Source organism: Mytilus edulis, chromosome 13, assembly GCF_963676685.1.
Source record: "Mytilus edulis chromosome 13, xbMytEdul2.2, whole genome shotgun sequence".
NCBI classification, from domain to species: Eukaryota; Metazoa; Mollusca; class Bivalvia; order Mytilida; family Mytilidae; genus Mytilus; species Mytilus edulis.
Genome location: NC_092356.1, coordinates 66,278,485 through 66,422,663, shown reverse-complemented (window position 1 = coordinate 66,422,663; position 144,179 = coordinate 66,278,485). Strand labels below are relative to the sequence as shown.

At 31.9% G+C, this 144,179-nt stretch overlaps 4 protein-coding genes across 4 annotated transcripts; all 4 read right to left on the bottom strand.

The window, feature by feature from the left end:
- Window positions 1–4,622: 4,622 nt before the first annotated feature.
- LOC139500477 (uncharacterized) lies at window positions 4,623–18,642 on the bottom strand. The gene is made up of 5 exons (XM_071289216.1): window positions 18,615–18,642; window positions 17,494–17,640; window positions 15,252–15,440; window positions 8,251–8,442; window positions 4,623–4,777 (listed from the first exon to the last, which is right to left on the bottom strand). The coding sequence occupies exons 1-5, from the start codon at window positions 18,640–18,642 to the stop codon at window positions 4,623–4,625; spliced, it is 711 nt and encodes a 236-aa protein (XP_071145317.1).
- A 3,290-nt stretch (window positions 18,643–21,932) lies between these two features.
- Window positions 21,933–40,283, bottom strand: LOC139500476 (putative leucine-rich repeat-containing protein DDB_G0290503). The gene is made up of 8 exons (XM_071289215.1): window positions 39,429–40,283; window positions 38,874–38,981; window positions 36,410–36,511; window positions 33,818–33,939; window positions 31,601–32,836; window positions 27,877–28,314; window positions 26,144–26,205; window positions 21,933–22,202 (listed from the first exon to the last, which is right to left on the bottom strand). The coding sequence occupies exons 1-8, from the start codon at window positions 40,229–40,231 to the stop codon at window positions 21,933–21,935; spliced, it is 3,141 nt and encodes a 1,046-aa protein (XP_071145316.1). The 5' UTR covers window positions 40,232–40,283.
- A 14,861-nt stretch (window positions 40,284–55,144) lies between these two features.
- Window positions 55,145–96,325, bottom strand: LOC139500622 (uncharacterized). The gene is made up of 6 exons (XM_071289373.1): window positions 95,258–96,325; window positions 91,140–91,241; window positions 87,646–87,807; window positions 86,219–86,303; window positions 63,034–64,030; window positions 55,145–58,761 (listed from the first exon to the last, which is right to left on the bottom strand). The coding sequence occupies exons 1-6, from the start codon at window positions 96,058–96,060 to the stop codon at window positions 58,574–58,576; spliced, it is 2,337 nt and encodes a 778-aa protein (XP_071145474.1). The 5' UTR covers window positions 96,061–96,325; the 3' UTR covers window positions 55,145–58,573.
- Window positions 96,326–108,609: 12,284 nt separating this feature from the next.
- Window positions 108,610–123,911, bottom strand: LOC139500475 (uncharacterized). The gene is made up of 7 exons (XM_071289213.1): window positions 123,750–123,911; window positions 122,593–122,845; window positions 120,514–120,581; window positions 118,070–118,616; window positions 116,601–117,121; window positions 114,914–115,128; window positions 108,610–110,110 (listed from the first exon to the last, which is right to left on the bottom strand). Exons 1-7 carry the CDS (start codon window positions 123,909–123,911, stop codon window positions 110,023–110,025), a joined length of 1,854 nt encoding a protein of 617 aa, XP_071145314.1. The 3' UTR covers window positions 108,610–110,022.
- Window positions 123,912–144,179: the final 20,268 nt, after the last annotated feature.

The following is a 144,179-nucleotide window of genomic DNA, read 5'->3' as shown; positions in this document are numbered from 1 at the left end:
ACTTCCAATAATTTATTGGGTTTTCAACCGTTTCAAAGGTCGAAGGAGTTTGAAAACAAGGAGAGAACGGGAAGGCCAAATCTGCTTACACCGCGCGATACTCGCAAACTTTGCACTACTGTCAAGTCGGACAGAAAACGTCCACTGCATGAAATAACTGCTGTTTTTTTAATGAATCCAGGGAAGAACAAGTATCTAAGCGTAATGTTCAGTGAAAATTGTATGAAGAAGGGTTAAACAAACGTGGTGTAAAAAACCCCATCAGAATTCGTGCTGCAAATGTCAAAAAAAGGCTTGCATGGTGTAAATTGGTCAGGCACAAAACTGTGGAAAATTACTGGAGAAGGGTTATATATAGTGATGGATGTAAGGTGGAAATAGGAATGGGTAATCGTGTTTTAGTCTGGAGACGGCCTGGTGAGGAGTGGACATCTCCTTGCTTAAATCCTGGCCGTGGGTCACGACTGAGTTTGATGATCTGAGGCTGCATTACCTATAACGGTGTTGGTACTATTGACTTTAAATAGGTGTTGATTTGACTAGATGCCGATTAAACCAGGTGCCGATTTGACTTTTTCTATGGGGGCCGATTTGACAAGGTGCCGATTTGACTTGAACCCGGAACTTACTTTTACTGCTGTATTTGGTAATATAAATGCTTTAAAGAATATTGAGATTGAGATTGTTGTCAATTTTGTTTGGCCTGTTATTGCTCGTCATTTCCCCGGTGACAATTACACATATCAAGATGACAATGGCCAGCACAAAGTCCAGACATTTAATATTATTGAAAATATGTGGCGTAAAATAAAAATTGAACTGCAAAATCAGGCACATAACATCACTACAAAAGCTCAAATAGAGACAGCAATTCGGGACATATGGACAAATATTATCTTAGAATTCATACGAAAACTTTATAATTCAATTCCAAGGGTGCGAGTGCTGCCTTATAGCGGCATTAGTATGCTTTCAAAATCTACAAGGGTTTCTTTTATGTGCATGAAATTTTACTTTCTCTAACCACTAGTCGAACATTAAGTCCCTGCTTTTTCCCGAGGAATGGCGATCGAACCAGAAAACCTTTGTGTGTGTAGTCTGATGCGCTGACCACTATTGGTTATATCACTCTAATTTGTACAGGACTTATTTTCAAATAAATGCAAAATCGATTGTGAAGTCGGGCAACTGATTCAATTTTAAGGGAAGATCAAGATATAGAGAAGAACCTCTACCATCAATATTATCTTTAATCTTAAAAGTTTATTATAATACCTGTACATAAAATACAAGCACAATTTGAAATTTTGGTCATTTTGTGATCATCAATATATCTGAACCTTTATAGATGTATTTTTGTTTTTGTCCTAGAGGAGGATTTGATTGTAAATTGTTTTTATGAATATAAAAAGAAAGTCGTTCAGTAAAGTGATACAAATCTAGTCCCGTTAGCATACGTCTGTTTGCTTTTTAAATATATTAATAAAACCTTAGAAACACGATGTCAACATTTTGATTATATCATCTTTATTGTGTTTCGTGTGGAACAAGGATTTTATCTTTACGTTTCGTTTTTTTTGGTAGTCAGTCTTTCAAATTGTCAAATGTAGTGTATGAGAGGTCAAAATGGATGACCTGAAGGCAAATGAAATTCAACAAGGCCGTATGGTGACCTAGAGCTGTGTCATTTGGTCTCTTGTGGAGGGTTGTCTAATTGACAATATACCCACTTATTCCTATTTTAATGAATCAAATAAAATAATTCCTTTCAATTCTACATTTTATTTAATAGTTAAATATAAAGCAGATATCACGTGCCAGCATACTACTAATGCATGATAATCTTGAATAGAAAAACATTAAGACAGCAACATTGACTTTGATACACATTCTGTGTTAAAAACATACATAAACATACACACGGTTTAAACCTGTATTTGTGGTTACTTTTTAAATTAACTTTACTTTTTGTAATTCAGTAAACTGGAAAGATGCATTTTTGTTTTGTTTAAATCGATTTGCTCTCTGAGTTAAACTACATACCTTCAAACAATTCTAAATCTAATCTTTATTTTGTTTTAATGTTATGTGACTTTATAAATGTCCAAAGTTTGAAAAAAGGAATGCTCTTAATCATGAATAAAGGAATTGCCGCTAGTATTAATCAGACTGCTTTTGTGAATGAGTACAATGAATGCAACTATTTAAAAGTAAACAGACAATGACTGAGCATACAAGACCAAATAATCGCAATGGAAATGTTTTGTACCATTGGCACTACAACTAAAAAACATCTCTGGCTTTCCAATAGAACTATTCCTTACTCTGACTAAGGTGAATCTTAGCAAAAAGCGTTTACAACAGTTCCGCTGAAGCCAGTTACATGTACAACAACATATGTATAGCATCCACAATTTGTTTCAGTCGAGGAAAAGTAAAAGGAAAAGTAAAGGTATTCAAAATATATGTAAATCATGTTAGAATATCTTTACCAAAAGCGAATGACTTTCGTGTCCTTAATATTTTTTTATTTTTGAAAATGTTAATTGCGATTTCGATACAACATTTTTATAAAAAAAATTACATAAAAAAATGTATGTGTGTTGACAATTGCTGTTTGTTTTTACTGGGAAACATGTATACTTTGAGGATATAAGATTAGGACAAGGAATACAACACAGCATATATAGAGTTCATGCGTTAAAGGTTGCATTTTGTAAATACAGCTGTTTATTAAACCACACCTCTTAAGGGAGATTTAGAATATTCATAGAAAATTAATTTTGTTTACATACTGGTTTCCAGTTAGGCTTTCTGTGTTCCATCTCATAGAGACATAACTTGAGAATGTTACCAGTAAATATAGAAGTGCATATGGTTTACATTGAAATCTGTGGTAACCCTTCATTCGAGGTAGGAATAGTTAAGAAAACAAGTGTTAGTTTAAACTCTGAAAAGATCAGGGCATATAAACGTTAAAAATATGCCGCACAGCCCTATATTTTGACCTTTGAAAAAAATTGTAGTGCATATGAACTTTTACTTCTAGGATAAGATTTGTTTCAAAACACCATGTTAGTAAAAGTGGTACAGTTTTAGCCATAAAAGGAGTCCTTGTGGACAGTTGCATTGTCAATATGTAGAAATGTAACCTATAAGCACTGACAATTGTAAATGGTGAAAAATATTACGATAAATAGCATAGAAGACTCATATGTGGTACACATTACTACCTTGTACTACAAAACTATATTAACTACAACAATGCAATATTTAAATAAGATAAACGGTAAAGCATTTGTGTGTGTTTATCAGGACATTTTTGTTGTTAAAATTGTCTGCTAGTCACAACATTTTTCTTCTTGTTGCTAATTAAGTTCTATTTGTTTCTTCTGGTCGCTACAATTCTTCTTGTTTAATTTAGTTTAATATCAAGACAAAACTGATTTTTAAAAGAAAAAGATTCTTAGACTGTTATCTGTCACAATGGACGAATGTTTTTCTCCCATCTTGATTGCTAAGTTATGGAATTTTAAAATTGTCGCAAAGGCTCTGATTCTTAATTCCATAATTTAACCGTATCGATTTGAGAAACCTGGTTATCCACTGATACTAGTTTAAAACTAAAGCTTCCCCTTTTAAAATTTATTATATCTATATATATATCTTAATAATTAAATTATGTTAAAATACATTAGTTTTTTATGATGAGGAAGCACAATACTATACTGATAATATATAGAATACCAATATACCAATCTGGGTTGGACAATTAGATACAACTGATACAATGTTATTTCAGCCATACATTTTATGTCCATTTATGAGTATGAGAAATATACTCTAACCATAAAGTTATATGCCGCCCCGCTTGTATAAAACGTTATACAGGAACATACCTTATTAAGAACCATAGAAGTGGCGCTACCCACATTTGTAGTTGATCAGAGGTGTGTGATAATAAGCAATGTGTATACAAGTAAGTTACATAACTTACAATGAGGTTAGAGAACGGAAACCAATGTTTGGACGTACAAAATGTACGGACGTATGAACCCAGTTGGGGGACATAAAAAGAAAAAAACCAATCTCCACAAAATTATTTATTAATAAAACAATGTCTATAAAAAAAAATACAAAACTAATTTGTTTATAGAAATATCTTATAATGAATAGTAAATATCGACCATATGTATTTAACCTTAATTTGGACCACCTTGAATGTTGTGCCCCAAATTAAATAAAAATAAAAATACGTGTTTAGATAAAGCACATTAAAGAACCCTAAGATTTCAGTTTTTTTTTACTTTAATATGAACCACTTTGAAAATAACCCTAAAAATTAAATAAAACTCAAAACATGTTTTTTTCAGTAATCAGGAAACACCCATGAATATTTTTTTTTAAAGAAATGAACCAAAGCTTAATGTTGGACTCTTGTTATTATATAGTTTGAACCATGACACCTTATATCAATGAAAGACTTGTTGACATAACTTAATTGTCAGAACACAACCTTTGTATCAGAAACAAAGACCAACCAGCAAAAAGTACAGATTTCAAGAACATAATGATATCCACAATATTACACCTTAGATAATAGCTTTTCATAAAGGCAGTCATTATATCTTTACTTTCAGAATAGAAATTTCTTTTATTAACTTTTGAAACAAGGTGTTTATGTTTTTTTCATCCTCTCCTACAATGGTGAGATAAAGCCTGGGAGAGTTTAGGTTTTCTGAATTTTTAACACATTTCCACTGTGCTTTACTTATATCTGAAACAAAAATTAAATAAGCTATAACATGTATAAACAATTCTTCGAATTCATTTTAAGGTAGCAATAATGGTACTAGCAATAATGGTACAAGTACAATGTCTTATGATCTAAATAAAATTGAGAATGGAACGGGGAACGTGCCAAAAAAGGCAACAGGCCGACCAGAGAGCATACACAAACGTTTGTTTGCGTCATCCATGTTTATCAGCATTTCCCTATGTTCTGTTTTTAACCATGTCGGCCATGTTGGCAAGCAGGCGGGGTCATCGGACACATTTTTAAACAAGTGACCTTATGCTTATTGTGGCCAAATTTACAAAGGCTGGGCAGGGCAAATACAGCTTGACCTTATAAACAATTTTACACATGTCAGATTTGCTTTAAATGCTTTGGTTTCAGAGATATACGCTTAAATCAAAATGTTATCCGTATTTATGTCCTTTGTTAAGCAATCGCAGCCATCTTGCTTTTTAAGTCAGGTCATCGGATGCGTTTTTTAAACAAGATACATTGTGCCAGGTGAGCTAAAAAGGAATTTGCTGGAAAACAGGAATAATGGTCCATATACAGATTTTATATATGATTAGAAAAAAAAAGAAACAAAGGATATCGATCTAACCAGTTTTGGTCCGTGCTGGAAAAAAGTTAAATCACAAAAATGCTGAACTCTGGGGAAAATTCAAAACAAAAAGTCCCTCATTAAATTGCAAAATCAAATGATTTTAAAAATCGTTCACCATTTTAGAATTTGTCCGTGATAATACTACTATAAATCTAAAATATAAGTTTTATAAAAAATCTGGCAAAAAATGTACCCGTGAGAGCACCAACAAGACCGAATGGACGGATGGACGTCCGGTATTTCAATGTCCACCGAAACGCGATACTTTGGGGACAACTATTTAACTGAAAGATTTATTTGTGAGGATTTTCATTTTTTTAATGTAAATTCTCTAAACTATGAAACAAAACTGGAGAATTATCTGTTATGCAACAACAAGGTATTATTACATGCTTACCGAAAGGGAATGAAGCCCCATCACTTTATATAAAAATTTGGCAGGTAAATCGGGATAATATAACTTAAGATTCTAATATGACGTTCTTCTTAAGCTTTGGGTACAAAGCCATGTTCTTATTCAAATAGAACATGGGCTGCACGTGACTGACGTCACAATTGAAATTGCAACGTCAGGTGAATTTTGAACAACGCCAGAGATCCAAATGTACATTTTTGTTGGTGTTGCTCGTTAGGAAATTAAATAAAAACATTCTAAAAATAAGTTAAAATGTTTCTGTTCTAGTTTTATTGATAAACTGCTGATTTTCTATAACGTGTTTGGTTCATGAAATCAAAATGGCGACATTCCGAGCGTCTACTATAGGTCCGCTTCGAAGTGAAAAAGTTCAAATATTCCTATTAGAATCGAAATAATTCTATCCTGCCATGCTCTATGCTCATTTTAACATGGGTAGGCATTATATTTGTAAACATTTAATACCTCGCTAACGCTCGGTATTAAGATATTAACAAATATAATGCCTACCCATGTTAAAATGAGCATAGAGCATGGCAGGATAGAATTTTTTCTTAACTCATTTATGATATATGATAACATATAGAAGCATGAGAAATATAAGGGCTTTCCCCTTAAAAAAAATCTTTATTATTCGGACTTGTTATGAATGTTTTGTTCAATTTTGGTAAATCTGTCATTGACTGGGATAAAATATTTTTTAATTGCAATATCATTTCTATTGTAATCAAAAAGAGATGTTTTTACGAGTGGAATATAAGGAGACATGCTGTATCTATTTATTTGTATTTTATGCATTGAAAATTATGGGAAAAGAGTATCATTAGTGGTAAAAAGGTCACCGTATTGAAAATAAATTTTCACAATTTTCTAATGACACTTGTTTGATTTTAGATGATAGTGAAAATGTTGAAAGATACCACTATTAGTTTTTTTGGTTTGGGAGCAAAACATATAGTGGCCTCTTGGTTATCTCTCTTGGGATGGAACTACTTTTAAATATATCTAAATATATATATCAGTTTTGATGTAGATTTTGAAAAAAATGATGCGATAAATCATTTTGAAGTACTGTACGATTAAAAAAACTTTAAACCAATTGTCTAAAAAGAATTTAACATTGATAGGTAGAATAACTGTGATTTAAACTCAAGTCTTCCCTATTGCTAACCATCTCATTATGAGACTCACCTATACATAGAGTTACGGATAATATTAACTCAAATCATATTTGATGGGATGTTTGACGATCATTAATTTAAATATGTTTATTATATTAGACCGTTGGTTTTCCTGTTTGAATAGTTTTACACTAGTAATTTTGGGACCCTTTATAGCTTTCTGTTCGGTGTGAGCCAAGGCCGTACATTGACCTATAATGGTTTACTTTTGTAAAATTGTTATTTAGATGGAGAGTTGTCTCATTGGCATTCACACCACATCTTCCTATATCTATTTATTGAAGTACTTAAACCAACATGGATTTTTAGGATTTTGCAGAGAGAAACAATCTGAGAAAGTAAATTGCAAAATGTGTTCCCCTCAAATATAGATAACAAAGAAATATTTTGTTGTAGTGGAGATAATAGAACACTTCATATGACAGTTAACAACTTTACTTTGAAACATTCCCTAAGATCCTAGTTATTCAAAAAGACAGAAACTTCACATAAATAATATTATTTACACGTCTGGTAATAATCAGTATTATAACAATAATTATTCAAAAATGGTGTAAGTTGTGGTATGGGTGCCAATTAGATAACCCCCCCCCCCCCATTCAAGTCACAATGTATCAAAGTTGAAATATTGCAGGTCCAAATACAGCCTTTAACACGGAGCTTGGTTACATCGAACAGCAAGTTAAAAAATATACTACTGTATATACCGAAATTACTTATAATGTATTGTATAAAATATAACTCTGCGCTTGAGGCAATCATATGTACCAACTACCTACCTACATACCAATTTAAGACAATACTGGGTCAGGTTTTGAACTTAATAATGAACTTGAACGTGTTTAAGTGTTTACGGCTGGCTGAATATCAATTATAGAATCAATAGTAAGAAGAAAGACAATACAAATTCTTTTTTCTCAGATGCATTGGAATTCTGCCGTTAAAGTTAAAACATGATTAATATACCATATACACCCTATAGTGCCATATAGTTTTTTTTTTGTTTAAACAATATTTTATTCAAATAAATTGAATTGTATTGGGAAACAGGCATAGCCTATGTAAGCCCTCTCCACATATTTGCCATATAGTTGCCTACGTACACGCATCATTTGGTCTCTTGTGAATGTATGCATATAATGTACCAGACCACATTACCTTAGTTCGCTTTCTCCGTCATGGGGGCTTTCAAAATACAAGTTTCTTTGTAATTTAATTAGCATTTTCTAACAATATTGCAATGCAAACTTACTACACCAGTCTGAAACTTTATGATGAAAACTTTGTCTTTCTTGTTCCTGTCTGTGGATGGTTTCAGTCAGTATTTTATCGAAATCATCTCTGTTTGTCATCATGATTTTTAGTATTTGAAGATAACGAATATCTCGTGTACAGTCTACACAGTTTCTAATTAGCGTAGCTTGTTCTTTCAATCTTGGATCACCTACAAATATACAATCAATTTACGAATAACAAATATGCAACAAATAGTATTCAAGTGATATGTATATATAAAGTGTTGATACTAAGCAATTGATGAAGTTACTTAGTACAATAACTCTGTTGAACTATATTCCTCAAATATTTTCCAGGATTCAATTTGCATAATATTATAATGTGAAAGCCAACGTTCAAATTAAGCTAATTGCTTATCAAAGAGTACATGTATTGCAATACGAATTACAAGATATACATGATATAGTCAGTGCAACAACACATTTATGAAATTGGAGTCAGTTGGCTTTTTAGTTGTTGTTGAACATATTCTTAAACAGATAGACTTACACGCAATTCACAACACATGTCATTTTCAATAGAAGAAAACCTCGTTTTCTTTACAAGTATGGTTGTATAAATACAATTTCCTTAGATACGCAAATATCTGAATATTGATAAAAAGTAAAAACACAAAAATACTGAACTAAGAGGAAAATCAATTCGGAAAGTCCATAATCACATGGCAAAATCAAATAACAAAACGCATTAAAAACGAATGGACAAGAACTGTCATATTCCTGACTTGGTACACAGGCATTTTCAAATGTAGAAAATGGTGGAGTAAACCTGGTTTTATATCGCTTACCCTCTCACTTTGATGACAATCTCATCAAATTCCGTTATATTTACATTAATGCGTTAACTAAACAGACACAATAAATAAACTAGTCAAAATATGGGTACAATAGTCATCATCGTATAACAATTTTAAAAGGAACAATTTAACAGAACACAAAAACATCTATCTACAAACACATTCATTGATTTGTGTGTCTTTTATTATACGTCACATAAATTTGCCGTTCAATGTGCATACACTTAATTTTAAAATTTACATACGCAATGTTAGCATGTAGGGTTAATAAATCAAAAGTATGTAAGAATGAATATCAGAAATAGACCGAGATTGAAAATAGTCCAAAAGTTGTATATAGAATTTATAAGAATCCACAAATAGTTAATTCCACTATCAGTCATCATCGTATAACAATTTTAAAAGGAACAATTTAACAGAAAACAAAAACATCTATCTACAAACACATTCATTGAATTGAGTGTCTGACGTCAGAAAATTTTATACGTCACATACATAAAGGCAACAGTAGTATACCGCTGTTCAAAACTCATAAATCCAGGGACAAAAAACAAAATCGGGGTAACAAACTAAAACCGAGGGAACCGCATTAAATATAAGAGGAGAACAACGACATAACACCGAAACGTAACACACACAGACACGGACCAAGCATCAGACAAAACACCACGAGAATAACAAATATAACATGAAAACCAAATACATGAATTAGGGACATAAATGTGTCGTTCAATGTGCATACAAAAATTTTTTAAATTTACATAGGCAATGTTAGCATACAGGGTTAAAAAATCAAAAGTATGTAAAAATAAATTTCAGAAATAGACAGAGATTTAAACTAGTCCAAAAGTTATATATAGAATTTAAGAATCCACAAATAGTTAATTTCAATTCGCGATTGAATGATTTTGACGTTTGTGGTTCAACGTATGTTGTAATTCATAATAGAAATATATCATAATGACGTAAAAAAAATGCACACTTGGAAGGGATAAGGCCTAAGACGAACATATCTGTCAGGCAAGTGACAATAATATTAATAATATATTGCAATCAACATACCCAATGCATTTTTAACCCCAAACAATATTTTCATTATAAAGCCAGTCAAGTTCGTTAAAAATTTCCATCAACATGTAGTTCATAACAAATAAATGGTACTGAGATGATCGTTTATATCAAATTCGATGCAACATTCTAAAAATTAGGGTGAGGAATCCGTGTATGAGTTTCTTTTAGTACTCGCTCTAGGGGATATAACAAAAAATACGCAATAAGAAAAAATTGGATTGTTAATAGAAAGAACAAACAAACCAATATATCCGAATGTGTTATTAATCCTTAATTTTCATCCTAATTTTGACAAGTGTCTGATTCAGAAGAAACTCCGACTCATATGAAAAAGGAAAGTCGACAAGGAGAACCGTACAGTTTCTTCCAATAAGAATACTGACAATATTTTAAAAAGGCTACATCCTTGCTTATCAAATATGGTGTCAATAAGAAACTCCATCATACTGATCTCCTATTCCTCTGTGTAGCATGTTTTTTGTTTTTTGTTTTTTTTTAATTAACATTTTGCCTAATAATCCATATGATGAGATTTAAAATGGAAAAAGTACTTTCGGTTATTTGTTTTGAATCCACATATGGTTAATACTACTTCTACTAAGTTAATAGTTTCACTGTATTTCTAAAAAAAAAAACTCTCTTTCACTGCGTACAGATCTAGAGTAGCGTACCCCTACTGGTCGATTTTTTTGTACTTAAAATTGAGAATGGAAATGGGGAATGTGTCAAAGAGACAACAACTTGACCTTAGAACAAACAACAGCAGAGGGTCACCAACAGGTCTTCAATGCAGCGAGAAATTCCCACACCTGGAGGCGTCCTTTAGCTGGCCCCGAAACAAATATACTTGCTAGTTCAGTGATAATGAACGCCATAATAAACTCCAAACTATGCACAATAAACTAAAATAAAAAATCATACTAGACTAACAAAGGCCAGATGCTCCTGACTTGGGATAGTGCTGCGGGGTTAACTTGTTTTTTGTGATCTCAACCCGCCGCCTATACCTCTAGCCAATGTAGAAAAGTAAACGCATGTATGGTGATGTGCCCTTGGTACCATCTAACGGAGTTGATATTTCACAATTCATAGGCTATGCTCGTGTCTGTTGTTACGTTTTCAATTTGTGGTACTCTAATATGCGATTGTCACGCTAACGTGCGATGGTCTAAGCTAAAGTACGATGGTGTCTCACGCTAAAGTGCGATGCTTGTTTGTTCACTAAAGTACGATGGTGTATCACGCTAAAGTGCGATGGTCCAAGGGTAAGATTCGAAGTATTAAAAAATCGAGGTTTAAAAAGTGTTTTTTGCAAAAGCTATTATGCTAAGGTATAACATATGTGATAGGCTTTACAATTTACCGGTAGACTGAAGTAATTATTTCTAAATTAACAAGTTTGACCAAGTTATAATTGCTATAAAGGTAATTTATGTTTTGCAAATATTATATTTCATGTTAAATGGTTTTTTTTTAACAATTCGGAGCGTATTGAATATTTGGATAATTGGTGTAGATTGCCGTTCACACTAATGTATCAACCTCCCTTACAGTCGTCAGTGAAAATTATTAATACAAAATTTGTTCATTGGCGGAATATGCAACATTTATTTGTTTAAGCTTTAATATAAATGCGAGAGAAATGCAATGTTCACCTTTCTTTCTTTATTTTCCTGCAATGTACAGTACGAACTAATGTTTTAGCAGACAATTTATACATGTTATAGTTTACGCATGAAAACATGTATCTCTATTTTACGACAAACTTTTCATTAAAATCGACGGCATTTTAATAGGGATCACAAAGTAAACTACCACATAAACACAGATTCGAATGTTTCCGTTCGCTTTAAATCGAAGCAGGATAAATATGCGTATACTGTTTTGTATTTATATAGTAAAATGGTCGACTGTACAATGTAGGATACAAGCACTCGAAAAAAAAAATAAACATTGTAATTCAGCCACGACAAAGAACGGTTAAAGACGGTTGAAAACAAAACTTTACAACAAATGAGATGATTTCAGCTTTCCAATTGTGAACTTTCCATTTCTAAGTAGCAACATTCCAGCAGCACCTGCATACGGGGTATATATCTCCCAATTGATACGATATTCCCGTGCTTGCATTTCCTATCATGATTTTCTTAAAAGATGGTTGTGCTCACAGGGAAGCTATTAAAGCAAGAGTTCCAAATGGTGAAGTTGAAATCATCCCTTCGTACATTTTACGGACGCCATCACGATTTGGTTGACCGTTATGGAACAACCGTTTCACAAATGATATCGGATATGTTCCTTACGTTGTAACTACAATCTCCTTCCCTTTCATGAATGTGACCTACCAAATTAGACTATTACCGGATTTGTTATCACACGAGCAACAAGACGGGTACCACATGTGGAGCAGGATCTGCTTGCCCTTCTCCGGAGCACATGAGATCACCCCTAGTTTTTGGTGGGGTTCGTGTTGCTTATTCTTTAGTTTTCTATGCTGTGTCATGTGTACTATTGTTTTTCTGTTTGTCCTTTTCATTTTTAGCCATGGCGTTGTCAGTTTCTTTTCGATTTATGAGTTTGACTGTACATCTGGTATCTTTCGTCCCTTTTTTAAATTAATTACTCATAAGTGACATAGACATGGACATTTTGTGTAAAAATTGTTAATGAAATATTCCTAATCGATCTCCGGCATGTTCATTTTTAGTTTGTATAAACGACTGCTAACGTCATTATCGAACTACATTTCTAATGTCTATATTTTGGCGGACCATCGAACTTTTGCGTATGGAAGCATCGCACTTTAGCGTAGACCATCGCACTTAAGTGTGAACATCGTACTTAACGTCCTCATCGAACTTTAAAGTCCTACATAAATTTAATAATGTAATCTATGATTTACTAGTAAGTTATATTAAGTTCCATTCGTTTGCAAAAAATACTTAAAATCTGAACTTAATTATTTGATAGATATAAAGATTTGGTTTTGAAGTTTTGTACGAAGATGTTGTCTTACCATGCCAAAAATTTTGAATCGATATGTTTAAATAAATAAAGTTAATCTAAAGTAAATCTTTGCATACTGTTTTAAATGGTACCAATATTGATTTTGTTAATTAAAGGCCAACTAAACATTATTGTTAAAACATATGCACTTACATAGATCTACAATATGTCGATTCCTGTGTATAAGCATTGCACAAGGTCATGTTTTTCTCTTTGCGACGTCTTTACAATATAATGAAGAAAACTTATAGCCTACTTCATGCACAAAAAATGAAGACAAAATATCTTACACTGAAACAAACGACAACCACTGAATCCTGATTTGGGAAAGGCACATACATTCAGAATGTGACAGGGTTAAACATGTTAGCGGGATTCCAACTCTCCCCTAGCATGGAACAGTGGTGTAACAGAACAAGCGCAGTTATTGACTGGAAACTACAAAAATATTTATTTGGACCCCAGGGTATCACAAGCCCAGTAGTCAGCACTTTTTGTGCTGACATGAATTGTCATTGATATAGTTATATTTATAAACTTACTGTTTACAAATTTTTGAATTTTTTGAAATACTAAGGCTTTTCTTCCTCAGGCATAGAATACATTAGCTGTATTTGGCAAAACTTCTAGGAATTTTGGTCCTCAATGCTCTTTAACTTCGTACTTTATTTCGCCTTTTTAACTTTTTGGATTCGAGAGTCACTGATGAGTCTTTTGTAGACAAAACGCGCGTCTGGCGTATATAATAAATTTAGTCCAGGTATTTATGATGAGTTTATTTGTTAGGCCCCTTATTCTGTAACCTTTGGGACCATAACCCCAAAAATCAATCCCAACCTTCCTTTTTTGGATATACCCATTTTGTTAAAATTCTATTAGGGTCGTTTCTAAATTTCCGGGTACGGTAAACAACATTTCTGTTAAAATGAGGATGTGCTATCACGTTTGAAATAGGTTCTTTTCAGATACAATCGAACTTTATATGCATCGAAGAATTAAGTTAAGGATTTAAGTAATTTGTTGTAACGAAATCACTGACTTAATTAATAACTTCCGAGTAATACACAGATTACGTTAATTAAAAACTAAAACATACAGACACGGGCATAGTGACCAAGTTGTGAAATACAAACATCGTAAGATGGTGTAAAAAGAACATCACCATCCAAAAAAGGATCTTCAACAATATGTATTATAGGTATCATTCAAGGATCGAGAAAATTTCTAAATGTGTCGCATCCCTCATGGCACCAATAGAAAAAAAGAATAGAATTTGTTATTCGATAAAGTCATTTACCGACTCATTCAGTGTTCAAAACCATGCAGCAGGTACTCGGACTTTCCAAAAGATATCAAAACCTTGTTGATGATTCCAAATTTCCATTCTTAATTCTATTCTGAATCAACTTTACAAAAAGTACGTGATGGTCTTGGAGATTCTAGGTATTCATGGTGTTTATCGTTTTAATAATTATGTGTTATAGAGTTTTCTTTATTGTCTTTGTATTTTTCTAACATTAACTGTTTAGTTCACTTTTGTAACATACGTTTGGCGCACCTCGGTGTTGATACATGCAGTCATTGTGTGATTGTGCTATGATCCTTCTTAAATATTCCTGTCTTTTATTTTGGCTGATTTACCTTATCTTTAGAGTGTGTTTGTTTCCTGGAATAATTATTTGATTGTGTAGTGTTAAAATGATAGCACAATATTGACGGGTATACCACCACTTGTGACAATTTTACCTTATTGTCAGTCGCTAGCACATTATTGTCAATATAATGGAATTGTATGCAACTAACATAAAAGGTTTAGCTAGGTGTAAAATTTAATTAAATTTACAATTTTTTATATAATAAAATACCTATACCAAGTCAGGAATATGACAGTTGCTTTACATTTTGCAATTTGATGAAGGAAACTTTGGTATTTCTATTGTTCATTCTTTGTATTTCCTAATAGTCTAAATTGGGATATCAGTGTTCAAATCCATTACAAGATCGTTGCTCAAGTCACAAGATCTGAATAATACTAAATTTATGTTAGAAATGTTTTTAGAAGCATTTTGTGCATCAAATAATACCTGGTTCGGTCATCACACTTATTGCAAGTGTCGATAATCTCTTTTCCTCAGAAATTTGTAGGGATCTTTGAATAGCTTGCGTAAATGTTTGGTACCTATGATCTACTATCACTGATATAACCCAATATTTATGTGTCTTTGACCTCTTTATTGTTAATCTGTCTCTTGTCAATCTTGAGCTTGGGTCGTCTGAAACAATAAAAAAACAATGTGTAAACATATTCTGATGGGGTTTTAAATTATTTAAGACTATGAACTCCACACTCATAGATCTTTAAGAAGGGGTTCACTCTGACAAAATTGTTAACGATGTTGTTGATAGAGGTAAAAAAAAACTTATATTTAAAAACTGCTTTAATAGTTTAATACGCCAGACGCGCGTTTCGTCTACATAAGACTCATTAGTGACGGTCAGATCAAAATAGGTGTAAAGCCAAACAAGTACAAAGTCGAAGAGCATTGAGGACCCAAAAATCCCAAAAATTGTGCCAAATACGGCTAAGGTAATCTATTCCTTGGATGAGAATATCTTTAGTGTTTCGAAAAATTCAAATTTTTGTGACAGGAAATTTATAAAAATGACCATATAATTGATATTCATGTCATTACCGAAGTGCTGACTACTGGGCTGGTGATACCCTCGGGTATAATCTTAATTATTATCTTAATGTTACTTTGTAAATGTTGAGTTAAGTTAAACGTTTATATAAGTAAATAAGAAGATTACTTTCTTGTATTATATGGCAAAAGAAAAACAGCTAGACAGAAAGAAGGACAGAGGGCAAACCTGAAATACCCTTGGACGTGTTCAGTAGATTTAGGGGAGTGCAAACCTAAAATCCCATTGAACAGCGTTGTTAGGGGTACTTGTACATTCCAACAACAAAAGTATAGATCTGAGGGTACTTGCAGTTACTAAAAGCTAGTTAATAGCCACTAAGAATAATGCATCTTATACTTAATTAATCATATTTCAGATAGGATTATTTACAGTTTACGTTTTTTTGTATGTATATATGCTTGTACGAGTTGTGTAAGGGTTTCATACGTCTCTAAAGGCGGGATAAAATAGTATTCAGTTGCTGATGATTTGAATTGTGTCTATGGTGATATAAATCTATGTAAACCAATTAATACGTAATTCGTGTTATTCCTTAACCTATTGTTTGCCACCCTTTTTTGCGATTTTCGAATCAATTTTCGTGATTCAAACATTGGTACACTGCTATTCCTTTAACCAAGAATCGTATGAGTCTTTTATATATCATTTTTTTTCTTTATATACCTCATGATGATTTTTTTGTGTGGTGTTAATAAGATATTCAAATACCAAGATGAAATCGTATTTTTTCAATCAGTTTTATTGAAGTCTGGAGCTGGCATGTCAGTTAACTACTAGTAGTCTGCTGTTATTTATGTATTATTGTCATTTTGTTTATTTTCTTTGGTTACATCTTCTGACATCAGACTCGGACTTCTCTTGAACTGAATTTTAATTTGCGTATTGTTATGCATTTACTTTTCTACATTGGCTAGAGGTAAAGGGGAGGGTTGAGATCTCATAAAAATGTTTAACCCCGCCGCATTTTTTGCGCCTGTCCCAAGTCAGGAGCCTCTGGCCTTTGTTAGTAATGTATTGTTTTTAATTTTAGTTTTTTGTGTACAATTTGGAGTTTAGTATGGGGTTTATTATCACTGAACTAGTATATATTTGTTTAGGGGCCGGGTGCGGGAATTTGTCGCTACATTGAAGACCTGTTGGTGACCTTCTGCTGTTGTCTTTTCTATGGTCGGGTTGTTGTCTCTTTGACACATTTTCCATTTCCATTCTCAATCTTAACATCTTAAGCTTTTTTTTTAACTTTTTATAATACAGCTTCAAACAATGAGAAAAATGAACTCGAGGTATGATGAAATAAGTGATGTGGGTAATTCTTTTCTTGATAACATTTATGTACGTTTTGGCAAAGATGTGTATCAAAGCATCGTAATAACTGTATTACACTGATACAATTCAACAACGCTTATGATTATTTTTGTTATACTTTTTCGTTAATAACTAAGAATTTTCTAAATACACCGCCAACATTTATTAATTGGAGCTTTCTTACAATCAATCAAATACAAAGGATGATGAATGTATTTTCATGCATTTAGATATTGAAGTTTTGAAAAACATTCTGTACTCTATATATAGTTGCAGGTATTCCTGGGAAAAAAAATTCAATAAAGATATGTTTACCTCTTTGTAAATCCAACGCCTGCTGATATGTAAATATAATTACAATAGCCTGACAATGATGAAACTGTAAACTAGACAATGGCTCAAGTTTAACTCTAACATTGTTACATCTACATTCCAGAGTGAGGGGTGAATGCTTTAAAGGATCTGAAATATTAACAACGCCGGTTAATCATTTAGGAAACACAATGTAATAAAAAGTATATTACCAAAATACTGAACTCCGAGGAAAATTCAAAACGGAAAGTGCATAATCAGATGGCAAAATCAAAAGATCAAACACATGAAACGAATGGATAACAACTGTCATATTATTGACGTGGTACAGGCATTTTCTAATGTAGAAAATGGTGGATTGAACCTTGTTTTAAAGCTATCTAAACCTCTCACTTGTATATATTTCTTTTTAGTCTATTTAAAGGTCCTCTTTATATGAAAATAACTACTTCAGACAATCAACACTCGCAAAGTACTGTTTCTGACATTTCTGTCTTCGGTTCTTTAATTTCCCGTACAAGTGCTTAATTTTATAAACATTCAAAAAGTAAAATAAAACAAAATACCGACCTCAGAGGAAAATTCTACAAAGAAAGTCCCTAATCAAAATCTCAAACACACCAAACGAATAGATAACAACTGTTATATTCCTGTTTTACTACAGGTGTTTTGCGATGTAGAATTGCTTACGAAAGAAGGTTGATACTTTAATTTGAATATACTTTAAAACTGTCCCTTTTGAATATGTTTCTCTACTGCACTAATACCATATCATGTGAAATTCAATGTTGGACTCCTGTGCATGTATCAAAAGACGTACAACTACTATTGCTTGCTTTCTTTTTACAGAAAGACACACAAAGACATAAAGTTTAAACTTTCCATACACAACGTTTAAATATAGTTATAAATCTAGAACATATTCTGTGACGCCTTCTCTAGATCAAAACTGTATCAACAAAATTTAAACTTATATACCGGTTTTTTATTACATTCCAATTTTGTTTAATTGTACATTTTTTTTCAGTTTTGCACGACTAGGCAATACTTACCTTTATGTCAAAAAGACACTAATTTAAACATATCATAATCTTTTTTGTAGCACAAGTTATAAAAAAACGTACCTTCTGGTCTCATTTGTAATTCCTCCATTTTCATTTTTTCTTGTTCAAATGCTTGATATAATAATAATAGATGAACAGTATGAAATGTCAACGCAATTAACTTTGAAGTGATATCCTGTGTCCAAAGCTTGAATAACATTAACTCCACGGCCGACACTCGGCTAACCGAGAGATTGGTCGGTTTATCTATATTGAGTATGCGGCTATATCGGCTGTTGGTCTGTTAATCGGGTTGGCTAAAGTCTGTTAATCAGGTGTTATCGAGAAAATCATTGAAAATTCAGCATGTTTCATTGTATAACCTTTTAAATGTATGTTTATCATAAAAAATATTTATGTCTAACAAAACTATTTAATGTACTGAATCCAGTGGTGTAATTATTATTTTTCTAGCTTCTATGTACGATCTATAAAATGAAAAGGCAAGTTACTCATCGATAAATTTATACACATTTTACACACACAAAATGTACACAAAATGACACTTGTGTTGAATTAACTTGCATGCAATATTTTGAACATCGAAAAAAGACAGGCATTATGTGTGTTAACCAAATTGATATCATTGTGTGAAAAATCTACACAAAAATCCGTATTTTGGTGACATAAATCAATCTTTTTTTAAAACCTGGTCTGTTAATGGGTCGGATGTATAAAACCCGGTCTGTTAATTGGTCTGTTAAGAGTTATGAATGACAATAAAAGTATAATTTGATTACTATATAGTGTGTTAATTTGGTAGGCTCAAGACGAGCGGCTAAAATATATGGAAACAACACTTGAGCAATGGAACATAAAATATATACGGAAACAAAACAGGAGTAATGGAATATAAAATATACGGAAACAAAACACATGAACAATTAACAATTTAGGCAATGGATATTGAAAATTGATAAAAGTGGTTTCAAAATGTGTTTAATTAAAGTAAAATTAATTTTATCTGAGAATGGTCGCATATATTCTGTGGATTCTGTTTTATTGTCATGAATGACACCAATTTGTCATCTACATTGGTAACCAGTATATAAATCAGAGATTAACGTCGTAATGTAACTAAACATCAGTAAGTAAAATATATTGGGATGCCTAAAAATAAAGAATAGAGAACGAATAATGAGTAAGATAAATAAAATGTATAGAAAAGTAACATAACAATTTAAAGAATGCAGAAATAATCAACACCCCAATCCGGATCCTCATGGTATACACGAGAATCTGGATGGAGATACAGAATATAAATAAAAGATAAGGTCAGTAGAGAGTGATGCATTGCTAAAAAAAGAGAGAAAAAAACAATAATTGTTTAAGAATAAAGAAACAGTAACGGATTGCGATGTACTCATATTGGTAACAAATGCTTGAAGTTTACATGTGGACAACTGCAGTTCTCCACTGCACATATGTAGAAAGGGCACTATACGGAATAACATGAATTTAAACTGAATACAACCAAATGTAGTTACACTTTGTACCCGAATTTCCATAAAACTCGCCCGATTCGGAATAAGACCGGGGATAAATTCGTTATTTACGTTCATATCCGTAGATATGGATATTTTAACACCATTCAGTACCCTGTCCACCCTTCGGTGTTAAAATATCCATATCTACGGATATGAACGTAGATAACTTATAATATGTACCCTGTGTTGTATTAGAAAGACACGTTCAGTCGGATTTGAGAACATGCTACTTTTTGCAGACACAAAAATTAAGGCTGATTGAAATCGTTAATAATAAATTCATGCATATTCCAGCGGCCAACCCAGATCACGCTATATTGAAGTGACACACTCTTCAATAAAATGCAAAGAAAGTCAAAATAAAAAAATGCGTTTACTGGAAGGATAGTGCTGCACCGTGTTATCATTTTTTTTACTCAAGAATCTCTCATTCTTAACTTTTTCAATGGGAAACTATAAAGGTAGCAAAACTATTTTCGTGGCTAAATAACTCTTAACTGACACAATTGCAATTGTCCAACTCATTAACAGACTTTATAACCCATAATTTTCACCAAAACGTGGTATTATACACGTTATATTACAATTATGAAATATTTACTAATGTCAATTCATATGCAAGAACCAAAGTAGTATTTTGTGTCTTTCAAATGATATCTAAAATTGTTGGTTTCGCCTTTTATTTAAAAAATTGCTATGCGTGTAGTCATAAATACTACATACTTGCGCGACGCCTTTTACTTTTACTGAAAACTGCGCAGACTATGAAATGTTTTTAAAGGTGGAAAATGTTCTATGATAGATATCATTTTGTCAGACACTTTTCGTTTTTTGATTTGATTCTTATAATATGCCAACAATCTGTATATTTGATAGAGTTTAACATTAAATTGTGCGTTTTACTCTTAACAGACGTATAGCCAACCCGATTAACAGACCAATCTCCCATATAGCCGCATACTCAATATAGATTAACCGACCAATCTCTCGGTAAGCCGAGTGTCGGCCGTGAACTCTAACAAGGCGTTTGTGTTGGATAGTGAATATATTTTAATATATTCAATTTCTCCTGAATAACATTAACGATATCTTTAAGTATAATGCAGAATGATTGCCAATGAGACAACTTAATCAAAAGATCATAAACAATCATTGATCAAATACACCACTCCCCTCTCCCCACATATATATGTATATCATTTATCTATTCAGGGGGAAAACTTACATCTTTCTTTGATTTTGTTCATTGATATATTAATGGTAATACAGACATGAGATCAGTTACTTTGTGTTCGATCTATGAGATTGAATGTCCCTCTGGTATTTTTCGCCCCTCTTTTAAATCATCGTTTTCAAAGCGATTTGTGGAGCAGGATCTGCTTACCATTCCGGAGCACCTGGGATCACCCCTAGTTTTTGGTGGGGTTCGTGTTGTTTATTCTTGAGTTTTCTATGTTGTGTCATGTGTACTATTGTTTGTCTGTTTGTCTTTTTCATTTTTAGCCATGGCGTTGTCAGCTTATTTTAGATTTATGAGTTTGACTGTCTCTTTGGTATCTTTCGTCCCTCTTTTGTATTGTACTTATATTAACCGGTGTTGACTAAATGTCTTTATTATGTATGAGGGTATTGCACGATCGACTTCCTACAGAAGTGGTTTCGTTGCTATTAAAATGGAAAAGTAAAGGTTTCATTTAAACCGGATATTTTTTTGACATTTTGGACACAATTGGGCGCTCATAAACAAATATGTGTTGGCACCCTTTAGCAACTAGTAAATAAAAAATAAGATGTGGTATGATCGCCAATGAGACAACTGTCCACAAATGACACAGAAATTAACATTTATAGGTCACCGTACGGCTTTCAACAATGAATAAAGCCAATACCGCATAGATATATCCGCAATAGGTTTCCAATGTGGTAGGCATCCATGGCAAATAGCCTTGCAACGAAGGTTTCCGGGACTTGTCGTTATTACCTGCCCATAGCTTATACCATTAGGATAAAACTGTTTGCATTCTGCATATATTCTTTCTCCTCCTGCCTCTAATATGGACGCAGAGACTGCACCTTTCTCCAATTCCAGATTTCTGTTTGAACTGTTAACTAAAATGTCAACCTTAAAGCACATATGATTTATGATTAAACCATTTACCGTATCTCAACATCTTGAGATCCAACACACAAAATTGTTTAAAAACATATTTCATGAAATGAACTAACTTCCTGTTGTATAACATTTTTTTGTTTTTGTATTTAAATGGTTTTTGTTGTAAGAGTGATAAAACGTTAGCCATTATATCTATTAGATCAATATATATTTGTATTTCAAAAGGACATTAATTTTGTACTATGTTTATGATGTCTTAACACTATACTTGTTTGATATAATACATAATAAATTAATACATGGAGAAAGCATGCTTTATAAGCTGCAATTTGCGTTGCAAGTAAAGAGACAGCCATTTACTCATATTAAATTTCGTTAATTGACCAAGCGACTTAGATGAGAAATCAAGGTACCAAACCAATACTTTGAATATCGTGATTATCGAGCTCATGGTTAGTCTTTATAGTAAAAAAATTTAATACGCCTGACGCGCATTTCGTCTACAAAAGACTCATCAGTTACGCCCTTATAAAGTTATAAAGCCGAACCACTACTGTACAAAGTTGAGGAGCATTGAGGACCTAAAACTCCAAAAAATGTACCAAATACAAGACAATCTCTATTTTTGGAAAAAGAAGATCTTTAGTTTTTCGAAAATTTCAAAGTTTTGAAACAGGAATTTAATGTACAAAAAATGACCATATAACTGATATTCATGTCAACACCAAAGTGCTGACTACTGGGTTAGTGATACCCTAAATTTTGGATCCTCAATGCTCTTCAACTTTGTACTTGTTTGGCTTTAGAATTTTTTTTTATATGAGCGTCACTGATGAGTCTTATGTAGACGAAACGCACGTCTGGCGTACTTAATTATAATTCTGGTACCTTTGATAACTATTGTACCAAATACGGCTAAGTTGGAATAAGAAAATCCTTAGTTATTCGAAAAATATAATTGATATTCATGTCAACACCAAAGTGCTGACTATTGGGTTAGTGATACCCTCGGGGACGAAACGTCCACCAGCAGTGCCATTGACCCAGTGGTGTAAATAGTTATCAAAGGCGGACTAACTAACTAATTTTGTTCCCTTTTAAATACCCGCCACATCTTATTTGCGTGGGATAGCAAAATAATTTAGATTGGTAGATCATTCTTAGGAATATTATCATATCAAATAACTATGCCACGTCTTTTTATCAAAAAACGGGTTCTGTTCCGTCCAGATGGGGATTATACTGATTTGCTGCTGCTTAATGGGTCTTAATTTCTAATTAAAATGTATTATTGCTATTTCGATCTCCATTCTTTTTTCTCATTGCACTAAATTGGGTAATGATATGCGATACATATGACAAATATGATTTTGCATTTTGGGTTTAGAATAGTAAAGAAAAGTTAACAATAATTGATAAATAATTGTTTTTCGAGAAAAAAAATAAAACAACAAACCATTTTTAACTACACAAATATTCTGTTTTATACTGTAAAAAGGCGATAAGATATAATGTTTACATTATTACTTGTATATCAGCAATGCTTTTAAAGAACATGTAACCAGAAAAATTATTAATAAGTATCAAAAAAGGTTTATTAGAAACATATTCATTTGTTTTAATGTTAGACATATTCAAGACTTAATTGATCACGAAAAAACATTAAATATAGAAAGACAAGATTTGTAAGATTTTTCCTAATTATGTCATTCATGGACATGGGATTTCTTGTTATCATTTTGAAAAATGTTTGAATTAACGAAACTATGAACAGCGTGCAACATTATATACTGGTTAACAAAGTTGTGGTATTTATAATGAAAGAATTTCAGACTTTATCTTAACTTAAGAAGGAATACTTCCGTGATGATTTGTTATCAGTTCATCGATTTTTATATGTGTGAAGATCATTACCTTAAGGTAGATTGGTCTAAATTAAAATCCATTAATTTTGTTTAATAACAGGTCAAAACGTAGTTTAAACCATGGATTTTTCAAAAAACTAAGGTAAAAAGTATTGTTTGCCGGGATTTTTCACGCTACAAGTTGTACAGCACTGTCCGATGTTATATTTATTTGCACGGAAAACCGAATATGGGTGATAAAAAAATACTACGCAATATTATTTTAAGATAAAATAATGGAAAGATAGCCCTTAAAGTATGGTTCAGATAGGAAAAAAACAAAACCACATAGGTCATATGGCTTGTCTTCTTGCTACATAAAAAAATATCACAAAACATTTTACCTAATCTGAGTTATTTCCCTTATCTCTGAGTTATCTCCCCTTAAATGACAGTAAACAAAATTATAAATCAAACAAAATAGTTAGCTTTTTTTGTAGAATACAGCCGGAAATATGATAAGAAAATACTTCACCTGAATGACATAATTAACTGACGGGGAAACCTCATTTCTCAGTTATAAGAAATGAATAGAAAGCTGAAGCGAACAAAATAGAAATTCGAATCCTTTTCCGGTTTTATTTTGAATAAAAAAATATTGCAGATTGCATATAGGCAAAACAATTTATTAAAAAAAGATTGTATAAATATTTTCGTTCTTATGTTGTACTGTTATACCACTGTCCCAGGTTAGAGGAGGGTTAAGATCCCGCTAACATGTTCAACCCCGCCGCATTCTGTGTGGTTGTGCCTGACCCAAGTCAGGAGCTTGTAATGCAGTGGTTGTCGTTTGTTTATGTTTTACATATTTGGTTTTCGTTCATTTCTTTCACATAAATTAGACCGTTAGTTTTCTCGTTTAAATTGTTTCACATTGTCTTTTCGGGGCAATTTATAGCAGACTATGCCGTATGGGTTTTGTTCATAGTTGAATGCCATACGGTTACCTATAGTTGTTAATTTCTGTGTTACATGTATGTTGGTCTTTAGTAAAGAAATGTCTCATTGGCAATCATACCATATCTTCTTTTTTTATACAGTCAATGATAACGCATTGGAAGTATTGTTGTCATACACATGTATCAAACATGTCAGAGGAAAATATTACACTGGGAATATACATTTGAAAAAATGAAGAATGTATTTCATTTGTGGAGGCAGGGGAATAATTCAAATTTAATTGTGAAAATACTTATTATAAAACCGATTGATTTTTCTACTTTGAACTTCTTTGTCAGGTTTTAGAACACTTCCTGCCAAATATATGAAAGATACAAAAAGTAATAGCGATAAATGCATGGGATGGTTTCACAGATAAAATGCATAGAAATACTAGAAGTTTATCGTGTAAGAGGATTACAAATTATTGATACACCCAGTTATATAATTATGTCTCTTTAAAGCATCGTTGGTTAGTAAACTCATAAGACTGATGGTATTTCAGCGTGGTTGGTATAAACGAGTTATTTTTGTTTTAAATTATATCGGGAAGAATTATATCAAATTTTCCCTCAGTATAAAAATGAAGTATCGGCATGTTGCGCAATATCAGGTTGTGAACAAACAAACGAATTTATCAAAAATAAGAAAACAGGTAGTTTTGGAGAAAAGTAACAAGGGAGTTTTGAAAAGGCAAGTCTATTACAAAAAGGCAAATTCAAACTTGTCTCTCGTGCCTTGTGGAGGATGTAAAAGGTTTTCCCCTGTTTGAGGTGAATGTTTACTGCATTTTGAAAGTTTGTGGGGTTTTTTTGCAAAATAAAGATTATAAGACTAATTAGATAGCAGAAATGTTTTTGAAAGTCATGGCCTTAAATAATAAAGACCGATAGTTTAATAATAAGAAGAGTGAAATTCCTAGATATAAAATGCAGTAATCAGGAATTATTTCTAATTGATTTATGCATAACAACCTCATTTATTAACATACGCAATGTTCAAATAACAGAGTTTTTATTCATTTATTACCATAGAAAACTTGCATAATACAGTTCTGAACAGACTTAATCTTAATTGACAATTGACAAGTATAAGCAGTAACAATACCTTTTGGTCTACTAATTTTCCATTCACTATTACAATTGAAATATCAGCTGGTTTTCTTGTGACTACAAGACAGATTATAATATTATACTAAATGCGATAAGAAGAAAATACGTCAATGGGACATTATATCTTATTTGCACATTTTCATATTCAGTTAACCCTAAAATTGGAGTAAATACCCATGTCGATTAGGTCACAACTTCATGATAAATATCCGTAATCCGGAAAAAATGTGACTAATGAAATTAACCTCGGACGAATACACAACCCGGAAACCATAATACCACTAGCATTGTCCAGGTGGCATAAAACTATTTATTAACATGAAATTTGTATTCACACCGATGAACTGTAATGTTTAAAGTTATAACACATTTAAATATTTAACAGATCTTTTGAGAACTATTGATAGTATTGAAATCAAACAATAAAGTAATGAATATTTACAAATCCAGTATACAGGCTGAAGAACATATTGTTTTGTCATACCAAAAGAAGAATCTGTAAAGAATTAAATGGTAGATTCGTCTGAACGGGTGTTTTGATCCTTCAGTTATAAACGCAATTAAATGGAATTTCTAAGAAAAGTTATTTAACCTTTATTTGATGAAATATGAAGACAGTGCTTCTGATTAACCTAAATTCGATAACTTTATAACAAAACAGGATCTGCTTTGGATAAAAATCGAACATATTCAAATAGTTATCAATACATAGGTTAACTTATTTTTTATTGAAAATTCCAAATGCAAAGTCTATAATCATTTGTAAATTAAGTTGACATTTGAATCCTACAAAATAGACAAAAATCATCTTTTTCAAAATCAATCGAAGTCTCATCCAGGTTGATTGGTTAAAAGAGTTCAAGTGGAGACCTTGTATATTCCATATTAGGTAAGTAGATAGGCGGGGCTTATTTCAATACACTGTTAGTAGTGGAGTTACTACTTTGGCACTATTTGATTATTCAAATGTATTAAAAGTTCTGTTTACTATTGTTATATCAAAGTTGTTGATATTAAATTGTGATTATTGACATTAGTTCTTTATGTGCGGACCAATGGTAGCAGGTTCTAAAATTGAAAAATTGAACACTTTGATATATAACTTAACAGATGTGGTAAGATTACAAGTTTGACAACTCTAGTCTAAATTCAAGAAATAAAGATAGTCGGTAAGATAAATTCGTTACATAGTGTGCTATTGGCATAATATGCTGTGCTCTCACCCCATATGAAATTTACTGACACCGTATACATCATATTAGGTCCCTTACACACTATGTAACTTATAGTATCCATTCACTTGCATAAGGTTGATTTTTATCAAATATATTATAGAGAAGTTATGACGAAATAAAATCGTGACCATGAGAGTCAAACAAGACGTCTATAGATAAGCAAAAAAAAGATGATTATTCTAAAATAATTTTAAGAGTTGTGGATTATGTTTACCTGGTTGATAGAAAAGAAAAATGCCAAAATGGCAAATACCTGTCTTGGAACAGACATTTCCTAATGTAGAAAACGGTGGACAAAACTTGGTTATTAGCTACTAATAAACAAACCTTTCACTTGTATGACAGTTACATCAAGATTCATTATATTGACAGCAGTGTATGAAATATGACACATAAAGGAAATTGTAGATTGCTGGCAACAATCAATCACTACTGTGATATTCTAAAAAAATCTTTGTCACAAGCTTCAAAAGAAAAACTTTAAAATGCCTACCACTAATTCCAGGAGATCTTTGTTCAAACATGGTCGTAAAATCAAACAGCGTGAGAAAGTTTGAAAGTCCATCGTTCAGAACATCCATCAAAGGAGATATTTTTTCACTTTCAATGCACAAGAAGATTTGATTCAAATATTGAAGTTTATATTGGCATGCCTTGTAGGCTAAAAGAAACCAACGAAGAAAAGTGGATTCAGGAATATCATTGCCAATATCAGTGGTAATAACAACACTCTGTAACTGGGTTTTCGCCACTTCTGTCAATATATCTTGGATTCGTGTTACCATTTCTTTCTCTATTTGTACCTCCGGTTTGAAAAATGGTACAGGAAAATATGCTACCATTAAACAAGGCAGATTTCCTGTTGATGAAGTGATAACTATTTCTTCAAGTCTTGAAATTTCTTTTACCACCCCCTGCATAACACATCCACCTATAATAAATATGAGTGCACATTAGTAAAGCAGAACATATACTTTTGTGTAAAACGTCAAACAAAGGATGTTTGATAGCATAGACATTAAAAATAAGTTTTAAAAGTTCTGTAAAGGTATTCGAAAGGCCGCACAAAAACAAGATTCGTGTTTCTTTTTTGATTACAGTATCATACAATTTCAACGTTGTTTATAATAATACATTTAATAATAAAACATATATGGCATGTATGTACTTTATACGAAAAATAAGTAATATGAAACCGATTAAGGTTAAAAAAAAAAAAAGGTATTCGTAAAATTCAAGCAAAACCTAATGTTTATAAATTCGTATTATAAAATGTCACTAAAAAGATCAGATCAATCGTTTCAAAACATATGTGTTTGGTCGATACCTAACTTATCATTCTCAAAAATAAGTATCTACCATCCTTTTGCAGTCGAATCATTTTAAAATTTTAAAAGTTAAAAAAAATAAAGTAGTATAAACCAAAAACAACTGATCACTTTGAATGTAAACCCCCTCTGCAATAATCATTTTTTCTCGTCACTGTTCCTTGAATATAACTTGACTAGGCAATAGACAACGGCCATTCTTTTAACCGAGGGCGCTGAAGATTTATCGGAAACAATACTGCACACAATGAATAAATTCTATCAATACTGTCTTATTATACAATGCAATGCCAATATTATAAACGGAAATAGTAGATATGAGTATGCATAGATGCGTTTTTTATATAGATCAAACCGTTGGTTTTTCCGTTTGAATGGTTTTACACTAGTATTTTATGGGGCCCGTGACAGCTTGCTATTCGATGTGATCCAAGGCTCCGTGTTGAACACCGTACATTGACCTATAATGGTTTACTTTTATAAATTGTGACTTGGATGGAGAATTGCCTAATTGGCACACATACCACATCTTCTGATATCTATAGGTAGTTCGGATAACAGATATACTTCATCAGTTTAATGCAAAATGAAGCTTATTATTCTATTCTGATTATACTCGAACAAGCATAAATGTAATACAAATTCAAAATCGAACCAAGCATCTAAACCCCTTAATAATAAATTTCACACAATTCTAGTATTAAACAACATATGTATCACAAACTGCGGTGGCGGCCCTGTGCGATTAGAACTATACCTTTTTGTTGATTCCATTATTAATGCCAATGATTTTAATTTTCTTATCCATAATCTTTCTCAACGATACTTCATTCCTTAGAACAACCAGAAATGTGATCAATGAGGGTAATAGTCAGACGATTGAGTTTAGCCAGTGCATATCAATTACTTTAAAGATAGGAATGTCTATCTTACATCCATAGTCACTAAGGTGGCCGTTCATGCGTTTGTGTAATTGTTTTTCTGACATACTGTGTATCACATTTACAAACTGTAGAATATGCACTAGGTTCGTAGTCTTGCAAATAACATTGCAAAATATGGCGTAGAGAGATGTTTAAAATTGAAATCAAAGTATATGAACCCAAGCAGTTGAACAACGATATAACCAAAAAAAGACATAAAAATAGTCAAATACATCTTACCCTTCCGGAGCATCTGAGATCATCCCTAGTTTCTGGTGGGTTCGTGTTGCTTATTTTTTTAGTTTTCTATGTTTTCGATTTATGAGTTTGACTGTCCATCTGGTGTCGTTCATCCCCTTTTACATGTCTAAAGTCCACTTTACCTGGTGGAACTAAAATCTTATTTGTGTTATGATTTAAAAGCTTATACACGGACAATTGTAGAAACATAAAACCAAGTGTATCCCGCCATTTTATCTTAAAATCTCCTGTACTTAGTCCAGAATATAGCAGATGTTATCAAATAGTCCGTTTATTTGTACATAGGCCTTTTTGTCGTTGTTCCGTGCTTCTGATGTTTTCTTTTATAGTTGATGTGTTTCCCTGGGGTTGGTTTATGTTTCTAACCGGCATTTGTGTTCACTTTAGGTAGCAATACACAGTTATGAGTTAGTTCCGCATTTTGGCCCCGGTGGATTTTTCAAATATGAAAGTTATTGTGTAATAAAATTCAGTTTTAGACAGCTGAGTACTAATTTAGCCTTTAAAGATAGTTTATAACATCATCAAGATTATTATGCCCCACCTACGATAGTAGAGGGGCATTATGTTTTCTGGTCTGTGCCTCCGTTCGTCCGTACGTCCGTTCGTCCGTACGTCCGTTCGTCCGTCTGTGCGTCCGTTCGCTTCAGGTTAAAGTTTTTGGTCAAGGTAGTTTTTGAAGAAGTTGAAGTCTAATCAACTTGAAACTTAGTACACATGTTCGCTATGATATGATCTTTCTAACTTTAATTCCAAATTAAAGTTTTGACCCCAATTTCACGGTCCACTGAACATAGAAAATGATAGTGCGAGTGGGGTATCCGTGTACTTGGGACACATTCTTGTTTTTTACATGTTTTATTGGCTATTTTCTGTTTGACTCTACGTATTTCCATAGCTAGACCAGCCATCGGTCAAGAAATTAATGTAATGTTTACAAACACTTTTTTTCTAGACGAAGTTTTTGACGCAATTTTACAAAAAAAAAAAATGAGACGAAAGACATGATTTTCATTGGATTAACTGAAAGATATATCTAAACAGCTTCAGAAAAGGTATTACTTCAAGCGATTGAAATTCTACTTTTAAGAAAATTTGGGGAAATATGTAACATCTTTTCCTCCCTTTTTGCAATATTTTATAGCAAATAAATGCAGATTGTTGCCAAGGATACACCCAAAAGAAACTATATTTTATCATTTTCTATACTCGATATACAATCTATGGAAGATTCTGATTACATACATATGCACATAGCACATATATGACACAAATAGTAAGCCTAACATTGCAAGAAAGCAATGAAAAGGGGAAGATAAAATCTATGAGGGCAAATTTTGATATTTTTTTTCCTAACTGTTAATTGCTTCCTTAAGAAAGTTTGTTTTAAATAAAGTCAGTAAGAATTAAATACTAATAAGCTGATGATAGAGATGTATCGACCCTGTCTTGGTTGACAATTATTAACATCCCTGTTGACCTGAGACTTAATTCGAAAAACGTGTCAATATGTCACCTGTATGCATTGGGACCAAAACCCAAGCAACACATATGTGACATAGACGCATACGTGCAGATGTAAAAAAAAAAAAAACTAAACGTCTGATTTTAGTACATTAAATCTAAAAGAAAATATTAGAAACAGAAACAAACGACAAGAACTTTATTAAAAACCTTACATTAAGCATGTTTTTACCATACTCACCGTCAGTGACTATAGCCTTTCCAATCTTTCCTAATCTATGTTGTTCTTCACCTTTGGTTACTGGGTATACAATGACATCAGCAGCCATAGCTGTTACTGATCCATGAACAAATACTATGTGTTGATCTTTGGTTTGGCTAACCCACTGAGCCAGTTGCTGATGACTAATGCAGCTAGTATTTACATCTGTAAACACTGAGCTACAAAACTGGTTTTCCAGTTTTGGAATACTTTTAGAGGATAAATCTTTGATGACATCAACAGGGTTGTCCACGTGACATGACCATTTCTGTTCTATGAATGAACTATCTTTTAAACTTTCCGATGCTCTCTGTACGTCTGATGCTACTCCTTGTAACAATACGGCTTCATTTTCTTCCTTAAAGAAAACATTCCATTTTCTTTCAAATTTCTCTATCTCTTTTGAGTGGAACTTCCTTAAATGTTGTAAAATATTCGAACTTAGAACAGTTATTTCCTTTTGTCGGTTTAAGATGAGTGTTTGTTCGTATTTTGTATGAGCTTCAGAAATCCTATTGATAAGTTCAACAAAATTCCTTACACCGCTTTTCAGCCCGATAACCACCAAATCTTTTTCATGAATATCAAATATCATGTTTGCTTTATGATCGTTGATAAATGTAACCATGCTTTTCTCCTTCAGTACTTCGTCAAAAGCTGGAGAACGTGTAATTTTTTCCCAATCCAAACAGCGTTGTACCACAGCCACAGCTTTTGATCCCTTTCCTTTTAACGTAAATAATTTGATATAACCTTCATCTCTATCACTGTACCAATAACATAAAATGGCTTCTATTTCAAGTTTCTTGTTTATGTATTCTCTAATATTTTCCCTTTGAGCAAGTTCCAACATTCTTTCTGGTATTTGTGTTGGTTTCCCTTGAACATTTTTTAAACATTCAGTATCAATACAATAGTCAAAAAAAATCTGCATTTGTTTCTCAACTACTCTTTGTGTATCAATGAACGTTATAGCATTTTTGTTCATTTTAGCATTACAGGTCGGATTTTCTTTGTTTAAAAAAGAAATAAAGTCAAGATTCTGTAGCACACAGAACTGTAGTTGATTAAGCTTTAATGTTTTCAAAGTGTCAGTCTCAGTAGAGAGTTTTGAAAATCTATCTGCCCCATTTTTATTTAAATCACTTTCTGTCAGTTGGTTGTCACTTTCATTAGTAGTATTGCAACCTGTCAAGGCATATTGAAGTCCTTTGTCTGAAAAGAAGAACTTAAAGATGATATTTACCAACAAAAATAACTAAATCATATTGAAAGTATTGAAGGTAAAGGTCAAGCTACATGTATCAAAGTAAGTGCTGTAAAAAAGTGTATACACGAGGACTCCTAAAGTGAGTCACGGTAATTTTCTTATCACCTACACGAAGAGAATGTATAAATAAAACATGGTTAATTAGGGACTTTCCGTTTTTAGATTTGACTCGGAGTTCAGTGTTTTTATGGTTTTACTTGTTACCATTACAATCTGTCTTTGGTGATTTAAATATTTCATAACTGGTACGAAAATTATAGTGATATTTGGTTTTATATCTTGCTATTAAGAGTTGAAGTAATATGATAATATCGTTAAAACCGTATTTAAAGCTGTACATGTGTGTAATCCTGCGTCATTGTTTTCTATCTTTATGTCAAAAATAAACAAATTACAAAAAAAAGTGAATCACGTCTTGCCCTAATTGAGAATGACTACACTTAAATAGAACTAAAAAAATTGGAAAAGGAAATGAGGAATGTATCAAAGCGACAACAACCCGACCATAGAGCAGATAACATAAACCTAGAATGATACGACATAATAGGCAAATTCAATTTTGTTTAATCGATCATTTTTAATGTCAGAATAGGGGAGAGTCGAAAAAGCGGACGTGTGAGCACTGAATTGTTAAATTGATATGGTTTTAGTCATTTAGTTTAATTTGAAAATGTAGAATAGATTTATTTAAGAACACCTAGACATTTCCTGTTAATTGAGGGGCATAAATGCTATCCTGTTAATTAAGAAACACAAATGCACAATGGTTGGATAGAATAAAAAGGTCTGCTATTCTAAAATTGTTTTACTGTAGAATAGAATCTCAGTTATTTAATGAATAAAGTTCAGTCATTCTGAAATGTCGAAGAATTATATCAATATGCATATATGTTTCTTTTAAGTATGTTCATAATATGCTTTATTACCTGTTTGAAGTTTTGATGTGTTTTTCTTTTCACTTTCTTTCAATTTTCTTTCCAGTTCTCTTATTCTATCTTCAAAATTTATCGTTAGTTTGTTGGTTTTATCTGCATTAGTATGCACTTCACTGGAATATACATTATATGATAAATATAAAAACAAGAAGACACCTATCAACCAAAGACCATATGGTGCAGACGATTGCAACTATTGACCTCTTTGCGATCTACAACAATAATAAAATCAATACCGTATAGTTACCAAAACATCAAAAGGTCTAGACATGACAAAATGTGAGAACAAAAACTTAGATCATGATGTTTCGGTAACTATACGGTATCACCACCAACTACATGATGAAAGACAACAATAAACAAACAAACAAAAAATATACAACTGTAAAAAATACTTCTCCATTATCCCTATAAAGCATATAGCTACTGGTACAGTGTCAAGAGCCTGTAGAAATGTTAATTGAGCTCAATTATAAAGGTGCGTGTGTACAATTTTTGCAAACTCAAATAATGCGCTAACCTTTAAGAAAATAAGGTAAATTAACAAACAAAATTCACTCATCAGATCGACATACAACAAAAAAAACATTTTGAAATAGACTAAATGAGGCTAGATCATTCACACCCCGCAACATTTACTAGTAGTATGTGCCTGTCCCAAGTCAGAAGTCAGTAGCTGTCTTGTTTTGATGTTCATTGTGTTGTAATTAAGTCGGGCCGTTAGTTTTTTTTTCGTTTGCATTTTTTACATTGGTCATTTCGGAGCCTTTTAAAACTGACTATGCGGTATGGGTTTACATGGCTTTTGAAGATCGTACAGTAACCTACAGCTGACACGTTTTGCGCCGTTTTCCTTTTGTGGAAAGTTTTTGCATAGTATATCATACAACATAGTATACTTATATAAAGACACCCCGTAACGATTTACGAGTACTCGCCATTACTGAGAGATGGTTCAACACCAAGTTCAAGATATGAAAAAGATACTAAAGGGACATTCAAACTGGTATATCATCAATTATGTAAGCATGATAAAAACTAGATTTTGACAAATTACCGAAAACATTCTTCTATAAATCTTGAATTAAATCGAAAACGGATTATTTTTCCAGCTTGTATAACCTGCTGCTTTATTTATCAGTCTTGTCGTCTCTCGAAGATTCATTATAACACAGAAAAAACAATAATTAAAAAAGTCTTGGTATTTTTGAAAACAAAAGTATTTTTTAGGATGCTGTTAATTCACGGGAAACACAATCACAGTTTAAATATGGTAATTTCGTTTTGTCCAATTTTGGGGATATAGCCTTTTATCCGTTTTACCCCTCTCAAATTCAGGTACTTTTAGTGCTTAGCTTTCACCTTTTAGTACAATTCATTTATAAATTGCTGTTATTTTTCTCTAATAAGGTTAATTATTTGACAAGGTGAAATCGGGTAGTATTATCTGATCTAACAAAAACACAGAGTGAACGTGAACGGGTACCTGCACACCGTGTGACATAACATATTTGAATATTATTACTATAAATGCTTTATGCATTCATCTTTGTCGCCTGTTCATGCAAGCAAAGCTCTGGATTCTACCTTTTTAATATCATATCATTGAAAAAATGTAATCACTCAGAAAGCATTTAGATAAATAGACATCATTGAGATGGGACCCCACTGTAAATATCATGGGGTAAAAGATGTGTATGAATATGCTGATATGAAGCACTTTTTGAAAGTTTTATTAAGTCTCGTTATGTGCTGAGATTTTATTCTATGTTTGTTTTTTTAAGTGATTTATTTGACAATTTTATTCAACTGCTTAATGATACCCTGAACCTGCTTTCATTGTTTAATAGTGATATCACTGCATGATGTCAATTCATTGTTGACCACTAGGTGACTTATTGATATGGGTTGATATCATAATAAATCATAACGATTCTCAAGAAATTGAGCGGACACGATCTCTACCGTATGACATGGGTTGGAACTGGTACATACATTATGACATACACTCTAGTGTTGGTTAATATATATGTCAAGTGTAAACTTTGAAATAATAATGATTCTCAAGATATAGAGCGAACACGAGCTTTACCATAGGTCATGAAGTTATCAACTGACACCAAAGTGAAGTCTTTGAAATTTGACCTAGAAAAATGTACAAACATTATGTCATACTCTGGTGTTTGTTAATATTCATAACAAGTGTAAAGTATGAAATCATAACGGTTCGCTAGATCTCTAGATATGAGGCGGACACAGTTTGTTACTGACGGACGAGCGGTTGTCAACTGAAACCAAAGTTTGTTACCTTGATCTTTGACCTAGGATGTTGTACAAACATTATGACATACCCTCTGGTGTTGGGTGATATATATATGAAGTATAAAGTATGAAACTATAGCATGTCTCTAAATATAGAGCGGACACAACTTGTAACGGACTGTGTGACGGACGGACGGACAAACTGATCGTTATAGGGATATGCATGTATAAGACACCGAATAAAAATCATCTACATTGTCAATTGTTCATCTACATAATCAATTGTACATACAATTGAGTGGGAAATCTTTTATAGCTTACTTTGATAATGTCCTTATCTCGTCTTGTTTCAATTTCAATTCATCTGTAAGTTTGGTTTTCTCTTCCTCAAATTTTGTTACTGCCTTGCTATTTTCCTGTAATCTATGAAAAGAAGCCTCATGTCAGTAACTGCTAGTAGTCCTTTGTTATTTATGTATCATTGTAATTTTGCTTAGTTTCTTTTGTTACCTATTCTGACATCATTGGACTTATTTTAAACTGAATACTATTGTGCGTATTGCTATGTGTATCCTTATTATACATTAGCTATAGGTATAAAGGGAGGGTTGAGGTCTAATAAAACATGTTTAACCCTGTTGCATTTTCATATCACTAATATTGAACTCAGTTTTATAACAACGGCCGCTTGTAAGACACTAGAAAACAGTCTAGGAACATTCAAACTTGATTACGGAAATATTCTGATATACGGCGTGTGTTTCATTTTCGCTTTGTATTCGGAGTGCCCATTCCTAGATTTACAGTTATTCTTTAAACATTTCATATATAAAACTGCTAACAATCGAGTTTACATAAACATGATTTGCATACTTATTAATGATTTAACCCTGATTGTGAAATAACATATGTATATGAAATCAGTATTTTTATGTTTATTGGTAAACACCGGCGCGGGACATTTGGACTTTTCATAGGACATTTGCGCTTTTTGTTTTGGACACTTGCGCTTGAATTCATAGGTTCATTTTCGCTTTTTACATAGGACATTTGCGCTTTTTACATAGGACATTTGCGCTTTTGCAATATTTGGTTTGCATGACTATCCTCATCTAATTCGGACTTAAGACAGGCATGTTTACAGCTAAAACTATTAAAAGTAAACATTCTAAAGACATAAAAACACGCACAGTCATCGCAGGTCAGTTTTTGCTTGATATCTAAAGCCCATAGAACTGAACAAATTTAGCTCTTGTTATCTGTTCTGACTGGTATTTTGCCCATATTTCAAAAATATAATCATGTTCTCTTTCTCAATTCTAGAGTGCCTGTTCATCGATATTTCGAATCTTAATTTAATTGACCGACTGTTTTTAAATGATACTCTTCAAAAAGATAAAAATAGCAGGATGAGTGAGCAGAACTGTTCATTATATTGGACATGGAAATATTTTGTATCATTTTTCGTCATAATGACAAATATAAGTTGAGTTCATCTACTTAACATTTTTCTCATTAGAATTAAAGGTAGACGACTATAGGTAAAAAGCGCAAATGTCCAGTCAAGTTAATACAGGTGAATCAAAATTATTTAACGCGCAAATGTCCATAGTGTTTGAAATGTTATATGGTTTTACAGGTAAAAACATGCGCAAACGTCATGTGCCCAGATCAATAGAGTGTGTATAATTTATTAAGATATCTGTTTTTATAATATTTAAATTTGATTATCATAAAAACATGCCATATCTTTTAACAACATAGAAGTCAGTTACCTGATAAAAAGTAACAGACGTCTATCGATTGTCCATGTTTGTAGTCATATCTGACCTAAACATTTTTTATTTTGTGTAAACATTTAAAGATAAATGCATCACATTTTAACGAATATTTACACAAACATTCTTTCAAAATGATCTGGCTCAAACTTGATTTGAAACTTCAATTTTAATGTTTATTTCCGGTTGGCATTTTTGTTGTTTTTTTATGTCAGTATTTGCATCGGATTTCTTGTATGTTGTATGTTTTGTCTTTGATTTGTTTTCATTACCTTGCTGCATGTACAGCGCCTTGGTGTTATTTTATCTTATATATAAGGAGCTTTATTAATTTTCATTTTTTTTTTCTTAACTTATGCTTATGGTCCTTGTCCAAAATAAGGTGTGTATATGGTTACTATTGTGAGAAACATTAACATCAATTTTCTCTAATAATAGACCAAATATGAAAAAAATTGGCCAGATTATTTTTTGTCGGTTACTTTTTTTAAGTTTAATGGTCCAAAGTAACAGTTAAATTAAAAGTAATAAGGGTTTTTTGAAGCAATTGCCAGTTAGATAGAAGATGCGCAATTGCATTATGTAATGAAGAATCCATGAAAGTTTAATTTAAATTAATTCGCTGGTGCAAATGGTGAATAAGAATTTGCAGATGGGGCCTGTTGACTTCAAAGAATAAGGTTTATGTTTTCCTATGGAAAAACTCAGGAATCATTCTAATCAAAAAGTCATTTGGGAGATGCACAAAAAACATTAAGTTATACAAAAAATGTGAATAATACAATAAAAAATCATTATTTGGTAGAAAAAATGGCCTGAATGCACTTAACCACCATTTGGTACGCCGATTTCTATAATTCAGTACTCTATAAGAACGATTGCTCTAAATGAAAAGGTATATTTGAGCTTCGTGAAAGCTAGTTTAATAAGTTATATATTTAACCTGTCTAATGTTTTTTGTTTATTGAAAATTTTAAGAGCTTGTTGCACACAAAATCAGGAATTACTTTGAAAATTCTTGTTGCTGCCTTCCTTTTAGTTCTGTTTTCAGTTTTTCGTTTTCCTCTAACAGCTCGTTTACTTTTTTCTCCTTTTCTTCTACTTCTCGAGATAATCTAAACATATCAAATTAAGAAAATAAGTTAAACGAATTTGGAGTACTTTATGTAAATACAGTAAAAACGACAATACGAGTATAAGTTTAAAGGCCTACTTAAACCTTTAATGATTAACTTTAACAAATTGTGACTTGGATCGAGAGTTATATCATTGGCACTCATGCAAATACATCTTCTTATATCTAATCATGACTCAGATATGTTTTAGTGCAATGAATGTAGGATCAATTTCACTAAATCAAGGGAATATTTTTTTCGACACGTTTCGTATGCAACCGGATGTGACATACTATAATTTGAGGTATTACATTTATAACACTATGGTTATGTAGATTTACGGAAGAGTTTTCAGTTTGTGGCGACTAGAAGTTTTGGGAAATGATGTAAAAGAGGGACGAAAGATACCAGAGAGACGGAAAAAAAACTGCAATTTTTATTACTTACCTCATTTGGAATTTTTCATCAATTTCGTCAATAACGGATTTCGTAAGTTTTGTCTGATTGAAACTTTCGATTCGACGAGGGACAGCAAGCAGATCGTCAGTTTCTTCGTCATTCATTTGGACATCTGTTTGAAGAGCTTTCCATTCTGAAAGGAAAGTGCTATCATGTGTTTCTTGCAAAAGATTTTCAAACTTCAATAATCGATCATTTGTTTCATTGTGGCGTCTTTTAAAGAAAGTTCTTTTTTTCTCTAAATCTTGTTTTTCTATGTATTCAAAGTCAGATGCAGTTGTCAAGTGTATTCGTTTATATCGATCAGTTATCTCATGTAATTCACCTGTAGTTTTTGTTACCGTCGCAACATAAGACTCGCAGTCCGACTTTATTTGAACGGAAAATTTATTATCAATGGTCTCAATTTTCTTCTTGGCTATTTCAACTTTCGTTTTTATCTTTTCTATAATCTGGTTCACTGTTTGTCTACATGTATCTGCAACGCTTTTTATCTTTTCAGTTTTATGTTCATTGTGGTTACTTGTCATACATTCTGCGCATGTAAGACATTCACATTTTCTACAATAACAAAGAAATTGCTTCTTGTGAGTTTCACAAACCGGGTGGGGTTTGAAAACGCGATTTCCTTCCTTTTGAATATTTGCCACCTTGTGACCCTTAAAACCAGGAACTTTATCATGAACATCCTGTCTACATTTAACGCACAAAACCTGATGACAATCGTCACAGTATAGATCTGCTACTGCTTTCTTGCAATATCCACACTTTATCGCTGGAATCTGAGCCATGTTATTGAAGTGTCACTTTTTCTTTTTCTTTTACGGTCACAAATATGGCGAATCAAACTATTTATATGTATGACCTCTGTATCGATAACCTATAAATAGTTGATTACGCGCTTATAAAAGATAAAGTATTCACCTTCAACTTTTATATTTTAAACCGATCATTTACTTTAAAAAGTAAATTGAAAGTTAAAATTGTATACGTATCTGTTATGAACTAAGCTTGGCCTCAAACACTTTTATGAACTTACTTTCTAGTTATTTACTATATTCCTATGTAGGTACCGTACATTTCAAGAATGACTTTGAATAACTATATACTTTTAAACAATAAAAAAATAAAACGGATATGTTTATCACGAATCCTCATTTCACTAGTAACTAAAACGTGTTAAAAGATAAAAACTTATTATACTCAATATGATGTGTGTACATTTTTTTTTTTTTCGTATTATTTTTTGGTTGTCTCACCATCGTTTTTGTGTTCTGCAATTTGTTCTTTGTCTTTTTGTACTTTGAATATGAAAACGATGTGGTATAAGTGCGAATAAGACACCTCTGAGAAATTTTTACAAAACAAAACGGAACGGAAAATTGACACAATTTTCCGGATGCGTGAAGCGGGAATTTGAAAAAAAAAGAACTGTGCGGGCGGATCCCACAAACAAGGAATTAAATTTGTGTGGCCCTTTTGGTAAATATTTATGTTATTGTCTTTCAAGTTTGTCGAGCCAGAGACTTATCGCAAAAGTGAGACATAGCGATCCTACATTCCGTCGTCGTCGTCGTTAAGATAATAACTTCCTTAAACTATCCTGGATTGGTACTAAACTTGACAGAAGCTTAATCTTGATCATAAGCGATTATGTTGAGGAAATTTTTTAAAAACATATTTTATTTTTTTTCAGTTTATTGCTCATAAATTGACTTAGTTTTTCTTTCAATAACATTACATCTGCATTTAAAAATTCTCCAACATGTAGTAGAATCATAAACCATCCTGTATTTTTGCCAAACTTGGATAGAAGTTGCTTTTTCTTCTTCAAGGTAAGGAACCGGATTCAATAACTGAATGTATCAGGTCCAGCGAAAACTTTATGCCGTGTTGGACAACACAGAACGTTTCTCTTGGCGATTTTCATTTAAAAAGTTCTGTATATATATATATATATATACAACTCGTCTAAACATCAACCCAACAATGTTAGATCTGTAAATTTGCTTTCGCAAATTTTTGGTTCTTCCCTCGCCGGGATTCGAACCCATGCTACTGTGATATCGTGACACCAAATCGCCTGCACTGCAGCCGTCCCGCTAGACCACACGACCACCTGGGCTCTCAAAAAAAGAGCTTTCGCTAGCCGTGTGTTCCCTTTCCACGTCAGTTTTAATCTAGCGGCGTACTGCAGTACATGATATATAAGACATGAAGATGTTATTTTTACAGATCAGCTAAATTATCTATAGTAAAGGATCCTACAAATGAATGTAAGATACAGTCACAGAAAATAATTATATTTATAAGTACGTCTGAGTCAGTGACAACCCTACAACAGATGTATCCATCGGATCGCCATCAATGATGGTGATAGATGGCTGTGTACATAATGTATATACAACTCGTCTAAACATCAACCCAACAATGTTAGATCTGTAAATTTGCTTTCGCAAATTTTTGGTTCTTCCCTCGCCGGGATTCGAACCCATGCTACTGTGATATCGTGACACCAAATCACATATATATATATATACCTTTCAAACTATGTACATGGTTCTACTGTCTTTATATTAGCAGATCATGCCTTCAGGGCAGCTATGAATCCATGGACTGTGTGTGCTAATGTTGTTCATATTGGCAGTTGGTTCTAGTCCCTGGTGATCATTGGAAAGAAGGATTGGCCGTAGGAATCTGTGTCTTGGTATAAGCGGTTTATACTCTGGTCCGGTCATCGTTTGCCGTCAGATATTAATGCCGATCTATTTCTATAAGTTCATGATTCTAAACAGCATACAAAACCTATTTTGTTTCCTACGGTCTTTAAGGTTTTCCCATTTTAAAAGGTTTAATGATTTTACCATTTTTTTACACAGCCTGGTGTGCGGTCTGTATAGTTGTTGTTTGGCTGATCTTTTCTGCATTTGTTCAATAGCCTTTATTTTAGTGTGTTTTATTGAGTCATATACTGTGCATGCATATTCAACTGAAGGTCTAACTATTGTTCAATTACTGCAGCTTTAACCATTATAGTACAGTCTTTTAGGTTCCTTCTTATGTAGCCTAGTCTGTTGTTGCCTTTACCAACTATATTGTAAATATGTCTGTTCCAGGTTCGGTTATCGCTGATTGTTACTTCTAGGTATTTACTGGTTTATATGGTGTCTAGTGTATGTCCATATATCGTGTTATTAGTTGGTATCATAAACTCATCATAGATACCAGGACTAAATTTTGAATATACGCCAGACGCGTCTACAAAAGACTCATCAGTGACGCTCGAATCCAAAAAAGTTAAAAAGGCCAAATAAAGTACGAAGTTGAAGAGCATTGAGGACCAAAATTCCTAAAAGTTTTGCCAAATCCAGCTTAGTTAATCTATGCATGAGGTAATAAAGCCTTAGTATTTCAAAAAATTTAAATTTTGTTAACATATAAATGTATAATTTATAAACATAACCATATCAATGATAATTCATGTCAGCACAAAAAGTGCTGACTACTGGGCTGGTGTCACCCTCGGGGAAATAAATCTCAACCAGCAGTGGCATCGACCCAGTGGTAGAAAATAAACTCAGAATAGATACCAGGACTAAATTTTGTATATACGACAGACGCGCTTCGTCTACACAAGACTCATCAGTGACGCTCGAATCCAAAAAAGTTAAAAAGGCCAAATAAAGTATGGTATGGTTCTTACGTAATATTCGAATAGCAATGCATTTGTTTTGCAGTGAAACTCATTTGCTATGTATTTTCTTCATCCTTTAATGACGTTAAGTCTTTCTGCAGTAGGTCACTTTCTGCCTGGTTGCCTATGGTTCTATAGAAGAGGCTGTCGTCCGCAAATAGTTTGGTCTCTGAGGAACAGCAGAGGTTCAAGAAATATGTCGTTAGCTTTGCTTTTGGTATCGCTTTGGAGGAACCCCATTTTGCTCTTTAATGTTGCTACTCCTATACATTCTTGGTTTTATTTTCAGTCCACCAAAAGTTAAGCACTATCTATTTTTAATGCATATTTTTTTTTTCATTATAAAAAATCACTTATTCCTCAAAAAGAGAAAACATTCATGTAGTAATTTTGCTAGCATATTCCATAAACAAACCATCAACTGAAGTTTGGTCACTTATGAAGTATTATGCATCTAAGTTTCATATTCTTTAAATAGTGTAAACTACCCAAATCAGAGACGGAAATTAAGTTTTACTGTTATTTTTTTTTTAAACAACTAATAAAACAACTAATTTTCTACATTTGACAATGCCTGTACCAAGTCAGGAATATGACAACTCTTGTTCATTCGTTTTTATGTGTTTTGTCATTTGATTTTGCCATGAGATTATGGACTTTCCAATTTGATTTTCTTCTGAGTTCAGTATTTTTATGATTTGAATTTTTACCCGTATCATTGAATTTGTCTACAAATATTCTTTGATATGTTCGACGAATTTTATGTCCATATTTGAGTCAACAGGATGTGTAAACACCTCTCTTCCGGTACAGTACCACAACAAGGCGTCTCATACTTTGTACAAGCCTTTTAAAAGACCATTGGCTGAAGAAATCTATTTCATTCATCAACAATTGACATTCTTAAGTCGCCACTAATTTGCAAAGTAGGATATCTTCGCTTGAGATTTCTACCAATGGCTTCCCAGAGATAGTGTGAAGTGGGCAATTATCATAATGAGGGACTACAAATATCCTTATTATAGATACCAGGATTAAATTTTGTATTTACGCCAAACGAGCGTTTCGTCTACAAAAGACGCATCAGTGACGCTGCAATCGAAAAAAGCCAAAATAAAGTACAAAGATGAAGAGCATTGAGAACCAAATTCCTAAAACTTTTGCCAAATACAGCAAAGGTTATCTATTCCTGAGGTATAAAGGCCTTAGTATTTCAAAAATTCAAAAGTTTTGTAAACAGTTAATTTATAAATATGACCATGTCCATGATAATTCATGTCAGCACAGAAGTGCTGACTACTGGGCTTGTGATACCCTCGGGGATTTAAAACTTCACCAGAAGTGGTCGTATATGTTTGCAAACACCAACTCTATGTAGGTATGTCTGTTCATGTTACCCTGCAGAATATGCATACCCAGCTAACACTGATATGAGAATCAAAAACCCAAACTGTTACATAACCAGCACCAACACAGTCGGTGGACAAATGTTGTTTTGGTCATTGTGAGTTTTATTTTCCCGGCAAATTTGTATTCTGCCGTATACTGGTCGTAACAGAAACTATTACTATTACTTAATGAATTTAAACAACTGTTTCATGGTCTTGCAAATTTGGTTACTACTTATAATGACCCGGAATGGGGGGGGGGGAGTAAAAAGGGAGGGAATTCAAAAGGGTGGGGAATTATTATTTTGAAAACCCTGAATTGCTACCAAGCTCATTGTGATCTTATTTACTTTATATATTTTTTACAGATGTCTAAATGTATGATATTTTTTATTTGTCAGTATGTTAAAAAATCAGGAATGACATACCAATAAGTATACTTAAAACATTTGACTGTTGGATAGAGTTACATATTACACCTATTGAACTGTTTGATAAATGACTAGTTTGAAAATAGGATCTCTTAACTGTAGGGGTCTGTCAGGGGAGGTGAAGAGAAGAGATTTTTTTTCAAGATATAGGAAAAGAGATGATATAATTATATTAACAGATTCACATTGTTCTAAAGAAAAAGAAAAGCAGTGGGCACATGAGTTGGGGTATAAGGCTTTCTTTAGCTCTGGTTCCAGCCGCTCAAGAGGGGTAGCAATTCTAATAAAAAATAGTTTTACATTTACTATTCACCAAGAAAAAAAAGATCAGGGAGGCAATTTTATCCTTCTAGATATGACCATTCAAGATTATCGACTCTCTCTTATTGCAATATGTGGCCCCAATGGGGACTCTCCAACTTTTTTTGAAAATATAAAAGATCTAGTATCTGGTATAAAATAGCTCCATAATTATGGCTGGAGACTGGAATGTGGTGCAAGACTTTGATAAGGACACCTCAAATTATAGTGCTAAAAACAATATAAGAGCACATGATAAAATTTTAGATATGATAGAGTCCCTGTACCTTGTTGATATACGGCGAGCATTAAATCCGGATACAAAAAGATTTACATGGCGTGGTCCTGGGCGTAAGCAAAGCCGTTTGGATTACTTTTTTAATTTCATATGATCTTGAACCATTTGTAAAAAATGTAGACATGAATATAAGTTACAGGTCTGATCATTCTCCAGTGTACCTGACCTTACAGTTTTACAATCAAATTAAAGGTAAAGGCACATGGAAGTTTAACAATAGCTTACTACATGATATGGTCTATTTAACTGTAATAAAAAATTGCATTAGAGAAACTATAAATCAATACTCTCTGCCTGGGAATGACATAGAAACAGAACTATCAGTAAACCCACACATGTTTTGGGAACTCTTAAAATGTATGATAAGAGGGAAAACAATATCATATGCCAGTTATATAAAAAAGAAAAACTCAAAAACTGAAAATGATTTAGAACTCAAGTTAGCTAAATTACTTGAAAATTATGAAATACACCCCTCAGAATTATTAAATTCAGAAATTAAAATTTTAGAAAATGAACTTGTTCAACACAGAGAGAAAATAGTAACAGGTATTATGGCAAGAGCAAAGGCAAGATGGGTAGCAGAAGGTGAAAAATGTACTAACGATTTTTGTAATCTTGAAAAAAGAAATTATAATGAAAAGATAATTCCAAAATTAATTAAGGATAATGGAGAGGAAATTTTCAATCAAAGTGAAATTTTAGAAGAACAAAAATCATTTTATGAAAAATTGTACATTTCAACAAATCCTATTCTTCATCAAGAACATAAAAATCTATTTTTTTATGAAAATAATTCTTTTATCCGCAAACTTTCTGATGAACAGAGGTTACAGGCAGAAGGTAATTTGAATGCTGATGAATGCTTAAAAACATTGAAAAATATGAAAAAATGGTAAATCTCCAGGGATGGATGGATTTACAACAGAATTTTATAAATTCTTTTGGATAGACCTCCATGAGTTTATTATAAAATCTTTTAATTATAGCTTAGAAACTGGAACGTTTTCGGTTAATCAGATACAAGGAGTAATAACATGCATTCCAAAAGAGGGTAAATCAAAATTTCAATTAAAAACTGGAGACCTATCACTTTATTAAATGTTGATACAAAAATTGCATCAGCTGCATTAGCAAATAGAATAAAACCTTTTCTTGGGGATATAATTAGTGAAACACAGCAAGGTTTCATAAAGGGAAGGTATATTGGATAATGTACCAGGCTAATTTTTTACATCATGGAAAAGGCAGAAGATGATAATCTACCAGGTCTTTTACTTTTATTAGACTTTGAGAAAGCTTTTGATACTCTTGGCTTTGTCTTTTCTAGGATTTGGTCCTATTTTTGTCAAGACCTTATATTCAGAGTCTCAGAGCTGTATTATAAATAATGGACATTGCTCTCAATTTTTTAATATTGGTCGGGGTGTTAGACTAGGTGATCCCTATCTCCATATCTCTTTATATTATCTTTAGAACTTATGGGCCAAGTTCGGATGGATATCTAGAGTAGATGGGATTGACATGGTCATATATAACACCTGTTATGATTGGATATAGCTTTCCCGCCATTAACACTCGAGGAGCCCTGGGTTGTGGCAGGGTTCCTAGAGATCCACTCGATATCCCGGATGTTATGACGTCCATCCAATCAAATTTGAATGTAAAAATATTCAGAGTAGGGGCCTTGTACTTCCGGTAATCTAGAGACCTTACTCTTCAAAATTATTTACCGTTCATATGGAACTCTAGTCGGAACTCGAGTTCCATCCGAACTTGGCCATGAGTGCTGCACTTAAAAATAACCCAGATATAAATGGTATGAAAATAAATGATTCTGAGTATCTACTAAGCCAGTATGCAGATGAATCATGTCTCTTATTAGACGAGGATAAGCAATCTTTGGGAAAATGTTTATATACTTTAGACAAATTTTCTGAGTGTGCGGGACTTAGGGCTAATTTTGATAAAACTGAAGCCATATGGATTGGGTCAAAGATTCACTCGAGGGATAAACTAACAACTACAAGAAATTTGAACTGGAATCATTCAGGAAAATTTTAACTTTTAGGAATAAAATTTGATCTGTTCAGTGATAATAAAACGCTTGTCAATTTTGTAGAAAAAAAATACAGAGCTTACTAAATTCCTGGGTTTATAGAGATTTAACATATATGAGAAAGATCACTGTCATTAAATCACTAGCTCTACCTATTCTAATTCAATCATTGACAGTCTTGCCAAACCCGCCTGATGATAGAATAAAAGAAATTCAAAATATTTTTTTTTAATTCTTGTGGTCGGGAAAACCAGACAAGATTAAAAGAAAAGTTATGATAGGGCTATTTGAAAATGGGAGGTTGAAAATTCCAGATAAAAGTTTTTTTTTTATTCATTAAAGATGACAGTGATTAATAAACATTTAGACCCCTTGAATATATCCCCATGGAAAACATTGTTTATAGATCAATACAACAGATTAGGAGCAGACAAAATATGGTTGATGACCCCTGATGGTATCCAAAAGATTTCTTCAAATTTTAATAATTTCTGGAAAGATATTTTACTAAATTGAAATATCGTAAACAATGTCACTAATGGCACTGCTGAAGGGATCATGAAACAATCCATATGGCTAAACAAGAGTTTGAAAATTAATAATAAAACTGTCTTTTACCAGGTGATTTACTTTACTTGATGAAAACAGTATTATTTTTACTTTAAAAGAATTCTGCGAAAAATATAATATTAATATTAATTTATTGGAATACCATCCTTTGATTCATATGATACCAAAAGACTGGAAAAATCTAATCACTACTTCAGACAAAATTACGCACATATATAACGATAAAATTTGAATTTATAAAAAACAATAAAAAGTCATGTCAGTTCTTTTATAAAAAATTCTTGTCAATGTATACAGAACGTCCTACAAAACAAGAAGATAAAATATGTAAGGAACTAGGCCCTTTTATAGAAAATTGGGATTTCATTTATAGTTTACCGTTTTGTAGCACTAAAAACAGGAAATTTAGTATGTTCCAGTTTAAGATTTTACATAGAACTCTCGCCACAAATGCATTATTGCAGAAATATGGGTTAAAAGAAACTAACTTATGTAGTTTCTGTAATGAAACTACAGAAACTATAAGTCACCTTTTCTGGGAATGTACCCTAGTGAGAAATGTGTGGTTAGAAATTGCAGCACTTTTTCTAGTTGAAAATAATTTAACTTTAATACTTAATGTGGATAATATTGTTCTTTGGGTCAGAGTCTTGGGATGTTTCCCTAAACTAACTCACTATTCTGGTTAAATATTACATTTATACCTGTCGCTTAAATACTTCATTACCGACTCTTACAGGTGTCATAGCTATGATTAACAATTCCTACCGAATAGAAAAAATATCTACCTCCTTTTACAGATCCCCTAAAGCAAGAGAGAAATTTGATAGTAAATGGGAATTAATTAAAAACTTAGTTCACATGTGAGGAGAGATTTTTCTATTTTGTACTTACTTAAGGCTTTATAATAGTTCATGTAGAATTAATTATATGTTGATGGACATCACAACTGGACAGTGATTTGTGTGCATCATTTAAAAAGTACTATCTATGTTTATTGATATTGTTATATACATGTATATTGATATACTAGTTTTTGTTTGATTGTATTTGAATTATCTCCCCTTGACTTATGTTGACATTTATTATGTGATTCTGTCCAACATGTTATCTGTTAATGATCTCTGGTGGCCTCTCCTGGTACCTCTCATGTTCAACATCATTGTATAGGCAGAGATGCATGTGGCTAGAGGAGAAGGCTGTTGCCATCATTAACTTTATCAGCATATTTAGGTATTCTAATTATGTGTATGATCGAGTAGAAAATTTAGAACAATTAGCGAAACTAATTTTTTAAGTTTAGACTGTTATTGAAAAAATTAATATCAATACATGTATTATGAATTAACTATATACTTATGTATCACAATACTTGGTGTGTTTTCAGATGAAATAAAAATAAATTACAAATAAATAACACAGTCGTTGGGCAAATGTTGTTTTGGTCATTGTCAGTTTTATTTTTCCGGCAAATTTGTATTCTGCCGTATACTGGTCGTAAGAGAAACCGACTCTCATTTGACCAATTTTTTGCCAGCTTCTCATGTTCCAGCGTCGATGGTCATTGGCCCATTTTAACCTGAATATACGGTGCCTGCATGTTAAAGCAGGTCTCTCGACAATATGACGTGATCTTGGATTGACTCTATGAGGTCGACAAACAAATCTTCGAACAATAACACAAACATCTGGAGACTAGTGGATTCACAACTGCAGGCAGGGGTAAATGGGTTGGCTTACGCACGACGAATAAGTAGTCTGTCATCACGAAGGGTAGTTAATCGAGGTCTACTATTTACAGTTTCTGTGAGATATTGTAAATGTGATTAACCTTGAAATGGGTACATTTAACTATGTTCCTAGTGATCCTATCGGCATTTGGCATGCCAACTGCTTGCCAACGTTCAGCCACAGATAACTTACACCTCGCTATATTACACAATAAATTGATGAAGGTCATTTCACCTGTATCCGGGACAGTATTTTATTTACAATATTTGCCAATTATATTTATGTGGTGCTTAACTTTTGGCAGACTGTATAGAAACAGAATTTCAAAGAGTTGTCCTTGTAATTGGGGCTGACTTCTTCCATGTATTTCTTATTGGGTAGTCTAACTTCCCATTGTGTTAGTGTCTTGCATCTGTCTTGGTCTCTTTTAGTTTTCCTAGCTTTTCTGTGCGCCTTTTATTATCCTGGATGAGTTAGTCTACCTCGAGTATTTTTTGTTGGTACTCGCTTCTAAATGTTTTTTTTAGAATTTCTGATTTAAAACTCATCGCATGGATTCTACAGTTGTGCAACTGATGTTTTTAAAAGATGTCTTGAAAGTTTTCAGGTCGTCCTTTACCTTTTTTACATCTGATTTTTTATTTATATCTTCCTTCTTACTGGTATTGGATTTAAAGGTTTACATGCTATATTAATCAAGACGATGTTTTGATCGCTGGTAAAGTTTTACATCTTAGTTTGAATGATGAATGGGAGGTACGTATTAAATCCATGGTGATTTCTTTGCGTATTGAGAAGTCTATATTTTGTGCAAATCAATTATCAGTCACGGTATTCTCAAAAAGCTTGACACGTTCTTGTGGGGTACTGTCTATGTGTGATGGTCTGTTCATGCAAATTAAAATCGGATACGTTGAAGTCGCCTGCAATTAAGAAGGTGTTTTGGTAACGTTTGACTTTTTACTTTGTTTAGGTAGGTGCCATCTGTTTATTTGGTTGGCGATAAAAAGCATCAATAAGCATTATCTTTTTTTCCCTCTAGGGGGATTGTTCCAGTTAATAGTTTGTTTATCTGTGCTTCTTGTTATGCTCCCTTAGTGTAATGATTGATAGGATGCTAGCATCACTTTACCATGTAGATTTTTGGGATAGTCTCCTCGTTCGATGTCATATTTGTTTTTAATCAGGAAAAAAATCACTTTATTTTATGTTTGGATCTTATCACGTTTTAGTGCCTATTATTATGTCTGGTTCAAATGATTCTATAATTGTTTCGAGAAGTTTATATTTTTGTAAGATTCTGGAAGTTGATGTTCAGCAGTCTTAGTTGTTTCTTATGGATTGGCTTCATTTTAGCTGGTTTAGGTGATGATGTCATGATCGGTATATATGTTAGCGGCAATAAGTGAAATTAGGCATTAAGCTTAAATCCTAGGCAATAAGCTAACGCCTAGGCATTAAGTCTAATGCCTAAATGATGTTAGGCATTAGTCTTAAATCCTAGGATTTAAGCTTATATCCTGAAAAATGTGTCTAGGCATTAAGCTTAATGCCTAAATATAAATGCGAGCAAATAAAAGACATTTATTCAATTAAATAAAAATTATACATTTGTTACATAAAAACATTACGAGAACTGAAGTTTAAAATGTCATCTACTGGAAAAAAAATCACAGATAAAATATGTTTTTATATTAAAACTCATCAAATATTACTTATAAAACATGAAAATTTGATACAAATTTGTGTTAAATCATTTGTTATCACAAGTTGTCGAACTGTGGCAACGACTATTGCACTTTCTCCCGTTTTTCTTGCATTTGCACCGGTTACTTAAACATTTAGTTCTACAAGAACATTTGAAAAATCCTTGATCTCCGGAAAATGACTGATGGGTTGCTGCCTCACGTAACTTAAAGTTGTTTCACAATTAATTGATTTCCTTATGCAATGCATTTATAAATTAATTAATTTATTAAATAAAGTTTGCAATAAAAGAGAACTCAGTGTTTAAATATATTTCTATCATGAAAATCATTCAGAAACTAATGAACATAAAGACACTTTTATAACTGAATATCATTTTTTAGTTATTTGCTGTATATGTATGTTGAATTAATTGATTGAATTAATATTAAATTTCTGAAGAAAAAATATTTGATTTTTTTTATTATTTTTCTATACAAAAAAACAACCTGAATATCTAGAAAAACACTTACAAACTAAATACCCAAGTTGGAACAGACTATACAATTGTATGCTCATTAAACCTTTTGTCTTTTTTGTTTTCTTAACTAATAGATAATTGGTAGAATTAAAAGTGGGCAAACCAGGAGTAAACCAAACACCAGTTCAAGCTCCTGCCAGGACTAAAGAGTTGTTTTTTGTTGTTGTTTTTTTTTTAAATATTTCTGAATACTATTTTCAACTTACCTTTTGCGTTTCATCAGTAATTGAAGTAGAATGTTCCACATTTGGTTCTGCAATATATTCTGGTATATCGGAGGCATCGACAATGTTTTCTGTTTTATTTACAGTTACAGGTTGATCATTTAAAGACTCTGTTTGGAGTTTAAGTAAGTCCTCTTCCTTTTCTAAGGTCACCAATATTTCTTTCGGAATTTTGGTTTCTGATGTTAATTCAATTGTTGCACATTGACCAAATAAGGCTTCATAGGGGGGCCGTCCAATGCCTTTCTTTGGAGTTGAATTCTCGATGACTTTAGTTGCATACCTCTCAAAACCACCAATGTTAAAATTGTCATACCTTCTTAAATTGTAGTAATCTTTTGTCGCTTTCTTTTTCTGATGATTTCAAAAGTTTAATTTAGACCTCAAAGATTCAAGAAATTTTTCTTTAATAGGCATGGTGTCACTTAATGCGAATAATTCAGATAAAGAAATGAAAAAGACAAGATAGTTTAGGGTATTTAACAAATATTTTAACAAAGAAAATTTACTTATCCAATAAAATGATATGAGCAAAAAATCATATCTTAATTTTGTCTACTTTTGACCAGTTCAAACCAGCTTGACCAGTGAAGTGTAAATATTTTCAAATAGTTATTATTAGGATTATGTAGAATCTCCCCTTTTTAATGGGATACGCACACTTTTTTAAATCTTTTTTATTTTTTGTACTTCCACAAAAAAGTATGAGTTAATTCTGTTTTAAATAAGAAAAGTAATAAAATTTGAAGATTTGTCAGATAAACATATTAGGAAAATAATTAAGAAAAGACTTTATTTCAAGAAAAATCACTAAAAACACATAAATTCCAGATTTCACTTATTGCCTAAAATCATGTTCGGCAATAGGATGAATAATCATCACCAAATTTCAGGTAATAAGCTTAATGCCTGAAAATTTCAGGCAATAACTTAATGCCTAGGCGTTAGCTTATTGCCTAGGATTTAAGCTTAATGCCTAATTTCACTTATTGCCGCTAACATATATGTACTGAATGATGTTAAATTGAAAGATTGTTGATTGATACTTGATCCTGATGATGGTATAGATGAATTAGATATACTGTGTAGTAAAAAGGGATTGGTAGATACATTTAGGGAGGTGTGTTTGCTGCCATCTCCACTTGTTATTAAATATACTGTTATATATAGAATTGTTTGGTTATGAGCATGATGGGCATGTCCATGCATCTTCGCTCTTTCCTAAATTGCTTAATTCTATTTAAGTCATACCACTGTCTGTGTCTTTTTTCACAGTCATCACAGGCAATAGATTCTCATTTGCATGTTTTTGGAAAAATGTTGCATGGATTTCTTTTTGGTTTTCTTTGCCCTGGGTTTGTTTTATGCCACTTTTTAAGAGCAGAATAGGTCTTTGTGAACTTCAATCTCTGGCAATCAAGTATTTTGACCGAGTCAATTGGATGTATTTTTACTGTTCTTTATGCAATGTTAAGTTTGAGGTGTTGCTGTATTCGGGTTACTTAGACATGCTATATTTACTCCTACAATGGTCCTCGTTAGTACCAGTATGTTGGTATTGTTGGTATTTATGTCTAGGATTTATTTTATCTGATGTATTATGAAAGCCGGTATTGTCCCGATAATAACATGAACAATTATAAATACAAAGATGGCATAGTAGAACATTTGTTGTTATGAGATTTTATACTTCCGGCACTTACAAGATGACGGAAGCTCCACACTGGGTCTTCGTATTCCAGTTCAATCAGCTATTATCCACTTCTAGGGGAGAAAACTGAAGGATGAGTTGTGATGTTTGGAAACAATATAATAATTGTTAAAGGTACCCTGCTTATCATTTAATACGCCAGACGCGCGTTTCGTCTACATAAGACCCATCAATGACGCTCAGATCAAAAAGGTTAGAAAGCTAAACAAATACATAGTTGAAGAGTATTGATGACAAGAAATCCCAAAATGTTGAGGAAAATACAGCTTAGGTTGTGTATATATGGGATAATAAATCCTTATTATTTCAAATACTTTAATACTTTAGCAAAAAGCATTGGAGTAGGTCAGGCAAGGGTCAATTTTCAAATTTCAGGTTTATCTGACGGAAGATTTTTAACTCTTTTCAACTCTAAAGTGTCTATTTAAGTCGATTCAATTAGTTTATGTGAAAGATTTTGACTGATTTAGACATTAAAAATGCTCCGATTCAAGCTTAAGTAGACCTGTACGTAGTACATACGTGCATTTTTCTTTTTCGATTTTGATCCTCTTTTTGTGAAAAATACATACTAGATACTGATCACAGGTAGAATATTTAGGAACTTTAAAATTAACAGGATTATTATGTTGTTCATTGCTTTCAATATGGTCTACTGCGTAAAATGGTTTTGTGGCTGACTCTAGCGGAAATCGAGACTATTTGACAAATTAAACAAATTCGAAAGGGACTATTTAGAAGTTTGCTCAACATCAAATCAATAGTACAGACATCAGCGATAATTATTTTCTTATCTTCAATATCAACATTCATTTATCTACACAGATTCTTATTTTGTAATACACTCTGCATTGTATTTACTATTTGGTGGACTATATATGTACAAAGTAAAATATTTTTTGAGGAACATAAATAAGTTCGATCCGAAATGACTCTATGTCATCCTTTTCCAATTCATATCGTCCAATTGTGGTAAACATGTTAGCTAACGTTTATTATCCACCGTAGAGCTCTAATTTGTAAATAATGTGTTGGCTAGTAACTTAGGGTATGACAATACAAACAAATGCGTATTACAGATATACTTTATTGATCGTTACTTAATCCAGTAAAGCATCAAGAATATTCTTATACAGTTCATTACTTCATAATGCATTCCATATTACGTTCCATAATACATTCGTGAAGACGAAAAAAAAATTGAAAAGAAAACTGAAAAATGCTATTTAACACTAAATAATTAAAGTTTGAATTGTATTTTCAAGATATTACAAAATACATGTTATCCGGAGAGCAATAGACAAATGAATATATACCAAAATTGTTTACATTATATGTTACCCAAAAAATGTTCTCCTCTTAAATTTGATTTGTTTCCCTCAGTTTTAGTTTGTAACCCGGATTTGTTTTTTTTTCTATCGATTTATGAGTTTCAAACAGCGGTATACTACTGTTGCCTTTAATAAACCTTTGCAATACAAATCAGAATGCTTTTGAAGGATTAAACAATATTATTAATACAAAAACCTTAACTAACTTAGAAATATTTTCAAAAAAAATTCAACACAGATTTTGTCCTATTCCTGGCGTAATTTCTATTTATCAATATACATGAACGTGGATTCGACTCAAAATGTTTACTAAAATTAACATTACAGAGAGGAATAGATTTACCATGTATGGACAGAAGGGGGTACATGAAAGTAAGACGGAGAGATGAACAATGATGGAAAGGACGGAGGCAAGGACATTATGAGTATGGAAAGTAATGGAGAAGAAGGACGTGTTACCTCAATCTTAACTTTAATCGTCAATAGATAAAGGAAAACTATATGGGTTTTTTTTCTTGTTTTTTTTTTTCGTTCTTTTCTTCGTTTATCAAAATTTGTATATAAAATCTTGTTTGAAGGTAACATGACTTGAGCAAAACCGACAATTAAATTGTTTTATTGATATTAAAATCATAATTGTTTTACTATTGTCAACATTATTAAATACATACACATACAAAATATTATTAAATATTCTATTATTTTGATTGCAATATAAAAATCATTAGTTTGGTATTGTTTTATTCCGGATTTAAGTCCTATTTCAATAGGAGCTACGTCTGTTAACGTCTGAATTTGTAGTTTTAAGCTATAAAAATAAACAAATTTATAAACAAACTCTTAGTAATGAATCCCAACAAAATTTATTTCTTAGTGATGCTGAATTGCACATCAAAAAATTTGATTTCTGTAACAATAACAACCAAATGTGTAGGTTACATTACGATCATGACATCAATGTTCTATTGTTTCCTCTTCCTCATTACAGAAACAGACTTGTTTCCTTTGCTTAATTCTGTATAAAAATATATTGTTATAATTTCATGATATATCTGATATTGAAAATTCTTTAAATAATTATACCTACAACATCTTCCAAAAAAAGAAAAATACTCTGACCATTCTGAGATTTCAGAATTTGCTATTTCCTCCCATTTGAAATTTTTTTCATGGGAGTATGCATATTTGATCTACATGATCTCTGTATACACATTTTAGCTTCTTATTTTCCAAGATCATTTAGAAAATGGAACAAAAGGAACTCAATTTTCTCAGTTCAAATCACAATAATCTTTGATGTATTTTTTATGTATATTTGGGAATTTTAGATAATAAACTAGAGTATTTAAGGTAGATCATAGTATATATATTTTAAGACAGAATGTTCTTATAATTTGCCGAAATGATACACCTTTACTCTTCTTTTTCAAAAATATAATAAAAAGTATGGGTCACCGTGCTATTTTTCAAGCTATCAGTCGTTGAAAATTGCCTAAATTTGGTTAGTTTGTTCATAAAAAAAAAATAGTGTGCATAAAAGAAATTCTATGAGATAGAATTTTTAAATAAATTGAGATAGGTTTCATAATATGTTTTAACAAAATATTAAGAAAACATGGTGTCATCGAACTTGTTTTCTTGCTACAAGTAAAAGTTAAAAATTTCTCTATCAACCCAGTATAAATTTTGTACTAAAAGAGTTATCTCCCCTTAAATGGCTCATTTGAAAAAAATGATTTTAAAAAACAAAAAAATTGATATTTGTTTAAATATTTCTAATATTACAATAAATCAACAAGTTTTCTTTGTATTTAATTTAACAGTCATACCATTAAAGTGCAAATCTGTCTCCAAATTTGCAGATTTGGGCAAAAAATCTAGACCGATTTTGTATTGTGATTGTACAATCCAAGATGGTGGTATACCATTAATCTACCTTAAAACATACTTTATGTATACAAACATCCTTGACATTGACATTTGTTTTTAATTGCGTTTCTGATGATGCTTATAACGATAAATAAAGGCAACAGTAGTATACCGATGTTCGAAATTCATAAATTAATTGAAATAAACCAAATCCGGGTTACAAACCAAAACTGGAGGAAACACATCAAAATATAAGAGTAGAACTACGACACAACACAAACAATTAGCACGCTTCAACGCATTCAAGTATATAGAATTATTTTCATAATAATTTTATTACATCCTATTTATTTTTCTTATACACTTACTATGGCAGCATACAATTTCTGTTTTTTTTTTTGTTTTTTTTTTATTTGCTCATTGTTTGATTCTGTTCTTAAATTGACGTTATTTCTGAACACTTTGTTCTTAAATTTTTCCAAAAAGCTTTTTATTTGTAAAAGCTATGACTTCGAATTTAATCTTTAAAACGTTTTCTAATAAATAAAATTCTGACAGAATTTTTAAGGACATTTCGACCATTCTTAATTTTGCGAAATATTATTATGAATAATCTATATTTCTTTACTAATGTTGTGATACTTAAGTGTATATAACTTTTGTTTCTAATTAATTATTTTTAGATAATTTTTTTAATAAGCTTGCTTGGCTGTTTCTGACCTACGAAATTAAAAAAAACCAGTATTTGTATCAGTAGAAACTAGTAAATACAAATGTACCTGTGATCAAATTATAATGAATCACAAACCCTCAAAAAATTCTATTAATAATCTCTACATGTATTTAAGAGATGTATAATGTTTTATTTGTTATGATAGCTGTTTCCATAAAAAAAATCGTGTTTCAAAATTGAAGCAAGAAATTATTTTTAGAATTATTTACTTCAGAAATTTAACAAAACTATTATTATCGTTTAAAAGATAAAGGAAGATGTGGTATGAGTGCCAATGAGACATTTCTCCATCCAAATAACAATCTATAAAAGTAAACCATTATAGGTCAATGTACAGCCTTCAACACAGAGATTTGGTTCACATCGAACAACAAGCTATACAGGGCCACAAAATTACTAGTGTAAACCATTCAAAAGGGAAAAACAACGGTAAAATCTATATAAAACACGAGAAACAAGAAACACCTATAAATTACATAAACAAACGACAACTACTGTGCTTCAGATTCTTGACTTTCGTAATGTATGTTTCTGTCTTCATGCTCAATTTTCTACATTCAACTTTGGTCATTGGGTAGAAATAACTTTTCTGAATATTTGACTGAATTCCAATTGAATCATGTTGATCATCCCTACATCCTTATCAATAAAATGGATTTCCGTTAAGCAAGTTTTGTGACCATTTTTTCTACTGAAATCTTCTACTGCTTTACAATACTCCTTACAGCAAACCTCCTTGGGGACACCAAAGATACCTAAAATAACAGTGTTATCATTACAAAATACTATTTTAATCGTTCCACAATTCAATTTATAATTAAAAAACATAATTTATAATCTAATTATATACATGTCTAATTGTTAAAACATATTTATTTATAGTGGATTGGAAAACAATTTATTGCGGGTATCATGCCGCCTTGTAGATGCATTAGCCTGCTTTTTTTCAAAATCTACAAGGGCGCCTTTGAAGTACAAAAGATATGGATCTCTCTAAACATGGGTCAGCCATTTATTGTCCCCTTCCGAAGGACTATCATTGTTTCTCAAGACCATAGTCGCAAATGGTGTCGATGAAAATCATGAACCTTTGTGCTAGTAGTCCAATGCACTGACCACTACACAACGGCTCTCTGTTGTGTTGAAGAACGTACTGTTGCCGATAATCTTATCTGAATTTCATTTATGGTCAGTTGTCATCATCAATTAACCAGACCATCTTATTAAAAGTTATAAAATGTATCCGATGATTCTGTCGAACCAACAACACACTAACGTATGAGTAATACATCAACACAAACGGATGACTTCACACGATACCATATGATAAACATGATTATATCAACTTAATCAATTCTCATCATCAAGTTTCTCAGCAGTATCATACCCTCTGTCTGTTTTATCGTTTCACGTATACACGTCTTAGTTCATACGTCCAGCTCGTGCGTGTTAATACACCTTATCGCTAATCCCGACTGACCCGGCCGCTTGAACTTTTGACGCATGCAACAATCACTTTTCCATTGTGGCGTCAGATATTTTGTTTTGTGACGTCAAAACTTTACGGGAACCTGTGTGATATCCAGTAATGGCGGACAAATAGCGATAAGGTGTATACTATTTCAACCGTCTTACACCGGAAAGGACGTCATTGTAAACTAGATTCCAAACATCTTTCTTATTTCATACAACAGTATACCTACCATGTTTAACGGGATATTAAACCTTTATTAAATAGTGACCAGTTTCGACCAAAATAAGCCTGAACATAATAATATTTATGTTTTACGCGGTGTTTCCTTAGCTTCTTCAAGACAACATTATGCAATTTACCAAAATTATCTCGGATATGTAGTATTGGACTTGGCAGACCGAAATAAGAAACACATAGGATCGTAAACAAATCTAACCTACCGATCATGTCGTCTAATTATAATATAAAAATATAATAAAATTTTCAGGGAGGCAGTCCTCATCAAAAGTAAGAGAAATGTTTAACGTGATTTTATTTTGATTGTTTACTCGACGAGTTTTTTGGAAAAATGTTGTAACGTCAAAGGTTATTAAGTTAACCATTACTATGTAAACTATAACAGTAAATGTAAAACAAAACAAGTCAGAATGTATTTGACATCACGGCAAATTTGTTATTTGTTGAACTAATATCTACAACCTGTTAACAAGGGGATTATCAAATGGACTCTGCACAAATATTTTGTGTGGCCACATTCGGTATCAGCAACATTCCAGCAGCACCTGCATACAGGTGCTGAGGTCACTGTGTCAATGAAAAGGAATTTTGAAAAAGAGCAACATCTTAAGTTGAATAGCTGAGGAGGGGAAAATATGTCAGCAACATGTATTGTAGAGATAGAAATGAGTTTGGGTCCACTGCGTTTGACATAGCGAGTATACGTAGCTCCCTTAAATGACGATTTGCTTCTTGGTTGTGGTTGATGAAATAGACACCACGGAAAATACAAAACGGGAAATTCAAATTAAAGACATTTGGTATCCATGTGAAGTAAACAGAAGAGTTATTCTGAATAAGAGCATTTCCACACAATCGCAATTTGGTGAAAAAAAATCACAGGCTTTTAGCAGTTCAAATAAAACAATTGTGACAGGGTAGTTGCGGATTTTATAAACAATTTCTTGGATAATCGAAGTTCAAAACACCCCTACCTCACTTTCCCACGAAGTAGGTGAAAGTGCCCTACTCGCGGTTGGGTTGGTTATTTCATCATGGCACGGCCAAGAAAACAGTCCTGTTTAAATTCTTTCTAAATGAAATATAGGAATACTTGTTCAAGCGAAAATTAGTTTATTAATTTGTATCATTATTTAATATCTCTGTATGATATCAATATATGTTTCTTACTTTCAACCTGTAAAGTTTGCCGAAGCATACATACACGGTAAAGGCCCCAACTCGTACTACCGTATTACATAGGATCCCACGAAAATAAACATATCTTCGCAAGGACCTCATCTGATTTTACTGTTTTGCGGTAAAAATGTATATGAAATTTTGACACGACCTCCGGAAAAAAAAGAGAAAAATTAAGAAAAGGCAATTAAAAATCGCTGGCAAAAGTAGAATTTTTTTTTTCGAAATCTTATATTGGTTGGTGAGCTATTATTGAGTCAATGAATAGAAGCTCGCAGATTGTAAGGGGTAGATGTATGCGGGTTTAGCTTAAAACTTTAATTTCTCGCTAATTCTACCACAAAATATTTATTTCTCACTACGCTTGGCAAGATATCTACATTGCACCCTCTCTAAAAGAATATTTCACTAATTTCGATATTAATACCTCAAAAAAAATTTTGCCTCGCTCCCCTCGGCGAAAATTGAAATGTGCGCCCCCCCCTAACCGAAAATCCTGGATCCACCCTTGGAAATGACAGACTTTGTTTTAACTATTTTGATCTGAGCGTCACTGATGAGTCTTATGTAGACGAAACGCGCGTCTGGCGTATAAAATTATAATCCTGGTACTTTTGAAAACTATTTGTATAGGTTACGTCCAAATAACGAAAATACCAAACAATTGTAGATTACAAGATCCTGTTAAAACACATGACACATCTGAAAACGTTTTTACATCATCAAGAGAAAATACAATAGATGAATTTTGTTCAGAACTCCAAAATATAAGAGATTTATTTAAGAACAGTTGTAAAAACATCTTAAGCAACACTGCAAAGAAAACACTAGCAGACGTTCTCGTAAAACACAAAGATGCCTTCGCTAGATCAACAACAAAACTAGGATCTTGTTCAGTGCTTAAACACAGAATAGACATGCACATGCAGCACCAGTCCGCCAACTTCTACGAAGGACAACACAAGCTTTAGAAAAGCAGACCATCTTCATCTGCCTGGTCATCACCTGTGGTTTTAGTCCGTAAGAAAGATGGTTCTGGCAGATGGTGCGTTGACTATAGGAAAATAAATGATTTGACCATAAAGGACGCTTATCCATTGCCAAGAATCAATTTGTGCCATGCTTGTCTGTCATCTGCAAAGATATTTTCCTGTTTTGATCTTCAAAGTTGAAATTAGCACATAGAGCTGAATGAAAAAGACAATGAGAACCGTGAGAAAACAGCCTTTACAACGAGATGCCTTTTGGTTTATGTAATGCACCGAGTACTTTCCAAAGATGCATGGAATTAGTATTTATTGGTCTTCAATTGAAAATACTTTTAATATATTTAGATGACATCATTATATTCAGCTCCAATTTGGGAGACTACTTCAAACAATTAGACGAAGTTTTGAATAGACTCAGAGATGTTGGACTGAAATTTAATCCTTATAAATGAGACCTTTTGAAACCAGAAGTATTGTATCTGATTCATGTTGCTTATCAAGATGGAATTAAACCGAATCTAAAAATAACAGAATCTATTTCAAGTTGGAAGATTCCAGAAGTTCAACAATTTCTTGGTCTTTGCAACTGCTATAGGCGCTTTAATTCACATTTTAGTGAAATTGCATCACCGCTGACTTAGCTCACAGGAAAAAAGGTCAAGTTTGTTTTAACAAAAAAAATTTGAAGCAGTTTTCGCTGAAGTAAAGACAATAACAATCAAAACCAAGGAGTAAACAAAGACTCATAACACCAAAAGACATTTACATCAAAAGTTATGAATAATAAATAAGAAACAACACAAACTCCACTAAAAACCGGGAGTTAAATCAGGTGCTCCGATAGGGTAAGCATTTTCTATTAATATTTGGTTTTCCTTGTAAATTATTTTGTAATTATTTTGGCCGTTAGTAATCTCAATTCAACATAATTTATGAGTTATTTCTTTTTATGCATGCAAGGGGCTTTTATAGCCAATTACTAGTATACAAAACAGGTTTTTCTCGTTGTTTAAGGCCGTATGCTGACATCCACTTCATTGCATAATTGTCTCATTTTCAATTCAATACATCATCCTTATTTTAATATTAATGTATAGAAGCAGAAAAAATTTCAACGACAAGATATAATGATACATTACATAAATTACCTGCACTTATTGATGGTATTGCCAAGGAAGACATCCCATTTAATGCAGCTTCAACGAAACAACATTCAACAGACTTTCTTAAAACTCTACAACACTCTGTCTTATCGTTATAGAAATGCCATTTTGGTCCAACTGTATGGATGACACACTTGTATTGAAGTTTCCCAGGAGATGTTGTGCAACAAGATCCCTCATTTATTGGTCCGTTTTGTTGAATGTAGTCATCACTCTCTTTTTCGAAGTCATATCCTGCAGCTGCTGCAATTATATAAGCAATACCGCCACCATGGTTTAAGTTTTCATTTGCAGCATTGACAATACAGTCTACATCTAAACTTAGAATATTTCCATTATAAACTTTGACAATTATTCCTTCAGAAGTTTTAAATGTCATTTCATTCTTAGGTATACTAGATGACCGTGTGAAATCAGTAGGTCTCTTGACTGTTGATTCTTTAAATGCAGGTGTCGGTTTGGTTGTTGCAGTTTTGAAATCGGCATCTGTTACAAAAACTCTGTTTCGTCTTCCTTTACCCTGCAGTTTTAGACCAAGAGCTTCTTCTGTCTTATGCTTTCCTTCTGCCAATGTTTCATATTTTGATGCATATAATGTAAGCATAAATTTATTTGTTGACCGAACAAAGTAAATATCCATGGAATCTGATAGAGTGTTTTGTATTTCATACAACTTATCGTCAGATATAACACTTGGGCAAGTAATGTCTGCAGAGGATAAAGATTTGATGAAGTCCATTTTGGACTTGAACTCAGACTGTAAATCTGCTTCTTTTTCAGTTGGATGTAAATATCTCACAAAAATTCCATCTCTGAAGTCAAAACGCCCAAGAAATATGAGACAACTGTGACAAAAAAATTTTAGCATTTGAAATTCCAAGTTGTTTAACGTAAACACTGCTATGTGTTCATCTGAAACTTCTTCTGATTTTTTTTCTTGCTGTTTTTGCGATCTTCTTTCACTCTTCTGAAACTTTGGTGTCTTTAAAGGAGAAAAAAAAGTGTTTATTACTTTTGTGTTATTATTCATCATTTGATACAATCAAATGGTTCATATTTCAAGTTATGTTGAACCTACTAGTATTTGAAACTGCATTGGACAGTTTTCAGTAAACATTAACATTGTTAATGCTAATTGAGTGCTTAAATGTAAATTTGAAATGTTTTAACTTTAATCAATTATTTTGTTGCACGTTATAGCTCGTTAAAGGTTTATATTTCAATGGTTGTTACATGCTAGAATCTGTGCGGACAAATTTGTATTCGTTAAAATATGATTATGTAGTTTCTACAAATGGTTTTTCTTTAACGATCAGCAAAACTATATAAAACACCTATTTCAATCAGTAAAAATTGTAAGATGATGCAAAACGTCATGATGAACTGGTTAGGTTTAAACAGGTCGGGACCACTACCTTATATGTAAATGCATGAATTAGCATATTTATGTCCTCGCACATGTAATTGTTTATTTACGTGTGACGCTATTTATTTTTATCTGGGTTTTTGACCAATCCAATAAATGAGTAACAATGCATGATGAACTACTACGTGTTTACAATCAACCAAACAAGCGTGTTATTTAAAGAAATACAACACATTTTTTCATGCAATGCTGGATTAACAATATCGCTTAGTTTTTCATTTTTTGTATGCACATTTATAGTTCATGATAATAAGTATTCGTTCCATGCTCAGATTAACGAAAAGTTGTTTCTATGAGAAGAAACTAGTGTTTGAATTACCCGATGTACAGTCATTATGATTAAAAAGTAATTTAAATTGAGGACACAATGTGTTTATTTCTTTGTTTTAAACAACAAGGAATATTTATCAATCGGGGCCAATTATAGCCGATTATACGATATGGGTATTTTTCATTGTTGAAGGCATTACATATGCCTATCACTTAACTTACACCTACTTCATTTGAGCTTAAATGGGCAATCATACCACATCTCCTTACTTTTGTATACAAACATTTTTCAGAAAGATCGATTTTCCATTATGAAATATATTTACTAACGTCTGTAGAACACTAAGATATATTTTCATTTTGAGAATTTAAAAGGTACAGAACATGCACAAAACCTTTATCATCCATCATATTTCATCGAAACTACAAGACCTTTTTAGATTCTTGTCTGACAGTGTTAAAAAAATCTATAGGTATAATTGATTTTTGACATATTTCTGTATTTGGGACTTTCAAACTTGTCATTTTGTTCTGAAGGTAGTGAAGCAGCAACTGGTGTTTCATTTTGGTTTTCGTCTTTGCAAAATTCGATTTTTTTCTAATTGAGACATTGGATTTTTTTACGGACTCGTACATTTACCAACCTTATTAAAACCATGAATGATGGTATACATTTTATGTGCGACAAGGTGGTAGCATTGATATATTTTGTGAAAATCGCAGCGTTGGAATAAAGCTAATATATTTGTTTTATTTATTGGATACATTTCTTCTTCTTTTGTATATAATTAAATAAAGCCGTTGGGGTTTTTTTATGTGTTTTTTTTTTATTGTTTTACACATATCATTTTTGGTCTTTTTCATGATAGCTTACTTTTTTAGCATTGAACCTAAAATTGCTTACTTTACAAGAGCGTGTCTTGGATGGAAAGATGTCTCACTTGGCACTCATATCTCGTCTTTTTTTTCTATGACAATAAGTATTCGTTCCATGCTCAGATTAACGAAAAGTTGTTTCTATGCGAAGAAACTAGTGTTTGAATTACCCGATGTACAGTCATTATGATTAAAAAGTAATTTAAATTGAGGACACAATGTGTTTATTTCTTTGTTTTAAACAACAAGGAATATTTATCAATCGGGGCCAATTATAGCCGATTATACGATATGGGTATTTTTCATTGTTGAAGGCATTACATATGCCTATCACTTAACTTACACCTACTTCATTTGAGCTTAAATGGGCAATCATACCACATCTCCTTACTTTTGTATACAAACATTTTTCAGAAAGATCGATTTTCCATTATGAAATATATTTACTAACGTCTGTAGAACACTAAGATATATTTTCATTTTGAGAATTTAAAAGGTACAGAACATGCACAAAACCTTTATCATCCATCATATTTCATCGAAACTACAAGACCTTTTTAGATTCTTGTCTGACAGTGTTAAAAAAATCTATAAGTATAATTGATTTTTGACATATTTCTGTATTTGGGACTTTCAAACTTGTCATTTTGTTCTGAAGGTAGTGAAGCAGCAACTGGTGTTTCATTTTGGTTTTCGTCTTTGCAAAATTCGATTTTTTTCTAATTGAGACATTGGATTTTTTTACGGACTCGTACATTTACCAACCTTATTAAAACCATGAATGATGGTATACATTTTATGTGCGACAAGGTGGTAGCATTGATATATTTTGTGAAAATCGCAGCGTTGGAATAAAGCTAATATATTTGTTTTATTCATTGGATACATTTCTTCTTCTTTTGTATATAATTAAATAAAGCCGTTGGGTTTTTTTTATGTGTTTTTTTTTATTGTTTTACACATATCATTTTTGGTCTTTTTCATGATAGCTTACTTTTTTAGCATTGAACCTAAAATTGCTTACTTTACAAGAGTGTGTCTTGGATGGAAAGATGTCTCACTTGGCACTCATATCTCGTCTTTTTTTTTCTATGACAAACAAGGCAAGTTTTAGAAAAAAAACGTAATCATTATAGGTAATATGAAACTCACTATGATCCAGAGAATTTAAATAATTTGAGATATTGCACAAACGTCAATAGGACAGCAGCCGAACGATGAGAATACCTCTGAGGTATATTTTGGGATAAAATTAGCAACAGACGGACATTATCGATGGTTGAGACTTATAATACAAACTATGTTAAGCTATTTACGTCCCGCTTTAATACTATAGTAACACTTATTTTTAGCATACTGAATATTGTGGATCTCTTACTTTTAGTTCAGGTCCTGATGAAAAAGTTTACACATCCAGTACAGATAGAAGTGTTTCTGTGTCAGTTTTCATGTTTTTCGAGGCAGAAATGTTTTTGGAATGACATTATACAGGTTTAAAAGAGCTAAAAAATTGTTCATACTAGACAGTGGTCAATTCATCTAAAATTTCACTGTTTCACGCCGTGAAATAATTGCACAAGGACAATGCATAACAATGGAAAAAAACCTGTTCAACTACTTTTTTCATGCCGAAAAGAAAGTCGAATCGTGAAGCCCGTAAACAATATTTTTTTAATCTGAGCAGGCAAATTGAAGATTATGTAATAAATTTTACAATAAACATATTCGCAGAACAAAAACATTTATTTTGAGAGTCCCAGACAGTATATTAGTTGACAGTTTTCTCACTAATTCCACGTGTTTTCAAGTACTATTAACTCGTAGTAGCCCACAATGCATTGTAGTTCATTGAGCCGATTGGTCAGTTTTTCAAGGCCGTATTGGCCTTGTGTTTGGGAAATTACTATGCAAATATATTCTGACGTCAGGAAATCTAGAGTTCTCGACCTGTTAAAGGGACACTAGCTACGAGATATATATATAAATCTAATATATAGTGGGTTTTTTTGTTTAATCATTAATGAAAGTGAAAAAGTGAAATAAATTTAACAGCCATTATGGTTCAATTTTGTCAAAATAAGCTAAAAAACATTGATGATGAATTATTCACTTGCAAGTGAATAATTCGACCTCATTAAATCCGTATTCATGTGAACGTCAATTTAACCCCTTAGCTAGAGATGGATTACACGTGATTTGCATTATTCAAAGGTAAAGAATGTCAACATTGAAAGTGAAACAAAGGTACTATATTTATGTTTACATAGCTGATATGGTCAACTCGGTACTTAACTAGATGCATATGCATGGCGTCAATGCACACGAAACGAAGCTACCTTAGTCTTATCATCCCAATGCCCTGTGAATTATTTATTTTAAACTTTTGATAGTTTGGATGGATGTTTTACATTGTTATAAATCAAATTTGTGAATTTGAGTCAAATCGGTGAACCTGAATTTGACAGCTAGTGTCTCTTTAAATAAAACATGTAACTAGATATACAGCAGTAAAACGTTTTTACCGATACAAATTTGAATATGTGTGTAGTTTACGTTTATGTCTTTGACCTTTCCAGTTTGACTGCTCATCATAATTTGCTACAAACTGCGATGGCGGACAAAACAAACGCATCATCAGAAAATTAAATATTATAGTCACATTTATATTTATGTAGGACTCCGAACCGCGATGGTTACGCTGAGGTGCGATGGTTTGACGCTGAAGTGCGTTTTTGATCACGCTGAAGTGCAATGGTGGCATTGTGACGCTATCTTGTTTATAGTTACGCCGAAGTACGATAGTGGTAACGCTGAAATGCGATGGGTTACATAAATTGCATATTAATAGTGTTTTTCAGTCCACCTGTCGATTAAGCAGTAAATATCTGTGCTAGAAGAAGCTTTCTTGTGTATTAAGTAATTATAAATGACCGAGAATATTTTCAGTAATGCATAATTGTAACATTTAAATTTACTCTCAGACTTTGGACAAAAAAGTTAACATTCATTCAATCGTTCTAGCCACTACATGCAAACATTGTTTTCCAATGACTGATTATGTGATATCTGCTTAACACGCAATATAATAAGTACCTACTAAGCTTATCACCAGTATGTGGCTTTTACTGCAACTGGACTGAGAAAATATGGACTGTTTTTGTATATCCATCATGAATTCAAGTTATATACATTCTTAATACTACCGTTAACCCTCTTAGTGCGTAGCTAAATTTCAAAACATTGTCCAGAAACGGGTCAATTTCAGTAAAAAAAAACAAAAACAGTAAATTGTTATTCAGTCTTGTATAACAGCATGTTAACTCAAATAATTGAAGAATTACGAAACATAAGGTATAGATGTTTATTTTTTTTCAAAAAATAACGTTATTTATATGACATGACGTAACGTCATAATGATGATCACGTCACGTCCGAAGGAAGTTTTGCGCTATTCAATTAGTCAAGCACTTTGCAGTGTTTTGAAGAAAACTTTCAGTTTTTGCAAAAAAAGCACTATACTTTACAAAATTTCAAGTCAGATTAACTTATTTTCGGTTGGTCATCTTAGATCAAATCAAATATTTCATTGGATAAAGCACAAATAAAAAAAAAGATGGCATTGCGTATTCCAAGTGTACTTCAACAAACATGACATATACAACATGACAAATAATGTAAATAAAACATAATGCAAAATAAGAGAAAATTTATTATATGCTGTATCTATAACTACAAGTCTATTTTGTGTATAGTCCTTCATTTATTTATGGTAGACTAACTGACACTAAGCATTGTTTTGAACTTTAAATTGTCGTTTTCTCATTGTTAATTTAATGACCGTACGGTTTGCCTGTAATTACAATGTACTTATATCCACTTCATTTGAACTTTGGTGGATAGTTGTCTTATTGCCAATCATACCACATCTGACATCTCCTTTTTTTTATATTCAAATGCTTGTCTCATATATTTACAAATTTGGTTGGCATCAGCCATTTTATTTTGAGTCAGTAGTTAAATATGATACTGATTTGACAACATTAAATTTAACCAATTTTTGAAAACTTAAACAAAAATTCTCCCGAAGGTTTTTATATTGGGGACATTATAAAAGAAATGCGCACAATATTCTGCGTTATCTCCGCAAAATTTACAGAAACTTTCAGTTGCTAATGCTTTATGAGGGAGGCTAGGCCTGAGGAGTCCTGATCCCGAAATCCCGGGCTTAAAAACCCGAAGTCTCGAAATCCCGATCCCGGAGTCCTGAAAAAGGTCCTATCCCCCTCCTTTATGTAAACTGTCTATCACCCCGTTTCAATAGGAAGTGATTGTGCACTTATTTTTTATTCGTAAGAAGTAAGCTGTCATATTTTGGTATAACAAAGCAAAGGTAAGCTTTTTAGTCAAACGATTAGCAAGTTATACAATTCAATCTGAGTTGAATAGTGCTATGTTATTAGGTTAACTATGCTCAAGTTGATATAATGTTATAAAGGATGTATGTGCCCCAACATAAATATCGTCACACCTAAAAACAAAACCATGTTATTGGCTTAACTATGACGCAATTAATTTTCAGCCTTAATTTCTGAAGAAAGACACATTAAAGATTAATGGTGTTTATACATGCACACTTTATATCTTTTTTTTAATAGAAATGTTTAAAGATGCCAAAAAATAGGTCAATGCTGTGAAATGTTTTGCTATGTATACTGTAAAATGGATCTGTTTCCGTAAATATTCTCTATCAGTGATACACTGTAATCGTCTTGTTCCCTTTTCTGTGAAGATGATGGTTGCACCGACTCTAGTGTCATCACTTTAACTATTTCTTGTGTTTACTACTGTTTTTCTTTTCTAAGTTATACTGATGTTCAGTAGTTGTCGTTTGTTGGTGTGGTTCATAAGTGTTTTTCGTTTCTCGTTTTTTTTATAGATTAGACCGTTGGTGTTTCCATTTGTTTTGTTGTTTTAGGTCCTTTATAGCTTGCTGTTCGGTGTCAGCCAAGGCTCCGTGTTGAAGCATGTACTTTGACCTATCATGATTTACTTTTATAAATTGTGACTCGGATGGAGAGTTGTCTCATTAGCACTCATACCACATCTTCTTATATCTTTTCATATCATATTTCATTTTTCATATTCATTATCATATCACATTAAAGCTTGAAGATTGACAAATCCAAATCAAACACACATTTTTACCTGCATGCTTTCTAATTACTACCATAAAATCCCTTCTTAACTGTAATATCATTGCATACCTGTTTCTTTTTTTTTAGGTTCGGTTCTATTATTTTCGTTAATAACTGCTTAATTTCTTTGATTACTATTGTTCAATGGTATATTTATACTATTTGTAAACATCAATGTGTATAGATTTTTGGATAAATAATTAGAGGGCCCTTCCGAATTTATATGCGTACTTCCATCTAATATTTACACATATTTAGAAAAGATCTTTTATTACATCTTTCGATTTTTATCACCCCCCCCCCCCTTTTCCCCCAACTTATATAGCACGTGAAGTATACTAGGAAAAACATAGATTTTTGTTTAAAGCACCGTATTCAGTATCAGCATGATATATCATTATATGAGTTTTAAAATTGTTTACTGGTCTATAAACATATTATGGTGTTACTTTATTGAATAAATGTAAAGGAATTTCAAAATTTGCCGTTAAAAATGTGAAACTCTGATCTTCTATTGGTATAAATACAGTTTCAATGTGGTGTATTAGTCATCACAATCCACGCGTTATAAAATTATATATATAATGAGAACACTTGTTCCGAAAGGTTGAAAGGCAGGATATAAAAAAAAACTATAACACAAAATTGATTAAGTAAGACATAAGTTTTCAGCAGCAAATATTTCAAAAGGTAACAACATTCGTCAAACAAAAAATGACCGGAAAAATAAAGATAGCACACTCTTTTGTTTAAGTCCCAATGAGTCTCTAATTCAGTGGTTGTCGTTGGATCATGTCTGTCACATATGTTTTTCATAAACTACATATGATATGTACATTGTTATAAATTATGCCGTTAGTTTCATGTTAATTTTACATTTTTTTTCATGTCGGGGCCTTCTTTAGCTGACTTTACGGTAAAGGCTTTTCTCAGTTTTTGACTGATTCCTGCTTCTAACGGGTTTTAAATAACTCCATAGTATCTATCCATTTTTGCACATACACTAAAGTTTATAATAGCTAATAATGCATAAAAACATTTCAATTCAGAATGCTATTTTATACCAATTTTACACTTCGGGTCAGTAAATTAATTGTAGACTTATTCTATACCAACGTAGACTTTTTCGTTGTTTAATTAATTTGTTTTTTTAAAGAGGTAAGAAAACCAAGGCAAGCATCAAGTTCAAGACTTAGTATATATGTGTCCCTCCAAATCTAAAAGAGTTAAGGACATTTGTTTTAAATATTTATTTATTGTTGGGCACAAGAACTACTGAAAACCAATTAGCAAATAGTTTTGTTTGTATTGCTTAATGGTCATTTGATGATGTGTTTTTTCCTTCTGTTTTATACTATGATTCTTTTTTTTATCTTATCAATAAAAGCATACAAATTGTTCATTCTAAAATTTGATAGCGTTATCATGCCGTCAAATCAATTACGACGTCGAATGACGTCAAATAATATATGACGTAATGAGGTAAAAAAGAAAACAACAACAAAAATAATAACCACATGATGAATAAAATATATAAAATGTATTCAATAATTGAAGGAAATGTGTTTTTTTTCAGAAATATTACGAAAGGAAAAAAATAACCATTTTTTTACACAAAGGACATATATGTCCTTCCCGCAGTAAGCCAGGGGAGGACACATATATATGTCCTTCCCGCAGTAAGAGGGTTAAAGTGAAATAATTAGAAAACATGTGAAATTGAGCCTCTATGTAGCTTATCATGTTTCGAAATTTACAGATGTTTTTTTTATTTGTAATCTTTAACTTTATATGGGTACGCTGATATACTCTGCGTGTGATGATATTACAGTACATGCATGGTAAGCTGGGACTGAAGTGAGAGTACTTTTGCACATATACTAATCGCAGATGAGGGGAACAAAGTTAAGTTTTTTTTTAAATAAACCCTCTTAGTGCGTAGATAAATTTCAAAACATTGTCCAGAAACGGGTCAATTTTAGTAAAAAATACCAAAAAAAAAACAGTAATTTGTTATTCAGGCTTGTATAACAGCATGTTAACTCAAATAATTGAAGAATTACCAAACATAAAGTATAGGTTCTTAATTTTTTTCAATAAATAACGTTATTTATATGACATGACGTAACGTCATAATGATGATCACGTCACGTCCTAAGGAAGTTTCGCGCGATTCAATTAGTCAAGCACTTTGCAGTGTTTTGAAGAAAACGTTCCGTTTTTGCAAAACAGCGAGCTAGCACTATTCTTTACAAAATTTCAAGTCAGATATATTTATTTTCGGTTGGTCATCTTAGATCAAATCAAATACTTCATTGGATAAAGCACATGAAAAAAAGATGGCATTGCGTATTGCAAGTGTACTTCAACAAACATGACATAGTATACAACATGAAAAATAATGTAAATAAAACATTATTTACATTTATTATATGCTGTATCTATAACTACAATAAAATTTTGAATAGAAATGGGGAATGTGCCAAACAGACAACAACCCGAACATAGAGCAGACAACAACAGAATGTTACCAACAGGTCTTCAATGCAACGGGAATTTCCCGCACCCGGAGGCGTCCTTCAGCTGGCCCCTCAACAAATATATACTAGTTCAGTGATGATGAACGCCATACTAAACTCCAAATTTTACACAAGAAACTACAAGTTAAAATAATACAAGACTAACAAAGGCCAGAGGCTCCCGACTTGGGACAGGCGCAAAAATGCGGCGGGGTTAAACATCTTTGTGAGATCTCAACCCTCCCCCTGTACATCTAGCCAATGCAGAAAAGTAAACGCATAACAATACGCACATTAAAATTCAGTTCAAGAGAAGTCCGAGTCTAGTGTCAGAAGATGTAACCAAAGAAAATAAACAAAGTCTATTTTTTGTATAGTTCTTCCGTTATTTATAGGTAGACTAACTGACACTAAGCATTGCTTTGAACTTTAAATTGTGGTTTTCTCATTGTTAATGACCGTACGGTGCCTGTAATTACAATGTACTTACATCAACTTCATTTGAACTTTGGTGGATAGTTGTCTTATTGCCAATCATACCACACCTGACATCTCCTTTTTCTATATTCAAATGCTTATCTCATAATTATATTTACAAATTTGTTTGGCATTTTATTTTGATTAATTAAATATGATACTGATTTGATAACATTAATTTTAACCAATGTTTGAAAACTTAAACATAAATTCTCCCGAAAGGAAATGCGCACAATATTCTGCTTTATCTCCGGAAAATTTACAGAAACTTTCAGTTGATAGTGCTTTATGTAAACTGTGTATCACCCCGTTTCAATAGCAAATGATTGTGCACTTATTTTTGATTCGTGAGAAGTAAGGGCTCATATTTTGGTATAACAAAGCATATAGTGGAGCGGCGGAGCAGACAATTTCAGAAATTTAAATTACCTAAATACCTCATGGACTTTTAATAGCTCGTTGGAAAGTTGCAATCGTGTACTTTTTGAAAATATGTGTCGTCAATATGAAAGCTGGTACCATTATGCCGAAAATCAAGGTCAAAGGTCATCACTTAAAAAATCCTATTTTCATCTCGAGAAACAATACCATTGATATTTTTCAAAATTAATAATCTATTCAATAAATTAAATGAGTATTACTATGTATCAATGTGTTAGTTCATACAACTTTGTTTTTTTATTTGGACTTGACGTCAAAAGAACGTTATATTTAACTTTTTTGAAGGTAGTCCGTGGTATACAAATTTTAAAGCCTAATAAAAATCAGTATTTGAAATTATTCAAACATTAAGACGTGAACGTTAATTTTGGTACTAGTATCTATGATGAGTTTAATTTCATAAAATTGAAACGTGGGACAAAAACCCCATAATAAACCAAAATAAAACTATCAAATATTGTAACAAAAACTATTTTCATGATATTTCATCTGTGTCATCAGCTATGTCAGCGGATACTGACTGGACATTATTACAATTTCCTACATTTTGGCAAAAACCAAACAAACCCTACAATGATATTCACTTTTCCCGTTGAAATCAACAAAATCTAATACACAACAATACCAAACAATATAAATTAATCACAAAGCTTCGGAAATTACAAAATGAACAAGAAATATGCTTGAAAACGACTACAATCAACCTTCGAAAAATTGCTGAATGTTGGACTATAAATAGAAACCACAACAATGTCGGTAAATTTGTGACAAATATTCGGACTTCAAATCTCAATAAAAAGCCGATATTTAGCCAAATATTTATCTTATAAAGAATTTACTGCAAAAAGTAAATCGAGTCGATTGAAGTATTATACGACGGCTTTATTGTTGTGCCTTTAAAATACAACTATACTGCACGTGCAAATAATGCTAGGTGAAAAACGATGATTTTTCACTGTTATTTTCAACCATTTTCAGATGCATTGTGCTCTCCATATAGGACTTTTTAAAAATGCTCTTAAATTGTATGAAGTTCAAGAATAACTATATTTACCAATTTCGTTCACAAATTATTTTTTAGAACGTGTTTGATATGAAATATGAGTACCGAATCAGCAGTGGGGTATACGATGCAAGTTGGGTAACGTCAGTTAAGGCTATTTTTAACGTCATTTGTACCACATTTATTTTGACGACAAACATTTTTCAGAAGTTGAATAATCGATAGACATTTTAAGCCATTAAAATCCCATGAGGTATTTAGGTAATTTAAACTCGTTAACTAAGCAACTTTTTTAACTTTCGCCGCTCCACTAATAGGTAAGATTTTAAAAGTCAAACGATTAGCAAGTTAGGTAGCTACCATTTGATCTTTATGTGGAGGCTAGGATGAAATTTGAAAAAAAGGCAGGACAGGAGTTTTGAGTAAAAAAAAAAAAGCAGGATGACAAATTTAAAAAATAAATGTCAGAATATAAAACTAAGAAAAAAAAGGCAGGACCGAAAAGAGTGAAAAATAAAAAGGCAGGAGAGAGATTACAACTAAAAGAAAATACAGGACAAAAATGTTCATCCTACCCCCCCCCCCCCCCCCTAAAAATCAAATGGTAGCTCCCTTATACAAAACAATCGGAGTTAAAGTTATAAAGGATGTATGTGCCCCAACATAAATATCGCCAAACCTAAAACAAAACCATTTTATTGTCTTTACTATGACGCAATTAATTTTCAGCCTTAATTTCCTAAGAAATATACATTTAAGATTAATGGTGTTTTCAGATGCACACTTTATATCGTTTTTTTGATAGAAATATTTAAAGATGCCAAAATATGTCAATGTTGTAAATGTTTTGCTTTGTTTACTTTAAATGGATCTGTCTCCGTAAATATCCTCCATCAGTGATACACTGTAATCGTCTTGTTCCCTTTTCTTTGTAGATAATGGTTGCACCGACGCTAGTGTCATCACTTGAAATATTTCCTGTGTTTACTACTGTAATTCTTTTCTGTTATACTGATGTTCAGAAGTTGTCGTTTGTTGGTGTGGTTCATAACTGTTTCTCGTTTTTTTTTTATATAGATTAGAGTAAATAAGACCGTTGGTTTTTCCGTGTTTTTTTTTTAACACAAGAATTGTTTGGGGCCCTTTATAGCTTGCTGTTCGGTGTTAGCCAAGGCTCCGTATTGAAGCATGTACTTTGACCTATCATGGTTTACTTTTATAAATTGTGACTCGGATGGAGAGTTGTCTCATTGGCACTTACACCACATCATCTTGATATATTTATTATGTCATATTCATTATCATATCACATTGATGCTTGACGAATGACAAATCCAAATAAAACACACATTTTTACCAGAATGCTTACTAATCACCACCATAAAATCCCTTCTTAACTGTAATATCTTTGCATACCTGTATTTTTCATTCAGGTGTTGGAATCTGTGGATGGTGTGCGCTATTAGATATATTTTTACATGTTTGGTTTTTTCTGTTTCTTATTTGTTAGGTTCGGTTCTAATATTTTCGTTAATAACTGCTTAATTTCTTTCTTTCATCAATATGTATATATTTATAGAATAAACAAGTGTGGACACAGATGAGTGTGGATAGTATGTTTGGATGTTTGACAGTGTCTTATGACAAAAGGGAGTTCTATGTTTTCCTATATGGTGTTATTAACTGTGTTGCACGATGACAACCAACCTGAGCATTAGGAGTATAGTTAATTTAATATTTAGTGTTTATGTTCAAGACGGGCATGGAAGAGACAGTAATTACATTAGTTACCAAATGATTATGATAGAATATGTTCCACATCTTTGATTTTGGATACATTTTGTAGATAGGAGAGCAACACATTATAGGTTCATTTTTTCATGTGTTTTTTTTTCGAAATGGGAGATAATATATAGATTTGATAACATGATATAAGAAGCCTGTAATTCAATGGTTGTCGTTTGTTTGTGTGTTACATATTCACTTTTCGTTTATTTTTTGTACATAAATAAGGCCGTTAGTTTTCTCGTTTGAATTGTTTTACATTGTCATTTTGGGGACTTTTATAGCTGATAATGGGGTATTGGCTTTGCTCATTGTTGATGGCCATATGGTGACCTGTAGTTGTTAACTTCTGTGTCATTTTGGTCTCTTGTGGAGAATTGTCTCATTGGCAATCATACCACATCTTTTTTATATGTATTGGCTTACTATTTGTATGGTTCTATTTATATTATTTTGTGGTGGATCATCAGTATCATTAGTTAAATTTTTTGTTAAAATGTTCCTCAGATTAGATTTTTTTTTTTTAGTAATGACAATGCCTGACATGATGCTTGGGGCTAGATGATCTAGGAAGTAAACCTTTGTGCTGATTTTTATCAATTCTTTGATAATATGTCCTCCAAATCTGGTCGAGGCAAAGAAAAGTTTTGACCAATATGACAATAATTTCACCAAAAGAACCTTTGTGAGCATGCTTCAAAGACTCATAACTGCTCCAAAAGTAATCTGATAGCATTTCAAGCATGTCAAGTGGATATTATCAACAGCTACTTAATTAGTCTTAATACATGTATGTCTAAATCTCTACAAAGTAATAGTATTTAAAAGGTTATGCAAAATTATTCTCTTTTAATTTTTTTGTTGTGATATGGATACAAATATAAGTAATACATGTACCAATACAGTATTTGTTTTGGTATGGAAGTGTAGTAATTAACATTAACTGTAACAATGTTAATTCACGAAAAATGTTGAACATGTACAATGAAATATAGTTTTAGAAATCGACTCGGCCAAATAGGCCTTATAATTTTTTTAAACATTAAATTGAAGGACCATTTACACTCAGGACCGAGTCATCAGTAGGCAGAATAGATGTATTAAAACAACCTAGCATCAAATTGCTAGTAGTGGGAGTAGCATTGTCGGGTAAATTTGGTCTTTTTTTTTTTAAATTTGGTCAATCGACATACATTTGTATAATGTTTGGTTCAAGTCAAAATAGAATGCTTTTATCTCCCTATTACTCACATTGTACATAGAGGTGATACTTCTTTGACACATCCTTGTTATAGAATAAATAATTAGAGGGCCCTTCCGAATTTATATGCGTACTTCAATCTAATATTTACACATATTTAGAAAATATATTTTATTACATCTTTTGATTTTTATCCCCCCCCCCTAAACTTATATAGCACGTGAAGTATTCTAAGGAAAACATAGATTTTTGTTTAAAGCACCGTATTCAGTATCAGCATGATAGATCATTAGATGAGTTTTAAAAATGTTTACTGGTCTCAAATTTAAACATCGTAAGGTGTTACTTCATTGAATAAGTGTAAAGGAATTTCAAAATTTGCCGTTAAAAATGTCGAACTCTGATCTTCTATTGGTATAAATACAGTTCCAATGTGGTGTAACTTCGAGTCATCACAATCCATGCGTTATAAAATTATATATATAATAAGAACACTTGTTCTGAAAGGTTGAAAGGCAGGATACATAAAACTATACCACAAAATAGATTAAGTTAGACATAAGTTTTCAGCAGCAAATATTTCAAATGGTAACAACACTTGTCAAACAAAAAAATTACCGGAAAAATAAAGATAGCACACTCTTTTGTTTACGTCCCAAGTCATGAGTCTGTAATTCAGTAGTTGTCGTTGGATCATATCTGTCACATATGTTTTTCATAAACTGAATTGTTATAAATTATGTTAGTTTTCATGTTAGTTTTACATTTTTTGATGCCCCGCCTTCTTTAGCTGACTTTACGCTAAATGCTTTTCTCATTATTTGGCTGATTTCTGCTCCTAACGGGTTTTCAATAACTACATAGTATCTATCCATTTTTGCACATAAACTAAAGTTTATAATAGCTAATAATGCATAAAAAAAAAGGCAAAATGCAATAATGTCTATTTTATGCCAATTTTACAATTCGTGTCAGTAAATAAATTGTAGACTTATTTATTTATTAAATACCAACGTAGACTTTTGCGTTGTTTAATTAATTTGTCTTTAACATCACAACGTAATTAAAACGTTTAGCTGATTTTACAGAGTTATCTCCCTGTAGTGTTAGGTACCACCTTAAAATTACCAATTCAGAGACAAAAGCCCAACAACAAGTTGCCAGATTGGTCTGAAAATTCAGGGCAGATAGAACAATTTTATCTACAGCAGATTTTCTCTAAATGTTTTAGTTCAGAGATTTGAGCCAAAAACTGCATTTTACCCTATTTTTAGTCATGTCGGCCATCTTGGTTCACGGGCGAGGTCATCAGACACATTTTTTAAACTAGATACCCTAATGATGATTGTGGACAAGTTTGGTTAAATTTGTCCTAGTAGCTTCAGAGGAGAAGATTTTTGTAAAAGATTACAAAAATTTACCAGAAGTTGTTAAAAATTTACTATAAAGGGCAATTTCACCTTTTGGTGTCAACTGTCCACTTTGGTCATTTGACTTATTTGTAGATCTTACTTTGCTGCACATTATTGCTGTTTACAGTTTATCTCTATCTATCATAATATTCAAGATAATAACAAAAAATGGCAAAATTTCCTTAAAAATACCAATTTAAATTAGGGGGAACAACCCAACAACGGGTTTTCCAATTCATCTGAAAAAATCAGGGCAGATAGTTTTTGACCAGATAAACAATTACCCCTTGTCCGATTTGCTCTAAATGCTTTGGTTTCAGAGATATCAGCCAAAATCTACATTTTACACTTATGTTCTATTTTTAGCCATGGCAGCCATCTTGGTTGGTTGACCGGGTCATCGGACACACTTTTTAAACAAGATACCCCAATGATGAGTGTGGCCAAGTTTGGTTTAATTTGGCCGAGTAGTTTCAGTGGAGCAGAAGATTTTTGTAAAAGTTCACGACGACGGACGACGGAGTGATGAGAAAAGCTGACTTGGCCCTTCGGGCCAGGTGAGATAAAAACATAACGAATGCCAAACAGACACACACATTATATGCAAAGTACGCGCAACGGAAACGTACCGGACAAAACGGATTTCAAACGGTCATCCAATCGAACCGCATTAAACGGACACCTAACGCAGGCGTACTGGATAAAACGAAAAAACAACAAGATAGGTACATAAATTAAAGGCGGCAAGTTTACGCTTTCTATAAATCTGTTGACTGCTTCGCTTTATACTAATTTAGCGTAATATCAGTGCATGGGGTTGTTGTTTAATATTGGATTTTATTAACTAGCTCTGAAGGCGTGCCTCTCACTCAAGAGGTGTGCCTAGATTGGTAGAAGTTATAAAATACAGATAATGCATTGTTGTAAACATTGTATATATAGGTACATTGTTTAGCAAAACCAATCTAATTAAAATTAAATCCTTTAATTGCTCCTGTTCTGATATATCGCGCATTGATGCGCGATATATCAGAACAGGAGCAATTAAAGGATTTAATTTTAATTAGATTGTAGCAAAACAAATCGAACATATCGCAGATAAACAAAGCAAATAAACACGTTTTGATAATTGATATTTCAATATTGAATTTCGGTGGTCAATATAAGAATGAATTGATGACAGTTAATCGGAACAGAAATACATATAGTTAATTGTCCGGTATTTGATGGCTTATCCTCATATTAGAAAGGTATGTAATTAGTTGTCTCGTTTAAACCAATAGCTGTTAATGTATCTCTTTCGAATCATAAAGCAACCAATCAGAATCAATATGTGATAAGTACGTATTTCAAGATGGCGTGTGTGTAAAAAAAAAACTAATTGCTTCGCATCGAAGCACCAAAAATATGTGACACATATAAACAACATACACATGACCTTAAAACAAAGTTTCCGTGTAACTGGTTTCAGTTTATTCTTTCAAATGCTTCCAACGTGTAGGGGTGGAAAAGGAAGAGGAAAAATTGTCTCATTGACTTCTCCTTTCGATAGCTAGCCTCCTAAGAAGGGTATTTGAGTATGTGATTAACTGGCCATTTGCATAGTGATTATTTAAGTACCAGACCATATGTTTCATGATTATTGATAATGTAGGACTTTATTTTTGATTATTTGATTATCTTGTTTAAAAAAATATTTAATGATTATATTGATAACACACTTGTGATTATGTGATTACTTGGACACCCCGATTAAGTGCCTTGTTTATATTTGCAATATTTAGGTTTAGTCTGGCCTGAATAAGAACTGCTTGAAAGGGAAGACATGCTGTTACTCAAGGACCCATCATGAATAATACACATTCATGACTCTAAAAAAATCTGACATACAAGATATTGGCATTTCTGACGTGAAATGTTCAATGGGCATTTACTAGTATCCGTTTTACATTCGGTACGTGCTCGTAATATCCGTTATTCTTCGGTTCATGTCAGTTTCACATCCGTTCATCATCCGTTTTAACCTTTATACATAAGGTAGCAGTCCGTTGGTGAATTTGTTTACCATACCTCCAACTGATATTTAACGAAAAAGCAACGGATACAAAACGAAAACAAAACGGGCGTCGGCTGATAAAACGGACTCTGAACGGACATGCAACGGACATGGGCGGACGTTTAACGGATAAGAACTGATGTGTTACGGAAATGAACGGATTGGAAAACAGTTATTCGTTCGGCGTCCGTTAGCGCTACACAGTAAGATGTAACCATGGCTTTTTATTAACACAATCGTAATGTTGTAATGTTGCTTTTGTTACAAATTCGTTTGTATTTGAAAGACAAAATACACGCAATGTGATGTGAGAACTTCAATCTTAAATCTGCAAAACTCTGAAAGTAATTTAAAATTTATTCCATTTTTTTTTGTGCTTGAAACCACACTTTGATGTTTTTCAGAATTACCACATACAGGAGTAGAGCCGTTAAGGGCTGATTTTTGCCTCAAATTTCAGTTACAGTTGATGAAAGATTTTGGACACTTTTAAAACAATAAGTGTCTACTTCAGTCGATTCAAATAGTTTATGTAAAAGATTTCAACAGATTTAGTCTTTAAAGACGCTCTTATTAAATCTTAAAATGAAACCGTCTAAAATTTAACCCACATGCTAAAATTGGGAAGATTTCAGTTATTTAGCATGACTTATTGATGGTGTTACCAAGACATGTTTATTGTATTGTAAAAACAAGAGTGCACACGCTGAAATGTCTCGCCTTCTTTAGTAATCATTCATATTATGTTGATAGTCCTAAATATAAAGCTTTATTACAACTGTCCCATATACTTAACATTAAACAAGAAAACTAAACATTGACCAATGAACCATGAAAATGAGGTCAAGTTCATATGAACCATACCAGGCAGACATGTACAGCTAACAATTCTTCCATACAACAAATATAGTTGACCTAAAGCCTATAGTTTATGAAAAATAGACCTAAACACAAAATCTTAACATTGAGCAATGAACCATAAAAATAAGGTCAAGGTCAAAATAAACCATATAATTGATTAGTTGCACATAGTATAAGAAAACAAGAGAAAAAAACTGAAAAACTTAACTCTAACCACTAAACCATGAAAATGAGGTCAAGGTCAGATAACACCTGCCAGCTAGACATGTCCACCTTACAATCATTTCATACACCAAATATAGTAGACATGTTGCATACAGTATAAGAACAAGAGGCTCTCAAGAGCCTGAATCGCTCACCTTAATTATTTTGGTTAAATCTCTCATCAATGATTATTTTGGCTTTTCAATTTATTTAAATGTTCTTTGATTCGTCCTATTTTCTTCAAAAGCAAAAAAAAAAAAATCATTTTCTCCTATGTTATATTTTAGCCATAGGAGCTATGTTTCTTGACATACAAGGAAATAAAATATAAAATTTATACTAGATACCCTGAAACTCATTTAGCCTAAGTTTGGCTGAAATTGATACAGCAGTTTCAAAGGAGAAGATTTTTTAAAGTAAGTCAACATGATGAACAAATTGTGAAAAAAGTCTTTAAAGAGCAATTACTCCTTAAGGGGTCAATTGACAATTTTGGTCAAATTGACTTATTTGTAGATCTTACTTTGCTTAACATTTTTGCTATAAACAGTTTATCTGTATCTATAATAATATTCAAGATAATAACCAAAAACTGCAAAATTTCTTTAAAATCATCAATTCAGGGGCATTATACCTGAAAAATCAGTTACCCAATTCGGCTGAAAATTTCAGGACAGGTAGACCTTGACCTAATAAATACTTTAACTTCTTGTCTTATATGCTCTAAATCCTGGAGTATTTGAGATATAAGCCCAAAACTGCATTTTACGCTGTGTTATATTTTTAGCCATGACGGCCATGATTTTTGACGAAATAGAAAATAAAACACAAACTTTATTTTATACACCCTACTGATCATTCAGTTGAAGTTTGGTTGAATTTGGTTGAGTAGTTTTAGAGGAGAAGATTTTTTAAAGTTAGCAAAAATGATGAACAAATTGTGAAAAATTGTCATTAAAGGACAATAACCCCTTAAGGGGTCAATTGACAATTTTGGTCATATTAACTTATTTGCAGATCTTACTTTGCTGATCATTTTTGCTGTTTACAGTTTATCTTTATTTATAATAATATTCAAGATAATGACCAAAAACTGCAAAATTTCCTTAAAATTACCAATTAAGTGGCAGCAACCCAACAATGGGTTGTTTGATTCACCTGAAAATTTCAGGGCTGATAGATCTTGACCTAATGAACATTTTTACCTCATGTCAGATTTGCTCTAAATGCTTTCGTTTTTGAGATATAAGCCAAAAACTGCATTTGACCCCTATGTTCTATTTTTAGCAATGGCGACCATGTTTGTTGATAGATCAAAACTTCGGATACAATTTATAAACTAGATACCCTAAGGAACATTCAGTTAAAGTTTGGAAGTATTTGGCCTAGTAGTTTCAGAGGAGAAGATTCTTGAAATAGTTTACGACGACAGACGACGACAGACGACGGACGACGACGGACGCCAAGTGATGAAATAAGCTCACTTGGCCCTTCGGGCCAGGTGAGCTAAAAACAGACAGGAACAATGAAAATGAGGTCAAGGTAAAAAAAAACCTGAGCGACTGACATATAGATCATTAAATATTTCTGATTTATTGCACATATAGTATTAGAAAAAAGACCAAAACTCAAAAACTTTACTTTCACCACTGAATCATGAAAATGAGGTCAAGATCAGATGACACCTGCCAGCTAGACATGTACACCTTACATACACTAAATATACTAGATCTATTGCTTATAGTATCTGAGATATTGACTTGACCACCAAAACTCAACCTTGTTCACTGATCAACGAAATGAGGTCGAGGTGAGATGAAAACTGTCTGACGGGCATGAGGACCTTGCTAGGTACGCACATACCAAATATAGTTATCCTATTACTTATAATAAGAGAGAATTCAACATTACAAAACATCTTAACTTTTTTTTCAAGTAGTCACAGAACCATGAAAATGAGGTCAAGGACATTGGACATGTGACTGACGGAAACTTCGTAACATGAGGCATCTATATACAGAGTATGAAGCATCTTCCACCTTCTAAAATATCAAGCTTTTAAGAAGTAAGACAACGTCGCCGCCGCCGCCGTCCGATCACTATCCCTATGTCGAGCTTTCTGCGACAAACGTTGAAGGCTCGACAAAAAAACCAGCCCATATTCATGTAACAGAAATACAGTAAAACCTGCTCATTGTAACACAATGTGTTACAGACTGTATCAATATTTAACAAGGTGTATTCCGATCTAAAATTATTAATAAAAGTACATGTAGCTTCCATACATTTATGGTCCATGTGTTCTGCTAATTTTAATTGCATTCTGCGTTGCCAACTGCCTAACCTAGTACATGCATTATTTAATAGCTAGACTACTCTATAAACTGTTGACATTTATGGCTATTGTTGAAAGCTGAACTATATAAGATCCAGCTTTGGACTCGAACATAGGACGGATTGGTACAAGAGATTCGTACAGATAGATTCCGCCAAGGTCTCCCCCCCCCTTGTGGGTAGGCTGGAACTCATGCGCTTAATATCCGAATGAACTCCATTAGGACTGAACAGTTATACCACTATACGATCACGTGCCCGTGTGATGAGTTATTGAACATTCGAACAATTCAACTTTAAAGACAGTTTGTGAACATTGAACATTTGAACTTTCGAAACATTCTTGACTTTGTAATTACATAATAAAATATATTTATCCACTTACTGACTTCGTAACACTCAAGAGACCATCTATATTAAGCAAAAGCCGGTGTTATAAGACCATACATTTTAGATCCCTCTGTAGTTCATTTCATATAAATTGAACCTGTCTTAGGATACCACCTTTTTGCTCTCCCTTAAGTGGTCTCTAAAAACAGCTTTTACTATATTCTACTTTTCAATAGATAGCTAAAAGTTAACATTCTAGCAATTTTGTAAAACTGCTATATTTTGGGGCCATAAAAGGGTTTAACTTGGCCTACTTCTTCGTCACATTGCAATACACAAACCCTGAAACTGAAGGCATACTGACTTGGGTTGAGAGTTGTCTCATTGGCACTCATACCACATATGGTGATCCCTATTGTAAACCATATTGTCATATAAGCGGGAATAATTAAACTTTCTATAAAATCAGGGTTAATCCACCATTTTTCTCTCTCTCGGAAATTGCCTGTTGTTCGAGGTCACGAATATGACAGCTGTTTGAAATCTAGTCAATGGTAGGTATTTATAGTCAAGCTTTTGATTTTGTCAGGTATAATGGATTTTTCCATTTTTGAATTTTCTTGAGGTAGGTCGTTTTGTAATTACTTTTTTTATGTTTGGAGAATGTTTGAGATATTCAGTATAACAGTGATAATTTTCATTTTAGGCACACATCAGTTATATTACAATTTCTTGTTTTTTTTTTATTAAGTTCTACCTAAAAGGAGAATACATACATACCATATCCCTTTTATTCCTTTCTGTGTCTAATTCCTTTTTTAGTTTTAGTATGATGTTTTGTTTCATACTGTTTTCTTCCTGTTCTCTGTCAATAATATACAATCGATTAATTAGTTCATGACGAAGAACATGTATCAGTGTTCATGTTATTAATGTAAATAAATGCAATTTTTGGTTTCATTGTAATGTCATATAGCTATCATTGGCGGTACAAGCTAATGTTGATTTTTAAGAAAATGTATTGATATAATAGTTTCAGTTAGTTTCATGTGCCCAAGTGAACGAATATCGAAGGTTCAATACAGAAATTGGACAAAAATGTCATTGATACATATTTCTGTGACAAATAAACATTAGCTTGTACTGCATTACATGTAACAGTATTCGTCCATGAAATAGTGAAATAACAATTCGCTTTTTGCAGCCAAAAAGGTTCAATTTTGTCAAATTACGATACGAAACATTGATAATTAGTTATTCACTTGCAAGTGAATGAGTCGACCTCTTTAAATCCGTATTCATGTGAACTTCAATTTAACCCCTAGCTAGAGATTGACAACGCATGCATTGTACGTGTACTGGTTTTTTAAGAAAAAGAATGTCAACAATGAAAGTGAAACTACGGTAAATCATTTGATTACTAATTCGATGCACATAAAATCATTCTTATACGGTTAAAAACAATGAGAAACATCTATTTTTAATCTATAAAATAAAATCAAACAGACCTATAAAAATCCAATTGCACGTGTTGGTTTAATATATTCATATCTTTATTTATGTTTACATCACTTATATGGTCATCTGAGGTCAAATCGATAGTTAATTAGATGGCGTCTGGACTAAAATACACATGAAACGAACCTATATATTATCTACCCCATGCTCTGTAAACTGTTTATTTTAGACTTTTGATAGTTTGGATAAATGTTTTACATTGTTATAAATCAAATATGAGAATTTGAGTCAAATCGGTGACCATGAATTTGACAGCTAGTGCCCCTTTAAAGTCTATACATTTAGTTACATGTGTACAGTTTCAATATAAAAAATGAAGATAAGGTATTTTCAATAAACTGGAATTCATTGTATCCTGAATGAATACATGTTCCTTCTCTTTCAGTCTGTAAATACAATGTACACAAATGTGTTAAAGTCATCACTAAACTTGTCACAAATCATAGTCGACGACAGGAAATACGCATGTTCTTTCATCCTGCCGATATGAAGTTATTATTTTGAACAGGTTCATCGGTATGCTTTACACGTAATTTTTATTGGAACTGTTTCATAGGCGCTTAAGGAACTTGTATAAACAAAGTCAATATATTTTAAAAAAGAAATGTTTTAATTTTTAAGTCACCCTTTCCATTTTGATTTTCGGAAATTTGTTACCAATTTGAAGTCAAACATCTTTTTGTACAAACCTGTCATTTTGTTCCATCACTTCGTCTAGTCGCTTTTTAATATTTTTCATAACTCTCTGTGATTCATATTTTTCTTTTGTCGCTGTTTTCAATTCTGCTTCTAGATACTGAATTTTATTTTCAAACTGCGTTGTAATCTTCTTAGCATTATCAACCGTCTCTCTATTGAAACGTTTCAAATTTTTAATTAATTCATGTGAAGCTGAAGCAATGCATAACGTTTTTTAACGCTTCAAAATTGTGGTCTAAGCATAGCTTCATGTGAAGCCCCGAAAATACACGAATATAAGGTACACATGTACAAAAAAGTAAAAACACAAAAATACTGAACTCCGAGGAAAATTTAAAAAGGAAAGTCCCAAATCAAATGGCAAAATCAAAAGTTCAAACACATCAAACGAATGGATAACAACTGTCATATTCCTGACTTGGTACAGGCATTTTCTTAGGTAGAAAATAGTGGATTGAACCTGGTTTTAAAGCTAGCTGAACCTCTCACTTGTACCATATAAAAAGGTCAAATATAGTTAATATCCCACATTAAAAAATCAAGAGATAAAAATATGATGATTAAGTCGGAGAATGATGAACAACATATAACAAACAGAAACAGAAAATCAAATACAATTTACCCCAAAAGCAATCATATTTCAGTTTGTACAACACCAATCTAACCACAACCTGAAGTTTCGAGTGCCCATGTAGGGTATGTAGTTCAGCTCTACAATGTATACATCTGACAAGAACACCATACAGTTTTCGACAATGAAAACACCAATAACGTATAGTCAGTTATAAAAAGCCCTGTCATAAAATATGAAGCTATTTAGTTTTCAGTTAAGAAAACTAACGTCCAAAATGTATAACAAAACAATTTGAGAAATGAATATCACAGACAGAAACCAGCAACAACCATGGATCTAATGGTTCCTGACTTGGAAAAGGCACATAAAGAATGATGGTAGTTTAAACATGTTCAAGTTTCCCCACACCAGGGAACGTGGTGTAACATTACAACATACATTTAAAAACTATATGCTTTTATTTTCTTTTAATCATTATAATTGTTTTTGAATGCAATTTTAGCAACAAAAAAAGAAAAATAAAGGGTGGTATACTTTATCGTCAGAAAACATTAAATATCATTTCCAAATATATGCTAAGAGAAAAAAAGTATCATGTGGATTGTAATTCATATCTCTGAAATATTGATCAATAGGTCACTTCATCATATTACTTTTTTTACCTTCTTATTTGTTTTTTTGCTTTGATTTAAGTTTACATTGTAATTCTATATAATTGCAAATACAAACGAATCAATGTATTTGTTCTTCATTTATAATAATAATCGTTCTAAACGATAGTTTTTACTTGGTAAATGACCATTTGTTCCAAAATTATATGACGTTTTGGGATTTGCACTCCTTTTTTAAAAGGAATGTTTATTATTCTCAGATTTCACACATTCACAAAATATCTAACATTTTTAACCAAAATATATTTGAATCATCACGCCAGATTTCAAATACTTTAACCATATTGAACCCCTTTAGTGAAGGTTATCGAAAAAGAGATCCGATGTGTTCCAAATTTGATAAAAATGTGTGCGTTGTAATCGTGACCTCGATAGAACATTTTACAAGTTTCCAATTGAAAAGGCTGATCGTAGACAAAACTGTTTTAGTAGCATGTAGTCATATATTTTGAGAAAATGATTTAAACAAATGTTGTATTGCTATCACTACAAACCATTAAAGTCTGAAATGGCCTATATCTGTACTCGACTGTACTGATTTTACTCGACCAGTCTGAATTGGTCTGACTTTTACTTGACATTACTTGACCCCAGTCTGAACCATACTTGACTGTACTGAATCGTACTTGACCCTTATCTTTGCCGTTGAAAATAGTCTGAACTATTACTCGACCAGTCTGAAACAGTCTTAACCCATTGTCGACTTGAACTCGACCTATTTTTTCAGTCTGAACCATACTTAACCAAAGGTCTGAACAGTACTCGACCAGTCTGAACCATACTAGACTAAAAAACTCTACTTTTTTAACTGTTAAAATAAATTTCTATTTAATGACATATATAACAACAGCCAACAAAATTTATAAAAAAAATTTAACCTTATATTAGAAATATATCTACATGTATGATTATATTTAGGATGAAAAAAAATATATTATATAAAACTTATATCAAAAAGGGATAATATTAAATAAATAAATAAAATTATTTTTCTGATTAGTGGTGAAATATAAAGAATAACCTCTGCTTGTGGCAAACTCATAAATAAGATCACACTTGGTCAGAGGTATTAAATTCTAAATAACATTGATTCAAAATTGCAACATCTTGTTTAAGTTAAATAACAAGGCCTTTCAAATATACATGTATGTACTAGATAAGTAATACACGAATTTAAGAAAATAGGGATTTCTTTTTACCTGTAAAACACACATGTATTGAGGTAATTAGAACATATTAAAGTGCTTTCTGTATGCCATGTTAATTTGACAAAAAAAAATTACTTAAATTAATTGAAATAAATTTTTACTGTTACTTTGGAATACATTTCTTTTTTTAAAAAGGCTATCAAGGATTGCTATGGAAATTCTATTATCATGATTACATTAAATTATTGGTTTAATAAAACAAAACAATTAAGCTCTCATTTTTTAAATTTTATTAAGTTGTTTTATATACTATTTTATATATATATTAATAAAAAAACATTCACTGCATTATTAATTCAACTCCAAAGTAACAGTAAAAATTTACTTAAATTAATTGAAATAAATTTTATTAATACTTCGGAAGTATTTTATGGTAACTGGACTATTTTCACCATTAACTTAAGCCTAGTAAAGATTTAGTAACATTTTTTATTTCAATTTGTTGTTCAAATTTCATTTTTATTTTAAAAAAATCCTAAAATGATAAAATTCAGTTGATAGATACAAAGAATAGGTCTAGGTTGGTTAAGACTTGGTCGAGTATGGTTCAGACTAGGTCGAGTATGGTTAAGACTTGGTCGAGTATGGTTCAGACTAGGTCGAGTATGGTTCAGACTAGGTCGAGTACGGTTCAGACTAGGTCGAGTACGGTTCAGACTAGGTCGAGTACGGTTCAGACTAGTATAAAATGGTTAAGTACTGGTCAAGTACACATTCAGACTGTTAAGTATGGTTCAGACTACAGTCGAGTATTATCAAGTAAATCTCAGACGAATTCAGACTGGTCGAGTAAAAATCAGTACAGTCGAGTACAGATATAGGCCATTTCAGACTTTTAATGGTTTGTAGTGTATTCAAAGGTGAATTAAAGAGTGCTTGATGGGTTGCGTTTTTCAGTAATCAGTATGATACGGTTATCTGCTGTTCTCATTGTTTTAATACGGACGGGAAATAACTTGCCAAAATGGTTCATTAGTGAATATTAATTCAAACTCTTAATTTATTCAAACACAAGTTACGATAAGACTTACTTTGATTGGTTATCTATTTGTTGTTGTTTTTCTTTCAGTTCGTCCTTCAGTGCATCCATGCCTTGTGTGAGTCTGAAAACTGTCTGTTCCTTCTCTTTCAGTCTGTAAATACACAAATGTGTTAAATTCATCACTAAACTTGTCCCAAATCATAGTCGACGACAGAAATAAGCATGTTCTTGCATCCTGCCGATATGAATTAATTATTTTGAACAAGTTCATCGGTATGCTTTACACGTAATTTTTATTGGAACTGTGTTATAGGCGCTAACGGAACTTTAAAGGAAATTATGGCTACTAAAGTGTTAAATTAAGTAATTGCATAATAGTTTTTATATATATAATTGTTTATACATTCATATCATAATCACAAACGGAAATAGAAGAATTATTTGTATTTCGTAATATCTAATGGTACGATATTTTAGTTCCAATTTTTCCTGTCTTGTGGCTTTAAAAAGAACGGCATCAGCTATAAACAACTGTAACAGTCATGGAAAACTTTTAACCTGATGTTTTCCATATTATTAGGTCTTTCCACTTTTCTGTGGAAAGATCTATTGTATTTCTTCTGATTATTATTTTATTTTTTTTAATTTTTTTTCCGCCGCATCTTGAAATTTTTGTTTCGCAATATGTCGCTTAGATATTTTTTATATAGTATCGTACAGTTGATGCGGTTTTAAATTTCACCCTGCTAAGACCAACAATTTTCTTTGTAAGAGTTATCTCCCTATTCACTGTTTATCAAGTGAGTGCATTTCCTTCGTTACAAAAAAAGATATCGATAAAATTCTTTTTCTACATTGTTCGTTACATCCTCAGAATTTTTTGGCTAATTTGGATCGAAGCGATTCGATGAAATTTTATAGGAGTTATCTACCTTTACGATATAAATTTATCGGTTTTTTTTTAACTCATAAACCTTTGACCGTATTACCCTAGAACTTTTTTATTTGAGGTCCCTATGTCCTAACTTAGAAAATAAGGTCAAGGTCAAAGGTCAAGGTCAAGTTTAAAATTTTGACTTATTCATGTTTTTGCATTTTCATCAACATTTTAAAAGATATGTATAAAAGAACAAATGCAAAATGATTGCTAGATGGTAATAAAGATATGTTACATTTGGTCTGATACCATCTAATGATATCTTACAGGAGTAAATGCCCCTGAAATATCTGATTATAAGGTTATTTGAAAACAGCTTCAACTAGGTTCATTAAAAAGCCATTTGACCTTCAACAAAAGGCTAGGTGACATATGACCTTGAAAAATGACAACCGGAAGTGACCTTGAGAAACCGGAAGTACATATTTTTGCTCTTTTTTCATGTAAAAGTACTCGGAATCCATATATTTTGTAATATAGATACATAAACTTATCCCTCAAGACTAAAAATAACTTTCGATAAACTGGAAGTGGCCAATTATCTTACGTTGTACACATAGAAGTATATAGAAACTATATATTTTTGGAATCAGAGTGAAAAAAGCTATCATTTGAGACCGGAAGTAGCACATTATCTCCGTTAGTTCACTTTAAAGCATACCAAAACTAGTAGTTATAGCATCAGCTTGAGAAACTAGCTTCTTTTCAAAATTTGTTTGATGTAGAAAGACCTTTAATTTGATTTTTTTTCGTTCTGTTACTTAGTTGTCATGATGTCTATTCACTAACACTGCGCATGCATAGTTAGCGCTTCAAGTCTACATAATCTGTAAAAAAAAATGTATGAGACTGCTATTCAAGATTTGAATAAGCATGTTTTTGGACGATTTCTACATTCAGAGAATATTAATAATTTTTCTACAAGTTAAGTCCAATTTAATTGTAGATACTACAGAAAATCGAATTGTATTTTAAGCGCTCTCAAGTTTACAATTGTGGCAGACAAATGAATAATGTAATGGAAATCAAAGATGTATGTCAGCAATGTCTTGTACATTTTCGAAAAGAAATACCGATGAACTATTTTAATAGAGTTATACCCCTTGTAAATATCAATATATATAGCAATTTGTGTTATGTACCATCTTCCATATGTTGTGAGATTGAAATATGTATTACAGATTTTTATCAGGCTATTTTAAGACAGAGCTGTAAAGAATGCCAACCACGTGATTTACAGAGTTATTCCACTTTGAAATAGAAATTAATACATCAAAACATATCATAGTAAGTGATATTATGTCAACATTTCTTGTGAGCTATTCTATTGGTTTTTTTTTAATAAAAGAAAAGATTGAGGTTTTTTATTTATTGCCCTTCGACAGATAAACTATAATTAACACGGGGAACAATGGAGTTCTGTTCTTTAATGATTTTTTTTTATTGTGTAAGACAAACCGTAACTGGTAAAATTGTTTTGCATTTCAAATATATATCTTTCTAGAATGCTGATTTTCGAGCGCTGAAATCGGTCCCCAATTAAAACACATCGGATTTGATTTACATGAAAAGTCTCTACAATTGATTATAACGTTTTCCTTATCTACGAAGACCTTGTCTAAGACATGACAGATCAGGCCTTGAACTCAAAAATCATGCTCGAAACATGAAATCCTGCAATTTGATTGGTTGATTTTGGAGTATGAGTACAAAAAACTGACTAGAAAGTTTTATGACTTCATGGCAAGATATAATATGCACCAACGAGTCCATTCTAAATACCATGCCAAATTTAATAAAATTCTCCCCAGGGCGCAGCTTGATACGACCGCAGAGGTCGAACCCTGAACAGTGGGGCAAGTATGGAAACAACATTCAAGCTTGATACAGCTCTGAATTTTGATTGTTGTTTGATATTTGACACATCATAGGTGTCTGACACAGAATGAAAGTGGTTTAAGACTTTTACCTATTATGGTTCAATATCCAAAATCTAAATAATGATGAAATCAAACAAAGTTAAACTTTGGACCCTTTTTTTTTACCTCAATGTGAACCAATTTGATAACGGGGCACAAAAATCAAAAATCTAAATACATGGTTAGTTTCTGCATATCATAGAACCTCATATTTTCATTTTTTTTTAGTTTTGAGTTTCAGTTTTACTGAAACCCCGATTTATACCAGCTTGAAAACTGGGCCCAAAATCATAAATCTAAATACATGAATACATGAATAGAATCAGCTTATCAAAAGACCACGACAATTATGTTTTTGTTAAAATCAAACCAAGTCTAATGTTGAATCTTTTGGACCTTAATTTTATAACAATTTGAAAACAGGACCAAAAGTTAAAAAAGTCAAATAAACGGTTAAATTCGGCATATCAAAGAACCCCAATAATTTAATTTTTGATGATATCAAACAAAGTTTAATTTTGGAGCCTTTCGGTTTCTATGTGGACTAATTCAACAATGTTTAAAAACAGGACCCTTAAATAAAAATCTAAACACTTGTTTAGATTCATCATATCAAATAAACCCAAGAATTCTGATTTCAATTTTTGTTAAAATCAAACTAAGTTTTATTTTGGACCCTTTGGACCTTAATGTAGACCAATTTAAAAATGGGACCAAAAATTAAAAATCTAAAAACACAGAAAGATTCGGCATATGAAAGAAACCCAATAATTCATATTTTGATGAAATCAAAAGTTTAGGTTTGGACCCTTTGTATCTCAATATGGGCCAATTAAAAAAAGGGGCCCAAAATCAAAATAAAATAATACACGGTTAGACTTAGCATATGAAAGAACCACAAGAATTGAAGAATAAAACCCCATTGAAATTGGTCAAGAAATAAGCAATTTATACTAAGTATTAAAAAAGTATTTTGTTGCCCCTTAATAGCCCCATGACCCCCAAAATCAATAATAACCTTCCTTATTTTGTATGGAACCTTTTGGTACAATTTCAGAAAGATGCATACAGACAAGTAATTTTCTGGAAACTAGAAAAAATGCTTATTTGGACCCTTTAGAGGCCCTTATCTCCTAAACTGTTGGGACCATAACCCCCGAAATCAATCCTAACCTTCCATTTGTTGTTTCAACCCTTGTGTTTAAATTTCATAGATATCCATTTACTTAAAGTAAAGTTACATGTTAAGTTATATTAGAATAGATTAGATATGATATGAAGTAAGTAAAAACAACCTCTATCTTTACTCACCTCATTTGGAATGTTTCATCAATTTCTTCAATGACGGATCTTGTAAAATTACTCTGATTGAAAAGTCCGAGTTTACGTGGGCAACCTAGTGGATCTTCAATCTCTTCATCTGTAATTTGGACATCTGTTTGGAGGGCTTTCCATTGTGTGAGAAAAATACAGTCATTCGTTTCTTGCAAAAGATTTTCAAACTTCAATAAACTATCCGCTGATTCATCATGGCGTCGTTTAAAGAACACCCTTTTGTTATGTAAATCTTGGTTTTCAATGTCTTTAAAGTCAGATGCAGTTGTCATGTGTATTTGTTTAAACCGATTAATGATCTCATGTAATTCACCAGAAGTTATTGTTACTTTTGAAACATAAGATTCGCAGTCGGACTTTATTTGGGCAGAATGTTCCGTATCAATGGTCTCAAGTTTCTTCTTGACTAATTCAACTTTCGTTTTAATCTTTTTCATATACTGGATCACAGTCTGTCGACATGTATCAGCAACGGTTTTAATCTTTTCAGTTTTATGTTCATTGTGATTACTTGTCATACATTCTGCGCATGTGAGACATTCACATTTACTGCAATAATAAAGAAATTGATTCTTATGAGTTTCACAAACAGGTTGGGGTCTGAAAACACGATTTCCTTCCTTTTGAATATTTGTTACTTTGTGATCCTGAAGAAAAGGAACTTTATCATGAACATCCTGTCTACATTTAACACACAAAATCCGATGACAATCTTCACAGAATAAATCTCCTACTTCTTTGTTGCAAAATCCACACTTTCTCGCTGGAATTTGAGCCATAACATCTACACGTATCTTACTGTTATATTACAATATGGCGGATCATCAATGTATGCCGTGTTATCTAATAATTTATAAATATAGCTGCGAAACAGAAACAAGAAATGAGTAAAACGTAAAAAATGTTATGATTTTTCAATAGATATATATGAACTTCTGAACTAAGAATAATGTCAAATATCGTCAAAATATTATTGTCGGTCGAAACAAAGGATCATACTAGATTCTTTTTGAAAGATAAATTCGGGTTTCCAAATGGTGATTTAATATCTAAAAATAGGCAGATATGTTATATTTACTCTCCAATAGGTTGTTTACTAAGTCGCGGAGCGAAGTTTGGAGACTTGTTGTTTTCGTCTGTTCACTTGTACGCATGTCATAGGGATAAAATGTATACTTCATACATATTGTAGCGATTTTAGTTTTGACAGTTTAATTCATAATTATGTAAAATGTATTTCTTTTTAATACATTCTGGTTAAATTAAATTTCAATAGGGCACCGCACGTTAGTTTATTTAATTGAACGGTGTCTAATTTATTTAAATTCACCGCCCGGTATCTTTAGAACCACCTGGTACCCCATCTTTGGAACTGTGGGGTACCGCCCGGTATCTTTAGAACCGCCCGGTATCCCATATTTGGAACCGTCTGGGTACCGCCTTATGACGTATATATATATAATTATGTATATAAGGGAATGCAAGAGAGATCAAGGAGGAATTGAGAGAGTTAGTTAAAAGAGATGAGAGGATAGTTAGAGAACGAGAGGACAGTGATAGTGTGTTGGTGAAATCAGGTTTATTGTTAAGCTGTTTTATTATGTTGAACTGATATAATACATTTAACAGATAAATTGTGATTAAATTGAGACTTTGTGTTGTGGTTTGTTTTCTTTGTTCAATTTGAACATAGGTTTTCCGTAATTTACGCTACCTCAAAATAGCGCATCGACAAACAGGAATCAATGATAAAAACGAACTTTTCACAAAAACGTTTTGATCAAATATGAATTGGAAAGGTGTCGATATGCCTTTATGTGCTCTGACATACCGTTGTAAAACTGCTAAAAAAGGCGAAATTTATTAATAAACTCGGATTCTTATCACTTAATATTGTGGATATTCGCATATCATATTTTGAAAATAGTTCGAAAATAATTTAAAGAGTTTAAATTCATTACTATTAACAACCTTCGAGTACGGACAAATTGTATTCTTTTATTGACAAATGTGTTACGTATGGAGGACGTGTTTTTCAACAAACTATCGGCGTACCATGAGGAAAGGATTGTGCCCATCTTTTAGCCGACTTGTTCCTTTATTCTTTTAAGGCTGACTTCATACAGCAACTTCTTAGAAAGAAAGAAAATTAAGTAGGCAATATATTTTAACGTTACTTTCCGCTATATAGATGATGTTCTCTCCCTAAATAACTCCAAAATTGGTGACTTAGTTGAACGCATTTATCCAATCGAACTATAGATAAAGAGCATACCAGAAACAGTTAATTTTGCCTAATATCTTGACTTACATCTAGAAATTAACATTTAAAAGAGTCGGTTGAAAACAAAACTTTACGACATAAGAGATGATTTCAGCTTCTCAATTGTGAACGTTCCACGTCTATGTAGCAACATTCCAGCACCGCCTGCATAAGGAGTATATGTCTCCCAATTGATTTGATATTCCCGGGCTTGAACTGCATGAGTTCCTTCCTACTCAAAACGTCTATTAAACAAAGAGTTCCAAATGGTGAAGTTGAATTCATTCCTTCGTAAATTTTACAAACGTCATCACGAGCTGGTTGACCGTTATGTATACGTAACATCCGTTTCACAGATGATATCGGATATATTCCTCATGTCGTAGCTGCAATCCCGTTCCCTTTTCACGAATATGACCTACATAATTTGACTATATACAGGGTTTGTAATAGCATGAGCAACAATATGGGTGCCAAATGTGGAGCAGGATCTGCTTATATTTCCAGAGCACCTGAGATCAACCTTAGTTTTTGGTGGGGTTGAGGATGCTTAGTCTTTATTTTTCGATAGTGTGTCTTGTGTAATATTGATTTTACGATGGTCTTTTATTTCATTTTTTAGCGTTGGTGTTATCAGATCATTTTTCATTTATGAGTTTGAATGTCCCTCTGGTATCTTTTCTTTTAGCATTCAAAGCAGCTAACAGACAAAAATGAAACATTGATTTACTTATCACATCTCAGCTTCAGATCGCGTTTTAACATTTGATTGCCTTAGCTTCCCCAGAACAACCATTTAATTTTGTATTATATCGGCTTCTGATAGGAGTTTCTACAATAATCTTAATCAATATGCCAATTTCCCTTACTGCAATTAAAGAAACCACCATTTACCTTTGTTATGTAAGCATTCAAAATATATATTTGTTTAGAGTGTAAATAACTCTTTATACTTCTATGGTCCTTTTATCAAGACAAAAATGTAAGACTTTTTGGATCAAAGCACTACACTTCCAAACAATCCAATCAACTACAAGATTTCTTATTTAAATAAGTATTGTTGTATATAATTAATGATGTTAAATGTTTTTTCTGTAATGAAAAAGGTCAAAATGGCAGACATACTAACGAGAATTGAAATGAATTGTGTTAAGCAGAATATGATCGCCTATGAACGTTACGTCAATAATGTTTTGGTCAGGTTGGAAGTAGATTGAAGTAATGATATTGGCTCCAATTATGGCCATAAAATATCAGAATTGTTCCTGTATTGTTTTTTATCAGTTTATAGCAATACTCAGTAAAGATCCGTCTGAATTAAGCTTAATTGATCAATTCAACTACACATATCGTTACATCTATGATGCTTAGATGGGATTTACTGACCCATATGTACCGTATTAGGTCACAAGCACAATATGTAACTAGAAGTACTAGTAGTAAACATCGTTATACAAGTACAAAATATATATAAAGCTGGACAATGAAAATATTCTTCTAAACTTAAGATACCAAAAACTTCACAAAATCCTCAGATAAGATGACATGTAAAAGGTTTGTTGGATTTTCTAATACATTTTCTAATACATATTCAAAGATGCAATTTTGATGTATTCAATTTTTTTGGTTTATCATTTAATGGAATGTGCAAAGGAGTAGTTTCGGTAAGGCCCTAAAATTGCCTCCAACTTTAGACTAAACTAAAACACACCCGTGATATCGCGGGTCCTTATTTTAATATTAGTATTGTCATCTGATAAAGTCATGCCGATTATAAGATACACAGTTTTCTCTGTTTTCAAATCTTTCTGTTTGAACCCGTCGAACTGGAACTTATCAATTATTGGTAATTACTGTAATATTAATTATTTGGAAAACAAAAGGTCCTGGAATGGAGTATTTTTTAATCAACAACATTGTCCTATATTAGTTATAAATAAAGTCGAATTCTTTGATTCGCTGTTTTACGTCATGCCCGCTAACAAATTGAAAACTGTACCTTATTTTTAGTCCAGATGTTTAGTATTCGTATTGTTATCTTAGAAAGTCTTACTGATTAAAATACTACAATCTAGTAGTGTCAATCCTGTAATTATGACCCGTGTATATAGCATATTAATTCTGAATACACCGTTTGGTGGTGCGCCTGTCAGATGCGGAAAGTACAGATAAGGTAATAGGTAACAGGTGAATATACTATTGGTATCGGTATCGGATTCGACCCGGAACTTCTTAATTATTGGCAATATTAATTACGTAGAAAACAAAGGCCCTGAGTGGTGTAATTTTTAATCTACACCTTTGTACTATATAAGTTATATATAAAGTTGAATTCTTTGATTCGTCGTTTTTACATGATGACGGCTGACAAATTGGACCTCGTTATTTTAGTATTATAGATGTCAAATTAGGAATTATTGCCCAATATCACAATGCATCATAGTCAATACATTGAATAGATAGGAAATATGCCTTATTGTTGAAAATTTATGTTCCTGCGTTTTATTCATGACGTCACAAATAGTACTCATTTTGATTTTCGACAAAAAATCAATGAAAATGGGTTAATTTACATTGGTTATTGGACAGGAAACATAGAGCGCATACGTCGACTAAAAAGATCTTTGAAAATAATGTTTATGATGACATTTGACACATCTAGTTGGAATATTTAGTTTTTCGACGCCTGCGCTCCATGTTTCCTGGCCCTAAATTTGGCTTAATTCCGGCCGATTTTGTCAAATTTTGACAAAATTACTTTTTTGGACCTATTAGGGATGTTCAAATCTACGCTTTAGAATAAAATTTTGACAGTAGTAAAAGTTCTATTTAACTTTCTCACATGTCTTAAAGTCAACTTAAAACATTGTTTATCTTGTAACGTTGAACTTCATAATCGGGGCCAAATATGACCCTTACCGAACTTACTCCTTTTGAGAGTAGTATGTAATTCATGTTTAAGACTTCCAATGTTTGATTTATTTTTTCAACTTTGTCAAAAAGGGGAAGTTAACTCATATAGTAAGGTAGATAACTCAAATAAAGTCTTTTTTTTAGTAGAAAACGTTGTTAATTTATCTATTTTAATATGTAGAAAGAAAACAAGTCTAATGACTTCATTTTTCTTTCACTTATATAAGGGCATATTTTAAGTACGATCTTCTCACATTTATCTTAAAATGATATGGTGTATTTTTTTTTATGACACAAAATCAAATTTCCGTGCAAAATCTATACAAAATTTCACAATTTTGAACAATTTGTATTGAGAGAAAAAGTCTGGTGACCCATACTTTTTATTGTAAATTTGAAAATACACGATAAAAACTTCATTTTGACAAATCATTAAACCAGATGCTCCGCAGGGCGCAGCTTTATACGACCATAGAGGTCGAACCCTGACCGGTTGGGGCTAGTATGAACACAATATTCAAGCTTGATACAGCTCTGAATTTGGATTGTGATTAAATAGTCGACACAGGATAGGTTTCTGACACAGAATGAATGTGGTCTAATGAATTTCAAAATTATTTTTTTTGCTTTAGAGCAATTCACTATGCTGCTAAAATGGAGTTTGCAACAACAACTACTCATTTATATACATAAAAAAATATTAAAATATAAAATGTCATACAGATATGGCTAAAATTAATATTTAATAGTAATTACTTCTAAAAAAATAAATTGGGAATGTGTCCAAAGGGACACAGATGATGCCACCGCTAGCATATAACATTATAAAGGGACATAACTCAAGAACTGTTAAAGTGAAGCTGCCAAAAATTGAACTTAAACTGAGTTCAGAGGTAAAAAGAATTATATACACATTTCATTAAATTTAGTTGAGATAAACTTAAGTTAAGAGAACAGAAACTAAAAAACTCTTCAATTTTTCCATTTACCCTAGAATGGTAATCAAAGTGCTTGTAATCACTGAATGGTAAAGACTGGTGGTAGTAAAGTGAATATTGCATTGTATATTGTATAAAGCATTGATGTAAGTTGATTCAACTACAATTCTGGAGAAAGAAAGATAACTCCAATTTTCAAAGAAGATTCATAAAGCATTGGCTTTAGGTGATACAACAACCATTCTGGACAAAGAAAGATAACTCCAATTTATTGTCTTGAAACTACAAAAATGCTTGTTTTTGGCCCCTTTTTGGCCCTTTATTCCGAGATTGTTTGCCCTTTAACCCACAAAATATATCCCAACCTTCTACTTATGGTATTAAACATTGAGGTACAATTTCAGAACAATTGAAATACTCATACACACTTTTTGTATTGACACTAGATAAACGCTTGTTTTGAGCCCCTAGGGCCCTTATTCATAAACCTTAAGGACCATCACCCCCTAAATCAATCCCAAACTTACTTTTGTGGTTATAAACATTGTAGTAAATAAAGGCAACAGTAGAATACCGCTGTTCAAAACTCGTAAATCTATGGACAAAAACCAAATCGGAGTAGCAAACTAAAACTGAGGGAAACGTATTAAATATAAGAGGAGAACAACGACACAACATTAAAATGTTACACACACAGAAACGGACTAGCATTAGACCAAATCTGATGAGAATAACAAATATAACATCAAAACCAAATACATGAATTTGGGATAGAAAAGTACCGTGACACGTCTTATAGTAATGTGAATTCACACTCAAATATAAGAGAAAATAAACGACACAACGGAAACACAACGTTAAAATGTAACACACACAGAAACGAACTATAATATAACAATGGCCATATCCCTGACTTGGTACAGTACATTTTTAAAGAACAAAATAGTGAGTTGAATCTAGTTTTGTGGCATGCCAAACCTCGCACTTTAATGGCAATGTTAAATATAACATTAAAATGACAACATAATATTACAGGACTACAATACAAATAAAAATGAAAACACATTAGACAAAGAAACACATAAATAATAGCTAATAAAAGGCATCAGGTTTAAAATTCAATACGCAAGAAACGCGCCTCGTCCTTACAAGACTCACCAGTGACGCCCAGATATAAAAGTTCGAAAGTAAAAAAAAGTACAAAATTGTACAGCACTGAGGATCGAAAGTTCAAAAAGGTTGTGCCAAATACGGCTAGGGCTTTCTGCTTGGGATAAGAACATCCTTATTATTTAGAACAATTTATGCTATGCAAACAGTAAATTACATGAAAAAACTGAAGTATTAACTAATTACAGAAAACAAAACCCGGATACATTACAAAGACCAACACAAAAAAAGACACGCCCGACTAAGTCAAGACTTCAACGCAAAAAGTGAACCAAGTGACGTCACATACAAAGTGATGAAAAGCCACAAAAATTACGTCATATTTGAAATTCTGAAACAGCACAAAAATGACCTCACATTTGAATGACTAAAACTATATCTCGAAAGTAAAATAGAATTAGGATTGATTTAAGATTTTGAACTAAAAACTGATATTACATCTAGTAACAATGCACATTGCAATACGTATTAATAGCAAACAGAGGTAGCAATTAACTATATTATATAGCTATGTCCGGTTTGTTTGGAATCTAACTTCAAACGAAAAACACCGTACAGATTACATTGAACAAAATCAAATCTAATAAATGAAGGCCGTGATTAATTTTCTTTACCATAACACATGAATATAATAGAAAAGGCGTCAACACATTTGACAAAATCCGATGAGAATTACAAATATAACATCAAACTAAATACTTACATGAATTTGGGATAGATAAGTACCGTAACATGTCTTATAGTAATGCGAATTCACACTCAGCAAAACAGTCAAAATCGGGTATTAGTCACGTTCGGTAATTAAAAGATTAGACGGCGTAATGACAAACCACAATTTACCATGTGGTGTAAATGTCCTTAGATAGTTTGGTCAAAGACATATCGTATGGATTAACCAATTCGTGATGGTGTCCATAAAATTTACGGAGTGTCAATTTTCATCTGTCCTCCTCATAACGTTGTTGGAGCAGTTTCTGTGTAAGGAACACACTTCTGTATATGAAGACCGTATAATGTTATCAAGCACGAGAATAACGTATGAATTGTGATATGTAAACACCATACGAAGGAGCAGAGGGTATGTTACTGCTGAGAAATGGGAAATTGATCATTGGGAAGTTGAAATCGTCCCGTTTATCATAGATTTTCGTGTGAAGTCGTCCATCTGCGTCAATATTGAGGAAAAGATCAAGGTATAAAGCAGTCCTTCTAGTATCAGTAGTATTCTTAATTTCCAGTTCGCTGGGGGTATATAAGATGTAAGTTTTGGCTAAAATATGGGTAATTCAATGATAGAACATCAACAATATATCGGAAAGTAAAAATAATGAATTTTGCAAGCTGCGTTTTCTTTTTGTCTTTTAGAAGGTTCTGAATGAATTCTGCTTCATGCAAGTACAAAAACAAATCGGCCAGCAGGGGTGCACAATTAGTACTCATTGGAATACCGACTGTCTGTTGAAATATAAATCTTCCAAACTCAACAAATATATTGTCGATCAAAAAGTCCAGCATTTTAATAAAATCATCTTCAATGTATTTTCTGGAAGACTCAATGTGATTCTTCACAAAATATGAATTATTTTAACTCAAAGCTAGAAATTTGTATCTACGATTCTCATTTTTATAGAAAAAGCTCTGATCTGTTTTATGAGATGGTGAAGTCGATCTTTCAACTGAGCATGGGGAATAGTAGTGTATAGCGTAGAAATATCAAAAGTCTTTTATGTTGCTGCAAAATTGCAAAGAATGTGATCGAAGATTAAGCAGTAGATCTTGCGAATTTTTGAGAATCCACATCTGGTTAACACCACTGGTAGAATATATCTCATCACAATATTTTTGAAGCCCATCTCTAACTGTAGAAAGAATAGTAGTCAGTACTTTAGAAAGATGTTTAGTCGAACATTTTGAAGACCCAGCTATGTATCGTTCCTTATAAGGAGTTTTGTGTAATTTAGATATCCAGTAAAACGAAGGTAAATTTTCTTCGTTGTCTTTGATGTTGATACCAAAAGAAAAAAGGACAGATTTATGATTTTGTAAAATTTCGTCCTTGGTAAATGATGTTAAAGGATATGTAGCTATTTATTCCAAGCTCTGTTGTGAGACATTGTAAATAATGTTTTTTACATATGAAGACAATATTATTGGAGGCTTTATCTGCTGGAACAACGACATATTTGTCACGAGTTGGTTGACCGTTATGGAATAACCGTTTCACAAATGATATCGGATATGTTCCTTACGTCGTAACTACAATCCCCTTCCCTTTCATGAATATGACCTACCGAATTAGACAATTTACCGGATTTGTAATCACATAAGCAACACGACGGGTGCCGCGTGTGGAGCAGGATCTGCTTACCCTTCCGGAGCACCTGAGATCACCCCTAGTTTTTGGTGGGGTTCGTGTTGTTTATTCTTTAGTTTTCTGTGTTGTGTCGTGTGTACTATTGTTTTTCTGTTTGTCTTTTTCATTTTTAGCCATGGCGTTGTCAGTTTGTTTTGGATTTATGAGTTTGACTGTCCCTTTGGTATCTTTCGTCCCTCTTTTGTCATACAAAGAGGATAAAGCATCCACAACATCCGGATTCTTGAAAGGGTTAGTAACTCTTGTACTCATATTACATCGTAGTTTTTGTATGCGCCTCTGAATGCACGATCGAATAGCTTTGATCCATTCAGACAAAGTGTCCAGAACTGGTTCGTCTGGTTCTCGCTTTACCTGTTTTCTTGCATAGTCCTCAACTGCATCCATAAGTAACTTGAAATTTTTTTTCCAGTTGATGGGCTGGGGGATTCTATATTTTGGTCCCTTGGCTAATAACTCTCTTAGTTGGAAATATTTATTGATTTCTATTTACTTATACTAAAGTTATTATCCGGAAACCACCCGTCTTCTAACGACGCCGACCACGACACGATACCAATATCGCGATAAAAAAATTTGCGATCGTATAAAAATTCTATGGATTTTATTTAAGATGCCTCAGCGACCTTTCATTGTATTTTACAACATTAGTCCATTCTATTAAAACATGAACAAATCAAAATATACATAAAAGGAAAAGACTATCTATTTATTTATCCATAAATAAAATCAGAATGTGTGAAGGTCTGAAAAGAGTCAATACATTTATATGTAAATTTCACATAACACTCCTATATATATACTAATATAACATAACAAAAACACATGATGATTCTATATTGTTTTGCAAAATGATTAATTAATTTTTTGACTGTTCTTAATGATTGTACCTCTTCATTTTTTTTAAATAATGGTGGCTTGTGCTTAAAAAAATAAAGATTGCAAGAAGCCTTAATTGTTGAAGACAAACACATTCGTTGAAATTTAAAGGCAGAAATATTCAATTCTAGCATAATAAATTATAACCTTTGTATATCTGATTATTTTTGTTTTCATCGTTATTATGGCAAACTCTTTGTCAAAAATAAGATGACAACACCGTTTACTTTTGGTCCTTATTATAACAACATTTGGGAAATGTTTGGTTGGAGTTATTGAAAGTTAAAGGTTTATTCGTAGATATAGGAAGAAGTTGTATGAGTGCTGCCAATGAGACAACTTTCCATCCAAATAACAATTTATAAAAGTAAACTATTATAGGTTGCACTTTGTAAATACAGCTGTTTCTCAAAACACGCCTCTTTTGGGGAGTAATTGAATATTCATAGAAAAATAATTTTGTTTACATACTGGTTCCCAGTTATGCTCTCTGTGTTCCATATCGCAGAGACAGAAATTGGGAATGTTACCAGTAAATAAACACGTGCATATTGTTTACATTGAAATCTGTGGTAACCTTTCATTCGAGGTAGTGGTAGTTAAGAAAATTAGTGTAAGTTTAAACTCTGAGAAGTTCAGGGCATATAAACGTTGAAAATATGCCGCACAGCCCTATATTTTGACCTTTGAAAAAAATTGTGGTGCATATGAACTTTTAATGCTAGGATAAGATTTTTTTCAAAACTTCATAGTAAAAGTGGTACAGTTATAGCCGTAAAAGGAGTTCCTATGGGAAATTGCATTGTCAATATTTACAGAAATGCAACCTATATAGGGTGAAAAAGGGGAACATTCAGAATTTAACCAAAAGTGCTTTTTTTCACAGATTTTAAAGAAATTAACTCAAATAAGAAGTTTTATAAATATTTAATGAAGATTGATAGAATCCTGGGCCTTAAATATGATGACTCAGCATAAATTCACAGTTTACAGTATGCATAGTTTACTTAAAGTCCTGGATACAAAATTAAATCATAATATTTGCATATTTGTAAGTTAAATTGTTAAGAAGTGCTTATATTTACTCTTTGCAGTCATTGAAACTCATAGATCCTTCCTGAATATTATTTATGGGGTATTTGTGTCCTTTCGATAACCCAAAAGTAAGCCGCAACACCTAAATCTGCTTTTTTGTCACCACGGCATAATAAATACAAGCTAGAAAAAAAAAATATCTCAAGAAAACTTACAATAGTGTGTTCTATCCTGAATATGTACTAAATATTCCAAATTGGTAGAAACAGCAGAATGATTTAGGAAATTTGAGGCCCCAGGGGCAAAAAACATAGAAAAATTGCCTACCCCCTGGGTCATAAAACAAATAATTTAACTTGTAAATGCTATGATTTTATGATTTTAAAGTTCTTGATATAGAAAACAATAACTATGCTTGGAAGTTATGCAAAATCAGATGTTAGCAGTCATCTCTACAACATTTTAAGTGAATTTATATCTCAGACTAGTATCTGCATACATACAACTTTTAATTGCAAATATGGCTTTGTTTGAACACTTCTAGTATATATAGTAGCTAAATTGTGTCAGATATATGGTTACAGATGATACTGTTGTGACAAGAATTCTAAATTGACCATTTGAGGCAGAAAATGTGTTCTTTAATTGACAAAGAGGCATACAGTAAGATGTGGACTGGAGATAGAGGCTGGATTGGATACTTTATATAATCTTGAATGTTGTAATGATTGACTGCTAAACATTACATTTATGATATTCTGATATGCTTTCAATATGTTATCAAAACAGTTTTTAACAGGTTCTAGGCATTTTTATCAGAAAATATGCAAATAGGGTAAGCTGGCAATAATTCAAGTCTTTTCAAATTCTTTAAAAAATTGAAACAGGGGAGGGGGTATCAAATGTATAGTCAAGAAAAACTTAGAGTATACACAGTGATTTCTTTAAGACTTTTATTCTGATAAATGAGTATTAATGTAAGAAAAACTGATTTTAGAGAGTTTTCTATTTGAATAAATGTCTGTATAGGTTGCACTTTGTAAATACAGCTGTTTCTCAAAACACGCCTCTTTTGGGGAGTAATTGAATATTCATAGAAAAATAATTTTGTTTACATACTGGTTCCCAGTTATGCTCTCTGTGTTCCATATCGCAGAGACAGAAATTGGGAATGTTACCAGTAAATAAACACGTGCATATTGTTTACATTGAAATCTGTGGTAACCTTTCATTCGAGGTAGTGGTAGTTAAGAAAATTAGTGTAAGTTTAAACTCTGAGAAGTTCAGAGCATATAAACGTTGAAAATATGCCGCACAGCCCTATATTTTGACCTTTGAAAAAAATTGTGGTGCATATGAACTTTTAATGCTAGGATAAGATTTTTTTCAAAACTTCATAGTAAAAGTGGTACAGTTATAGCCGTAAAAGGAGTTCCTATGGGAAATTGCATTGTCAATATTTACAGAAATGCAACCTATAGGTCAATGTACGGCCTTCAACACGGAGCCTTGGCTCACACTGAACAACAAGCTATAAAGGGCCCCAAAATTACAAGTGTAAAACTATTCAAATGGTAAAAACTTTCGTGTTCATTCCCTAAACATACGATTGTTATTGTTTAAGAGAACAGTTTTTAGAATTATTTTACTAACTAATTTGTCATTTTTTTATATTTTGATTACTTGGACTTGGAGACTTTAAAAATATTTATAACTCCAATATCCCTTTTTCTTTTTAAATACACAAACTTTACGCTTATATTAAAAAAAAAGATGGTGATCTTTTCAGCAATACACACAGTTTGTTGCTATGTTTCATATTTGTTTTCCGTTCATTTGTTTTTACTTTAATTAGGTCGTTAGTTTTCTCGTTTGAATTGTTTTACATTTTTTTTATATAATATGGGAGTTGTTTTTCACTTGTTCTGTTGTTTGATAGAGTTTTATTTTGTCAGCTTTTTAGTACTTTGCCTTGGAGTGTTTTTGTTATACTTTTTAACCCAACACTTCATTGAAAACTGATCATTGACCAACAGGAAACCAATTAAAATCCAGGGGGAACTCAGGTGGTCTGGGATGTTAAAAACAACTTGACAAGTGACACCTTAATACCAGGTCAGATAAGAAAGTTTGAAATCATAATATAGAATACAACAGACTGTTACAGCAGTCAAAAGCATAAAAATTTCATTGCAAATTTTAACACAAATCATAAACATATAACTTGTATGGAATTCAAAGTTTAAATGCATTAGCTGTATTCCACTCAATTAAGCAAAATTATATACAGTTTAGATGATTATCTATGAATGATTGAAAATATCAAATATAATCAAAACAATGTGGAAAGTATGATAAGGCTATTCTCCGACTTGATTTTCAAAAGTATTACAAATTTATCAAATAAATCCTTCAGGTACTGGTATTCATGAAGCACAAGTCAGATATATGTCAGTATTCATCATAGATTTGTACTTTATCTCATGTATGAACATAAATGTTGTAAACTTTTTAAATAAACTGTAAAAGAATTCAAAGTAACCACATTTTGAAACCATTATATTAATATTTAGATATTTTGCTACGCATGCACTTTATAAACAAGTAAATGCTTAAAAATGTATTTTTTTCTGTCAAATATATCTTTTTTTACACAGTGATATCATTATAATTATAGTGTTTTAGGTTTTAGCATAAATCCTTTAAAAAAAATATGTCATACACAATTTTGCAAAAATTGGTAAATTTAATTTCTGTCCAACTCTGACAAAGTGTACTGATTTGTTCATAGATATCTTTTGTCTCCATTTCTGTGTAGGAATATTTCAGAAATTTCAGAATTTTTTACTTTTAAATCAGTTAATGAGTTTAAATAGTTATCTGTATAAACTCCAAAACCTTGATTAATTTTGAACAAAGTTAAGAATCTAAGTTGTTCAGTTAAATATAAGATGGATTGCTGTAAAACAGTTTTTTTTTTAAAAATAGCAAGTATTATCAAATATATATTAATTATTAGTAATGAAAAATGTATATATATAAATAGTGCAATGTAAGTTTATCACAGTGGTTAGATGAATGTTGACAACTTAAATATACATCTAAAAACGTTGAACCTGTTTATATATTTATATACAAAACAAAATTAAATGTAATAATAAGAAAAATGTTAATCTTGTAAGTCCTTTTCTGTTATTCCTTTTGTTGCTAATTCTTCAAGAACTCTATCAAGGTAAGTTTCATCAGGATATCCAAATCTACAACAGAAATAGTATAATAACTGTTTTATTACATTTTTATTAAGGTGGTACCTAACACTACAGGGAGATAACTATGTAAAGTCAGCTGGCCTGGACCATTTAAGCTCAAAATTTTACTTTTAAACAGGTATGACTAAAAGGGACAGTTTTTCAATGAAATGAAAAGGAAAATAGAGGTGTTGACATATTTCTATGAGAATATAAAAAAAAACTGTCTGTGACACTTTGTTCAAACTGTAATATTAAAAGCTGAAATGTAGCTTCAAAGAATAAGCAAATAAAAATATTTATACTGCAATCAGCTATTTTACTATACAGATAAAGCTATATGTATAAACGTAAGCTTCATACGTCAATGACCTCAACTAACCTTTAAGCCCCGCCTACTTATCGGAACTACTGTATTTCATCAACAATGTCACGTCACAACCATGACAATGTGTAGTAACAATTGTCAAACTTTTATGAATTTAAACTTGTTATGTCTTCAAATTGGTAATTTATATACCATGTTTATTAAATGTTATTAATTAAGTTCATTTTCCCTGTTTACTTCATTGAAATGTTAATGCCTTACTGCCTGGACTATGGTCATAGGAAATACCCCAAAATGGTACCCCAAGAGGGAAGTTCCAAACACTTAAAACAATATTTGGGCCACACCAATTTGATTCCTTATTCGACGGACCCGCCCACACGTAACCTTTTTCAAAACAGATTTTTTTTTTAAATTTTATATTCCCGCTTCCCACATCCGGAAATGTAATTATGTGCATTTCCCGCACCGTTTTTGTTTTGGTAAATATTATAAAAAGATATCAACATTTGTTTTTATAACGATTTAAAACATAATAGCACCCCACAACACTGTGTAAATATCTATGAGAATATTGGTTATAGCATGAAACCTATTTATCCAAAGTGAAAGTGCTCCGATATAAATTTATAACAGCAGAAATACCTGTAAAGAACAAAAAATTGGTTTCTTTCCCCCTTACTTATATTCCCTATCAAAAAATGTTAGTTGTTAGAATAAAGTACAAAGAAGTTCTGAAGGATTTGCCTTCAACTGTAATTATATTTTATGCTGGCAAAACAAAACTATCCATAGCCGCTGCATGTTTATGCACCTGTCCTGATTGATTCAAGGGCCTGTCATTCAGCAGTTATCATTTGTTGATGTTGTTCATTGGTATTTTCACGTTCCAATATATGAATTAGATTGTTGGTTTTCCTGTTCGATTGTTTAAGCTAATAATTTTGGGATCCTTTATAGCTTGCTGTTTTGTCTGTATCAAAGCCCTGTGTAAAAGGCCGTACTTTGACCTGTGTTTACTATTATCAGGTTGAGAACAACACTCCCTCAGACTGACAAGGGGTCATTTTACTGATGTAGAAAAGAAAATAGAAATTCCAAGGATTTGTATAGTTCTTCTATACAAAACCTTTGAAAACTTTGTACTCAAAAAGAGGAGAGTTACATCATATTTTAAACAACTTTTTCTAAAAGAGGGGTCCACTTATTTTGAATAATATTAAACTGTTAAAGTAAAATGTGTTAACATAGTTAAAGTCCAGGAATATTACAAAAATTCTTGGACATGTTTTGACCATTTAATACCAGATAGATATATAGTTCTTTGAGAAAATATGAGCCCTTTTGTACAAACGAATATATTATAACTTATATTGATCCCTTATAAAACATGTAAAAGGGATATTTATAACATTAAGGGGTTGCCCCTAAACTGATTATGACTTGGATGGAGAATTGTCTCATTGTCAGTCACACATACATAGACCAGATTTAATTATTTCTTGGTGAACAGGGAAAAAATACTTCAGAAATTAAAGAAATGTCAAAGTACAAGTGATAAATCAAGTTTTAATATTGTCAAAACCTACTATTTTATGTTTACAAAAAAAAATATAATCGCTCACCTTTACTTTTCAAGCTTCGCCTCAAAAAATTGCAAATTAAATATTTTTTTATTAAAATTTTCAAATCGCTTGCGCGCTCCAAATTTTGGAGTCAAAAAAATCCGTAGAACAAGAAATTAAATTGGTGTGGCCTTGTTACATATTTTTTTAATTTTTTTATCGATTTCAGTATAAAAACAATATACATGAGTGTCTTCAAATATGAAATTTATTTGTATTCGGCACAAAACAGGGGAAATGCTCGGTAGAACCTCGCATTTCCCCCGTTTCTAAGCCTCATACAAATAAATTTCATATTTCAAGACACTATATCTATATTGTCTAAAGGTCATAGATAAGGAAAAAAAGATATTTGACCTTAAAACTAAAAAATTTTGCGGGAAAATGATGAAATTGGATGAAATGCCTTTCCAAGATACATATAGTGACAAATAGTATGATACCTAATAAACATATCATATCACATAGCAAAAGACAACTTTTTTTTAAGAATGGCTGCTATTACATATTTGTTACCATGGAAACCAGTATTCACGGCTGGTAATCTACACACACAGAACATTTGGTTCTGCAATGAAAACCGTGAGAGGATTTTCCGGTTGTGCTTGAGTGGAGTAATTTTCATCGCTTCAAAAGGTATGTACATTTCTAAATCTCAATTTTCTTATTCAACTGATCAAAATATTGAAAATCAGAGAATGCTATGCTGTGGTGAATACTTTAACGAAGAGATACATGTATCATTTACTGTTGTACGTAGAGTTGAACTCCTACAAAATCAGTTGCTCCACGAGAAATAGCCTTAAAAAGTGACATTTCAATTTTTAAATGGTTCTATTTATAGACCTACAAGTTAAAATTAAGGTTTTTTTGGGGCAATTGGTATGAATGTTGTTTTTGGCCGCGTGTACGCTGTCCGGTGTTGATAGACGTCTTAATAATTCCAAAAAATACATTTTTTCATTAAGTCATGCGTGAGGGGATCGGTTCTGATTGAGGACATCGTGAATGCGTGAGGGGAGGTACACACATTTTTTTTTTAATCTTTGGCTTTGTGACTTTTGTTGACTCAATAAATGTGATCAATGCTGATTAAAAGCACAGATTTATCCTTATACTTTAATAGATAAAAACTGGTCACTGATTCAATGACATCAAACTATTAATTGTTTGTTCAATTTCAAAAAATGCCATTGTTCAAAGGAAAAAGGAAAAGAAGACTGAATTGGAATCTCTACAAAAAGCCATGGAGATACAAGTTATCCCCGCCCTCGAAGCGAACTAAACCCTCTGGGAGTAGTCCTGTCGTCAAATATACGTCACAGAGATCACCACATATATTTAAGAAAAGTATATCGCCGATCAAAACTTCAACACCTATATATATTAGACGTAATCTGTTCACCCAAAATCACGAAATTTTCGAAAACAAAAATGGCAGATCAGCAGAATTTTTTTATTCGCGAACATCGATGAAAGCCTAGATAATCTCGAGGAAGACCATAAGGAAGAGCATGTATTAGACAACGAAGAAGATATAGAAGAAGACCACGTAGTACACCACGAGAAAGACCACATGGAAGACCTTGAGGAAGAATATAAAGTGTTTCAAGGTGCTTTAGATAAACTCTCAGACGTAGGGAAAAGGGAAAGATTTTTGATTTTTTTTTTTCATTAGTACAGAGTGGGCCTTTTCCTTTTAAACAACATTGCATTCGACCTGTTTTTGGACATTGTTGAGTAGTTTGAAAAGGATGAATCCAGACGAATGAGATACTCACCAACATCTCTGCAGTATTTTTGGTTATCATTGACAACATTTTTTCTTTTAATTCTTCGTGAAACATATTATTAAACCTAGGTTCCTACAATTTATTTCATAATTCAATCTCATAAATTTTTCTAAGCACTGTTTTTTCATGAACAATGTAGCCTTATTTAGGTAAGTTTCAACGACTCATAGCTTGAATATAACAAAATGATTTGTACTTCCCCTCACGCATTCACGATGTCCTCAATCAGAACCGATCCCCTCACGCATGACTCAATGAACAAATTTAGTTTTTAGAATTATTCAGACGTCTATCAACACCGGACAGCGTACACGCCGCCAAAAACAACATTCATACCCTTTGCCATAAAAAAAAAACTAAATTTAAACTTGTAGGTCTGTTAATAAAACCACTTCAAAATTGAAATGTCACTTTTTGAGGCAATTTCTCGTGGGGCAACTGATTTTTTAGGAGTTCAACTCTACGTACAACAGTAAATGATACATGTATCTCTTCGTTAAAGTGTTCACCACAGCATAGCATTCTCTGATTTTCAATATTTTGATCAGGTGAATAAGAAAATTGAGATTTAGAAATGTACATACCTTTTGAAGCGGTGAAAATTACTCCACTCAAGCACAACCGGAAAATCCTCTCACGGTTTTCATTGCAGAACCAAATGTTCTGCGTGTGTAGATTACCAGCCGTGGTATTTGAATATGAAATTATTAATCTTAATTATAAATGATAAAATATGATAAGAAGCCTTAAATTCATAATTTTGATGATACCTACATATCAAAACTAATCATAATTTTTTTTTAGTGACATTAATACGATAATTTATCATTTTTCATCAATCAAAATATTCAAAAAAATAATAGTGAATTACGACACAAACTTACGCATGGTAATTCATACGTGAAATTATGTGTAGTCAAATAGTTCCGATCCCCCTTAATGATAAACAAGAACAATATATGAATTTTAATACTATTGATAAACTATATAAAATCAGGTGATCTAAACATTATAACCATGTTAACACAGGACAAAACTAGCATAAATTGATAAATTGAAGACTTACTGTGTGTTTGGTTTTGGATTAGTCTTGTGGTGAATATCATTCCATGTGACAACTCCAGTCTTTCCAGATGTTGTAGAAGTACCAATGGTAAATACCAATTTTCTTTTAAAAGCAACTTCCAAAAGTTTTAAAACCATTTTACCTTTCTTATGCTCAGGTAGATAAGCTGTTCTGGTTATGCCTTCAAAGTATCTACCAGGATTTGGATGTTCTTGCTGTGAACAAAAAGTGTAATCTTGCTTAGTTACATCTGTTATCTTTTCTAAAATAGGACTGGGACTTCTTTTAAACAGAGTTTACTGTGTATAGTGTTGTGTGTTTGTTTATTTCTAAAGTTGGCTAGAGATATATTGGGAGGGGTGAGATCTTACAAAAAACTCCCATGCATTTTCCCACCTGTGCAAAAGTCAGAAACCTCCAACTATTCCACTCGCACTATCATTTTCTATGTTCAGTGGACCGTGAACTCTAATTTGGCATTGTAGAAAGATTATATCATATGGAACCTGTGTACTAAGTTTAAGTTTTCAACTTATCAAAAACTACTTAGCTCTGTATAAGTTTCATAACTTGTGGTTAAGGCAAACTTAATTAAAGTTAGAGAATGGAAACGAACAATTCAGCAATTTTTCCATTTGTAAAGGGCATAACTCTAGATCAGTATAAGTGATGTCTCAAAAAATCAAACTTGATCAGTGATTATATCAGTGTTATACTGCAATAACCATTGTGTTTAACTTTCATAAAATTTAGTAAAGGCAAACAAAAGATAGAGAACAGAAAAAAAAAATCAGCAATTTATCCATTTAGAAAGGGACATAACTCTAGAACGGTAAAGACGAAACAACCAAAGTTTTAGTTTGATCTGTATTTTGTGGTAATAGGTATTGTTTGTAAGTATCATAACATTTGGTTGAAGTGAACTAAAGTTAAAGAACAGAAACCAACTTGCGGACATTCTAACAGACAAATGCACAGGCGGACAATTGTACAACTAAATTTGTTTTAGATAACAATAATCAGCCTTTTCATTATGATATGTTCCCTAGGGTGTTTGATGTGAACCAAGGGTCTGTGTAGAAGACTGCGCTTTCACCTATTATGGTTTACTTTTACATATTGTGACTTGGATGGAAAGTTGTCTCATTGGCACTCATATCACATCTTCTTATATCTAATTTAAGTAAACATTTTTTGCAATGAACAAAAACACCAAACACTGTTCTTGAGTTTAGTGTTAGATCTATGAAACCAGCTGTCAGTCAATCATGTACACATTATCTACAAAAAATCTATGCACCAAATAAAGTATGAGATAAAGACTTGACTTTGAAAACTAAACATTGATCACTGATTCATGAAATGAGGTTACCCGAGTCAGGTTAACCCTGCCTGGCATACATGTAGACACTGCAAGGATCCAATTAACCAAATACAGTTATCTTATTACTCAGAAGTGAGTATTTCAAATGACAATAAAACTTCATTTGTTCAAGCAGATGCTGGACCATAAGAATTTAACATTGATCACTGATTCATTAAATGAGGTAGGGGTTAGGTGAACCCTGTCTTGCAGACATGTAGATACTGCAAAGATCCAATATACCATTGCAGCTTTAGTTATCCTATTACTTGTAAGGATAATAGTAAACTTCAGTTATAGTTTTCTATAATTTTTTATACTTACCCCCTGTTTTCCAGAATATATCATGTATTCTATTTCAATCGTGTTTGTACCAGAATAGCCTGGTAAGCTATGCTTCTTTGTTTTAATATTCATTCGTCCATCTGGTTGTGTCCCAGTTACTACACCATGTATTTGTCCACACTGGGGACAGGATGGCTTATACTTAAACTGCTGTTCAATGCAGTCAGTACAAAAAACATGTCCACAGGCAAGCGTCTTGGGATTATCTAGTTTGTCCATACAAATACAGCATTCTCCACTAACATCTCCAGTTTCCAAATCATCTACCTCCATGGCTTCCTCTGATCTTCCAGTGTGGCCCCTGTGACCTGACTTCAGTACTTTCTTGATGCCGTCTGTTTCCTTTGTGTCCAACACACTCACTATCTTTTTGACAATGTTCATATCATGAACCATCACATGGATTTCTTCTACTGTAAAGTCTTTTTCTTCTACTTGTTCGAGAACAGCCTTTGCAAACTGCTCTGCAAATGTCTCTACAGGCGTTTCACCCTTTTCAGCTTTAAAAATACAAATAACTTACATTAATATAATTTTTCAATAAAATGTGATCTATATACATAGCCTAAGGTTGTTCTTAAACTATTAAATGAACTGTTTACATATTCTAACTTGACAATTTAAAGAAGTTCTTTAAATTTGGACTTAAACAAACTTGACCAATCTCATAATCAGCCTTGCAAAATCAGACTTATAACAAACTTGGACTAGAACAAACTTTGAAAACTATATAAAAATATGTATCATGTGTATGATGATAGATGTTATTTTCTGTATTTGAAATTCATTTATCAGTACTTAATTCAAAATTAATTATGATTAATTATGATTTAAAATAACTTATTCTGAATATTTTAGAATGCTCATAATAATTATAATATAAACACATATTTTATTTTTGTAAATTCTGATCCAGGGTGAAAATTATAAGGAGAAGACAGTAATATAAGTATATAGATCTTCCAGATCATACTATATTCTATGGGTTGTATTTCCTATTAGTATTTCCCTGATAGAGAGTTTCTGATCACAAAGAAGCTATATAGCAAAGAGTTCTAAATGTTGCAGTTGAAATCATCCCTACATGAATTTAACAGACGCCATCACATATTTACTTACACAAGCATCACGACATGTGGTGCAGGATCTGCTTAACCTTCCAGGTACCTGAGATAACCCCAAGTTTTTGGTTGGGTTCATGTTGTTAAGTCTTTAGTTTTCTATGCTGTGTTTTGTGAAATGTTTTTCATTGTTTTTCTTTTTAGCCATGGCTTGTCAGTTTTCTTTTTTACTTTGAATGTGTTTGAATTTCCCTTTGGTATCTTTTGCCTTTACTTTTTTTTCAAGAAATTAGTAAAAACTTTGGTATTGTTAAGGTTTTCAGTGAAAACAAGCTGTGCTACTTTTACTTCATTGAGGAGTGAACAGGCAGAAATAATTTGACTTACCAATTCCCATTAGTGGAACTGCTAATGTTTTAATTCTGCTATATTTGGTTGCAATTAATATATTACATACAGTATCTTTCAAATTTTGTTCAAAACCTTTTGAATATCTTGTTGCAACCAGATTCCATCTTGGCGGAACAGACTGGATAACATATTTCCATGGACATTTTGTAGGGGCCATCATTCTTTTAGCTCCTGTTAGTTTTATCAAAGGTAACTTCAAAAGATCAGTTTTGTATTCATGTCCACATATTCTTTTTATTTCTTTGGCAATTCGACCTAAATTAGAAAGGTATTCAGTTTGTGGACAAACAATACCATCAATTTCACATTTAGTGATATCACCAGTTTTCACTTCCAATTTCAATTTCTGCTTGACAACATACACACCAATTTTACCATTGGTTGATTGGTTGAATCGGTTACTTCTGTTTCCACCTACACTTGCCCCTTGTTGAAATTTCTCATCATTTGAACCTGAGGACATTGATCTTCTAAAATCCGGCTTTCCAACAGGTGATGTTGAACTGCTACTTTTTGAAGACTGCTGGAAAATGGAGTTGAACTCTTGCTGAATCAAACTGATCAGGCCCAAATCTTTATCACTGCAATCTTCACAATTCTAGCATTTTAGCTTACTTTTAGGCGGTTTCCGTGTGAAACTAAAGTGGCCGCATTCATGTTCATCCTTAATATTGAAATGTAAGTTGTATTTGATGATAATACATAACATATATAAAGGTTGAGGATAAACACGGATGCGGCCACGTTCATTTCTGTCATCTGAAAAGTGACATTTTTCTGCATATTTGGTAGATTTTTCATATTTGAGCTTGAATCGGATCGTTTTTAATAACAAAATTAGTTAAAATCTTTACGTTTTGCTTTTATTTCGTTTCACAGTTTACAGATACCCCTCTTTTCGCTCCTCTTCTATTCTTGATATTTTAATCAAAGATTTAAAAAATCAAACATTCAAAAAGTAAAATATTCAAATTGCACGTTAGCTTTAGTATTTTTAAAGTTTGATCAATATTCTAAACTATAAAATTTATAAACGATATTTAGAATTTTAATATTTTTATTATTTGGTTAAAATTTCAAAATTTCAAAACTATTAAACAATTTGGATTTTTCATATTTTAAAACTTTGATCAAAATTCCAAAAATCTAACATTTCAAAACTTTTTAAAACTTTGAATTGATAAGTGTTACACGGACCTGAAGGACCTTAATTATGTATCTAGATTAGATCTGTCCGATTAGAAGTTCTGAAACAAGCTGTTTAAAAAGATAATTGTTGGAAGAGTTTACTTACTGTTTTATAAGGTCTGATGTTTACGAATCTATTTCATGATTACTGACAGATCAAAATCATCAAGTATATATAGCATTAGGTTGTTGGGCATTATATTCATTTGTCAGTTATAAATGAGGTCTGTATGGGGTTTTGATTCCCTGATTTATTAAATAAAAAATCTTTATTTTGAAAAGTTGGCTAAAAAATATAAATTTACTCCCAAATTTTGTAAAACTATCATTTGGTGTTATTTAGATGCTAATTAATTGTATCATACATAACTAATTATATGATGTAATGCCATTTAAATCGGTCCGTTTTCATTTCAATTTTGTAACTGTAATTTGTATATATACTGTTTAACCATCACTTAAGTTGAACATATTTAGACTCGTCCAGTTCAGGGGAATTAGGTTTCTGCAAGTGCTTTTTATGTACTTTTCTTATATTTTTGACGGTTTGTAAGTCAGTAAAAGTTCAATGATTAAGTTAATATTGACATTAAAAGACCTCCTCACAAAAAGGGCTGTTCAATTCCCCTCGCCCTTCGGGCTCGGGGATCTGAACACCCCTTTTTGGTCGATCGGAGGTCTTTTAATATCACTATTAACTTATCATTGTTCTTTTACTATTACGAAAAATTATGTCTTCATCATATGAATATCAGGCACAATCCCTCCCGTTATGGGTTTAATATCATACTATCATAAATTTATATGAGAAGAACATAACCCGTGTCATGCCAACAATTGTTTTTTAAATAAATGTGTTTAGTTCCGGTGCAAAAACCCTATAAGTGAATCAATATTAAAGTCAAAATATGCAATCTTTAATGACCTGACAACAGTAATGTAACTATATTCCTTCTCAATAAGTCTGTTTAAAGGTTTGGTAAGCTTTTGAGGTGAATACTTACATTTTTGTGCTTTGTAAAGTATATAACTATAAAATATTGGATGTGAAATACCTGCACGTATAAGATGTCTGCATGTTGAGTTATATTTACGAATTATTTCCTTATACCGATAATAAAATTTAGTAAATGTTTTGACATGTACTGCTCATTTAATTTGTTTAAGTATTCATGATTCGTAAATACAATCGATAGTACATAATGCCACTATTTAAGAAATAGAAAGATTACCTCATTCTGATTATCTTCTTTGAAAAATAATGATTGTTGTCCTGTCATTTGAGGATCTAATGAATTATCTGAAACAGTATAGTAAAATACAAAATAAATATGGAATGTATCCATCGGTTACATAAAAAGTTATAAATAGACATAATTTAAAAAACGAGAGACCTTAACTAATGCAAATTTAAATTGAGATTTGTGTTAATAAGCATGGTGTATAAGTTTCGTAACATTTGATTGATGCAAACTAAAATAAGAGAAAGAAAACATGAAATGCAGATTTATTTTCATTTGTTAGAGAGTCATAACTATGGAACGGTGCCACCAACATCATTCAAACTTGATCTTTTTTCTTTTTTTTTTTTTTTTTTGTAATAAGAAGTATTGTGTACAAGATTCATAACATTTAGTTGAGGCAAACTAAAATAGAAAACGAAAAGAAAAGAATCAAGCAATTTTTCCATTTGTTAAGGGGCAGTACTCTAGAAAAGTAAATATGACGCCACCAAATACAAACACCAGTTAATGTGTATGAAAGTACCACGCCATAGACGTTTCATCAATCATTTAACTATTAAAATTTCGTTATTGGCTTTAAAACGAAAAAAATAAACAAAATTGCAATTGACTCCATTGTGTTGTCCTAAAGTTTTTAAACCAGAAACTAGCCACATTCATCTCTTCATGTTAACAAACTCAGTTGTGTAATATCATCTGACCTTTTATCATCATCAGATGACAGATTTACAGCTCTACCTAACCATTTTATAGTTAAGAGACGACGTTAAACTTTAATTCTGAAGGGTCTAGATGAATAGAAAGCATTTGAGAGTGTCTATAAAACCTACATTAAGTTATATATTCAAAACATATACATGTTTGTAAAAATTAAGAATTATTTCAAAATATATGTCTACACATATTTTATTTTCTATGACTCTAATACTAGCCTCTATGTATTGTGCATTTCAGCTATAAAAAACATATTATGCTTTTGTTGAGCTCATACAAGTTTAATTTGGGCCCTTATTTGCAGTAAAAATCTGAAATCTGGGCTTAATATTTTGAATTCAAATTAAATGGTTAGATTCAGTTGACTTTTCATTAGTATATTAGTTTCATGATATGTCTTCAACTTAGAATTCTGCACCATCTTAAAGACCGAAGTGTTCAGATAGATCCAGCTAAATCAAAGCTAAAGATTTTTACATACCACTGGTAATAACCCTTCTTATTTTCACATGAGTTTAAAAGATTCCGGTTGTGTTTTAGGTGACTGATCATAATACAAAATACAACTGTATTGCAAGTTTTGAAAACGAACCGGCAACACTATTTGCTCCTTACTGCCCAGTTTTATTGAGTTACAATAATGAAACACAGAATGTCACAAACGAAGGAAGAAGAAACAAGCTTTTCTATATATCTTTGATGATGATATAACTAAATGCATATACAAACAGCACAAGATTTGCACTTTGGTTCATATACTTGTCTTAAAAAGAAATTGGTGTTGAATATAAACGATTGTAAAAAAAAAAAAATTACTTGTAACCTTAACAATAGTAAAGGTTCAAAGTAATGTGTGGTAACAAAATTCTTTACATCATTATTTTCCAGTAAAATATAGATGACTTTCATTGAAATCCAAAAGGTCACTATAGATATGGACATAGAGAAAGAGATGTGATATACAAACATCATAAGATGGTGCAAAATGAACGTTAATATAAACTTATTTGAGGTTTTAATAATCTATTGACATAGAGATATAACTCCCTTTATTGTTAATTCAATAGTAAAATGGAACTGTTGAAATGATCTTCGGATTTCAAATGTTTGGCTTTGAGCGTTCCTGATGAAGGTAAATCCAGAAAAGCGCTTAGGATGCAATGAATAATTAAACGTATTGTTTTCAATTTTTTAACATAGCAATATTTAAACATGTTAGTTATGCATGCAGACGACTAGGAAACAGTATACCTATGAATAACGTTTTTACTTCATTCAGGCAAGGCAAAACCGTTAAGTAAATGAAAAGTCATTCTAGTCAGACAGACATGTCCTTAAAAAGATTAAAGATACCTTGGATGAAAAATATTCCCAAGTTTTCTTTACTTTCGTGCGTTCTGTATTGTTGTTGTTTTAAGTCAAATATGTACACTGTCCCATCCTCTTTTATCTCAACGGAATGTAGCCCATCTCTCATTGCATCGTCAAGCTGTTTACATGCATCAATGGAGAGTTCAACTTGATTCAGTTTTGTTGTTTTTATCCACTTATTCCTACTTCTAATGAGCTTTGGTGTGGCATTCCTAATGGTTTCTCCATGTCCTCTCTGAAATACAAATATACTTTATAACACTTATCGTGATGAAAAAATTACTTATTTTTTTATATATACATTCATCTTTCAGTCACCTTATCATCGTATGTCCTTTCATACGATGCGCTCACATAATATTTCAGCACTTTTTACTTAGAAATTAAAAAAGAATAATAATAACTCCCTTAATACTTTGGGCAGAATAAGATAGCATATTGTTAGAAACGAATAAAGCCAAGGAAGAATGAAGATTACAAACATAATAATTCAAATGCTTTACTTTTTACTTGATTTTCCACTGAAAGAAACTCATTTAAGGATGTACTTAGGTGAGGTTTTGGAATTTGTGTCAAATGTTCGGACTATGTGGCGTTTGTAAATATTAATGAACGATAGACGCCACCAAAACTTGATCTGAGTGTTGTGGTTGAATCAAACTGAAGTTAGAGAACGGAAAGACAATTCCGCAATTTTTACATTTATAAAGAGACATAACTCTAGAACAGTAAAAGTGAGGCCACCAAAATTCAAATTTTGATGTTTTTGTGGTGAAATTTTTTTTTCAGATTTGATTGAGGCAAACTAAAGTTTGAGAACGAAAACCAATAATGCTACGTACGGACGGACATACGGAGGATGTACGTACAGCAGGACAAGGGTAAAACTTAATACTACAGCGGGGGCATAACACAATGTTAAACCCTACGCTGAACTTAATGTTTTAACCCAGACTGTACCGTAATGTTGCAGATACAAATGGACCTAAATGTTGCAAATACAGACTGGACCTAACTGATGCAGATGGAATGTATCTATATGTTACAGGCTTAAGAAATATGAAAAAGTTCAAATACATTTTTCTTTTAAAAATTGAACTATTTGTATGAAGTAACGTGCTAACAATAAGCAACTTTACCTTTGGCTTTAACACTGATATTTCTTCTGGAACATTCTCTTTTAAATCTGATATGCTGTTCTCATCCTCTTCTTCTACTGTCATCATTAACCGAGGGGACTGGATAGTATCAGAGTAGTTTACACATTTCCACTGCAGTTTACTGACGTCTGCAAGATGCATTTTTGGATAATTAATATATATAAAAGGGTTAGTGTCTAAAGTGAAGCTATTGAACGAATGGTTAGTTGAAGCCATCACTAGAAGCACGATTTCAGTCTGAAACGGTTATTTTGGTCTGATGATATCTTAATTGACTGGATTTACTGCTAGATAAAAACGTTCAGATTTTTAAGATCGTTAAGGCGCCGTTCCGATCGATAGTCTCATCAGGTAAATTAGTCCGTTAAGGCATGTCAAGATTGTCAAGACTGAATCTTCTTTTAGACCCGTTAAGACCGTGTCAGACCAAAACAGACCATGGATACAAAAATATGTTAAGATGTTGTCAGACCGTGTCCAGTCGTGTTCAGATTTTAATAATTTGGACAAAAAACGAGTGAAACTTTCTAAGTGTTTATCAGGGGTTACTCCCCTTTTAAGAATAAAATAAAAATTAGAAAGAAGACTGTTTATAATAACTGAAAAGTCTACCACGTCCACTTAATCATGTTAAATAAATAAAAAAATAATCAATTTTAATTCGTGCTTCTTCCTATTTGTTTTTAGTATAAGCCCAAAGTCATATACCACTGCACAAATCGCTGCGAATTGAGTTAAAAATCAACAGATTCATGCAGTGCCGAAATAATATTTATTTCATTTATTGAATATAAGCACCTGAAACGTTATATTTAGGTTTACAAGTGATTGCAATAAATGTTTATGCAATATTACAGCCTGGTGTCGTGGTGAAAAAATTGTCACCTTGACGTAACAGATAATTATTTTTTTTTAACCTTAAAAAACGAAAAATTATGGATGTCGGCCGTAAACACTTGAAAACGTAATTTTAATATGTTTAATTCAATTTTTTATGTAGACTAATTATTTTTATTAATTATTATAATTATCGATGAATATGCATTATTATTTAACTTTTGATTTTATCTACATAAATCGTATTTGAGTTATTGTAAATTTAAAGCAGGGGAAAACTAACTTTTATATGTCTTTTGTCGTTTTTCGTTCCTTGTCAAGACATTGTCCGTTCATTTTTGCCAGACTTGTGCGTTTGACTTTCCATCTTTATTTTTTATTGTGTCTATATTCAAGAACCTTTTGTTACTTTTTTTACGTACCAGAAGCCTCCGTTCAAAAATAAAGTTTGAATATTATTGCAGAAAGGGTATAACTGAATTAATTCAAATTTATATTTGAAATAGGTTTGATAAATTATCATGAAAATGCTATAACGTCGGTGTACCTGAAGTAAATTTAATGACTGAATTATATAGATAACATGTATGCAGCATAATAAAGCTGGTTTAATTTGAATTACTATCCATTAGGCCCGGCCTTATGGACATTTCCCGATGATAATTAATCAAATCTGTCAAGATTGATCAAAAACGGATAATAATTCTCCATCCGTAAACGTTACCGTACCCTCCTTACTTTTTGTTGTATTCATGTCGGCAAAACATCGCTTTGGCGAAGTTATTTTACACTAAATCGTGTAAAGACATAATAGAAGGGACACTACAGTACAATATAAGCTGAGCTGGAAATTGCAATTGGTGAGTAGAAATGAATAATTAAAATTAAACATGTCTTAGAATAATCATGGATCCAAGATTTCGAACTTCAAAGGAAAAATGTGCATACAGCCCATACATGTATGAATCGACGTTCTTTATCACCACACTCGTGCATAGTAACCTGTTCAAATGCTAAGTTAGAATGTACGTGGGTTTGTTTGTGGACTATTATACTAGTATAATGATCCCAGGCTTGTAAAAATGTTCCTGTGATTGGAACACTCCTTTTTTTTTTTGAAGATCAATTCATTTGAAAGGGTACACATAAACGTTTATATACAATGTGACTTTCTGTCCTATATTCTTTGAATCTGCCCTTTAATTTTAAATGGCAGGACCAGTGGCGGATCCAGAGGGGGTTCCGGTGGTTGGACCCCCCTTTTTTTGGCCGATCAATACATTTGAATGGGTACATATAGTTGGAACACCCCCCTTTATCCTGGGTTGGGACCCCCCCCCCCCCCCATTTTTAAAATGGCTGGATCCGCCCATGAGAACCCACCCCTGTTCATTAACTTACTGTTAAACCCTAACATGTGGGGCATTCACAAGGTTGTGGTTGTCTAATGTGCCGGATAGCCTAATACAAGACATAACCCTACATATTGTTAGTCCAAATAATTATGACGTCTTGGAAGGCTATTTTAGATATTTGCTTAAATATAGCAGGGGCGAATCCAGAGATGAATATATGCAATTACTAGTGAGTTTCTGTTAGGGGAGGGGAGCTCAGATCATCATTTCTATATTTCTATATCTTTTATTTTTTTTTATCATTTATCTTTATACTAAATATTTGCCTGCCTTAAATTCATCAAATATTTGCCACTGGATGTTAAACAACGAAACAATCAATCAATATGTTCTTTATATTTCATCATCTATATATGCTTTTTATCTTTATAAATACGACATTCCGTTTAAAATAACAAATATTGTACATGTATGGTATTTAAAAAAAATAGCCAGTTTAATTTGTTGCTAAATAAATTCACAAATAGACGTTTTCGAAGAAAAATAAGAAAAAAACATCCACAAATAATGTTTTTGTGAGTACTAAATTTTGGAATGAATAGATATCCAAATATAGATGTAACTACCATTATCGACATTTAACATATATTTGTACATATTATTTAAAAACACAGATCAGAAGTTTCACCTGTTAATCGATTTTAATCTGTTTTGTATTCTGAACCAATATAAATTAGTACTATTCAAATCAACATGCATGTAAATGTATTTTACATCAAAACTTTTGCAGAGACATTACACACATGTGTCAATATTTACGCACCCACCGTTAAGTTGTCATTAATCACGCATGTGGACGTTTGTATTAATTAACGGCCAGTTTAAGAAGTAAAATCAAGCTGTGATTAATTTCCGCTCCAGACAAGAAGAAACAGTGGCAATAAAATTATGTTAGAAATGTTTTTGGGGATCTGCACGGGGGGGGGGGGGGGGGGGCTGTGCCAACGGTTAATCATTGTTAATCTGCCACTGGTGCTATATATATAAAATAAACAGAAGGATACATTAATTGTTTGAATGAAAATCTTTATACGTGATACTTTATTTATAGTTTTAACACTGTCTCGACACAGACTGAATGCAGTATCATGATCAGCTTCATGTACTATGCCGACCTTGGTGGTGTTTAGACGCACCATTGTGTCAAATCAATAATTGTTTAAATTAATTATATGTTGTACAGTACAAAGCTATGGTAATAGAAGCGTTTCCGAGTTTAACAGAGAAACTAGCACGAAAATAATTTAAAAAAAAAAGAAACCCAGCTAAAACGGTAATACATGTAGTAAAGTAGGACATATCAACAGAATACGAATTAAAACAAAAATACGCAAGTATTATTTTGCTTTCGCTTGAACATTTCTATGAATTGTCTCGTTGGCAATTATACAACATCGCCCTTTTTAGGTTACTAATTTCTAATTTTCAAATACGAAAAATATGTTCAAAAAGGTTTCACATATTTTAAGGTTAAATATATCGGAAATATGTTTGTGTGTATATAATTAACCTACGTCCTTGCATTTTATAGTTAATATAAATAAATAATCTAATATTTATTAAAAAATAAGCAACATATATAGACGAATAATTTATTACTTCCTTAACAAAACAACAACAGAAATAAAGAATCATCAGAAGATTTAACCTTTAGTTACTTTTTTTTATTATTATTATTTATTCGAGAGCTATAATCATGATAAAACTTTAACTTCAAATATTCGAGAGCTATAATCATGATAAAACTTTAACTTCAAATATTCGAGAGCTATAATCATGATAAAACTTTAACTTCAAATAAATATATAATTAATTTAAAATGCACTTATTAAGCAGAAGGGGCGTAACTCGTGGTATCATACCGGCATACTGAACGGATCTAAACAAGGTCTGACAATTTTGAACGGTAATTTTTAGATTTGATCTGTTTTGGTCTGACACGGTCTTAACGGGTCTAAACAGCTCGCTAGAAGATTCAGTCTTGACAATCTTGACATGCCTTAACGGACTAATTTACCTGATGAGACTATCGATCAGAACGGCGCCTTAACGGTCTTAAAAATCTGACGTTTTTTTCTAGCAGTAAATCCAGTCAATTAAGATATGATCAGACCAAAATGACCGTTTCAGACTGAAATCGGGCTACTAGTGCATGGCTGAAATTTTACAGACACCATTTTGATTTGGTTTGCCTTATTACCTGTGTTTATATTACCACATATGTATATTCCATTTGTCACACCCACAAACCTATTTCATAGAGACCATATATTAAGCTAAAATTATTGTGCGAAAACCAAATATTTTTGGACGACGATGATGACGACGTTATACTTATATACCAACTCAAATGTTTTGCAGTCGTATAAAAAAACCACAAATCGGCTTAATCATTCAAATTTCACACACAATTTACAGAATAATGCAATGTAGTGCAGATCAAAATCAATAAACATTTGCAGGTTTATCTTTGTGGTCAACACTGTGTCTAATCAGTTAGTTGTATAATAAATTGTGTCTATCTGATTATGTAACAGATCATGAGATTGTGATGAATTAAGACTGTAGTTGATACAAATAAATACTTATACCTTTAAGTTGTTTTAAATTTACTTGACTAAGGTAAGGATTGGAGTAATAGCATTTCAAATAATAATCTGTGTAAAGAACACGGATGCACAACTCTTACTATCATTTTATATGTTTAGTAGACCGTGAATTTGGAATCAAATCTGTGATTTGGAAATAAAGTGAGAAAGATCATTACATAATGAACAAGTGTACTACGTTTCTAGTTGATTGGACTTCAACTTCATTAAAAATTTCTTTGACCAAATAACTTAAACAGACCAACGGGACAGACGGACACACAGACCAGGAAACATAATGCCCAATAAATATCAATAAACATCCTGACCCAATTTGTGTGCAATTACTTCCACAAGCATAAAATACTAATAAATTATACTTTCAAAATTCTTATCAACTGATTAAATTGACGTGTATTACTTTTTCACATTATTTCATAGAAAGCAAGTTATTTAATTTAATTACAAAGGAACTGTATGCAATTGTATATCTAAAATAAAGTAGCTGTTCGACCAATAATTTATTCATTTAAGCGCAAACAGCATGTCAAAAATTGGCAGTAGACGACAATAAACAGCGGCGATAAAAACGCTTGATACATCCGTCACTTTATTAATGAATACAGTTCAATATTTTATCAATGTCATTTCAGAAATTTATACAAGAGACTCTGAAGAACCCAAATCAATCTTTTCCTAAATCTTTCATCAATCATTACTTTTGCCAGTAACACTTCTATTTCAATATAAAGATAATATCCAAGAATCAAAACCCAGGAAAATATCATGAAAAAACAATTTACCCTACATTGGATGCCAAGTTGGTCTGGAAATTTCATTGACAGATAGACTTATTCATTACTTAAAACTTTTGCCATTACTGCTATAGTTTTTGAGATGAAATAAGAAAAACTGCCTTTGACCCCTATGTTCTATGTTTAGCAATGGCAGTTATGTTTGTTAAAGTCATATGCAACCACAAATTAAAAAAAAATATATGCATATATTTTTTAATAACTAAATGGATAGTTTTCATTATATAACTTTTATATATATATTTTTTTCTGAAGAAAATTCTTTAATTTGTCCACTTTTAGAAGGATTTTGTTTTTTAATTGTTTGCTACCTTAGCGTGACCCTCATCGTAAAAATCCGGTGATCGCAATATACATGGATCTGTCTTTAAAATAAACAATTATCTGATTGGACATGTTAAACACGTACTCAATACCCATACTTTTTGTTGATTGTTTACTATAAAGTGACAATCGACAAACTTCGGCTTTAAAACACGGCATTTAATGAGCTGCCATATTTGTTAAACCTTAACAGACAGAGCAAAAACAAAATTGACGATTATACGATATATTTGCGTTAAAAATGATAAAATCGTGCACAGAAGACTAAGTTTATTCTACATACATGCATTAATTCAAGAATTGGATAAACATTATTTTTCACCAGTCACTCTTTTCATATGACTTTAATGGATCAAAACATTAGATACAATTTATAAACAAGTTAACATTAAGAACAATCGGTTGAAGTTTAGAAGTATTAGGCCCTAGAAGTTACAGGAGACGTTTTTTAAATGCTGGCAAACATTATGAACAAATTGTGGAAAATTGTCGTTAAAGGACAATACCGCCTCAAGGGGTAAATTAGTAACTTTTTTGTAGATCTTACTTTGCCGAACTTTTATGTCGTTTACAGTTTATCTTTATCTTCAGTAATATTCAAGATAACAAAAAACTTTAAAAATTTCTTTAAAATTACCAATTTAGTGCCAGCAACCTTATGAAGGGTTCTTCGATTATCTGACAATGTCAAGGCTGATAAATCTTGACCTATTAATCAATTTTACACTGTCAGATTTGTTCTAAATGGTTTAGTTTTTGAGTTATAAGCTGAAAACTGCATTTGACCCCTATGTTCTATTTTTGCCATGGTGGTCATGTAGATCATGTAGATATAAACAGTTCACCAAAGTTTCAAGAAAACTGCTCAAAGCATTTTTCAGCTTTTGTTCGAAAACTTCAAAGAACCCTATTTTCTAATTATTAAAACCCCACATCGCGGAAACTAAAAAAAACTGAAATTGATGAAAAGAAAAAGGGAGCTCAATTCAATCCATATCATTATTTCACCAAAGTTTCTGTCAAATTGGTGAAAGTGTTTTTGAGTTATTGTCCGAAAATTGAAAAATCCCCCTTTTCTAATGAATAAAACCCCACAAAGAGGAAATGTAAAATTTTGAGCACGTAAAATCAATTAGGGAGCTCCAATCAAAAGATATAAACAATTCACTTACGTTTCATGCTTCTGAAGCCTTTTTATTATGGTGCCCAGTCAACAAATTTTATCGATTTGGGTTAAACAAATAACACACGGCTGTATTTGATATTTATGGAATGGAAGAACAAGCCTTATAGAAATATTGATGCCGTCGTTGTCTTCACTGGCCACGATTTTCTTAAAAGCTCAAAATTGAAGGAAATTTTTTTCCAGATGGCTTGAAATATTTATTTTCCAGTTTTGTGCAAATTGAAATAAATTCAAAAAATCTTTAGGTGCTATTTATTCTATGGTCTTGAAGGTAAGCTTCTGTCAAACTTTCATTTCAATATATGTCAACAACTGTCCTTAAATTTTAGCTGTAATATTTTGAATTTAATTTGAAATATTTGCTTCAGACATTAACTCTTAATCATAAACTTAAGATATAAAGTGTGTAAAGTTATCGACCAGTTTCGAAGGAAAGGTTGGTTAGTTATAAGACCCTTGTATAAACCGCTCTAGGGCCAGTTTATCAAAGCGCTCTTATGACTTTTATATATATATATATATATATATATATATGGAAATTTTTTAATTTATTTGTATTGTAGTCCTATCATGTAATGTTGTCATTTTAATGTTACATTTAACATTGCCATATAAACGGGAGGTTTGGCATGCCACATAACCAGGTTCAACCCACCATTTTTTTTTAATTAAAATGTCCTGTACCACGTCAGGAAAATGGCCATTGTTATATTATAGTTCGTTTCTGTGTGTGTTACATTTTAATGTTGTGTTTATGTTGTGTCGTAGTTCTCATCTTTTATATGATGTGTTTCCCTCAATTTTAGTTTGTAACCCAGATGTATTTTTTTCTCAATCAATTTATGAATTTCGAACAGTGGTATACTAATGTTGCCTTTATTTAACGACCTTTACTGGCTATACAGTCCTTGCATTGTCGGTAATTAGGAATAAGACACGTCTTAGGAGGTATCTTAGTCCTAAGTGGGTTTATCAAACATGTTGTAAGAATCGTCATAACTCGAGGACACCTAAAAAGATATCTGGTCTTGACTTTAGGACATATCTAATGGTGGCTAATTTGTAAATTTATACGATTGCCTCCTAAGTATTGGTTCCCTTTTTTCTAAATATTTTGATATATGTTTTTTTCAAATTTATTATTAAATTGGTAACATATTTTTTTATTACTCATCTGTTACACATGGAAACAACTAAGGGAGCCCGATCTTAACAGTCTCATTTGTCGGGGAAGCAAATGAGACAAAATCACTCCCATTTATATAATCAACCTCTGTCTTTATAGATATCATTTATTTGTGTACACATGAGCATCCCGTTTGAATTGTTTTACACTAGTAATTTTAGGGCCCTTTACAGCCTGCTGTTCGGTTTAAGCCAAGACTCCGTGTCGAAGGCCGTATCTTGACCTATAATGGTTTACTTTTATCAATTGTTATTTAGAGGGAGAGTTGTGTCATTGGCGCTCATACCACATCTTCCTATATCTATGTTATTATCATATCTATATATCTATACATCACATCATACATAATTATTTGAATAAGGTATTCAGTATATTTGTATTTTTTCTCACAAGAGCTACTCGTATTTAATAAGCAGTTTCAATTTTCAATAGCACTTCAACCCGTTTCTTTGTCATGTTAATTTCTGTTACATTGAATTTCTGTATGAGTGATATTTTATAACGTGCTACTCGTTAAGAATTATCTGAACGGAAATTTGTAGTTCATTCATAAAAGTTGGATTTCAGATAAGGATTTATTTCAAAGATATGTTAAGTAAATATTTGCTTATAATATGTACCTGCTGATAAACAAAATGTCCTTGTTACATAATTTACATACACAATAGAAAATACATAGTACATAAAGGGAGTTGAGAGCAATGTGTCTGATTATTTATTTAAGAATTGAATGCTTCTTTTTGTAATTTATTGGGGTGTTAAAGCGTTGACCGAAGTACATTTTGTATTTTCATTCTAAAAATGTGCGCACGGTCAACGCTTTTACAACCCTATAAAGTTACAAAAAGAAGCGTCCAATACTTATTACATTACATTTTTTAGCTAGGATCATAAAAACACGCTTTTCATCAAGTTTTTTTTTTAATTCACCTGTGCACTTTATTGTGGGACCTCGTGTCATCATGAATGATAAATTTTATTGTGTAATGCAATTGCTTAAGGAAAAATACGTGATGTGCAGTTAGCCAATCAGAATAACGAATTATAATGAAACATACATCTAATGTAATTATTCAGTATTGAAGAGGTCGTTACACTGGCCTGACCACGCAAAAATATTTATTTATATACAAAAAGGTTTCACACTTAGTAGATATAGCTTCATTGTTCATATTTTGTTTAAAGAATTTGAACACAAATTTTCATTTCATGTTTTATCATATTGAAAAGCATCGATTTACTTTTGATATTTTGATATAACCCATTTACTGATAAAAAGCACCGTATCTACAATTTTAAAATAAGATGTATCTGCATTTTTGACACCCAAAATGACATTCGTTGCCGATTTTTGTAATTTTTCGATACAAAATATTTAATAAAATTTCAATATTTTTTTTAAACATTCCACGCCAAACATCTTCCACCAGTTAACAGTAAATAAAACGTGACACTTGCCGTATGAGCGACTCAATTTTTGTAATTTTGCTTCCGTGTAAATTATATTATGAGGTAACTTCCATTGAAGTCGTTTAGTTTTCCTGTTAGCTATATTCTTGTTTAAAATTTCCAAAAATCTCTCCATGGTAGTTCCTGAAAAAATAATGCAAAATCCACTTAAATTCACTATTTGGAGTTGTATTATTCTTATAATAGAATCTAATATTTTTGAGGCACAATATTTAATTCAAAAGATATTACAGAAAACAAAAGTATATGTATGACACCCTCAATTTATATAATTTCCATTTTGAAAATAAGAATACAATGTAGATAGGCGTCCCATATATATAAAACACATAAAATAAATGAAAAAAACATTATTAGGTTTAAATAAGAAGATTGTCTCTAAAAGAGTTCAGGAAATAGGGGCTGTCACCCAAGCGCGTATGATCCGTTATTAACTAATTTATGTTTTTATTTTTATGAAAGATGCACGAGAGTTGCTTTTGAACTATGTAAAGTATTAAAAAGTGACACTTCGAATTGACCTCACTAAAATATATATAATGGTCGTCGTCGATTGTCACTGTTACTGCAGTTAACAAACATTTTTTTTCTAAATATTTATATAAAACGTTGGTACATTTTTCTGTTTTTTTTTATTTTTATTAAATTTCACAACGTTTGAATGTTTCATTAATTATTATCTTTTTTTTTTATTTTTTTTTATTTTATTTCACAAAGTTTGAATGTTACATGATTTATTTTCTTTATGATAATACTAATATTGATATTTTGCTATTTATAATATGAGATTTCCATAAACTTGATATTTCCAAGGACCATATAAGAGGGACGAAAGATCCCATAGGGACAGTCAAACGCGTAGATTGTAACTTTTTCATAAAAAGTCGATTGCCAACCATTATAGAACTTATCTGAGATATTGTTAATATTAATTTAGAGTATAAGTACAGTTTAAGGTAGATTGTCGATATATATTTCCTCAGATAGAATTCTTTTATACTTTTTTTAAATGATTTTTTTTTCGAGGCTTTTTTAAATTATATAATAAAAAGTATGGTTCATCGTGCTATGTTTTAGGCTATAAGTCGTGCTAATTTGCACCAATTTTTTTTATAAAACACAATTGTGTGAATAAAAAGAAATCGAAATAAAATTCTAAAAAAAATAAGCGAAAAAAGGTTTGATAATATGCTTTAAGAAAGAAAGGAAAAAATCGTGTCACCAAACTTGTTTTCTTGGAACAAGAAGAAAATAAAATTTAACTACCATTCCAGTATACAAATTTAACTATAAGTGTTATCCCTTGCCCGCTTTGAATAGCCAATATGAAAAAAAATATCTATTATTTATTTAAAACGTTATGCATAATGCAATGAACCACATATTTTTTTTCTTTTTACTGTAACAAATAAGCAGTCTAACAGATACATTGTAAATTACAATTCTGTGAAATAAGGAGAAAAACTAAACAGATTGTGTACTGCTATTGTACAATCCAAGATGGCAGTTTATCTACTTTACAATTATTTATGAAAATCAAATAGTTGGAGATTTCAGTCGGATTTGTTTAGAAATTATAATTTACGAAAATATAACGAAATAATCACACAACAGCGATTTCTTCCGACCAATTTTCTTAAAGTTTGTATTAACACTTTTAATATAATAACATTATTGCCAGAAACAGAGTACACTATTACAATCATGTCTACTGAACCGGAACTGAAGTATCTTTTTTAGTAATAAATCATTGAAAAGTTCATTTGTCATCCAATTTTTTTTTAAATATGCTATATTCGACAGCAAATTGATTTTATGTTCTTTTGCTTCTTCTATGTAGAAGAGGTCCATATTCATTCATTTGAATCTTCAAAGACAGAAATTCCAAAGATGTACTAAAGAGACCAATACCCCTCCCCCCTTTTGATGATGCATACCTTGTTTGCAGATACCTTATGTTACAAAGATTCTGTATGTTCCGTATGGGGTTCGTGTTGTTTATTCTTTAGTTTTCTATGTTGTGTCATGTGTACTATTGTTTGTCTGTTTGTCTTTTTCATTTTTAGCCATGGCGTTGTCAGATTGTTTTAGATTAATGAGTTTGACGGTCCCTTTGGTATCTTTCGTCCCTCTTTTATATTTCTATTGTCCTTGATCTCATTTTAATGGTTTTGAGTGACTGCTTGATAAAATTACAATCCTATTACACAATTATTAGGAGTCTAAGGATAATTTATTTTGTATCTAGGTCAATTATATTTGTTTCATCTTACCTTGACCTCAATTTCATTCTTCATTTACATTTTTTTATTATCGTCTGGGTTGGTCTTTTCGCAGAAACTATAAGCAAAAGGTCAATTCTTTTTGTGTATGAAACAATAAAACAATGTACATTAGTTTCATCTGACCTTGATCTTACTTACATGGTTCATGGTTCATTGGCAAATGATAAGTTTTCTTAATTATGCCAGTTTATCAATACTTTTAGCAATAGGACTACTTTATGTGTTCTAACCAACCCAAACTTCAGGGTGTGCATGTTTGTTTAGCGGAGCTTGGTCTAGGGTTTAAGTGTTCAATGCATCAATAATAACAAACAAAGAAGATGTGGTATGATTGCCAATGAGAAAACTCTCCACAAGAGAAAAATATAACACAGAAATTAACAACTATAGGTCATCGTACGGCCTTTAACAATGAACAAAGCCTATACTGCATAGTCAGCTATAAAAGGTCCCGAACTAACAATTCAAAACAATTTCAAAGGGAAAACTAACGGCCTAATTTATGTATAAAAATTTAACGAAAACAAATATGTTACACATAAACAAACGACAACCACTGAATTACAGGCTCCTGACTTGGGACAGGCATAATCATAAATAATGTGGCGGGGTTAAACATGTGAGCGGGTTCCCAACCCTCCCCTAACCTGGTACAAAAATAAACCAGTACAACATAAGAAGAACTATTAAAATCAGTTGAAAAAGGTTTAACTCATCAAATGGACAAAAATAAAAGTGGACGTGGACGGGAAATTGTACATCCCAACAACAAAAAGACACTAGGTACAGTTCTGAGAGTACTTGTAGGTAACTGACAGCTAGTTCAAAACCTCTAACAACTAATAAAACAAATCATGCACAATACAGATCAATAATCTGTTTTATACCAACAACAAGTTTAATTAAACTGTTATTCTAACTTCTTCATAGCCATTTTGAAAGCAAAGTATTTTCTTAATTTGTTCACTATGTTATTTTTTTGTTGATTACTATGTTATGCTCATTGTTAAAGGCTGTATGATGTCATTTGGTCTCTTAAGAGGAGTTGTCTCATAAGCAATTATAGCACATCTTCTAATTTTAACATTATGGACATAGATGTTTTTTGGAGTTCAACATTATTTTTTTTCACTCTCAGCATCAGTCCCAGGCAAGACAACAGATTATGCGTAATCATTAACATTTTTTTTATTACATCAGAAAAATCTTACATCTAAAATTAAGGGGAGAGATACATATACTTCCCTCAACTATAGAATTGAAGTAAAGCTATCATTAAATGCGTAAAAGGTTTACAATAAAGCAAAATTAGATACCAGTTTTTCCATCAATTTTTATCATTTTAAATTGATTTTATTTTGTTTTTTAAAAGTGGGAACTGCATCATACCAAGAGTAATTGGTTTTCATTTTCATTAGTATCTCTTCATTAATCATATGTTTACTTTTAAAATTGACAAATGTGTTTCAGAATTGCACATTTGAATGGAAGATGTTAGCTTATTAAGTGCAAGATGTTTGATTGTTAATCTGAATAGCAATCTTGATTTTTGTTGTAAATAGACAATTATTTTAAAATGTTTTTTATTAAAAAGAAACAAAACACACGACTTTCTATTTATTTCAATAATATATAATATATTGTCTTTTAATATCTGTCAATGACATGGCATTGTATTTTAACTCTTTGGAGATTAACAGATTTAAAATTTAGGAATTTTAAAAAATTTCATTTTCGAATTTTAAAACATTTTTAGATGATTGCTTCGGAAACAAACTATTTAGTAAATTCAAAACTTAAACGTTTTGAATAGTTTTGGATTTTGTTTGTCACCAAAAATTATTATTGTTTGTATTAATTAACTTTATTTCAATGGTTCTTTAAAAAAATAAAATCTTTTTTTTTCAATTTTTAAAGGATACTTTCGTACGTATTTAGTCCAGTTGTGTTGGGATAGTTTCCATGACAACCAAGGGTCAAAAGGAAAGAATAAAGATATGAAACTTATTTTCATACAATACCTTTTATACAAACAAAATATAAAGGTATTTGAAGAGGGGTCGTGAATCGCCAATCAACATGTCCCATGATTCTTACCAAGAAATTTTCTACATTTGAAAATGCCTTTACCAATTCAGGAATATGACAGCTGTTGTCAATTCGTTTGATCTGTTTTATCATTTGATCTGTTTTACCATTCGATCTGTTTATATATTTAAATTAATGACTTTCCGTTTAGAATTTTCTTCGGAGTTCAGCATTTTAATTATTTTACTTTTTACTTAACCCTTATGCTGCCGCAGGGACACATATGTATATGTTAAAAAATTTGCAAGCTTCTTCTCATTAGTGTTTCTTTTTTCATATAAAGACTAGAGATTCAACATAGTTATATTTTTTTTCAATGGTTCTCAAATGTAATGGTGATTTTGGCTTTACGTCATACATCAAATGACGTCATTGTTGGACATCTGACGTCATAGAGCTGTTATATTTTCTGGCAAATGATATGCAACCTAAAAAAAAACTGGCAGCAAGAGAGTTAAAAATCAAAATCATATCAATAGTCTTTAATCGTTTCGTTGATTAAGAGTTGGCGAACTCAATAAAAAAATCAACCTTTTGTTCTCCTTTACGAAGCGTAAATATTGTCATTTTTAGATGTTGTTTAACTTTCTTTAAAGTAAGTTCAAAAGGATAAATTGCTTTAGTATAAATACTGAAGTCGTCATTATTAAGAGCCAATATATCATCCAAATATTTAAAAGTTTTATTAAATTTTTATATCAGATGTTGTTGAACTCATAGCAACACAAAAACAGGTCCGCAATAAGTGGCGCACAGTTAGTCCACATTAGAATTCCGATAACCTGACGATATACGGAATCTCCAAAGCAAACAAAAATGTTATCTACAAAAAGCTGTTATATCATACGATTATATCATAGGAAAACAAGGTTTATGACCACAAAAGGAAGGTTGGTATTGATTTTGGGAGTTGAGATCTGAACAGTTTTGGAATTAAGGGCCAAAAAGGGGCCCAAGTAAGCATTATTCTTGGTTTTCGCACCATAACTTTAGTTTAAGTAAATAGAAATCTATGAAATTTAAACACAAGGTTTATGACCACTAAAGGAAGGTTGGGTTTGATTTTGGGAGTTTTGGTCCCAACAGTTTAGAAATAAGGGGCCCAAAGGGTCCAAAATTGAACTTAGTTTGATTTCATCAAAAATTGAATAATTGGGGTTCTTTGATATGCCGAATCTAACTGTGTATGTCGATTTGTAATTTTTGGTCCCGTTTTCAAATTGGTCTACATTAAGGTCCAAAGGGTCCAAAATTAAACTTAGTTTGATTTTGACAAAAATTGAATCCTTGGGGTTCTTTGATATGCTAAATCTAAAAATGTACTTAGATTTTTTATTATTGGCCCAGTTTTCAAGTTGGTTCAAATCAGGATCCAAAATTATTATATTAGGTATTGTGCAATAGCAAGAAATTTTCAATTGCACAGTATTCAGCAATAGCAAGAAATCGTCAATTGCACAGTATTGTGCAATAGCAAGAAATGTTCAATTGCACAGTATTGCGCAATAGCAAGAAATCTTCAATTGCACAGTATTGTGCAATAGCAAATATTTTCAATTGCACAGTATTGCGCAATAGCAAGAAATATCTAATTGCACAATATTGTGCAATAGAGAGAAATTTTCAATTGATTGGAGTTATCTTTCTTTGTCCAGAATAGTAGTTGAATCAACTTAAATCATTGTTTTATACAATATACAATTTATATTCACTTTTACTACCAACTGATAAATTAAAACAATCTTTACCATTCAGTGATAACAAGCACCTTTTGTTACATTTTAATATTTTATGATGTATTTAAATGAGTAGTTATTGTTGCAAACTCCATTAGAAATTTGAATTGAGATCAGTTTTGAAAAAAGGGAAAGGGGGATGTGAAAAGAAAGGGGGGGGGTTAAATTTTTCTCATTTCAGATTTCATAAATAAAAAGAAAATTTCTTCAAACATTTTTTTGAGAGGATTAATATTTAACAGCATAGTGAATTGCTCAAAGGAAAAAAAAGTATTTTAAGTTCATTAGACCACATTCATTCTGTGTCAGAAACCTATGCTGTGTCAACTATTTAATCACAATCCAAATTTAGAGCTGAATCCAGCTTGAATGTTGTGTCCATACTTGCCCCAACTGTTCAGGGTTCAACCTCTGCGGTCGTATAAAGCTGCGCCCTGAGGAGCATCTGGTTTGAAGGCTGTATAGATGCCTATATTTACTTTGTTATTTGAACATCTGTGGATAGTCGTTTCATTGGCAATCATACCACATATATACTTTGTTCTATATGGATTGCAGACCTGAAGAAGATGTTTATGCTGCAAACTTCAAACAGCCTACTACAACTTTTTTTACCATGGAACAATTGATCAGAATTGAACTATACATGTATACATTAATAATTGATTTCATCCCAGTCCTCATGTACTTGACCACTATGGCTATTAATCAACACAACAAATGCAAATACTTATAGTTTTGATGCCATGAAAGTTTTTTTTTATAAATCTCTAATCTTTATATCAATATACATGATATATAAACTGTATCCCAATATGAACATGTTGGGCTCTTCTACAGCAAAATATACAGTATAACGTTTTCTCATTTGTATAGGCCTGTTGACAGGATGTAGAATGGAATACTGTTGTCATTCTGTCTGTCAGTCCGTTGTCAATTATGTCAGACATTAACTTTAAAAGGCTTTGATAAAATTGCATAAAACTTTGGTGAATTGTTTATATCTATCGACGTGAGCTCCCTTTCTTTTTTTTTACTAATTTTAGAATTTATGTTTCCAAGTCCTAAAAAGGGGGGGATATTCCAGTTTTCAAACTTTAACTCAAAAATGCTTTCAGCAGTTCTCATGAAGCATTGGTGAATTGTTGATATCTAGTAATGTAAGCTGCTGCCTTTAGATGGAATCTTACAAATTTTACATTTCCAAGTTATGGTTGTTTAATATATTAAAAAGGGGGAATTTTCAAGTTTCTGATAATGTTATCAACAATTCTTATTAAACTTTGGTGCATTGTTTATATCTATTGATGTAAACTCCCTGTTTGATTTTCATAAATTTCTAACATGACATTGAGAAGTAACTTTATTCTTAGTACATGTGACAAGCTTATCAAGCACTCATGGCCCTGCTGGTTATTGAAAGTAGAATGCCTATGGATGACTTTTAATTTCTTGCATCCATTTTATTTGAATTTTAAGGAATAGTTGTTATTTATGTAAACAAATCCCACATTGATGTATAACATGTACAGTAATCAGACATTAACCCAAGCCAACTTGGATGTAATTGAAAGACATCTAGAGGTCAATACACAGTTTTAAACAAAAGACAAAATAATGCAAAATATCGCAAAGTTTTCAGAAGAATTATTATGAAATGTATTAGCAATATTTAGAATATATCGTTTAAAATTTAGGTTCCACCTATCATTTTAAAACTGGTATTTCGTTGCGGCTAGTCTATCAGAGGGATATTTCATCGATATGGAATCTTATTTAAATTTATCATGAAGTCAGATTTGAACATGGACTTGGGAAATGAAGGTGGAGTAAAGCCCGAATGTCAGTGTTAGTCTTATATATGTTTGTCAATTTTACTCTTATATACATGTATGTTTACATATATTATTGATTAAGTGGTGATGGTAAATAGAAACTCTCAAGTCTAAGATAAAATTTCATAGTTTTGAATGTTTCTTCATCAGTTAACTAAAATTAGGTGGAGATATGTTCTTATTTCAAACAGAGGGGCACTCAACCTATATCAATTTGTTCATGAAGTGATTGATACATTTAGTTGATAGATACTGAATGCTTTTACCACAAATTTGTGAAAGTTTTAACCGGTATTTATACTTTAAACATGTTAAATACAATAATAAAATTTATGTCTTTCACTTCAGGACTTCTGATCCAACCATGTATACGTAGTATGGCATGTAATTGAGATATGGTTTTGGTCGATGGATGGATATGAAGGACCTGTATATACGTAGTACAAAGTATATCACTGGATTGAGCTCTTTGTCCAAGTGTATTATGAAAGTGCTTTGCTTTGAGCTCAGTTCATTGTTATGCAAATCATTCATTGGGAAATAAAGATTTGACAGACAACTCTCATGTACAAGGAATTATCAAAGTTGTATCCATTTTATGTACAATGTAAGTAATAGGGAGATAATAGCATTTTATTTAGATTTGAATCAAACATTTTTGTCCATTTGCCAAATTTATTTAAAAAACACAAATTTACCAAACAACGCTACTCTAGCTACCAGCAATATGATGCCTGATTGTTATGTTACACTTTATTTTATACATCTATACTGCCTACATGACACGTTAGGCCTGAGTGTAAATGGTCATCCAGTATGTTAAAAAAATAAAAAAATTTATAAGGCCTATTTGGGCTAATTGAATTCTAAAACTATATTTCATTGTACATGTTCAACATTTATCATTCATTTGTTTATTTCTCATTTTTTGTGAATTAACAGCAATTATCAATTACTAAAATACACTTTCATACCACAACAAAACTGCCTTACTGTATTGGTATTACCTATATTTGTATCCATATCACAAAATGAATTGAAAAGAGAATATTTTTGCAATACTTTTTTCATATTGAATACTATAACTTTTTAGATCTTTAGACATATTAAGTAGATGTTCATATCCACTTGAAATTTTATGAGATGACTTCTGTAGCAGTTATATTTTTATGAGTCTTTGAATATAAAAAAGTAGATGTGGTATGATTGCCAATGAGACAACTATCCACAACAGACCAAAATGACACAGACATTAACAACTGCATGCTCACAAAGGTTCTTTTGATGATATCATTTTCATACTAGCCAATTTTTTTTTATTTGACCTGCTTTGGAGGAAATACTTTCATATAATTAATATAAAATAAAACAGAAGTTTACTCTCTAGCTCATCTAGCCCCAAGCATCATGTCAGGCATTGTCATTACTAATGTCTTCTAAACTGAGTATATTAATTCCTAAAACAAGAAAATGTCTTCTAATCTGAGAAACAATTTCGACATTAAAACGAAATCTTTTACTTATGATCATGATGATCCTCCTCAAAGTAATATAAATAGAACCATACAAATAGTAAGCAAATACATGTTCTCGGATACCATCTCCCATATAAAAAAAATCACATCATGAAAAAATGAACCCATTATGGTTCCTCTCCTAGTTTCAAAATGTATCCAAAATCAAAGATGTGGAACATATTCTATCATAATCATTTGGCAATTAATGCAATTAGGGTCTCTTCCATGCCGGTTTTGAACATAAAAAAACTAAATATTAAATAAACAACTCTACTAATGCTCAGGTTGGTTGTCATATTGTGCAACACAGTTAATATGGGAAAAACATAGTGAGATGTTCTTGCCTTTTACGGGGACTAAATAAATAGACAAGACATCATTACAAACACGTCTTTATTCTCCATAAGCACGTTCATACTAAAGACATCAAAAACAGCATTACGGGTCTGACCTTACACCCTTACCTGGAATAGCCCCGACCTCGAACAGAATTAAACCCTAATACATAACATCCCCCCGCTTAGCAAAAATTTGGATAATTTTTTTTCCACAGGTTGAATTCAGTTCAAACCATAATACTATGTAAATATCAATTTATAAAAAAACAATCTCCAGTACAATACGACTCCATATGCAAAAATCTTATTGAAATACGTTTCAACTCTTAGCTCTACAATCTCACATCTTACTCCATATGCTCTAGTAAAATTCGATAACGTTATGAAACCACAATACAATTATTTGTAAAATAGCATATATATATAAGTGAAACAATGTTGTCATGACTGTAGCTGTTTATTATACATCGATAAGGAACCAACAGAGACCGCTACCTCTTATTGAAAATGAGCTTTCCACAATAGGTTTCATCCACCATAACTGTTTCTCTCGCACTCTCATACCCCCACCCCCCTACTCTCTCTCACAGACTCGTGGATCCGTATTTATAGTTAATGAAACATGTTTCAGAAAAGCAACACCTCTTGAAACGGCAATTTATGATTTCTATCACACCGCTACTGACAATATTCCACATGAACATTCATTCTACTGTATCAAATGTACACGCTATCAAATGATTTCCGTTATCATGAACAAATTTGATGAAAATCAGTTATGTGCAAATA

Coding starts and splice junctions, on each gene's coding strand:
- LOC139500477 (XM_071289216.1), bottom strand. CDS start 18,642: ATGGAGGAATTACAAATGAGACCAGAAG. Junction 17,641..18,614: donor ATTACAAATGAGACCAGAAG/GTACGTTTTTTT, acceptor TTAATATTTCAG/ATCCTTTAAAGCATTCACCC. Junction 4,778..8,250: donor TAAAGTTTCAGACTGGTGTA/GTAAGTTTGCAT, acceptor TTTTTGTTTCAG/ATATAAGTAAAGCACAGTGG.
- LOC139500476 (XM_071289215.1), bottom strand. CDS start 40,231: ATGGCTCAGATTCCAGCGATAAAGTGTGGATATTGCAAGAAAGCAGTA. Junction 33,940..36,409: donor GAGATAAGGACATTATCAAA/GTAAGCTATAAA, acceptor TGTATATTCCAG/TGAAGTGCATACTAATGCAG. Junction 28,315..31,600: donor AAAGGCTATAGTCACTGACG/GTGAGTATGGTA, acceptor TATTTATTATAG/GTGGATGTGTTATGCAGGGG.
- LOC139500622 (XM_071289373.1), bottom strand. CDS start 96,060: ATGGCTCAAATTCCAGCGAGAAAGTGTGGATTTTGCAACAAAGAAGTA. Junction 87,808..91,139: donor CAAATAGATAACCAATCAAA/GTAAGTCTTATC, acceptor ACGTTTCAATAG/AGAGACGGTTGATAATGCTA. Junction 64,031..86,218: donor AAAGGAATAAAAGGGATATG/GTATGTATGTAT, acceptor TCTCCTTTAAAG/ACACCAAAGTTTCAGAAGAG.
- LOC139500475 (XM_071289213.1), bottom strand. CDS start 123,911: ATGCATCTTGCAGACGTCAGTAAACTGCAGTGGAAATGTGTAAACTAC. Junction 122,846..123,749: donor TATCAGTGTTAAAGCCAAAG/GTAAAGTTGCTT, acceptor TTTGTATTTCAG/AGAGGACATGGAGAAACCAT. Junction 120,582..122,592: donor GGGAATATTTTTCATCCAAG/GTATCTTTAATC, acceptor ATACTGTTTCAG/ATAATTCATTAGATCCTCAA.